This window comes from Ochotona curzoniae, unplaced genomic scaffold, assembly GCF_017591425.1.
Source record: "Ochotona curzoniae isolate NIBS_2020 unplaced genomic scaffold, NIBS_Ocur_1.0 contig_3255, whole genome shotgun sequence".
Classification (NCBI taxonomy): domain Eukaryota; kingdom Metazoa; phylum Chordata; class Mammalia; order Lagomorpha; family Ochotonidae; genus Ochotona; species Ochotona curzoniae.
The window spans coordinates 3,031,171-3,175,349 of record NW_024465777.1 but is presented as its reverse complement, the minus strand read 5'-3'; the positions used below and the strand labels follow the sequence as shown (position 1 = coordinate 3,175,349).

General features: G+C 49.1%; 1 protein-coding gene across 2 annotated transcripts; it reads right to left on the bottom strand.

Annotated features, from left to right (window-relative positions):
* Positions 1-33,967: 33,967 nt before the first annotated feature.
* Positions 33,968-101,955, bottom strand: CLIC4 (chloride intracellular channel 4). Of its 2 annotated transcripts, none has more exons than XM_040979582.1 (6): positions 101,764-101,955; positions 59,935-60,044; positions 52,666-52,791; positions 41,874-41,980; positions 37,687-37,868; positions 33,968-37,035 (listed from the first exon to the last, which is right to left on the bottom strand). In XM_040979582.1, exons 1-6 carry the CDS (start codon positions 101,833-101,835, stop codon positions 36,871-36,873), a joined length of 762 nt encoding a protein of 253 aa, XP_040835516.1. In that variant the 5' UTR covers positions 101,836-101,955; the 3' UTR covers positions 33,968-36,870. The 2 variants fall into 2 exon arrangements, with proteins under 2 accessions (XP_040835516.1, XP_040835517.1); XM_040979583.1 differs by lacking the exon at positions 101,764-101,955 and adding an exon at positions 76,211-76,292.
* Between the last annotated feature and the right edge of the window lie 42,224 nt (positions 101,956-144,179).

Below are 144,179 nucleotides of genomic sequence, written 5' to 3'. Positions count from 1 at the left end.
GACGCTCTGCGACTCCTTGTCTTTAAGACCTTGTCCAGCATTCGTTTTCTGCCCCCCCATGCCACCTCCTGGTGCCAGACACCATGAAGAACTAGATGAGCAAGTCGCAGCTGTGCCCTGACTGCATCTGCAGAGCAGACACTCAGGGAAGCTTGTTATTAACCAGGAAGCGATCCCACGTGGATCAGGGCACGCATGGGCGGAAGGAGGGGTCCCTCCCCTCAAAAACAAGGGAAAGTGGAGTGGGGGATTTCTCAGGAGGAGCACCAGCAGAAGGGCTTTGCTAGAAGAGGGACCCCTGCACCAAGGACCCAAGACCAGATAGGGGGTCAGGGGACACATGCGTACTAGGAAGTAGGGAGTTACACTGTGGGGTTGTGTGGACGGGATTGCGGCCTGTTCCCAGGCTGCTGTGCTGGCAGGCAGAGGAGACTGCAGCCCGTGCGAGCTGATGGAGTAAGAGCTGAGCAGTCATTGCACACCTCGGCCCAGAAGTCTCAGCACGGACACCGTGCCACCAGCCGTGGGCCTGAGTGTCGTTCACTGAACCGCTCCCCACCCCCCGCCACCAGTTGCAAGCTCAGTGATGAAGCCGTGTGTTCTGCCTCAGTTTCCAGGACAATCCTGACCACACCGGGGGGCAGGGAGGTCCACCTGTAGCCATCCAGACCAGGGGAGTTCCGAGCCTGGCTCAGCCACACGTAGCCTTCTCCCAGGCTCGGGCTCCCACGTGCTCTACACCATACTTCCCATGCCACTTGCAAATGAGACAAAATAATGTGAACCCACAAAAGACTCCATCAGCAATGCAGTTCCCCTGAAGCATGCAAGACACAGGGCTGAAACGGTGGCAATGTATGTTAGGCTACCACCTGCAGTGCTGACATCCCATATAGACACCAGTTCAAGTCCCAGCTGCTGCTCCTCTTCCTATGCAGCTTCCTGCTAATGGCCTGGGAAAGCAGCAGAGGATGGCTCAAGTCCTTGGGCTCCTGAACCCATATGGGAGACCCAGAAGAAATTCCTGGCTCCTGGCTTCAGATAGACTCAGCTCCCAGCCATGGTGGCCATTTGGGGAGTGAACCAACAAATGAAAGTTATCTCTCTCTCTCTCTTTCTCTCTCTTGCTGGGACTCTACTTTTCCAATAAAAACAAATCTTTTAAAATAAATCAATCATCCAGGGGCAGGGAAAAAGAATCCCTCAAAACACACTTTCTCTGGTCCTGTTATTGCTGTGAGCTGCTGAGGTCTCCTGAGCTGAATCGGAAAGACCCACATCATGTCCCACCCCCCTCTGGGCCCTGGGTCATCCTGCTCCACCTGGTTGCGGTGCGGGGTGGGGGAGGGGACACCCTGTGTGCAACAAGGCCTCCCTGGAGGGGGTGGTGGGCCTAATTGGGCTCAGTAGCCTCGAATGCCCAGAGCCAATGAGAGGAGGACGGGGTCCTTGGGTGGGGTGGGAGGCCCGCTTGCCTCCATGGACTTTGATTCCATGAAAACAAGCCCGAGCTGCCCGCAGGATGAATGAGCTTGCGCCTGACCTGCGGGCACCTGACCTGCGGGCGCCTGACCTGCAGGCACCTGACCTGCGGGTGCTCTGTGGTCCAAAGCACATCGCAGAGTTTGTCCCTCACTCCAGAAGAGTGAGCCAGGTTTCAGATGTCACACATCACTGCAGTCAGCCACTACCACGCAAAGACAGCCCTACTGGACGCGAACACCTAGACACTTGCAGATCTGTGCGTGTGTCCGTGTGTGCCCAGGTGTGTATGCCTGTGTGTGTGAGAAAGTGTGTAAATGGCTCAAAAGGAGATTTCCCCAGAGAACCACAGATGCACCAGCAGAGTGCCAGCACAGGGGAGTCCAGGAGGGGTGGGCAGAAGCAGGAGCTGGTTGGAGCCTCCCAGGCAGCCCTTGGTGCTGCCTGCTGGGCTGTGCTGGGTAGGGTCCCCCACAAAATTCATGTCCCCCAGTGCATTAGCGCAATGGGTCTAAGCTGCTACCTACAGCACCAGCTTCCCATATAGGAGCTGGTTCAAATCCCTGCTAATCCATTTCCAATCCAGCCGCTTGATAATCCCCCCTGGGAAAACAGCACAAGAAGGCCCAAGTGGTTAGACCCTCTGTACCCATGTGCGAGACCCAAAGAAGCTCCTGGCTTCTGGCTTCAGAACAGCCCAGCTCTAGCCACTGCAGTCATCAGGGGATTAACTCAGCAGATGGAAGATCTCTCTGTCCCTAGCTCTGTTTAAATCTGCTTCTCACAGAAATATAATCATATTAGAAAGAAAGAACCCACCAGAAGCAGGGAGTGGGCTCACACTTTCAGAGGGTCAGCTCAGTATGTGCGACACATGTTACAAACAGATGTATACGTAGACGCAGTTACACCAACATTTTATGGAGCCTTTTTCTGCAAAATCTTCCGTCTTTGTGGAGTCCTCAGTATTGGGACAACTGGAGGTCCACATGCAAAAGAATGAGGCTGGATCCCTACCTCACATCATACACAGCAACTAACATGAAAAAGACAAGATCTAAACAGAAAGGCCATAAAACCTGTGTAGGAAAACAGCTGTGGCCCTGCATGACCTTGGCTGTGGCAATTATGACATGCAAACACAAGCAACAAAAGAAAAAATTAGGGAAGTTGGATTTTATCACACTGAAACCAGCCCACCAAAACACACAGTCAGGAAAAGTTGAGAAAATATTTTCGCATCCTGTAACTGATAGGATCTAGTATCTAGAACATACAAATTAATCCTATAGCTTTATGACAAATATATAAAATACTTCAATCTTTAAACAGATTGAACACTTTTCCAAGGAAGACACACAAATGGCCAGCAACAGTAAGTAAGCATCAGGGAAATTCAAGTCAAAACCACCAGGAGACACTTTCATACTCACTGGAATGGCTACCACCTCTTTTAAAAAAAAAAAATATTTTTATTGGCAAGGCAGATCTACAGAAAGAGAAGGAGATACAGAAAGAAAGATCTTCCATCCACTGGTTTCGCTCCCCAAGTGGCTGCAATAGCCGGAGCTGAGCCAATCCAAAACCAGGAGCCAGGAGCTTCTTCTGGTTCTCCCTCACAGATATAGGGTCCTAGGGCTTTGGGCCGTCCTCTCCTGCTTTCCTAGACCATAAACAGGGAGCTGGATGGGAAGTAGAGCAGCTGGGACACAAACTGGTGCCCACAAGGGATCCTGCATGTGCAACGTGAGGATTTAATGGCTATCACTTTTAAAATAAAGGAAGACATTGTTGTTGCAGTTGTAGTATCCCATTTGGGTGCCAGTTCATGTCCTGGCTGCTCCCCTTCTGATCCAGCTCCCTGCTAAAGGGCATGGGAAAGCAGCAGAGGATGGTGCTAATGCTTGGGCCTCAGCATCCACATGGGAGATCTGGATGGGGTTCCTGGTTCCTGGCTTTGACCTGGGCACCAGTGACTCGAGTGGTTCACCTAGGGAGTGGACCAATGGATGAAAGATATTCTCTCTCGCTCTGTAAGTCTAGCTTTTAAATTTTAGAAAAAGTTCTTTTTTAAAAAAAGAAAACGAAAGCTCAACTCACCATAATCTGTGGGGTACAGGAAAGCCAGGGTTTAGAGAACACTCCGGGGCACTTGGCACTGGGGTGCTCACTGGAACAACCCAGGAAACCGGAAAACAGCAAAGGAAGCAGAAGGGAAGACCAATGCCAATAAAGAGAGGGGGCGTTACCACAGACCACACAGACACCACAAGAATAATAAAGGAATTCCATGAATAACTCTAGCCTTAGAAATGTGAGAACCTGGGCCCAGAGTGGTAGCCTAGTGGTTAAAGTTCTTGCCTTGAACATGCCCGATATCCCTTATGGGCACCGGTTCTAATCCCTGCAGCCCTGCTTCCCATCCAGCTCCCTGCTTGTGATCTGGGAAAGCAGTCGAGGACAACCCAAAGCCTTGGGACCCTGCACCCATGTGGGAGACCTGTAACAGGCTCCTGGTTTCCAATCGGCTCAGCTCCAGCCATTGCAGCCACCTGGGAAGTACATCAACGGACGGAAGATCTTCCTCTCTGTCTCTCCTCCTCTCTGTATATCTGCCTCCCCAATAAAAATAAATAATAAATAAAGCTTTTTTTTAAAAAAAGTGAGAACCAATGTGAAATAGACAAACTGTTTGAAAGACACAACCTACCATAATCATAAAAGTAAATGATCAAAATATTTCTGTATCAACTTTTTAGAATGACACCACTAGTTAATATCTTTCCAAAAGAGAAAGCCCAGATTGGAGTCCTGGGTAAATTCTGCCAATGATTCATGCAGGAAATTATCCCGAGCCTCTGCAGTCCCTCGCAGAGATACAGGCCAGATACTCCCAGGTTCCCCCGAAGGAACAGGCATCATGTTTGCAACAAAACCGGGCAAAAGCAAGCAAGGAGCAAACTCACAGCCCAACACTCGCAAACACAGAGCACTGAGTCCCAACATGTTAGTGCGTTTAGTCCAAAAATGTGCAGGAAAATGCAAAGCTGGTTCAACAACTGTGTGGGATTTGTTTTTATTTTGTTAAACTGGTTTTTCTTAAATTTATTTCGTTTCATTTTATTTAAAAAGAGAGAGAAATTGTTTACCTATTGGCTTACCTCTTAAATACCCATGACAGCCAGGGCTGAGCCGGGCAAAAGATAAGAGCCTGGGGCCCGGCGTGGTAGCCTAGTGGTCTAGTGATGCTGGGATCCCCTATGGACACCGGTTCTAATCCCGGCAGATCCACTTCCCGTCCAGCTCCCTGCTTGTGGCCTGGGAAGACGGTGGAGGACGGCCCAAAGCCTTGGGATCCTGCACCCGTGTGGGAGACCCAGAAGAAGCTCCTGGCTCCTGGCTTCAGATTGGTGCAGCGCCGGCCGCTGCGACCACGTGGGGAGTGAGTCATTGGACAGGAGATCTTCCTCTCTGTCTCTCCTCCTCTCTGTATGTCTGACTTTGCAATAAAAATAAATCTTAAACAAACAAACAAACAAAAAAACCAAGAGTCTGGGACTTCGTTGGAGTCTCTTATGTGGGCAGCAAGGACCCAGGTGTGTGTGCCATCACCTACTGCCTCCCAGGGTGGGCATCAGCTGCAACTGGGAGAGCCTGGGACCCCAACCCCGGCACCTGACACCCCAAGCTGTGCCTTCACTGCAGAGCCAAAAGCTATTTTTGATCTGATGATTCAACATGTGAGTATTAATGAATGCAACTCATCAACTCAACAGAAACAAAGTACAAATGATCCTAGCAATAGGTGAAGAAAAAAACCATTCAACCAAATCTAATACCCATTTAGCACAAAGATTCTCAGTAAACTAAAGATAGAGGGGAACTTCCTCAGCCAGATAAAGAGCAGATGCAAAACCCCACGGCCAATGTCACACCTTCTGGCGAGAAACTGGGAGCTTTCCCACTAAGAGCAGGGCTAAGTCAAGGCGTCCCTACTGACCACTCCTTCTCAACATCAGGCTGGAGGCCCCAGTGCATGCAGTACAATAAGAAAAGCAATCGAAGGCACACAGACTGGGAAGTAAGAAACAAAACCACCTTTGTTCGGAGGAGATATGGTTATCTGTGAAGAACATCTGAATGAGTCAACCCAAAAGCTTCTGGAACTGGGGCGTGCGCTGTGGTATGGCGGCGGGCTGAGACTCGGCAAGTAGATCCCCAGAGCGGAGCCAGCAGCCCCACGCAGACCCACATGAAGGAAAGCCACTGGTCTCTGGTGAAGACGTGAAGGCACGATGGCAGAGCCAAGGCGATCTCTCCAACAAAGGATGATGTCGCAGCAGCCGGACAGCCACACTAAACACACCCATCTCTACAGCCCTCACACCCCTTCTGGAGTTTACTCAAAACGCGTCATGGGCGGGGATATAGGATGCAAAACAGCAAAATGCCTAGGAGGTACAGGAGAGTACGTAAGTGACCCTGGTGGAGGCAATGACCGAGAGAGAGAGAGAGAGAGAGAGAGAAAGAGAGAGAGAGAGAGAGAGAGAGAGGAGGAGGATTTATTTACCTACTTATTTATATAAAAGGCAGTGTGACAGAGAGTGGAAAGGGAAGACTGAGGAAGATCTTTCTTCCACCAGTTCACTTGCCAAACTGCAGCAGCCAGGTGTCTGGACCAGGCCAAAGCTAGGAAGCAGGAACTCCATCCCGGTCTCCTAGATGGGTGCAGGGGTCCAGGACTTGGGCCATTGGCTGCCGCTCTCCCGGGTGCGTTAACAGGGAGCTGGATCAGAAGCAGAGTGACTAGGACTTAAGCCAGCACTCCAATGTGAGATGCCAGGGTGAGGCTCAACCCATTGAACAATGCTCTTTTTTGCTACAACACTGAAGGTGTGATCCCTGAGCAAGGTAGCCAACAAGCTGGACTTCAATCCAACAAAACTAGAAAAACTTATGTGCAAGAAAATGAAAAGAGAGCATGGAGATCAGCCTTGCTGGAGGCAAGACAGACTGGGTGGGAGGAGGTGCTTTCAAAAGACAGGTCTAATTTTAAAAATTACCAAAATATACAAAGAGCTCTTACAGCTCATTAGTAAGGAAATAACCCCAGCAGGTGCTATGGCTCAACAGCCTGCCAGTGCTGGCTTCCCATAGAGGCTCTGGTTCATGCCCCAGCTACTCCACTTCCTTGCTTATGACATGAGGAAGCAGTCAAGGATGGCTCAAGCCCTTGGGCTCCTGCACCCATGAGGGAGACTTGAAAGAAACTTCTGGATCCTGGCTTCTGATTAGATCAGCTCATTATTGCAGCCATTGGAGAATGAAGCAAAGGGTGGAAGATCTTTCAGTCCCTCCCTCTTTCTATAAATCTGCCTTTCAAATAAATACAAATAAATCTTTAAAAGTCCAATTTAAAAAATGAGCCACAGATCTTAATAGACCTGCAGACAAGCTTGCAGCCTATCATCATTTAATCACAGGAAAATGTGATTAAAGCAGGCGAGGTGCTCTTGTGCAATTTGGAATGACTAAAATCCACAGTAGCGACACCACCACTCACTGGGGTGGACGTGGAACAACGTGGACTCTCCTTCAGCACTGGCGGGAGTGCAGGATGGCACAGACACTTGGGGAGGCACATTTGTAGCTTCTTGCAAAACTCGGCAGACTCTCAGCATGGAGCCCAGTAATTGCAAGCCTTGGTTTTCACCCCAAAGAGCTGAACAGGTAACCCTCATAGCTGCTTGCTGAAGCGTTAGCTGTGAGTACCAAAATGTGCACACAACTGAGACATCCAGTGTCATCCCGTGCTAAAAGAGGATCTGTCACAGGAATGGTGAAGGGAACGCCAAGGCATGATACTGCATGAAAAAACAAACCTGGAAAGGCCACTGACTGTCATCGTGCAAAGGCCATGGGAGACGGTAGGGAAAAAAACACTGGTTGGTGCTAGGCTTGAGGTTCAGCGGGTTAAAATTGCCACCTGCAACTCCAGAATTCCATATGAATGCCTATTGAAGTCCCAGCTGTTCCACTTCCGGTCCATCTCTGCTGATGTGCCTGGGAAAGCAGAGGAAAATGGCCCAAGTTCTTAGACCTCTGCATCCACGTGGGAGAACCAGTGGGCGTTCCAGGCTCCCACCTTCAGAAAGAGTGAACCATCAAACGGAAATGTGCTCTCTCTCACCTAACAGGGTTCTTCTGTCCAGCAGACCCCAAAACCACCAAGGGGTGAGGCGACAGTGCCCCTCTGGGACAGAAACATCAGATACAAACTGGTACTGAGGATGTCAATTGACTGAGAGAAGTTACAAGCTTATAGAGGGTAGGAACAGGGGGCAGGCAGAAGGCGGTCCTGATAGTATTTCCACCCAACAAGGACATTGTGACTGGCTAACAGATATGTCTATCTCTCTGGACCCTCCAATCAAGTTTTAGGTCAGGAAGCACAAGAAGCTGTGTCCCAGGGCAAATCTGTTACCTGCTGAAAAAGCATGATGAATGTAACATTTGACTTCCTAGAGTTGTTTTACCAAGGAAGTCCTAGGTGCTCACTACTGACCCTATGAGCCGTCCCCTCTGCTCCTTTTCTTTCCACAGGAAGCACCCTTCCACAGGCAACCTGGCAAGCCAATCTTTCACTTGTCATTCATTCAGATGCTTGCTGGACACTGGCTTTGTATCAGAGGCGAGCTGACCTTTGGGGACACAAAGGGTGTCAGTCAGGCTGAGGAGGAGGTGCTGGTTCCAGAGCAGGCAGCACAGGGGTGGCTCCATGTGCCAACCCCACACAGCACCGCACACGCTCCAGGGCGAGCGCAGCCCTGTCCCATCCCCGCCTGACCACAGCCTGAATGACTTGGCCCAGTCTTTGTTGCTCTGTACATTTGGGCGATGAATCAGCAGATGGAAGATATTTCTCTCTCTTCCTCTTGAATAAATTTATAAAAAAATAAAAATAGGGGCTGGTGCCATGGTGTAGTAAGTTATTCCTCCATCTGCAGCAACAGCATCAAATATAAGCACCAGTTTGAGTCCTGGGAAAGCAGTGAAGACCCTGCACTCACGCGAGAGACCCAGAAGCTCCTGGCTCCTGGCTTCAGATCAGTCAGCTCCGGCTATTGTGGCCATTTGGGGAGTGAACTGGTGAATGGCAGTTCTCCCTTTTGTCCCTCCTTCTCCCTGTAAATCAGCCTTTCCAATAACAATAAATACATCTTAAAAAGATAAAAATAAAAATGGAGGCAGAAATCTTCAGCGTCCACATGTGCTGAGGCGGAGGGCTGCGCGGTCTGCAAAGCCAGGGCTCTCTGCCCTTGGAGTCAGGTTTGGAATCTGAAGGTTTTTTTCCATGTAAACATTTCAGCTAAACTTGTCCTCACGTAAATATTTCTGTTGTGCGTTCATGAGAGTGACATTTACATATGTAAAACACATTGGAGTCCAAAAGAGCTCTTCTCGCGTGAAGAGATCCCCAAAGGGACCAGAATGCATCACACCTCAGGTTAGTTGACATTTGTATGACCTACAGCGCTTCAGAACGCAGTCAATGACTCACGGATTTGTAAGAGTTAAATATTTAAGAGTTATTTTACAGGCCAGACACGGTAGCCTAGTGGCTAACGTCCTCAACTTGCGTGTGTCAGGATCCCATATGGGTGCCGGTTCATGTCCTGGCAGCCCCACTTCCCATCCAGCTCCCTCCCTGTGGCCTGGGAAAGTAGCAGAGGATGGCCCAAAGCCTTTGGACCCTGCATCCACGTGGGAGACCCGGAAGAAGCTTCAGATTGGCTCAGCTCCAGCCATTGCAGCTGCTTGGGGAGTGAATCATTGAAAGAAAGATCTTCCTCTCTGTCTCTCCTCCTCTCTGTATATTTGACTTTCAATAAAAATAAATAAATCTCTTTTTAGAGTTATTTTACTTTATTTGAAAGGCAGAGTGACAGAGAAAGAGAGAAATCTTACATCTACTGAAATTCCCAAGTGGCAACAATGACCAGGATTGGGCCAGACTGAAAGCAGGAACCCTAGCACTCGAGCCATCCTCCACTGCTTTCCCAGGCCCGTTAGCAAGGAGCTTGATCGGAAGCAGGGCAGCCAGGACTGGAGCCAATGCTCCCATATGCAATGCTAGCCCTGCAGGCAGGGGCTTACCCACTGCACCACAATGCCAGTCGGGTCCCCAGACTGGATTAGCCATCGTGTACATGGGCCACTTTTCCTCTTCAAGTCTCAGTTTCCCTGTTCTAAAATGGAGTGGCAACGCCTCCCTCATGGGGCCTCCGTGAAGAGGAAATGAGATGCCAAGTGCTGTGGTGTGGCCAGCTCGGGGCTGGCACGTTTGTAGCGAAGGCGTACACACACACAGCCAGGTGCTAGCTTCACAAATTGCCAGGCGAGCTGGGCAGGGACAGGACAACGGAGAACCATGTGAAGACTTCGGGCAGATGTGTCACCGCAGGAAGGAGGGGAAAGAGAACCGTGCAGCCACCCAGGCCCAGGGCCCCTCCCGCGAGTGGTGGCCTGCCCTGCTGGCGTGGTCGGCTTTGCCGTCACCATAGAACCGGCGAGCAGCTGTGAGAATCGGTGTGCTTCTTCAAGGGACCAGCAGGTGGTTGGAGATTTGAGCAGAGACAGTAGGGACCTAACTCCAGAGGCTGTCCTGGAAACTCACCAACAGTGGGCAGTTGGCTTTGCCATGCGTCAATGTAAGGCTGTAGTCCCGGGAATGCATGGAGGTGAAAAATCGTTCATACAGAATGTCCTGGTGTTGGCATGTATCCTGGGCATAGTTCCCATGATAAAACTTTTCTTTCTACAAGCATTTGTTACTTGTTTTGATATTTTTGAAAGTTTTATTTATTTGAAAGCTAGGTAGCAGGCAGGAAGAGAGGGGGGGGATCTTCCATGCATTGATTCACTCCCCAGTGGGCCACTGCAGCCAGGGCTGAGCCAAGCCAAAACCAGGAGCCTGGAACTCCATCCAGGTCTCCCATTAGAGTGGAAGGAGCCCAGGCACTTGGTCCATCCTTTGCCGTTTTCCCAGGTGTGTTAACGGGAGCTGGATGGGAAGTGGAGCAGCTGGATCAACTCAACCTGCCACATCGCCGCCACACCAGTGTGCTTTTAGACAGTTGGAGTTCAGTCATGACAGCTGCTGTTAGTCTTATCCAACTCGCATGCGAAACTGTTTTCAAACCCAAAGCAACTCTCAGGATACTCCGTTACAAAGTGAAAATGATAGCTAAAGCTAACTGGCTCACTTAGACAGAAATGTCTGGGGTCCACCCTGTGGGTGAACAGGTAAAGCCACCACCTATAACATTAGACTCCCGTGTGGACACCAGTTCGAGTCCTGGCTGCTCCACTACTGCTTCAGCTCCCTGCTACTGTCCCTGGGAAAGCAGCCTAAGATGACCCAGGTGTTTGGACCCCTGCACTCACTGGGGGGACCCAGATGAAGCTCCCGGCTCCCGGCTTTGGCCTGGTTGGGCTCCTGCTATTGTAGCCATTTGGAGAATGAACCAGTGGAAAGAAAATCTGTGTGTCTCCCCCTTTAGGTCACATTGCCTTTCAAATATATAAATAAACACATTTATTTGTTGAAAATAATGATAACAAATGAAAACAAGACCAGAGAAAAGCCCATGAGAAACCACACTGGGGTGGGGCGGGGCAGGGGGCAGGTATGGAATGGGCGTTGCCTCAGTCTCCCTGCACGCTTCGCAGGCACCTGGGACTCCCTGCGACCCAACACGTGTGACTGTGCAGCGAGGAAACAAGGGCTCACAGAACTGGCAACGGTGCTCTGAGCCCACGGGCAGGGACGCCTCCCGCAGCTGTTTCCTCTGTGCAGTGGATGTATTTACATTACAGATCCGGCTAAGGCTCAGAGAAGCCCAGGCTGCGCAGCCAAGGGGCCAAGAAAGAGGGAGAGGAAAAAAAAAAAAAAAAACCATAGAAGGCAAAGTGGTATTTTACGAGCTGCATTCGATCCTCACCCAGTACGTCGGGCAGCAGGTGAGGGTGAGCGCCCAGTGCAGGGGGAGAGGCTGAGGTGTGAGACACGCACCCATGCTACATGTGTGTCCATGCAGGCACTAACATGTACATGCAGTGACAGCAGCGCACCCTCAGAGCGCCTGCACAGAGCCCAAGGGTGGCAAGACAGCTCTGCTCTGTGCTGAGGGCAAGGAGGGGTCACGTGACCCGTAGGTGCCAACCCTGGAGCTCTCTCGGGAAGAGTTCTTTCATGCGGAACCTGCGTGATCGGGGCCATGGCAGCAGGGGACAGATAGGAAGCTGCTGTGGCAGGTGGCAGGTGAGCTGTGGGTTCCTGGAGCCCTTGACAGGAGTCACCAGCACTGCAGCCCCCGCCTGCCCTCTGGGGCCCGTGCTGATGGCCACGGCCTCGGCCAGGGAGGAGTGAGCCAGCAGCAGTGCCCTGGTTTCCTGGGAAAGCCCAAGGACTCGCTCAGCACGCCCTCCTTCCCAGTCACCCCCAGTGCCATGACTTCTGCCTTTGGGGCCAAGGCGGTCAGCCAGTCGTCACTGATGGGGACTGAGCCTGGGTGGGGCCCTGGATTTCCACGGCTCCATAGTGACTTTTTTTAATATATATTTTTAAGATTTATTTATTTCATTGGAAAGGCAGAGGTACAGAGAGGAGGAGAGACAGAGAGGAAGATCTTCCATCCAATGATTCACTCCCGAAGCGGCCGCAATGGCCGGTGCTGCACCGATCCAAAGCCAGGAACCAGGAACTTCTTTCCTGGTCTCCCACACAGGTGCAGGGTCCCAAGGCTTTGGTCTGTTCTTGACTGCTTTCCCAGATCACAAGCAGGGAGCTGGATGGGAAATGGGGCTGCCAGGGGTTAGAACCAGTGCCCATATGGGATCCCGGCGCGTGCAAGGTGAGGACTTTAACCATTACACTATCGCGCTGGGCCCTCCATAGCGACTCTTACAAGGGGTGTGTCAGGATGCTTGATCCCTAGCCAGACCTGCTGCACACTCACCTGGGTTCCCCAAACCCTCGCCAGCTGGAACCCACTTCAAACACCACCCCAGGAACCCAAAGAGCAGATAGAGTCCTCAGAGGTGTGCAGCACTGAGCAGGCAGTTCAGCCTTTCTGAGCCTGTGCTCTGGTGGGGCTGGCGATGTGGCATAGAGGGTTAAGACGCTGCTAGGGACACCTGCAGCCCACATCCGAGTGCCTGGGATCAAGTCCCGCCTCCACTTCCAATCCAGCTTCCTGCTAATGCATCCTGGGAGACAATAGAGGGTAGGTAGCCCAAGTACTTGGGTTTTAGCCACACACAAGGACATCCAGATGGAGCTCCTGGATTCTGCTTTGGCATGGCCCAGCTCCAATTGTTGAAGGCATTTGGGAAGTGAATCAGTGGATGGGAAATCAATTTCTCTCTCCCTCTCTCTCAATAAACTGAAAATGGCCAAATAAGCTTTAACGTGAGGCTGACCCTGGCACTATATTGCAGAGGTCATGAAGCATCATGAACAAACTGAACACATTTTGGCATAGTCACAAGACTTGGGCTCCTGTTTCTCTGTAAGCAGAGGGAGCCTGCTGCTAGGCGCCACCTGGCCTGCTTCCAGGCCGGGATCTCCCTGTGCCCCACCTCACCGGCAGACTAACCCTGTCACTCAGAGGCTCCACCTACGGCTGCACAGTCCACACCGTGCGCAGAGAGCTGGTGTTGGAAGGAAGGCCTGGGACTGCCCTCCAGCCACAGCCTACCCACGCTGAGAAAGTGGTGGCCAACGTGCAGCTCCCCATACCTCCAGGTCAGGAAAACCTCCCCACCCACAAGACCGTGGTCTTGGGTCGGTGTTACTACAGCACCGAGGGAGGAAGGGAAGTGGGTGCGGGTGGGTGGAAGGCGAGGCATCCTGCAGGTGCAGGCAAATCTGGACCCTTGGACTTGTTTGCTGGTGCTGAGGACTGCTAGCTCACCTGCTGAGGCCTTGAAGAACAACTGCCACCATGTTGGGAATGCAAAGGTCTTCAGGGACGATGGGCCCTCCTGACTTTGAAATGTTTCAGAAGCCCATCACCTCTCCTTCCTTACCCGTCTATGTGTGTGCTCTAGCTCTATGTATCTAGCATCTACCCAGATCCATCATCTTCACCATCTACTTATTGCTGTTGCTACCTGCCATCTATCCAGTCTCTCCTGTCACCTTTTTGTGGTCTACTTACCATGTCTGCCATTTGTCTGTGTCTTTATCGTGATCACTAATCTGTTTATATCTTTATTGCCTTCCAATAGCTATCTATCTATCTATCTATCTATCTATCTATCTATCTATCTATCTATCATCTATCTATCCTCTGTTCTCTGCAGCCTTTCTGTCATCCTGCCTGTAGTCTTACAGGTAAGACAAACAGCCCAGTGTCAGAAGTTCCCACGCCAAATGGTGCTAATGTAGAATTCAGCTAAAGGGCCAGCATGCTAGCTCATCTGGCTAATCCTCCACCTGCAAGTCCTGCCATCCCATATGGGCCACAGTTTGTGTCCTGGTTGCTTCACCTCTAATCCAGCTCCCCACCTAAAGCCTTAGAACTCTGCACCCGTGTGGGAGACCCAGAAGAAGCTCCTGGCTTCTCGACTCCAGCCATTACAGTCATCTGGGGAGTGAAACAGCAGATGGAAGATATTTCTGTCTCTCCTTCTCTCTTTGCATCTTCCTTTCAAATAAAAATAAGTAAATCTTAAAAAAAAATAATAAGGATTTGGCTGAGCCCATTTGGACACTTTTCTGGGTATCTATAGCTGATCCCTGTGCCCCATGCTCCTCCTCTGTGCTCTGTCTTCACTTCCTGCACCTTCCGTCTGCACCAGACGCTCCATCCCCCTGCCGGTCAACCTCAGGGAGGCTCCAGGAGAAAGAGCTGGGACAGAGGGGGATGGGATGGGAAGCACAGTCTGCCTGCCCCTGCTCTGCCCATCACAGCCATTGGGACATGATCTATCAGATGGGAAAATCTCTCTCTTCTCTCTGTAACACTGCCTTTCAAATAAATAAATTCATCTTTTCAAAAAAATGTTTCTGAAAATCAGGGGTGGCTCAACACCTTGGAGGGGCCACAGAATGTGTTAGCAGTCACAGATATGGGGCATAAAGTTGTGGGTATTTTTATTTTCTTCTATGTACTTTCCCACCATTTCCAAATATCTCTTCGGTGACTACGTTGCACTGTTATGGCAGAAAAAAAAAAATGAAAGAAAAAAAAAAAACCTTCTCACTTTTTCTTTTCTCTCAGAAAGACCGAACACTCATCACAGGAAGTAGTTTGGCAGTGAGCGTGCAACATACGACACTTGTTAAACTGAGAAGAGGAAGTGGGACGCGTGGGGGGAGACCAGCACTTTTGGGGGCTCCCAGGTGGCAAGTGTGGGGCCAGGAAGGCTCCAGCCACCGCCTCCGGAGTCCCCACCATTGTCCTCAGGGTTGGACACTAGGAACCCATGGCACCACTAGAGATACTGAGTTACCTGTCCAAGTTTGCTGGGCTGGAACTGGCCAAGGAGGAAATGTTGACCTTCCTGCAGCAAAGCCCTCAGTTGTCCACTCAGCAGGCGGCCTTTCCACTCGGCAGCAGAAGATGCGACTTGAAAACCAGTTCCGAGGAGAGATCCTGGCTCCTTCCAAAGCAGGTCCCCCACACCTCCCCACGCAGGCACTGTGCAGGCAATGGGGCCCAGAACGGTGGAAGAGGCCTTGATGGTCTGCCCTGGGGCATTCATGTCCAAAGCAGACAAAGTGAAGCGGACGCCATTCCCATTCGCCTGCCAGGAGCCCCAGTAACTGGCACTCTACCTGAGATCTGCTGATGTGGAAATCCCAGGCCCACCGCAAAAATGCCAAGGGAGCTGCACACATGCACGCAGGTGGCACGACAGGTGACTTGCAATGGCCAAGAGCCTCCTGGGCGGCGGTATGAAGGGACATGCCACACACAGTGACCTCCCACGGTGGGCAGAGGGTGGCAGCTTCCAAGGGTCGCCCAGTGACCCCTGCTGGCATTCTGGTCAACTGAGGAGGTGGCTCTCCTCTTCTGCTCACTCAGGCTGACTTGGTGACCACAGGACACCAGGCAAGGGACCAGATGTGACTACTCTGCCTGCATGTCCAGCTCACTCCCCCTAGTGGAAGCCGGCTATAGCGGCCCAAAAAGAGACATGGGGAAGACAGGTGGAGGGCGACAGAGCCCTCCACCCTACAGCCATCACGGGCACAATTTTGCAAATGGGTCTGCTCAAATGCCCACTGGGCATGTCCAGCCCAGGCTGACATGTCCACTGCAGCCTTGGAGGGACCCGAACAGCCCTGCCTGGTGACTCAACCTCTCAAGCCCCCTGCTGCTGGGAGTCAGGGGTGAGAGAAGGCATTGCTTGACATCAACCAGGCTGCTGAGGTCACACGTCCCCAGTGACAGAAGCCATCCCTGGGACACAGCCCCCACTGCATAGGGTCTCCTGCAGCTCTGAGGCAGGATTCCCCAAGGGACCAGGAGGGGCAGCAGCAGCACCAGAGAAGACGGGCTCTGTGACCTCACCTATGCCAGAACCAAGCCTGTGGCAGATTCCTCTGTGCTGCCGTAAGTCGCGTAGTGGTCACCTCGGGTAGGGACGGGCAGTGACAGGGTTGGTCAGGAGAGGCCCTCCAAGGCTTTGTGGTGGTCTCATTGCTTGGGCTGTTTCCATGGCTGTGCATTGCTCAGCTTCACGTAGACCATGATTGGAACTCAAAATCTTTATTTTCCCTTTCAAATGTTTCTCAAGTTACAGTTTCATGGTCGCTGTCTAACCTCTAGCGCTGTGGTGCGGCGGGTTAAGCTGTTGCTGCCTGCAGCCCTGGCATCCCATAGGACCCTGATTCAAGTTCCAACTGCTTCCCTCCTAACCCAGCTCCCTGCCAATGCACCTGGGGAAGCAACAGAGGATGGCTCAGGTGTTAGGGCTCCTACACGCACATGGGGAGACCCAGACGAAGCTCCTGACTCCTGACTCAGCCTGATCTCCCTGCCTTTGCATTGTGGCCATTTGGGAAGTAAAGCACTGGTTAGAAGATTTCTCTCTCTCACTCCATATAACTCTACTTTTCAAATAAATACACACATTTTAAAAACATATCAAAAAAATTAAAATATTCAGCATGCATCATGCTGTCTTGTCACAAAGGAAATGGCCAAGCGGCAGAAGCCACATCCATACGGCATCTCCCCAGGAAAGAACAGCTCTGTACCTGCACCTTGGCCACCCAGACCCTCCCCTTCCTGGGATTCCCAGATTGCCCAGCAGCACTTGCTCCAGTAGCACTGGGGTTGGGACCGTTGTCTTTATGGTGGCCAACCCATGGAAGCCTGGGCCTGACTGGAAGCCACGGCATGCAGAGTGTGCCAGTTGGGGCACACAGCTTGGATCCATGAACTGCCAAGCCCGAAGGAGATCTGGAGGCCTGGGGGAGTCCCCCTGGGGCTGCTGGTTTAGGATGGAGCCAAGCCATCACCACCCAGGTCCCTGGAACAGCTGCAGATTCCAAGAAAGGCTCAGCGAATTCCCAACTTCGTCAGGGCGATGAACTTGGGCGTTCTCGGCACAGCCACCCCAGGCCCGTCCACATTGTTCTCGGGAGCCATCAGGTGCCATCTGGAGACAGAACCCGTCAGCAGCCCCTCCTGTCTGCCACCCCTGTGCCTTCCGTAGTGCCTGCCTGTTTGTAATGTCACAGCACAGCCTTCAAGGTAGTGGATCCAGCGCAGAGGCTCCAAGCCCATGTCCAAGCCATGCTGTGCTCTGTGCGTAGCGCCTCCAGCCTCGGGACCCACCCCCCACCCCCCCCCGGGCAGTCTTCACCTGCAAGCCCCTTTGCCGGCTGACCTTGGCTCAGCGAAGGCCTTTCTAAGCTTCAAAGCCGTGAAAGAAACCGCAAAGGAAATGTTTCGCAGACCCGAGCCGCACGAAAGTACAAAACTCTGGTAGGACTGCAACATACGTGCAAGAGACAAACAACTGGGCAGACGCTTGCGGCAGACACCACGTGCAGGTGGCTGGAACCAGCCAAGAGTCCACACCAGTTGGTACAGACAGAAGGCCGACAGGGTGGGGAGGTGGTGACAGAGAGGAGGGGATCAGCGAGAAATGTGACAATATCAGCCCAGGAGCATGAGTGGGGGTGAGGGGTGAGGGGGCAACAGTCTGTCTCTACAGGAGTAGAGGGGCACACAGCAGAGAGGGGACATGGAGTGACCAGCACTAGAGCTTCCTGCTGGGTGAGGGAGGGGCAGAGGTGGCCTAGGAGTGTACAAAAGGGATGTTGGGAGTAGGCGCTGTGGCACCTTGTAACACCAGCATCCCACACAGACACTCATTCACGGTCTGGCGACTCCATTTCCGATCCAGCTCCCTGCCTAAGCTCCCTGCGAAAGCTGTGGAAGATGGCCCAAGGGCTCATGCCCTGCACCCACATGGGAGACCCACACGGGACACCTGGCTCCTGGCTTTGGCCTGGTTCAGCCTTGGCTGTAATGGTCACTTGGGCAATAAACCAGAAGATGGAAAATCTCTCTCCCTCTCTCCCATCTCTTCCATGTAAATAAATGCTTTTTTAAAGAAGTGTTATACTAGTGGTGTGGGCCTCACGGCGGTATTTACCAAAAGAGAGGTTAGGGACAATGCTACTCCTTCCACAGTCGCACTGAGGCGTGGACTGTGACCAGATGGGCAGCACTGGGGCCTGGCAGCGAGCCAGGCAATGCCAAGGGGTCCCTGGGACAGCAAACACTGGGCAGGTGGCCCTTCTGACAACCCAGGGTTCTGAGGGCACGGGAAGCGCTCAGGTGGGGCAGATTTGTAAGGGAAACCAAACTCTAAAGTCCAGGAGAAGTTCTCACCAGGGGAGTGTGCCACGTGGAGAACAGTAAGTGGGGAGTTGGATGCTGCTGGCGGTACTGTGGGTGGTCCCGTGGAGAAGCCGGCGCACGTGCTCCACGCCCACCATGACTGCGTGAGCTGCTTTTTGGAAACACTGAAGGTAAGCCTCTTGGTTTCTGATGGACATGCGAGTGAGCTGGCCCGCGGCTGCCAGCAGGCGCTTTTCCTTGGCACAGGGTTTGTGTTGGCACCTTCTGCCCTGCAGTCCAGCTCAGGAGGCTCATCCAGCCAGTGGCCCCAGGACAGATTCAGCCATGTGGTCTGGAATGAATGGACAACTGAGTCTATTTAACAAGAGTTGTAGAGCTTTGGAATGGTGAGATGGGAATGCTGGGTGTCAAGAATTACTGGTGTTTATTTTTGATTTTTGAAAGATTTATTTATTTGATAGCACGATAGAAAAAAAAAAAAAGATGGCCACAGCAACAGGTGGGATTGGGCCAGGTTAAAGCCAGGAGTCTCCCGCACGGGTGCAGCGGCTCAGGGTCGGCCTCTGGGGCCAGCTTTTGCCGTTTTCCAGGTGCATTAGCAGGGAGCTGGATGGGAAGTGCAGCAGCCAAGACATGCTGAGCCACATGAATGTCACAGCACTCTCACATCCCCATCCTGCAACTGGCCAGCTGCACAGCCCTGGCTAGTCACTTCAGCTTTTGCTGCTGTTGATGGCTTTGGAGAGAGGCACAAAGACTCCCCCATCCTCTGGGTCCCTCCCCAGATGCCTGCAATGGCTGGAGCTGGGCCGTCATGAAAACCAAGAACTGAAAACAATGCAGGGCTCCTGTGTCAGGGAAGGTGGGCCAGCACTGCTGCCTCTTAGACACCAGCGTCTGTGTCTGAAGAAAGCTGGAGTCGGGAGCCAGTGCCGGGACTTGAACCCATGCCCTCTGATGCAGGACATGGGCATCTCAGTGCGAGAAGCATCTGGGCAGTGAACCAGTGCCTGGAGGATCTCTGTGGTCTGCCTCCCTGCCTTGCAAATACAGGAACTATAAAAGGAATGTTACAGGAGCAACAACGACGCTAAATGCCCCTCCCATCATGTTCATAGTGTTTCTCCTGATGGGACAAGAATGCCAGAACTTACCCATCTTATCATCACTGATTATCAAAACCCAGCTGATGAAGGAAGAGGACCTGGGGCCATGCAGAAGCAATTCCTCACAGTGTTTGAAAGATTGACATGAAGCTGTGTGTGTTTTAAGATTTATTTTTAAGTCCCACTGGTTAGCTAAAAAGTTGGTAATGGGTTGAATTAGGCATGAGCATGGAACCTGCTGACACTCACAGGTATTGAGCCTAGGAACAGGCTGGGCAGGTCCAGGCAGCAGCACCCACAGGTGCACCTTAAAACAGGGCATGGTGCAGGCTGACCCAAAACATCCACCAGCTTATACAAAGGCTGGGACAGAGGGGGCAGGTTATGCTGGGTAAGGGCCTAGTACCTGCTGGAACATTTGAGATCTGGGTCTGGGAGTAGGCTGAGTGGGGGAACTTGGGAAACTCCCCTAGTGGGTCATTGGCTCCATCTGATGAGCATATGGTCCAGGCCTGGGGTCGGGCAGGCTGGACAGGGTAGCTCCAAGTGTTGGTTAATGTGTGGGTTGGTTTTAGAAGGGGGCAGACTGGGCAGGGCCAAGAAAACCTTAGCACCACACTAGCATGTACAGAAACCAGGTTGGAGTGCAGGTCATGTTGGGCTAGGCTGTCACACCTACTAGTTTGCATGAACCAGGGATGGGAGCAGACCTGGCAGGGCGAGGCTGTAACACCTGCCAGCAAGAGTTGGGACTGGGGGCTGGCCAAATCAGGCCAGGCCAGGCTGCAGCATCCAAAGGCAAAGGCCAAGACAGTGAGGTAAATGCCAAGCTGGGTCACAGCAACCCCTGGCACATGCAAGATCTGTGGCTAGGAACAGGCCTGGTTGAAGAGCAAAGGGGACACCTGGCTGGGTTGTGGCTCCCACTGGCGAGTGCAAGGGCCAGAATGGGGCTTGCGATCTCCTTTGGACATAACTGCAGTGTCCCTCAGCATGCATGTGGACTGGGCATGGCGTGTGCCAGACTGGGCTAGACTCCAGCACCCACTGGTGCTCGTGAGAACCAGGCTGGGTATAGGATAGGCTGGGCTAGATTTCTGCCCCTGCTGAGCCACACAGGAGCTGTGTGTCTGGGTGTGGATGAGGGTTGGCTGAGCTGTAGCACCCAGCAGTAAGAACCAGAATGAGTGCGGGCTGGTCAGGAAGGGCCAGTGTTCCTGCTAGGACAGGAGGTGGCCTAAGTCAGGCTGGGTCATGGACCCACTGGTGTGCATGAGATTTGGCATTGGAAGAGGTTCTGATGGAGGAGCTTGGGGAACTCCTCTGTTGGGATGCAGTTCCTGCTGGTGAGCTCAAGAACCAAGGCTGGGAGCAGCTTGATCTTGAACAGCACAGACCAGGCCAGGTCACGGCACCCACAGATAAACATGTGGTTCAGGTCTGGGGTGAGCCAGGCCGTGCCAGTTCATATCACCTGCTGGCAGATCTAAGAACTATAATAGGGTGCAGCGCAAGCCGTGTTTGGTCACAAAACAAGCCAGTTCACATTAGAGCCAGGACTGGGGGCTGGCTGGGCTGAGCTAAGCTAGAACTCACCAGCATGAGCTGAACTAGGGGTAGACCAGGACAGATCAGGCTGCAACAGCCACTGGCAAATGCCAAGGTGTAGCGGGCCATGCTAAACTTGGCCACGTCACCACGTGAGACCCAGGCAGGGGGTGGGGGAGTTGTAAGCCCAGTAGTTGCGGGGGCTCCCCTGCTGAGTCACTACTCCCACTGGTGAGCATGAGAGTTGGGATGGGGACAGACCTGGCTGGGCAGGACTACAACACCTGTTGGCCTGCATGTGAACTAGGTTAGGGGGAAAGCCAGGCAGGGCTGACTGTGCTGTACCCACTGGTGCATGCGCAAGCCAGAGCGGGTGCAGATGCTTGGGCTTTGCTGCAGCTTAAATTGCAGAACCACCTGGAGAGTGCAAGATCTTGGAGTAGGAGTGTGCCCATTAGGGAAACTGGGCACCTCTTTCTTGGATTGCCACTCCCTCTGGTGAGCATGAGACCCAGGACTGGGGCAGGCATGGCTAGATAGAGAGTGGTACCTGCTAGCACGCATATGGACTGGATAGTGGGACTGGTTGGATTGAAACAGGCTTCAGTACCCCACTGACATGTATGAGAGCTTAATGGGATATGGGACAGACTGAACCAGTCTGCTGCACATACTGGCAAGCAAGCAAACCAGGGCATGGAGCAGACCTGGTGAGGGTTATTGGGGGTCACTCCGATTAAACCACAGCTCCCACTGGTGTATGTGGGGGCCGAGTGTAGAGTGTGTGGTGGACAGGATTGGGCTGGGCTTCAACACCCATTGGTTTGTGTAGAAGACAGGGCTGGAGACAGAACTGAACCAGTAATTGCAACCACAAGTGTGCACATAGGCTGATGTGGGTGACAGACTGTGTCGGATCTTGTACTGGCAAGCACACACAAGAATCTGGTCTAGGTTCACATCAGATGAGATTTCTATGGGGATCCCCCCAACTGAACCATTGGACTCAGAACCCCAACCATGGATAGAATTGCAGGTTCCTTGATCTGACTGTGGAATGCATGTGTCAGAGATGGGCCTCTTCAGTGGCTTAGACGGAGCAGTGGACATGGTGGATATGGCAGTCCGTTGGAGCCTGCAGAGGACCATAACAGAGGACGGAGGACAGAACAAATTGATCAACTACCTGAGCCAAGCTTGGCAGTGAATACTTGGACAAATGGAGACTCTAATGTGGACCATGTCATCAGTGGATTCTGGAGAGATTTCGTCATGCTTGGAGCGGTGAGATCGACAGTAATTCAGAACTTTTGAGCTGTCAAAGCCATTTGGGAAGGACCCTTGGAGCGTGCCCCACAGGGAGACCCAAAAAAAAGAATGTAACAATGGTCTCACCCACTTTCCTCTAACTCTTGGCACTTCCAAATGAAATTTTAAAAAAATTATTTTTAGGGCCCAGCACGATAGTCTAGTGGTTGAATCCTCACCTTACAACGACTCGGGATCCCATACGGGCGCCAGTTCTAAACCTGGCTGCTCCACTTGCCTTCCAGCTCCCTACTTGAGGCCTGGGAAAGCAGTAGAGGGTGGCCCAAGGCCTTGGAACCCTGCATCCATGTGGGAGACCTGGAAGGAGCCCCTGGCTCCTGGCTTCCAATCAGCTTGGCTTTAGCCATTGCAACCACTTGGGGAATGAACCAGCAGATGGAAGATTTCTCCCTCTGTCTCTCCTTCTCTCTATATATCTGCTTTTCAAATAAAAATAAGTAAAAATTTTTAAAAGTTTTTATTTGAAAGACAGAGTTTGTTTGAGGAGACAGAGAGAGAAGGAGCGAGAAACAGAGAGAAAGAGATCTTCCATCTGCTGGTTTTTTCCCCAAACAGCCATGATGGCCGGAGCTGAGCCGATCCAAAGCCAGGAGCCTGGGTCTTCCATGTGGGTACCGGGTCCCAAGGACTTGAAACATCCTTTATTGCTTTCCCAGGCCATAGGAAGGGAGCTGGATTGGAAATGGAGCACCCAGGACATGAATCGGCAACCATGTGGGATGCTGTAGCTGCAAGGCTAAGGATTAACCTAATACACCAGCACACCAGCCTCATGAAGCTGGTTTTTAATGGGAGTGTCCAAGAGGCAAGGGAATGGGTCCACCCAGCCTTCCCCTGCTGCAAAACCTCTGCTCCCCCAACAGCAGGCCCAGCTGGGTGCTCCCTGGCACCTCTGTGGCCAGCAGGGAGTCGCTCCCTCTGAACCCAGCATGAGGCCACTTCTGTTCCCCACAGACGCTCCCCCAATGGGACCCCTCTCTTCACACAGAATGTGCCTAGTGGGGATAGCGCTACCTTGGTATGCCTACATTGTGCCCAACGTCCCTGGCACAAGCCAGCAGGAAAGTTCACTCGGAGAACTCCAAGTGGGAGCCGAGAAATCGGCCTGCCAGAGCCCCCTGCCCCAGGCCTCCCCACAAAGGGGTGGTGAGGGCACCCAGCCACAGGCCAAGTTCATGTCCGCAGCAGGTGACCTCAAATGACCCACCACTCCCTGCTGTAGTTTCCTTAGCTCACCAAACAGGGCACTGTGAGACCTGCTGGAGAGGACAGAGGCTAGCAAGGGCCTCAGCACACAGGGACCTTCACCCAGTGAGGGGCACGGACTGGGAGCAGCTGGTGAGTTTTGTTATTGTTTGGGGGAAACTGGAGAAGGCACACCATGGAAGGCTGGATGTCAGAGATGTGTCACTGGCTTGTCCTTCTTCATCCAGCAAGAATGCCCCTCCCTGCAGTGGCAGCCACTACTCCGGGCAGGTGAGCACCAAGTCAGCTAAGCTCCTGGGACTAGGCTACCGAATTGTCCTCGTCACTCAGGCTGCCCCTGACCCACACTGGCACCTGTTGGTTCTCACAGGGACCCACCTGCATCTGTGCTGTGGGCCTGTGCGGCTCTGGCGGCAGGGACACCAGCACTCCCTGGGCGTGGAGGCGTGCCAAGAGCCACTTCCACCCCACCGACAAGCATCAGGAATCCCTGCCCTGCTCTATTCAACTGCCACCCAAAGCCACGGGTGTCTCCAGTCAAGGGTGAAAACCGGTCAGATCCGAGGCAGCCGAGGCTCAGGGCGACTGACCTCAAAACAGGTGCCCCCACCCCCAAGGGTGCAAGCCGCAGAGCCGCGGAGGTGTCGGTGAGTGGCTGCGCCTAGGAACGTCCGTTCGACACAGGAAGGAGGGAAGCAGGCCGGAGGTGCCTTCACAGCACGCAGCAGCCCTGACAGATCTGATAAAGAGGAAGGAAGCCGGCGACACCGCGAACCCGAGCCGACAGCTCCGCAAACCGACGGGGTTCTGCAGCTGGCCCAGCCTTGGCTGCAGAGGAGCTGCCCAAAGGCGGGGGCCCAGCGCCCCCTGCTGGCCATTTCAGTTCAGCACGCATGTGGACGCACGAAAGGGACTCGGGTGAGCAAATTAATGCCTGGTGGAGCAAAAGTCGGCCTGGGTGGGGACGGGGACGGCGGTGTACAGCGCTTGCCTGGGCCTGGGGACACCACTCCTGCTTGTTACAGAAAGCATACACTGCTCAGCAGACTCGCTGGTCGTCAGGTTCCCTGATGAGAAAGGCAGATGGCTGGAGCTCTGCCCGTTGGCTTTGTGCCCTAATTTGAGTGTTCGTTTGCCAAGTGAGTGACCTTGAGCAAGTTTCTTAAGCTGGATGTGTTCAGATTGTTCATTTTTTTTCAAAAATAAGCTTATCGCTTTTTAAAGGTTTATTTATTTGTTTGTTTGAAAGGCAGATTTACAGAGAGAAGGAAAGAGAGACAAAAAGATCTTCCACCTGTTGGTTCACTCCCCAAATGGCTGCAATGGCCAAAGCTGCAATGGCCAAAGCTGAGCTGATCCCAAGCCAGGAACCAGAAGCCTCCTTTGGGTCTCCCTGCCGCTGCAGGGTCCCAAGGCTTTGGGCTGTCTTTGACTACTTTCCCAAGGCCACAAGCAGAGAGATGGATGGGAAGCAGGGCTGCTGGGATGTGAACCAGTGCCCGTATGGGATCCTGGCACATGCAAGGCAGGACTTTAGCCACTAAGCTACCACGCCAGGCCCAGTTTGTTCCTTATCTCTATCTCACAGACTTGTTAGACACGGGAGTTAAGACGTGCAAAGTGCTTGGTAACAATCATGGGTGCATTGTAAGCACATAGCAACTTAAAGCGCCGGGTAGGGCGGGAGCCCTGGTTGCTCTACTTCTGACCCAGCCCCCCGACGATGCAAAGATGCCTATTTGGGTTCCTGTCCACAATGTGGAAGACCCAGATGGAGTCCTAGGTTCCTGGCTTCAGCCTGACCCAGCCCCAACCGTTGTAACCATTGGGGGAGGGGTGGGGGGTCAGTGAGGAAAATTGCTTTTTATCTCTCCCTGTCACTTGGCCTTTCAAATAAATCTTAAAAAAAAAATAAGCATATGCTGAGTTGAGAAGTGTCAGATTCTGGGCCAGCATTGTGGTAAAGTTGCCATCTGTGATGCCAGCCTCCCATATGAGTGCTGGTTCAAATCCTGGCTACTCCACTTCCAATCCAGCTTCCTTCTATTGCATCTGGGAAAGCAGCAGAGGGATGGATGGCCCAAGAGCTTGGGCCTCAGCACCCATGTGGGAGACCCAGCAAAAGCTCCTCCTGGTTCCTGGCTCCAGCCTGGCCCAGCTCCGGCCAGTGTGGCCATTTGAAGAATGAACCAAAAGATGAGATTTGTCTTTCCCTCTCAGTTTCAAATACATAATTTTTTAAGGCATACATTCAGGGTAGGAGGCATGTGGCCCAGCCGTTAAGGCCACTGGGGACACGTGCATTTCCTGTTTGTCTGTGTCAACTCTGGCTCCTCTGCGTCAGACCCAGATTCCCCAAGCACGTGGGCTCCAGCCACCCCCGGGGGAGACCCAGGGAGTGTTCCTGCTTCCTGACCAGCCCTGCCTGCACACACGGGGACTGACCCAATAGATGGAAGAGTCTCTGTCTTTCAAATTAAATGAGAACACAGAAACAGACATTTTTTTTTTTAATAACCTCAATTGCAATGTGACTTAGAGGCTTGTCTGTACTTGTTGCAAACGGTTCCCTATTTGGGGGATTTCTTTGCTTTCAATGATGTTTCTAGTTTAATCTCACGGTGGTCAGAAAGCATCCTTGGCGTGATTGCTTTGCTTCGAAACTCTCCGAGACTTTACGTGACAGGGCAGCTTTGTTAGGCGTTCCGTGGCACCCTTCAGCCGTGAGCTGGTCGGGCAGCTGACTTGGCTTACGCAAGCCTGTACGTGGCTGCATGCTTCTACTCATCTTAAGAGTTCCCGTGCTGCTAGAAACCTCTGCTAGGATGGCACATTGGCCTTTCCTGTCTCTGGGCATCGTCAGCTTCTGTTGTGTGCGTGCAAGCACGTGTCAGGGGCATGGGCACTCAGGATCGCCGTGCGAAGGGGCAGACCTTGATTAGTAAAGGGCGCAGCCAGTGTCCTGTGTCAGAGATCTGTCTCCTCGTGGTTCCTGCCTGAAGCCCTAATGTCGTGTGTCTTTTTTCCTGTTTCAAATTATTCCATCCTTTAAGTTCAACCTTTCCATGTTCTTTTTAAAAATTTATTAATTATTTTTTTATTTTTGATGATTTTTGCACAGTTGATTAGGATGATTAGGGCCAAGGGCTGCAGGAAGGTGGGTGAGATCACCATTTCCACATTCTCTCTTTTTTTTCTTCCTGTATCTGGGAGAAGGGAGAAGATAAAGGGAGAAGCCACACCCAGTCTCCCTCTGCACCCTGGGATGGAGGACAGCCTCCCGATACCACCCCCAGGGTCCCCGATGTGGGGCGTGCTCTGAAGGTCTTGCTCATAAGGTCTTGATAGTTCAACAGTTCCAAATTACTGCCAATCTTGCCTCTCCAAGCACAATGAAATCTCTCCGGAATCTACTGGCTGACATAGTCTACCTTAGAGCTTCCATTTGCCCAGATATTCACTGCCAGCTCTTGGCTGGGGTAGTTGATCAATTTGTTCTGTCCTCCGTTCTCTGCCATGGTACCAGATGTCCTCTGAAGGCTGCAGTGGACTGCCACATCCTCCATGTACACCTGGATATGCTGTCCACTGCTCTGTCTGAACCACTAAGAGGTCCAGCTCTGACACTTCCATTCCCACAGTCAGCCCATGGAACCTGCAATTCTCCCCATGGTTGGGGTTCTGAGTCCAGTGGTTCAGTTGGAGGGATCCCCAAAGAAACTTCATCAGAGCTGATCCCAGACCAGATTCTTGTGTGTGCTTGCCAGCACAAGATCCGGCACAGTCCATCGCCCCAATCAGCTTATGCATATGCTGGTGGTTACAATTGCTAGGTCACTTCTGTCTTCGGCCCTATCTTTTACACAAACCAATGGGTGTTGAAGCTCAGCCCAATCCTGTCCACCATACATTCAGCCCTTACGCAAACCAGTAGGAGCTGCAAGCCTGCCCCATGCCCTGGTTCCCATGCTTGCCAGTATGTATAGCAGATTGTTCCAATTTGTCCCACATTTCATTCAGCTCTCATAATGTCAATGGGTATTAAAGCCTATTTCAATCCAACCTCCTACTATCCAGTCCACACACATGCCGGTGGGAGTGACTGTCTGTCTAGTCATGCCTGCCCCAGTCATGTTCTCATGCTCACCAGTGGGAATGGCAACCCAAGATAGAGATGCCCACTGTTTTCCTAATGGACTCCCTCCTGTTCCCAGATCTTGCACTCTCCAAGTGGTTCTGCAATTTAACTTAACAGAATTTGCCACCCACGCCAGTATCTGCCAGCTGATGCTGCAGCAAAGCCCAAGCAGTCCACACTCACTCTGACTTGTGCATGCACCAGTGGGTACAGACAATCCTGCCTGGCTTGCCCCTGATCCAGCCCACATGAGGACAACAGGTGTGATAGCCCTGCCCAGCATTGTTTGCCCCCATCCCAACTCCAGTGGGAGTGCTAGTCCAGCAGGGGAGCCCTCCACAGATCCCCTACTGGCTTCGTCCTCTTCCCCCTGGGTCTCACGTGTGCTGGTTGGGTGCTGTGGTCCAGTCTGGCATGGCCCACCTCTTCTCGGCATTTGCCAGTGGCTGTTGTAGCCTGGGTGGACTTGGGCCACCCCCAATTCCAACTCAAGCTGGTGGGGGTTACAACCTAGCTTAGCCCAGCTGGCTTCCAGTCCAGGCCTGCCACTAATGTGAACTGACTTGTGTTGTGACCAAACCCAGCCTGATCCACACTCCATTCTGACACTCAGGTTCGCCAGCAGGTGATATGAACTGGCCCAGCCTGACTTGCCCCTGACTGGGGCCAAATCTATGCTGGTGGGTACCGTGACCTGGCATAGTCCAAGCTGCTCCCAGCCTTGGTTCTTGAGCTCACCAGCAGGAACTGCAACCCAACAGAGGAGTTCCCCAAGCTCCTCCATCAGAACCTCTTCCAATGCCAAATCTCATGCACACCAGTGGGTCCATGACCCAGCCTGACTTAGGCCACCTCCTGTCCTAGCAGGAACACTGGCCCTTCCTGACCAGCCCGCATTCATTCTGGTTCTTACTGCTGGGTGCTACAGCTCAGCCAATCCTGGTCCACACCCAGACACACAGCTCCTGTGTGGCTCAGCAGGGGCAGAAATCTAGCCCAGCCTATCCTATACCCAGCCTGGTTCTCACGAGCACCAGTGGGTGCTGGAGTCTAGCCCAGTCTGGCACACGCCATGCCCAGTCCACATGCATGCTGAGGGACACTGCAGTTATGTCCAAAGGAGATCGCAAGCCCCATTCTGGCCCTTGCACTCGCCAGTGGGAGCCACAACCCAGCCAGGTGTCCCCTTTGCTCTTCAACCAGGCCTGTTCCCAGCCACAGATCTTGCATGTGCCAGGGGTTGCTGTGACCCAGCTTGGCATTTACCTCACTGTCTTGGCCTTTGCCTTTGGATGCTGCAGCCTGGCCTGGCCTGATTTGGCCAGCCCCCAGTCCCAACTCTTGCTGGCAGGTGTTACAGCCTCGCCCTGCCAGGTCTGCTCCCATCCCTGGTTCATGCAAACTAGTAGGTGTGACAGCCTAGCCCAACATGACCTGCACTCCAACCTGGTTTCTGTACATGCTAGTGTGGTGCTAAGGTTTTCTTGGCCCTGCCCAATCTGCTCCCTTCTAAAACCAACCCACACATTAACCAACACTTGGAGCTACCCTGTCCAGCCTGCCTGACCCCAGGCCTGGACCATGTGCTCATCAGATGGAGCCAATGACCCACTATGGGAGTTCCCCAAGTTCCCCCACTTAGCCCACTCCCAGACCCAGATCTTATGCATGCTAGTGCATGCTAGGTCCTTGCTCAGCACAGCCTGCTTCTCCATTTTGGCCTATGAGCTGATGAATGTTACGGCCTTGTCCCCCGACACCGTTTTAGGATGTGCATACGGTGCTGCAGCCTGGACCTGCCCAGACTATTTTGGTCTCTGTAATCATGAGTGTTACCAAGTTCCATGGTCACACCTAGCTCAGCCCATCACCTCAGCTCTTGAGCTAACCAGCAGGACTTGCATTTCCACAGGGTTTGGTCCACAAATCCTTCCCAGAATCTACCCCCAGACCTTGTTCTCTCACGTGTTGTTTAATGTCATGTCCTTGCCTTATGTGACCCATCCTCTGTTCCTGCACTCAGTCAGGTACTAGGATCCAGTCCTGCTAGACAGGCCCCAGCCATTGGTTTCACGTGGACTGGTGTGTGGGGGTCAGTAATGTTCCATGCTAACATGCTCAACTCTGGATTCCCATGTGGGCTGGTGTATCAGTCTGACTATTAAAGATCTTCAGGTCTCTCCCCTTCAGACCACCAGGTCAACGTTCCTTAACTTACCTGCAAGTATAGTGGCCCTATTGTTGAGTGTCCCTCGGGATTCATTCCTCACCTACATGTACTGTGGCTTTATTCATGGATGTCCCTATGCAGCAATTTCAGACCCTCAACACCCCAGAGCTCTCCAGCGGGCAGCCAGCAGATAAAGCCTGGCTTCATTGTCATTCTTCCACCCACAAGCCCAGGATTCACCCACTGCTTGGCAGCGGTGGACAGGTAGCTAGGGTCCCTAGCAGGAAGCCTGGCCTGGCATGAGGTCTCCCAGCCATAGCCATGTGGCTGAGAGATTCAGACACCTGCACCTCTGAGCAGACTTACCTGGACTTCCCCTTTCCGTGTTCTTATATTTCAAGTGTGTCTCTTGTAAATGCTATGTGTTCTTTTTTTTTTTTTTTCGTTTTTATTTGAAAGTCAGATATTGAGAGAGGAGAGACAGATCGTTCCTCCTGTGGTTCACCTCCCCAAGTGCCCACCACCGCCAGAGCTGATCTGATCTGAAGCCAGGAGCCAGGAGCCAGGAGCTTCTTCCAGGTCTCCCACACAGGTGCAGGGCCCCAAGGCTTTGGGCCGTCCTCTGCTGCTTTCCCAGGCCACAAGCAGGATGGGAAGTGGAGCAGCCACAACATGAACTGGTGCTAGGCCCTACTTCTTTAAAATCCAAGGTCACATTCCCATTTGGACTGTACAGTACATTTACATTAATCAGTAATAATGTTGGGATTACAGCTGACTGTTCACTACCCTCCCCACTTGTCACCATCTGGGGAAAATTTTTTAAAATAAATTTATACGATTGAGCATCCATCAGCACAACTCATCCTGGATGCCAAGATGAGTTGAATTTTAATTCAAACGCAAGGAAAAGAAAGGTCCACATTGTTAACTACCAATCAGTAGTCAATACATTGATGATTTGAAATTTTGGCAATGTAAAGCTCTCCCTTGAAATTCGAGATATAATCTATACATCTTGAAGCTCATACTTTTTGAGCTTACAGTCAAGGTTTATAGGATGCTCACAAAGCTGTGCAACCACTAATTCCAGAACATTCTACCTCCTTAACCATAAGCAATCACTCCCGTCCCGCTTCCCTGACCTCTGGCAAGCATGACCCCACCTGTTCTGCAATTGCACACGTGGCCTTCTGTGTCTGGTTTCTCTCACTAAACATGATCTCAAAAAGGGCTCTCCCTTTAACTCAGTTTCTCCCTCCATCCAGTGGGTGTGTTTCCATTTAGGGAGATGCTGGGAATAACACTGCTGTGAGCATCCACGTATAGTTCTGCTTAAGACATGCCAGATTGGGGCCTGGCACAATGGCTCAGTGGCTAAATCCTCACCTTGTAAGTATCGGGATCCCATATGGATGCAGGTTCATGTTCCGGCTGATCCACTTCCCATCCAGCTCCCTGCTTGCGGCCTGGGAAGCAGTCAAGGACGTTTAAGCCTTGGGAGCCTGCACCCATGTGAGAGACCCGGAAGAAATTCCTGCCTTCAGACTGGCTCAGCTCTGGTAATTGGGGCCACTTGGGAAGTGAACCAGCAAGGAACGTTCTCTCTCCTCCGTGTAAATGTGCCTTTCTAATAAAAATAAATCTTTAAAGACAGAAAAAGAAGAAACACACACCAGACTGCTATCCCTAGTGGCCGTCCCATCCTATCCTGCCTCATCATCTATGCTCCCTCGTCATCTTCCTTCTTGACGAAGGGCATCCCAGGGGGTGAGGAACACTCATCTGCGTATCCTAAATGATCATTAATGTGGGACTTCATTGTCCATGCTTACCTTGTTTGGAAAAATGTTGACTCAAGAGTCTATGCCCTTTTTAAAAGTGAGCTCCGTGGGCGGGGCACGATAGCCTAGTGCTGACCTTGCATGCACTGGGATACCATATGGATGACAGTTCATGTCCCAACTGCTCCACTTCCCATCCAGCTCCCTGCTGGGGGCCTGGGAAAGTGGCAGATGATAGTCCAAAGCCTTGGGACCTTGCAGCTGCGTCAGAGACCCAGAGAAGGTTCCTGGATCCTGGTTTCATAATGACTCAGCTCCACCATTGTGGCCACTTAGAGTGAATCAGTAGATAGATCTTTCTCTCTGTATCTCCCTTGCTGTATATCTGACTTTCCAATAAAAATAAATCTTGAAAATAAAGTGAGCTTTTTATTGAGCTGTAGAAATGACATCTGTGTACCACATTTGAATCTATAAGCCACTTTTAGAACAATCCCTTCACCCCTTCAAAACCTTGTACCTGCCAGCCCTCATTTCCCACTTTCACCGTCCAGGATCAGGCAATCCCCTCCGAAGCTTACTTCATGTTTCAAGCAGATCCTTCCCTCCATATACAGTGACATCTGCCTTTCAGCAGCCCTAGGATGCAGTGTTCAGATGTCCCAGGTGAAAACAGTGAATCAGGCCTTGCGAGCGTTTTGGATTTCCAGGGTAACCAAGCGCCTTAGTTCCCCTGTACAAGCCAGACCCAACCTTCAGTTCCAGGCCCACAACCACGGGCTGCCACGAGAAAGCAGCCAGACCAGCGTTCATCTCAGTACGTACCTTTCAGATCCCAATGCATTCCGTCTCTTTCTCACACAGCACTGTTTAAAATAGTACTTAGCACTTGAATCCATTTTTCTTTCCTGAGTTTTGCAGCAGGGACATTTTGTTCTGTGGCCTGTTATTCTACCCACCAGTCAGTGTTAAGTCTTCGTGTCTTGTCAGCTAAGTTCCTCTTTGTCACTCCTAGACACATATTAACAATTTAGGGGTCTCTTACATGTACCTTTTCTGAACGCCATTTGTCTAGCTATCCTGAGGGATTTTGACATGCTGAATTTATAATTACTCGAGACAGAACTGAAACTCTTATGCTCTTGTGTTCTCCAACCATGAACACGGTATGCTTACCCACTGAAGACATTTCTATCAGGCCTTACAATGGTATCTTGTAGTTTTTTTCCATTAAAGAACTATATATTCTTTATGAAATCTGCCCCTACTTTTCACTTGAAGATTTGACGTTATAGAGTTGTCTTCTAAAGCAGTTTAAATCTTCAGAATAAAACCGTTTGGGGCCTGGCATGATAGCCTAGTGGCTATCTGCAAATCTGGTTTTTTTCTTAAAGGTTTTTCATTTTCATTGGAATGGCAGATATACAGACAAGAAAAAAGGCAAAGAAAAAGATCTTTCATCTGCTGCTCACTTCCCAAGTGACTACCACAGCTGGAGCCAAGCTGATCCAAAAGCCAGGAGCTCCTTCCAGTCTCGCAGGCAGGTACAGGGTCCCAAGGCTTTGGGCTATCCTTGATTGCTTTCCCAGGACACAGGCAGGGAACTGGATGGGAAACGGAGCAGCTGGGACACGAACTGGCACCCATATGGAATCCCAGCACATACAAGGCAGGACACTTTAGCCACAAGGCTATGACGCTGGGCCCAAATCCGCTTTTCAATAAAAACAAAAACAAAAATAAGATAAAACCTTCTGAAAAGGCATACACTGGCAGTTTCCCACCTGTTTTTCTCCAAAAGGCACCAAATCAACTTGTCTCCTAGCTTTCAGTGCACTTAATATTAGTATACAGTAATTGACTCTGGTGCCTTGACCTTGTAGCTGTAAAGCCAGCCCAATTCTCTCAGGTCTGATCATTTTGGATCTTATGCACGCACACAGACACGCACACCTGGCAACGAGTAGTCCCTGTGTCACTTCTTTTCCACTCCTCACGGTCTTAGCCGCTGTGGGAGGGCAAGCTTGCCTAGGCCCGCTCCTCCTGACAGGACTTTCTTCGTGCAGTCGGCTCTGGGCAGAAGTCTTCGCAGGGCTTTTGGAGTGTTAACCTCTGGTCCTGTTTTGCTAAGAATGAGCACCACGAGTTTTTAACCAAATTATTTTCTGCACAGTTTGTCACGATCACACAGTCTTCCCGTAGTCTGTTAAATGTGCTGACTCACTCATGCATCGGGGAAAAAACAGTCTCAAATCAAACTTTTACCTCAAGTTGTTATTTATTTTCATTAAGGGGGAAACAGGACCCTTTAAGATAGTGAAAATATACTTTATTTAATACAGTAGCTGCCAGCAATATACTGGTTTTGATATTCCAAAGAGAGAGAGAGAAAAGAAACAACATTCCAGAAATTCTAAACAAAATACTCCAATTCTGTTCTATGTTACAGCTTGGGGAGTGGAAACTTCCTCCCGTGTTAAAAATAAAAACATGAGTGGCTCCTGCCTGGTTAATTTGTAGAGAATGTAATTCGAATGCTTTCCCCTTTTTGAATTCAGTACTGATTATAACCAGTGTAAGAAATTGGTGAATTAACAAACTTGATGAAATGCATATCAAAATGTTTATGAAAAAATAACTTGCATTCCTCTCAGTTTCACTTTGTAAGTATTTTCTAAATGAACATTTTTAATGCATAGAAATAAAAGCTGTCTACATACAACTCTGTAGAGGCTCGGAAGTTAACACAAGTAAAAACCACCTAGGTCGGTCCACTCAGCCCAGGCAAAAATGTCATCAACCGCTTAACTGTATACAGATTGTTCAAGGGTTTCAAGACAAGTCATGAAAGCTAAAGTTGGCAAGAAATACAATCCTTATGCTGGATCAGCTGCTGAACACAAAACTGCCTCGGCACCCCTGGGGAACAGTGAGCCGCCCCCCCGGACTGTGTGTGTGTGCACTGCAGTGTAGGCCAAGCAGGGAGCATATGAGGGGTCCCCATCAGTCAGAGAAACCAAACCCAGCTCCATTTCCACACTGTCAACCCCATACCCTGTAGGACTGCCATGGAAATGGCTACGTCCCAAACCTCTGAAGATTTTAAGCCATGGCCTTTCTAGAAGCATGAGCTGCAGCATCAGCCTTTTTATGGGCTTTGTCTGTTTACCAATCGCCATCCGACTTCCTTGATTAAGTCACAAAACCTTGTCTCTGTGACAGAAAAATAAGCCTGTTTTCATCAAAATCTCAGGATCTGCCTTCCCGAGACACCAGAGGGACAGCCACATGTAATCACTGGGCAATAAAAACGAGGACAAGAACCATCTGGAGAGGAACTGCCTCCTGGCCTGGTGCTGCTCACCCTTGTCCTGGGGGGGGGGGGGGGACACGGCCCTGACTTGGCACCGGTGCCCCCCCCCCCGCCCCTCCTCTGATATTGTCACACTGGAAACCTCAAGACAGGGTTCAGCAGGCCTCCCTGACAGGGAGTGGACAGGACATCGCCACCAGGCTGGTGCATTGGGATGGCTCACAGACAACAGCGCTTCTGCCAAGAGCTGGACTGTGCTTGCTAACAAAACGGGGGCTCAGGTTCGGGGTCCGGAGCACAGAGCACTCAGACAGGCAAGGACTCCCTGTCCTAAGCCCATCACAGTTGGCAGGACACACAGCAGGCTTGCAGAAGCCAGGCTGGGCCTGCCAGGCAGCGCTGCCACAGCCAGGAGGGATGCTGCCCTGTTACAGCATTCACATTTCCAAGGGAAAACCCGAGGAGGAAAGAACACTTCTAGAACAAGTGATATGCAAATTGCCCAAAGTGTTTGCAGTCGTGACCACAGTCTTAAGAGTAGCCCATAGCCCATTTTGTTAAAAAAAAATAATAATAATACATAGTACATAGTAACCTTTATTTTCATCAAATTCAATAGTTCCATTTCCCTTGTTAGAGCAAAAATAATTCATGGCTTAGGACTTCAATTAAAAAAAAAGAAAAGAAAAAACCCACACTCAATGTTATCCCTCCCTGTGGCTGTAAAAAAAATTTAGCTCAAGAAAGTGTACTGATTCAGAATAGGCAAAAGTGCAGCAAAATACACTGTGGCAACTCCAGTTGAGTCCGGCGGTGTGGCCATGCCTCCACGCAGGCCTGACAGTGGCGGAGACGGGCGGGAACGGCCATCACGCGCACTGACCTCCCGCTTCGGGGAGCACAGACTCCACGCCTTCTCGCTTACCAATGTTAAATACACTTTAGGAGCAAAATTCACTTAATGTTTTGCCAAGCCCACCTTAAACTTCATTTCTTTGAGTGTGAAGTTTTTCCTAATCATTTGCTAAACCAACTAAGCATTAGTTTGTGTGGTGTAGTCTTAAAGATCTACAGAAGGGGTCCGGTGCCACCTCAGCAGTGCGTTTGACACCAAGGAGAGTGCGCCAGGGCGCTGACCCAGAGCGGGCAGAGTGGTGTGGGGCAGAGGGCAGCGCATCTCCACCCCGGCCCGGGGGCTCCGCAGCGCCTCTCTAACCACAGCGCCAGCTTGGACCTGAAAGCTTCACCCTTCTCTCTCACCTGAGCCTCCTTCTTGTGACAGGATGAAAGCTACTGTGAAGGATGGCTGCTCTTCGCCAGCTTGAGAGAGAGAGAGAGAGAGAGAGAGAGAAACTACAGAGCAGAGCGGCCCAGTGTTCGGCACCTCTCCAGAAAAACGCTCCATGTGGTGGCCATCTGGTGGATTTCCAGTAGTAGGCAGATTAAACCAAAATCAGACCATCTCTGCTACAGTGGCAATCCTTTACTCTTACTAAATATCCTGAAATTCCCTCCCCAATACATAAATATTCCTTGTACCATGAATTATGCACCAGTTTGGGGCTGAGTGATGTTGTGGAATAGTTCGGGGAAACTGCAGTTCAGCAGTCCTGCCAGCTGCCCACGATGATGGTCCGGAGAGGGAGTGATCTCCCCGCCAGAGACGGCCCGCGGTGGAGCATCTCCAGGACCCAGGGACGGGGCAAGGGAGGTTCCAATAACACTGCTCAGGAGTGTATGTTTTACGGTAATGACTACACCTGGTCTAGCCTTGATCCTAAGCTCGAGTAACTGCAATGCTCATGCAACATACATTGTCTACTCTAGGGAAGAGGAGCCGTCTGTTAGAGAAGCATGTTCGTCAGGGGAGATCGGCAAGGCATCTCTTTCACAAGCGCTGGCTTACTTGGTCAGTCTTTTGGCTACGTCACTGTACGCTATCTCTACTTCCTTGTCACTGGGGCAGGTGTTGGTGAACTCGTCCCTGCTGTAAGCGTTGGTCAGGTATCTCCAGATGCCCGTCATTCCTTTGGGGATGTCAAAGTTGCGGTATTTTTTGGCCACCACCTGCAAGGCCAAAGACGACCAATGTTAACAGGTTTCCATTTCCAGGTCTGGCAAACTTGGATGCATCACCGACTACAAACACAGATGATCGATTCCTGTACTCTCTGGCGACTGCTTCCGTTTGAAAAGAGGTCTGTCACCATCATGCTAGCGGGAGTGTTAAGCAACAATCAGAGCTTCAGGCGTGTGGTGGTCACAGCCTTGGACAACTCAAGTGTCATTACTGGATAAGCAAACATGCTGCTTTAGGCCTCTGGTTCTCCTTCTTGCATCATTATTGCACAACTAGTTCTGTTCCAGTTAGCCAAGTGCCTGGCTCATGAGCTCACAAGAAAGGCCCAAGATTTTACCTTGAGGAGAAGTGAAGTGATCACAGGACAGACTGTGACACCACGTGAGTTATCAGGGTAACCCCAACTTAGTCACCTATGACACTGTTGCAATTTCTATGTGGTCACACACACACACACACAAACATTTCTGTTCCTCATATTGCCTCCATTCTCAGACATAACTTTCCATAGCATTAACCCTCGTAGATTCCCAGTGTCACCCAGACAGCTACACCAATTTGGAGGCTCCTGGCAAGCTCACAGGAAGCAGACAGAGACCTGGAGGTAAGGGCGACACGACACTCCCCCGCACACCCACCTTGACAATGTGCAGCTTGGGCAGCAGGTTGCAATCGGCTAACGTCATCTCGTTGCCATCAAGAAACTTTCGTGTAGAGAATTTAATGTCCTCCATACTATTCTCATCAATCTCATCAGGGAGAGGAGAATTCAGATATTCGTCCAGTTTCTGCAATGTCTTCAAGAGACCCCTCTCCAGCGCTGGGGAAAAAAGAGCGGCTATTGTAAGAAGGAAGAACAGCCCACCCGCGAAGCAGAGGCGTCAGGCTCTCAGCCAGTGCCTCCCGAGGGCCTGCCAGACAGGAGGCGCTTACAACCGAAAGCCACCGGGCAGGTGCCAGCTCGCCCGGAGCCGGCTTTCACGGGGCGGGAGATGAGACGGACATGCAAGTAGCCAGTGGTGAGAAGACCCATTCCCCCACGCTGTCCAGTAACTCTTTCAAATAAATAAACCCTTAAGGGAATAATAATAATAATAATAATAATAATAATAATAAAAGATACCTTCCCCTACAGTTCTGGCCCTTTTACTCTCCTCATTGTTCTGCCTCCGACCCCAGCACACTACATGGAAGTGTGCACGGCGGGCACCATTACAGCTTCCTGTCCCAAGGGAAAGGTGCCACTTCTCCATTAAGTATGACACTTGCTGCAGGCTTTTGTCAATATTCTTTATCAGATTAAGGAAGTTCCCAGCAATGCCTCACTTTTCAAGACTTTCTAAAAATAACAAACATTTTGACCGTAAGTACTAAATGTTCTCAATTTTTTTCTGCTTCTATTGAGACAATAACTTTTCTCCTTTATTAAGGTGAATGGTAAATATCGGTGAGCAATATCCAACTTGGTTGTGTTCACCTTTTCCCATGATTTTGGGTTAGGTGCACATCTTGCCTTTTGCCTTAGTTTTCAAAAGGTAGACTGCGCTGGAATTGTCCTTCCAGTTGATTTCCTTATGTTTTGATACTAACGATGGCCTCAAAAAGCAGGTGGGGGCCCGGTGCAACAGTCTAGTGGTTAAAGTCCTTGCCTTGAACGTTCCAGGATCCCATATGGGCGCCAGTTCTAATCCTGGCAGCCCCACTTCCCATCCAGCTCCCTGCTTGTGTCCTGGGAAAGCAGTCGAGGACGGCCCAAAGCAGATAAAAGCTCTCTCTCTGTGTCTCTACTTCTCTCTTTCAGATAAAAAAAAAAATAAATCTTCAGAAGAAAAAAGGCACTGTTCAATAAACACAAAGAAATGTGTAACTACAAGGACACTGTCAGATCGACCACTAGTCGGCAGTAGAAGCCCACAGCAGTAGCCTACTTCTTAGTAATTACCAGTACGGTAGCAACACTGGGATCTCCAAGAAGCTTTTTCAAAAGCTCTAATAAGTACAACAGAGGCCGCCCAGTCAGACTAAAAGTTACAAAAAACAAAGCCTCGTCACAGTGAGAACACAGAAAAAAATCTTTAAATTCACACACACCTGCGTCAGAAGGGTCAATAAGAATACAAACTAGCATATCTCAGAGAACAATTTGGGGAAAGAGGAGATTTTAAAATTCAGCAACCTTCTGACCTATCTGGAATCCAACTCAAGGGCATTCATCTGGCATCGCTGTTTTGTTACCATTTGGGAAAAAAAAAAAAAAAAACAAACACTCCCACAACCGATGTCTATCCCATCAGGGAAATAGTTAAATCCTCATCATGGAATATTAAGTAGCATTTCAAAAATCAAAGTACAGTTCTATTCCTTTAGCATGTGAAAAGACACGAACAGGTAAAACACCTGCAAAGGCACATGGATGAGGCGAGAACTGGACTGCTGGGGAAGGCCACGTCACGTGAGGAAGAAGCACTGAGACTCTGCGCTGTTTTACACTCAGCTCTTCAGAGAGAATGCCTTGCTCTATTACTTGTACGTTCGCAATGAGTAAAATTCAAAACAGAAAATACTGAAAGTAACATAGATGTTTCTGTTTGAAAAACAATACAATTCACAATGAAGTTTGGGCCTTTACGTTGCTTTAATAAAGATAAGTAAGACCCAGACCACGTTTAAAGGCTGGGCCACACATGCATGGAAAGGATGGTTAGATACACGAAGCAGCTCCTCACCCTCCTCCAAGTCCCAACACTTCCCGGGAGAAAGGCAGAGAGCAACCAGACGGCAAGGCAGAGGGGGCCTCGCAGAGGAAGGGGCATCTTGCACAAAAAGGAACACATCAGAACTTCTAGATTCCTTGCCTCCATTCAGACTGGAATGTGGACATTGGGAAATTCGCCTGGGACATACTGTGTGTTCCATCACCAGCAGTCGCTTCCCTCTGAAATTTACCATAAATACCAACATGGTGCCTGAGCTTTCGTAAATGCTAACTAACTAAACCTGCAGAGCACACCGGGACGCGAGGCAGGGCAGATGTGAGCCGGCCCCATCCAAGCGTCCCTGCTGCTCTCCTTTCTGATGCTTACACGCGTCTACAAATGTCACACACATGCTCACCAAGAAAAACCAGTCTGTCTCTCCCTTCCCCTCTTCCAGTGTTTCCTTTTATTTTCTTTAAATCTTATTTGTTCACTCTGTACCCCAATCTAAGCACTAGCCCAAAACCAGCCTCTAGGCATTTAACTCCTTAATGGAGTTCAATCCTGAAGGATCTTAAAACTGCAAATAGATTGGCTTTTGTAATACACTTAACAGGCTGGTGAAACTAATCAAAAGATTCATTGGCTCCGATTAACCACATAAAATGACAAACGCACTGAGGTGTGCCTGTCAGCATTTGGGTAGGGTTGGGAGGAAGGCATTCATCACACTAAACCTGGCCGATCTGCCACAGGGCAGGGTCGGAGAGCCCCAGGACTCCAGCGCCAACTGGAATCATGTTTCCTAAAGGCTAGCACCAGCGACAGGTCCCTGTGGAGGGAAGTTGCTTGGCAACTGCAAGTCTTATTTATCAATAGGTAACTGAATAGAAAGCCCCCCAAGTTAAGCGCAGTGTGCTCCAGGCTGCTGTTTGTTCTCACTGTTGAGGACAGTAAGTGTGGGCGGCCACTTAAGAAAGTAACAAGCCCATCAGAAAAAATAGAACACATAGTTACACTTAAGTGAGTCACTTTCTCCCTCTCTGCACCCCACCCTTGTCCCCCAAAGCTGAAACAAGTGCATTCTGTTCCCTTCCCCACTACACTCCACCCCCAAAAAGCCACTCGGAGAGAAAAAAAAAAAACAAACTTTAACTCGCAGACAGGTCAAAGACCCACGTAGCAAGAGCATCTGTGTCTAAAAGGACAGAATAGAAAGACACCGTTTGTGGAGAAGAGGGCTTGCAGTGTAACCACCTACTTAGCATAGAAATCGCCGAGACAGAACATCTGTCAGGAAAAAGGTCAATTACTAAAGAAAATCACTTCCGAACCCTGGCAGCTACCGAAGCACATTAGGAGCGGACATAAGCCAGGCCCCAGCACTAAAATTTTCCCTCTTTCCCTTCCACGGTAGAAAAAACATTTCATGCAGCGAATATTATTCCAGAAACCAAGAGCAAAGAAAATATTGAGTTTCAAAGCTAAATTAAAAACTGCTGCAATTTAATAGTAATAAAAAAGCTTGAATCGCTTGGAAATGTGCCTCCCAAAATCACATAAGGCAATCAGCAAGTGCTTGGTGTGATTCTTTACTGTTTTTTAATCAATACTTCTTCCCTTTGGTTTTCAGCATCATCCACTGGCATGTAAACCTGGACCCAAAGAACCCCGCCCAGTCACCCACACTGTCTGAACTCCCACGAACTCAAGGATTCCGAGCTGGGTTAGGGGGTCTAGTCCACCATTGTTACTCTTAAACAAAGGATTATATGCAGTGTTCCCCAGACCAAAATCACGCTTGCTATCCCCAAGAGAAGAAAAATGAAATGACTGAATGGTACGGGTTACACAAGGTTCACTAAATGGGGTTTTCACGGAAGAGACTTTCTGCCAAAGTGAAATAACAAAAAGTGTCCCTTAGTCAAAACAAAAATAACCTGCAAATGCACTACTTAAGCCATCTTCTCTATGCAAATCTGACTTCAAACTAAAATTCTAGCTTTTTGGACACAAATGTGGAAGGCTAACCAGCACGTTCATCGTCACTCTCGTAGCTTTTTATGGCCATTTGGTCCCATCCCCCGGGTCCTCCTCCCGCCGTGGTAATTTGATTTTTAATTTCTTACCTTCATTAGCCTCTGGCCTTGAATTCTTGATATATGCAGAGAACTTGGCAAAGATGTCCATTCCGGCAGTGTTGGACTCAGGGTGCTTTGGAGAAAGCTTTAAGTACCTGAACAGGAAAGGTGGTAACAGGTTAGGGATTCCTCAAGGATGTGCTCTTCACCCACAGCCCAGCGGCTGGCAGGGCCTCGCTGTCTTGGACCTTTTCACACTAGGAAATGCCGTCACTGGTCTCGGCTCTAGTTATCCAGTGTTTTTTCCTTCAGAAACAAAGCTCACAGTGTTTTTGTTCACACATTTGCGGCTTTGGGAACCAGGCAGCCGCACGCCACGTCCAGCTGACATTGGCATGCCGGAGGAAGAGCCACTTTGCTCAGGTTTGTGCCAGGCCAATGGGCATCTCACACAGCCATCTCTCAAGTAGTGCTGTTTGAGAGAACTTTATGCAGGGAAGGAAATGTTCTGTATCACCATGGTAACCATTAGTGCCATGAGGCTGAGGAAGACTTAATTAATCACAAAGGAAACAAATTAAATACTCCTTGAGCACTCCAGCGCTCAAGGACCACTGGACAGCACAGCTCTAGAGTCCTCTCAGAAGTGATGCCAGGGGGCAGTGCGGTGGCACAGCAGGGAAAGCCACTACCTGCAGCACCAGCATCCCACTACAAGCGCCAGTTCAAGTCTAGGCTGACCCACTTCCAATACAGCTGCCTGCTAATGCCCTGGGAAAAGCAGAAGATGGCTAAACACTCAGGCCCCTGCCACCCACATGGGAGACCTAGAAAAGGTTTTGGTCATTGGGACCATTTGGAGAGTGAACCAGCTGATGGAAGATTCCTGTCTCTTCCCCCCTCTCTGGAATTCTGCCTTTCAAATAAATAAATCCTTAAAAAACAAACAAACAACAAAAAAAGATAGAAAGGTCCATCAGGTCTTTATTATGCTATGAACCGAGGACTGAGCAGGTCCTGGGCAGCAGTGCTGGAAACTCTGGGAGCAAGAAGACAGCCGGCCAGGGGCTCTTGATTCTCCTCTGTCACTGAAGGACAAAAACACATCAATCATCGCAAATGAGCACCTAGAATTTTCCAAAAACCTCTCAAATATTATATATTCCACAGTATATTTATAAGGGTAACTCTGAGCAACAACAACAACAAAATTACATATCTGATACTATATGAGGGGCTGACACTGCAGCAAAGCATACTAAACCACTGCTCATGACTCCAGCATCCCCTATCAGATTGCTGGCTCAAGTCCTGGCCACTCCGCTTCTGATCCAGTTTTCTACTGACAAATCTGGGAAGGCAGCAAGAGGCAGCCCAAGTACCCGGGCCCCTGGCGCCCATGGCGGAGACCGAGATGAACCCCGTGCTCCTGGCTTCAGCCTGGCTCAGCTCTGGTTGTTTGACAACTTGGGGAGTGAGTGAGAGGATGAAGATTTTTCCCATCATTTTGCCTTTTTCAAATCAGCAAATCTTAAATGTATGTTATACTGAAGAGTTTACTGTGCTGTTACAAAGCTTTTCCAACTTTGAGGACCTGGCACAGCTTTTTTTGTTGGCTGTTTGTTTAATATTTACTTAGTTTGAAGGTAGGGCTACAGAGGCAGAGGGGGAGGTAGCGATGTCCCATCCTCTGGCTCACTCCCCCAACGGCCACAATGTCTGGAGCACGGGGAGTCCAAAGTTGGGAGCTTCTTCCTGGTCTCCCACATGGTGCAGAGACTCAAGTGCTTGGGCCATCCTCTGCTGCTTTTCCAGGTGCATCAGCAGGAAACTGAATCAGAAGTGGAGTAGGGGCCTGGCATGGTAACCTTGCTGCTAAAGCCCTTGCCTTGAACGTGCCGGGATCCCATAGGGGTGCTGGTCTAATCCTGGCATCCCTGCTTCCCATCCAGCTCCCTGCTTGTGGCCTGGAAAAGCAGTCAAGGACGGCACAAAGGCTTGGGACCCTGTGCCCATGTGGGAGACCCAGAAGAGGCTCCTGGCTCCTGGCTTCAGACTGATGCAGCTCCAGCCGTTGTGGCCACTTGGGGAATGAATCAAAGGACAGAAGATCTTCCTCTGTACATCTCACTTTCCAATAAAAAAAAAATCTCTAGAAAAAAAAAAGTGGAGCAGCTGGAACTTGAAACCATGATCACAAGCATTGCTGGTGCCAAAGGTAGTGGTTTTATCTTCCATGCCAAAGCACTGGTTCTGTGGCATGAGCTTTTTGACCTCACACACACACGCCCATCTTTTACTCTATTAGGTTTCACACACACAGACACACACACACACTGTGTATCTCCTTAATTGTGAAAATACATGTGAAAAGGCCTCCAGTGAGGCCTGCCTCTGCTCCAGGCAGTTGGAGCTAGGGACCTGCAGGTTCTCAGGGTCCTTGCAGGGTGCAGGAGTCAGCCTGTAGCTCCTGCAGAATGTCTGCGAAGGCATGTGGGAGGAGTTAAACTTCAGGGGGAAAAAAAAAAACCGCAATCAGCTAGCCGCTCCATGTGTTTGAAGGTAATGCCTTCTCAGTTTTAAAAGTCAGTTTTTAAAAGAAATGCAGCTCAGTTGCAAGCTGTGCCTCTGTTTAGTTTTCATATTCACCTGCTTTCTGTTTGCTATTTGGAACTTAGGAAGGAAATATTGTCTTCAAGTTGAGCATAGTACTATACCCATAAGGAAACACAATACCTACTCAACACCTATATACTCAAGCTATGCTTCTCTTGGTTTTTCGTTTATTATGTGAGAGGCAAAGAGACAGCAGAAAAGAAATGCATCCACTCACTCCCCAGATGCCCACCTCGGCTCCAGCTGAAGGCCCAGCTTGCAGCCAGACACTTCCCACGGGCAGCAGGAGCCCAATCACCAGAGCGAACACCTTCGGCAGGAAGACAGAGCCCGAAGGGACAGGCCTAAATCCAGGTATTGAAGAACAGGAACTGGTGACCGTAACCACTAGGCAAACACTCCCTCCAACCCATCCAACTTTTTAATAGGTCTACCTAGTGTCCAAATATCACTCAATTTCTAATCTTAAAAAACATTTTTTTAAAGCACAATGATTTGCTTAATCTTTTTCAATGAGCATCTACAGAATACCTCACCTGAATTTACAGACATAATATAACTTTTTCCCCTAACTACAAGACTTTTCTCTCTTCTTTTTTCTTCCTCCTGCCTGTGAAGTTAGCCAGTCCCAGGCCCACCAGCCCTGGATTCTCTGACCCAGGCCCCTTACTACCTGCCCGAACAGAAGATGGCGCAGGGATCACCAGGGACTTGCTCACACACTGATCTTTCTCTAGCCAACTCTCTCCATTTCTTCTTCCTTTCCCCACCAGTATTTAGCTATTCTACAGCTTTCCAAGGGAGTAAACTCAGAATTCTCAAAATAACAAGGGACAGGCTTGAATTACAGATCATTTATATATTCATTAATCATGCATACATTCACTTGTAATTATCAAGAACTAAGTGTTAGACAATGTAGTGAGACCTCATGATGAGCATACACCAACATAGGTAATTTTAAAATGCGTAAGAATTCCAACTAGAGGCCCAGCTTGGTAGCCTAGTGGCTAAAGTCCTCGCCTTGAATACACTGCCAGGATCCCATATGGACACTGGTTCTAATCCCAGCAGCCCCGCTTCTCTTCCAGCTCCCTGCTTGTGGCCTGGGAAAGCAGTCAAGGATGACCGAATGCCTTAGGACCCTGCATCTGGGTGGGGGACCTGGAAGAAGTTCCTGGCTCCTGGCTTCAGACTGGCTCAGCTCTGGCCATTGCGGTAGCTTGGGGAGTGAATCATTGGATGGAAGATCTTTCTCTCTGTCTCTTGTCCTGTATGTCTGACTTTGCAGAAAAACAAATTCCAACTAGAGAGCTACTGTGATGAACTAAGAATGACAGAGGACTCACAACCGGCATACACTAGTCACGCAAAAGTGGAAGCTACTACATTCTCTGAAGCAGGTTAAACATTCCTTGTTATCTCCCAAGACAATGATCCAATATCTACTACTCATTTAGTGCAAATACTACAGCTGTGAAAGACCATTCATGTCTTGTACCTCATTGTGCCTGAAAGGGAGCTATGCTCTACCAGCTTACTATTTGGCCCTAAAATCACCCAGCTAGTTCATAAAGCACCAACTAAAAAACTCAGACATCTTATCCTCAGGTACAAGAGTTTTTGGTTTAGTTTTATTATTTCAATTTCAGATCAGATTCTAAATAATAGTTTGATAGTTAAACCCAGAACTATTTGTCCAAACTCAGGAGTCATTTTCTCTACATGGCCAAACATTAAGATTTTAATCCATCCATTATTTTAGCAAATAGTTTAATCAAACAATGATATTTAAAAAATTCATTTTAACACATAGCAAAAACAAAGTACTTTTCATTTTTTGCTTTTTAACATTTATGTATCTGAAGGCAGGAGTTAAGTTAGAGAGAGAAAAAAAAGAGATTTCCATCACTGGTTCACTTCCCAAATGACCACAATGGCCGGTGCTGAGCCAGAATGAAGGCAGGAGCTTCGGTGCAGGGGACCAAGGACTTGAGCCATCTTCTGCTACCTTCCCAGGGAGCTAGATCAGGAGTGGAACAGCCAGGACTTGAATCTGTCAGCACTCATATGGGATGCCAGTATTACAGGAAGCAGCTTTACATGCTATGCCACCACACTGGCAAATAACTCTTAAAAGTCTGTGTGTGGGGCCCAGCGGCGTGGCCTAGAGGCTAAAGTCCTCGCCTTGAATGTGCCGGGATCCCATATGGGCACCGGTTCTAATCCTGGCTGCTCCACTTCCCATCCAGCTCCCTGCTTGTGGCCTAGGAAAGCAGTCAGGAACAGCCCAAAGCTTTGGGACCCTGAACTCACATGGGAGACCTGGAAGAGAGGTTCCTGGTTCCCGGCTTCGGATCGGTGCAGTACCAGCCGTTGCGGGTCACTTGGGGAGTGAATCATCAGACAGAAGATCTTCCTCTCTGTCTCTCCTCCTCCTCTCTGTATATCTGACTTTGTAATAAAAATAAATAAATCTTAAAAAAAAAAGTCTCTGTGTGAATGACAGAACTAATGGGAGCAGATTGAGCACTGGCTTTCAAGTCAGTCCTTTATTCCATATTGCATCACTGAGACTATTCATAACAGACTAGCTAAGAACATGTCTTCTTAGGAAAGCTAGCAAGCTTGTTCTTTCTATGGCTATACAGAATATTAGATCATTCTCATAGGGTGAGCATTTGGCACAGCTTGGGACACCTACATCACAAATCAAAGTACCTGGATTTGAGACAGCTCTGCTCCCAACTTCAGATCCCTGCAAATGTGAACCCTGGGATGGAGCAGCCGCGTGGATCCTCTACCAGGATCCTCTATTCTGTGGGACACAGCTTTGGCCCGGACCAATGCTAGCTGTCATGGGCATCTAGAGGAGGGAAAAAGATGGATCTCCCTCTCTGATTTTAAATATAACCTAAAAGCAAACAATTCTCAAATTCTTTCACTGAATTTCTTTTTTTAAAAAAAAGAACATTTTATAAAGTTCTTCTCCAAAGTTATCTAGCTTCCTTCCACTCTATCATCAGTAAGTTAGTCAGTCAAGTATTTATGCTGCTTCAGATAAAAACCAAATCAATTCCTTCATTCAAGCAAGAGGAATTAAAACATACTTTCCCCAGAGGAGAATGTTCCCTTTAAAGCCTCCGGTTACACAGCAGGAAAGCGTTTGGATTGAAGCCTTCCATTAGTCTCTAAAGTTTAAACAGCTGGGGGAGACAACTGCCTGCATTGATATCTGTCATGATTACATCAGGAAGCATTCGCAGAAAAACACTGTTCTCTCACTGAGGCCAGAAACACATACTTAGCAATGTCAGCTCCTAGTCCGTCAGCTCTCCCAACTCTCTAGCCTTTCCTCCTCATCCTATCTGAAACAAGCAGGCTTACACGCAGAGCAGGAGCAGCAAGATCAGGGGAGGGGAGGGCAGCGAGTGGCATGAGGCCCTAGGACTACGCCAAACACAGGAAGGAAAAGGGGTGCAGGTGCCAATCCTGGGACATCCCCTCCTCCCACTCAGGCTGGAGAAGCTACTGGAGGACAAGGGTGTCTCCCAGGAAAGCATGGAGAGCTGTTAAGGAAAGGAACTCCCATCAAACAGAGTTCCAACACAGAGAGATAAAAGCTCAATAGAAACCAGATCTCCCCTAGTTTGCGTTTTGTTGGTTGTTTGGTTTTAAAGGATTCAGAGTTTGATCACCCACCTTCATTCTCACTTGCTCATCAGTCAAGTAAATGATCTTTGATTTCTCTTCAACCCATCCTCTGAATTTGGGATAGCTCACTAAACTTTGCACTCATTAAAGAGCAACCCCAACTTTTAGAAAAGCCACATCCAACGAAATGAGATGGAGAGAACAGAAGAAACATGAGCTAATGTGGTCACACCTATCCGGCTTCCAGGGCATCCCAGTTCTGCCAGTCTTCACTGTGACACTTTGGACAATCATTAGGATTTTCCATCTTCAGTTGCTTCATGAAGTCTGGAGGATTAACTGACAAAATCCACATAGCACCAGACGCATAAATAGCATTTCAGTGCTATGAATTAGTGGTATTTACAGCATCAAGATAATCCTTTGCATATAGGATAAAATTTTTAAAAGTCAGAGATTTTTCAAAATATAAACTACAGTGGCTGGTACTGTGGTGCTAATGGGTTAAGCCAATGTTTGGGAAAATGGCATCCTGTATCAAAGCATTGAAACCACTCCTTGCTACTCTGTCTCTGATACTACACCTGAAAAGGCAGTGGACAATGGCCCAATTGCTCCAGCCCCTGCCACCCACAGGGGCTCTTGGTTTCACAGCCTGGCCCATTCCTGGTCATCATGGCCATTTGGGAAAAGAATCAGATATCAGAAAATCTCTGTCTCTCTCCTTTCTTTGTTGCTTTGCCTTCTGAGTAAATAAGAAACAACAAAACAAAACAAAACAAAAAAAACCACAATGTATATATACAAGCTAAAACAAGGAACATAATCCTAGAAAGAATTTAGCTCCTTGCGCACACTGGGATAGAATTTTCCAGGTGTTGAGATTAAAACAATATTTCTAATTATCTCTGTGAATATGCCTAAATAAAATGGGATTGATGTTTCCAAATAAAAATCAAATTGAAAACATTTATTTTCAAAACAATTCAAAGTTGTGATGTTTTACAGAACTGGATACAAAGACCATAATATTTTCTTGTTAGCTCACTATTTCTCAAGATGTGTACCCCTTTCACAGCAAATAATAAAGTCTTTATTGCTATTGTTGAAGAAGGCTAGAAAATAATATGAGAAAAATGTCCATTAGTGCTATATAACTAAATGTTATCAAGACACAGCTTTTAAAGATTTAAATGTATTTTAAATGATTCATACAGTACACACTTCAGACCATGCTTTAAAACAAAACAGTTTCCTTCAAACAAAATGAGTAAGTCATTCCAGCACTTCCCTATAATCTAACACTGATGCAACAAGCGACGCTTATACAAGGGGAAGACTGCTTTTTAGTACCTGCAGACAAGCTGGCAAACGGTAATTTCCTTAGAGTGACAGATTTTACAAAATAAAAGGTATCTAGTAGATTCTTTCAAAAGTTATTTCCAGGCCCAGCGGCGTGGCCTAGAGGCCTAAAGTCCTCGCCTTGCACGCGTCGGGATCCCATATGGGCACTGGTTCTAATCCCGGCTGCCCTGCTTCCCATCCAGCTCCCTGCTTGTGGCCTGGGAAAGCAGTTGAGGACGGCCCAAAGCTTTGGGACCCTTCACCCATGTGGGAGACCTGGAAGAGGCTCCTGGTTCCCGGCTTCGGATTGGTACAGTACCGGCCGTTACCGCCACTTGGGGAGTGAATTATTGGATGGAAGATCTTCCTCTCTGTCACTCCTCCTCCTCTCTTTATATCTGACTTTGTAATAAAAATAAATAAATCTTAAAAAAAAAAAAGTTATTTCTGATTAACTCAACATACAATGTAGAGCAACAATTTCTTTTTTTAAAAAATTTATTTTTATTATTTTTTTTTTATTGGAAAGGCATCATATACAGAGAGGAGAGACAGAGAGGAAGATATTCCGTCCAATGATTCACTCCCCAAGTGAGCGCAACGGCCGATGCTATGCCGATCCGAAGCCAGGAGCCTCTTCCTGGTCTCCCACGCGGGTGCAGGGTCCCAAAGCTTTGGGCCGTCCTCCACTGCTTTCCCGGGCCACAGGCAGGGAGCTGGAAGGGAAGCAGGGCTGCCGGGATAGAACCGGCACCCATATGGGATCCCGGGCGTGCAAGGCGAGGACCTTAACCACTTGCGCCACCGTGCCGGGCCCTCAATTTCTATTTTACAAAAAAATTCCAGTTACTGGTGTCCTAATTCTAGACATGGCCTAGAGGAAAGATTAAGACACCATTTTGCTGAGATTGTTCTGGAGAGACTTTCCTGGATATGGAAGGCCGGCAAGGGCTCCTGGAAAACAGGCTGAAGAAGCTGGAAGGCCAGGAAGGAAGAAGGAAGGGAGATGATAGGCCTTGAGAATCAGCATAAAATTTGACTTTAACCACATTTCCAATTTGAATTCCTTTCATCTTTTTCTTGCCTGATAGCTCTGGATAGGACTTCCAGTGCTATCCTGAAAAGCAGTGATGAAAGTGGATGGACATCGTGTCTGGTTCCAGATCTTGGTGGAAAAGCTTCCAGCTAGCACTGGGTTGCTCATGCATTGCTTTGATTGTGCTGTGGAATGTTCCTTCTATACCTATCTTGCTTAAGGTTTTTAGCATGAAATGGTGTTGGATTTTATTAAATGCTTTCTCTGCATTTATTGAGATAATCATACGGTTTTTATTCTTTAATTTGCTGATGTGGTATATCACATTGATCTGCATATACTGAGCCGTCCTGCATAGGAAGGATGAATCACATGTGGTCCTGGAGAATGATCTATTTGCTGTCTTGTTGGATTCTCTTGCCTACTATTTTGCTGACGATTTCTGCATCTATGTTCTTCAGGGATACTGGTCTATAATTCTCTCTCTGTTGTGTCTCTATCTGGCTTTGCTATCAAGGTGATGATGGCATCACAGAAGGAATTTGGAAGGGCTGCCTCCTTTTCTATTGTTTTGAATAGATAGATGGTGGAGGATAAGGGAAGATCTTCTGGAAACATTTGGCAGAATTCAGCAATGGTAATACGTGGAAAAGTGAAGGAAGGGGAAACAAGGGAACCCCTATCCTACAAAACTGCATCATAGAAAATGGCATAAGAAGAGTTAAAGAGAAATTACAGAGCTTGGCATGGTAGCCTAGAGCCTGAATCCTTGCCTTGGATGCGCTAGAATTCCATATGGGCGCCAGTTCAGTTTATATCCTGGCTGCTCCACTTCCCACGCAGCTCCCTGTCAGTGTACTGGACAGCCAAAAGCTTGGGACCCTGCACCGGCGTGGGAGATCTGGAAGAAGCTCCTGGTTCCTGGCTTCAGATCAGCTCAGCTCAGGCCATTGCAGGCACTTGGGGAGTAAAACAGCAGAAAAAAAGATCTCTTTCTCTGTCTCTCCCTTCTCTCTGTAAACCTGACTTTAAAAAAATATTTAAAAACAAAGAACGTGAAAATGGTAGGCTTTGCACAAGACGCTAACCAGAGGGCAACTGCATTTACAACAGGTGATGGCTAGTTGCGGCTGAGGCACTGCTACTCACGGGTGTAACACCTTTCTGTCCACCCTTCCCTATCTCCGTGTACTCCGTTGAGGCAGTTTCTCCAAAAGTTCCAAAGACAGACTACAGCTATGCAAACTGGAACCTTCTGCCCCAGAATTCCTGTGACTCCTTTGTGCACCTGCCAGATGCCACCTCGGGACTTTTTTTTTCCCTGATTAAGCCCAAGTGCAGACTCTTCTCTACACTCCTTCTTAGCCAAAAGGCTGAGAAGCAACGCGGCTGGCTCTTCTCTAAAGCCTGCTCTGGCTCATTTTCCCTCCCTATGACCACCTTGGCTGTAGCCAACACTCAACCTGCTTGCTGAGGGCAGCGACTGTATTCATAGAGCTTTTGTCCCTGAGTGAACTGATCAACATCAATTTTTATGATCCAATTATCGCATTCCTGGAAAATTTATCTGAATAGGTGAAAGTCAAGTCAGCAAGAAAAGCTTAAGTCAGAGGAAACTCACCAGGTTTCGGGATCGTGAAAGTGGAAAAGCTTAAAAGAAACCAACAATATGCCTTGAGCCTATGCTAAGATCACACCATAAGGTGTATTTACAATTCAGGTAACATCATTATAACACACATGGGAATTGATCAGGAGCACAAATAAGTAGATAAAAACTCAGTTCCGGAAACACAATGCGAAAACATCTAATTTCCTTGGATCATTGCTTCAGAAAGTTTCCTTGGAAATAGAAAGCAAATCTCATCATAGCCCACAACAAATCCCCACTTCAACATGCAGGCAGGGCTCACCTGGAACTTATCACTGTCGCTCCGATTTGGAGATCTGTAACCCACAAATAACAAGTCTTTCCCAAATTATCTTACACACCTCAAACTTGCTTTCTCCCCACATACAGCTCAGGTACATTTCCACCTTTCTATACATATGGTTTTTTCAACTTGGTCAAATTCTGACATGTTTGTAGCACTCATTGTAACTTAGAAGACACTTCTACAAATTAACACTGTAAAAATCAAGCACAAATGTCTGGTCATGAACATTATGCGTATTTTCTCTGATACTCACTTGGGAGGACATAAGACTTCTTCAAGAAACTCCTCAATCTTATTCACATCCGTTTTGACTTCACTGTTGAAAGTTATAAATGGTGGGTGGGTCCCGGGAGCCAAGTTTTGCAGGTCTGCAGGCTTCCTGTTAGGCAAAACAGAGGTCAAAATGAGATCATCTGTTACTCCAGGCAAGTAATAATACTTGAAATTCTGAGTGGTTCTACATTCCAAAGTATATAAAAAATGAGTAAGAAATAGCCATTTTGTTTTTCACTATGTACAACAGTAGGACTCTAGAAAGAAGCAAATCTCTGGAAGGCACAAACAGCCTTGCCAATACCCTGCAGAAGAAGACTCTTAATTTTCAACCCTGTGTTTTTCTTTTTGTAAATTTTTTTTAATTGATTACATTGCATTATGTGACACAGATTTATAGGCACTGGGATTCCCCCCTTCCCCCAACCACCCCCCATGGTGGATTCTTCCACCTTGTTGCATTACCACAGTTCAAATTCAGTTGAGATTCTTTCCTTGCAAGCATCTACAAAGCATAGAGTCCAGCATCTTATTGTCCAGATAAGTTAAACGGTTTCTTGGGGAGACCATCTTTGGTCTGAAGGTAGAGCTAACAGAGTATCATCCCAATCAATTAAAAGCCCCGACATTACATCAGTAATAATTTGTAACGTAATGGAATTAATTGACATGGTATTGTGTAACCAGCATGTTAAAAGAGAGAAAGAAAAAAAGACTGCAAGTTCTGAACCACATCCTATGACTTCTACATTGACATTACAATTATTAGTTTATATACAACTGGGTTCTATACACCTTAAAATGGCTATAAATTACTATTCAGCTGTCTCATGTCTATTTTAATTTTAGTATTTAGCAGTTAATAGCGTTGAAGCATGATTTTGCAGAACCTGGCTGTTTTTCGGGTAGTCTAACTCTAACAAGACATATGTCAACAGTTTAGGTGAAGAAATCCCCAATACCCTAGTGAGGAGTTACTAATCTTCGTGTCCCACCCAGTTTATAAGTGCATACCCACTGCCCGTTTCCTGTTTCTAAGCTTTCCTTGCTGTTCTCTATCTAGTCTAGTTTTTTGTTTTGTTTTGTTTTGTTTATTTAATTTTCAACCTGTGTTTTTCAACGAGTGGTTTCTAGTCGGCCAGAGTCGCACACAGGAGGGCAAAAACAGAGGAAACCTGAGCACGGCCTTCCAGCTCCATGCTGATTTACAGCGAGGCAAGCCTGACACAGGAGTTACAGTCTAGACACTCAGCTCCTCATCAGAACAACCCTTTTCTCTTGCTCTCTGAGCTGGTTTCTTGTGGCCATCCCTTTGCTTGCCCTCCAAACCATTTCCTCTGTGGTTCCAGAAGGGTCCAGGGTGTCAGGATTGTCACCATCATTAATCTTCAAGTCACCCACTCTTAATGCTCACATTTGTCTCCACTTAAGTTTATTTCCCCCTCAACTCAGGAAGACCTTGAACAAATCAAGAGTCTAGACATCTCAACAGCTAAGGGCTCATGTGTAAGGCCTTCAAAAGCTTTGTGGGAAAGACGTAGTGAAAAACATAAGGGGATTTCAAAATATCCTATGCCAAACCCAACAATTTTTAACTACTTTTCAACAAACTTTTGAAAGGAACTTATGTTTTTAGATCTTAATATTTTTAAAGTTAAAACGTTGAACAACAAAAGAACCTGCAGAAAGAAAGAACAAGAGTAAGTCATCAAACGTCTACAAAATACCAGAAGAAAGAGAATACATAACTCATATCCATCTCCCACAGAGCAAGGCTGGTGGTGAGAGAGCATGCACTTGGATCTGGTCAGATGCAAATCAGTCACCGGAAGGTAATTTTCTCATTGCAAAGTCATAAACACATCCATCAAAATCTCTATAAGTCAGTTAAATGCTTAAGCACATGGAAATAACATAAATCGGTCTTCATTATAATTTTTATGAATAGGACAGAGTTGTATAAATGAAAAAGGAGAATTCGGTATTTTCAAATAACCCATGAAGGGGACCAAAATAACAGATTATTTCTATAATTACTTATGACCACTTTTCAGTTCTCAATGATGTCAGCAAGATAGAGAAGAAAGAACCAAAGGTGATAAAAAGAATAGGATAAAGTCCCAAGCTGAATGGTTCTGCCATCCCCCCCCAAGTTATCTGTCAATGACCCCCTTTAGGGGTCAGGATTTCCTCCTGCCTATTGAGACAGATCTTAGACCAGCTTTGCCTATAAAGATCATTTAGCTAATGCACATATGTGAAATCCAACTAACAGAGGCATGAAAATGAAAGTTATTACTGCTTTCAGTATTGCATATTACAAAGCATTATGCTAAAGATAAGATCCATAGTTTTATTACCTTTATTTAATTAACTTTATTTAATAGAGCTGATGGTTCAAAGCTGGTTACCTATGGAAATTTGATTTAGAGGAATATACAACAGCTCCATTCCTGCTGCTTGGCAGTGTCCAGTCAAGCTCCAAGACACTGGAGCTGGTTCTTAAAGATGACCTACCTGTAATTAGCTACCTTCTAATGTGAAAAAAGAGAAAACTACAATGTTTGCAGAGCTTTTAATTTAAACTCCTTTTTGAAGATGCTTATTTTCAAAAGCATGAAATTAAGATGTATCAAGAGTCTACTGTTCAGTGTCACAAAAGTAAAACCCTTTCTCCCAGAGCCCTTTCTCTTTCAGAGCACTTCATTCCTGTTAGTCTTTTCTAGATTTGCTATATTCTGTCTTGACTGATAATAAAAATCACTAACTCAATGAATTAGCCACAAACACACTGAAGCACACGCACACAGACCTCTAGTTCTCATCTACTTGAGCTCAACAAGTTACAGGAGTCTACAGATTTTGACTAAACATGATATGCTGCTAATCTCTGTCTACATTAATGTCAGCCTGTGAAACAATATTTTAAAAACAGAATTGCACTCATGCAAACATTTCAAATACAAAATTTCTATAGTTATTAGCATATTTTAATAACTGAGGTTAAAAGTACAGTTTATACTGATTTACAAAAATATTCATTAATAATTGTTCTTATTCAGCTCTTAGCAGCCTCAACAGATTTATCATCTTCGAGTGATCTTTAAAAAGAACATCAACAAACGGCAGCGAAGGTCTCGCCGTCTTTCTGTCTGGTCCATGTCTGTCTCACACACACAACTCAAACTGACACATGTGGCTCAGAAGCTCAATCATCTTGACTGCAGGACAAGTCTAACAAGGGCCTTCATTTGGGTGCAGGAGCTCAAGGACTTGGGCCATCCTCCGCTGTCTTCCTAGGCCAATAGCAGGGAGCAGGACTGGAAGTGGGACAGCTGGGACACGGGCACCCATTATCAAACATCAGTACGGCAGACACAGGTTTAGCCTATATGCTACAGCACTAGCCCCTGTTCTAGTATTCTTACTGCCTTTCAAGATAAACACTTCATAGTTTCACTCTAACATTCTGAACTGTTACTACATTGTCAACTATTGCAATCTAAAACTTTATGCTTGTTCTCACTGCATGTGGATCTGGGTCATATAATAAATTGCAAGTGGCATGTTTGCATTTGAAGCAAAAGGAACTCATCAGTGAAAATGCAAAGACTTAAACATTTGTAGTATTCAAGTAGGACTGGGAAAACTGATACACAAATTCCCAGATTTCTTAGAAGCAACTGTCTCTATTCTCTCAGAAAATACCATGAAATAGCAGTAGTTAAAAAATTAATTTTTAAAAAAGTCTTGGTTATCATTTTTACCCCTGTTTCTCAGAACCAAATCAGCTGGCCCTGACAGGCGGGTGCACCTGCTGTGAGATCTCAGTATGTCTGCATCTCTGCTCCATCTTTCTCTGCCTTTTCTCTTCTCCCCGACCTCCCTTGTCAGGTTTACCCATGAACTCAAGGTTTACTAGAGAGCTGACTTTAGAGATGCTAGTCTCTACTTAAGGAACTTTGGGAAATGAGCGAGGTCTTCACAGAAAGCCCTTTTCGCTGCCAGGAACCCGCCAGTCAAAAAGGCTCTAGGGTGAAAACAAGGAGTTCTACTTTCCAACTTGGAAAACAGTCAAATGCAGCCTGCACAGCATCTAGAACAGAAACACCACTGAACAAAAGTGAATTCATTTCTTCCTTCTATTTTCCTGAAATATGAAGTAAATAACCCAAAGATGAGGCAGCCTGCCCAAGACCCAAACAACAGGGAGACAGCCATGCTCCTCTCTCCACACAGAACCAGGGCGCCCTCCTACCACCACCAAGCCACAGGCGCTCCTTATTTGATGGCAGGCAGGTAACATTAGGCCCTCATTTTAATATTTCCACTTATCAAGCTGTGTTCAAATGGTTTTCTTCTTTTTCATCTAAATGTGTTTTAACACAAGTGAAGCATGAACAAAAGACTGGGGCTTGGAAATCACTCCCACTGCAGCATTAAGGCTGCGCTGGCAGGCAAGTGACGGGAGAATGTTCCAGGCCTCACAAAGGGCATATGAATGCCACCAGCGCAGTCATTAACACCAACTGAGATGTAAAGAGAACATGTGGTCCCGTGCCCCAGCCTCCCGTGGGTCGGATGTCACGTGACGATCCTTTTGCCAGCAGGCAGAGTGGGCTTCTCAACAGCTCTCGAGGGAGCTCCACGGCTCTCCACTGGCGTGCTCTGAGACAGCTCTGAGCTCGGTGCTTTCCACTGAGTAATCAGGCAGTCATTAAGAGAAGCGGGGAAGTGAGCAGCACAAGCACCCCTCCCCCACAGATTCCTACATAGAGCCACACTTCATGTTTTAAAATCAAGAATATATTATGCGAGGGGAACATTTCAGTAAAGGACTCTTTATTCTTCTATGAGAACTTTGTAATTCACTTTTTTGTTTAAACATCCACTCTCTTTGGGTAGCTCTTTGAAATTCTGTTCAAGACAATGTGTACTCCCATACAAAAGATCTGGAAGGGAGAAGCACCAAGTGAAGCTGCCACTTGTGGCCTCAGTATCCCGTATGCACATGGATTTTGAGTCCTCGACCACTGCACTTCCCATCCAGCTCCCTGCTAATGGCCTGGGAAAGCAGTGGAGAATGGCACAAGTGCCTGGGTCCCAGCATCCATGCAGGAGTCCTGGGTCTAGGCTCCTGGCTTTAACATGGCGCAGCCCTGCCCACTGCATGCCCACTGCAGCCATTTGGGGGCTGAACTAAAACTTAGAAGTCTCTCTCTTCCTCCCTCTTCCTCTCTGTATGTCTTCTCTTTCAAAAAAAAAAAAATCTAGAAGGATAAAGACCAAATCTAAAAGCATTTTTCTGAGACCAGATGCTAGGGGTGGAAAGAACTAATTATCACGTCCGATTTCTCAGATGAAGTGGAGATCTAAGAATTTCTAGAGAAAACAAAAAAACACAGCCTTCAATTATAAGTGCCTTCTAACTCTGAATTAACACCAAGCCTTGGGAAATTAACAGGTATTGTCTTCAATTCTATCTAGTTAGGTGGCAATGAATACCAATGTCCATGCGTCATCTTTTTATACACGAATTATAGAACCCTTAAATGTCCCACAGATGCTCAAATAACCAACTTACAGAAATAATGCCTTTAAATGTCTGTAAATTAAAAGTTACAAGCAGCCACGATGGTCTCTCTTCCTTTTCTAAACCAGATTCACAGTAACGGGTAGGGACCACAATCAAGCACTATACTGGGCTATTGAAAGAAGGCTTTCTCTAAGCAAGACAACTCATTTGCTCCATACCAAAAATGGAATAGGAGAAATTCATGTATTTTAGGGCACAGTAAGGGTGTGTGCCTAGTGGCATGGTCTATTTTTAGCAGTTAGTTGGGAAACTCCCTTTGTGAAGGCATGTAGGAAAAAAAAAAACCAGTAATATGAACAACTACACGACTTAGATCATTCTCAAACAGCTCTGCCCATCAGAACTAGGCACTATTCCCAGGAACTTGCAGTTTTAACTCTTATCCCTAGAGGCTTCTTTCTACATCTTACATATATATGAGGGAAAGCATGTTATTTTTATTTTTAAAAACTTACTTACTTTTATTGCAAAGTCAGATATACACAGAGAGGAGGAGAGACAGAGGAATATCTTCCGTCCCCTGATTCACTCCCCAAGTGAGCTCAACGGCCGGTGCTGCGCCGATCCGAAGCCAGGAGCCTCTTCCGGGTCTCCCATGCGAGTGCAGGGTCCCAAGGCTTTGGGCCATCCTCGACTGCTTTCCCAGACAACAAGCAGGGAGCTGGATGGGAAGTGGGGCTGCCAGGATTAGAACCGGCACCCATATGGGATCCCGACACGTTCAAGGCAAGGACTTTAAGCCGCTAGGCCATGGCGCCCGGCCCAGGAAGGCATTTTTAGAAGGCTTTACAGCTAATGTTTGACAAATTTTAAGTCTGGCCCAGTTTTAAATAAATGCACTGGCAGTAAGTTCCGAACAAACCTAAAGGAACTGATAGAAGTTCTAGAGTGTACTAACCTAAAACTGTGGAGGCGTCACAGCTCAGATAACTCTCACTATATTCAATGAGGGCTGACATTGCCTCAGTTGCCCACCCCTCCGGTGGCACAGCCTGCATGCTCTGCCGCACTCTGTTCACAATTTGATATGTTTAGAAAGGGAAGAGCAAACCATGGTGTCACTTCCACGTCCAAAGGAATACATTCCCACTGCCAAATCCTAAATTTGCTGTTAGTACAACTACTCTTAACCTTCGATTTAAATCTATGAGGGTGGGGAGGAGCCCAAATGCTCTTCATTTCAGACCTCTTTGCTAAGGGCAGGAGAAGTTACTGAATGAAAAGTTCCATCCTTCTGCACATGTGGCTACAGAGAAGACCAGAAGCAACTCTTCAATTGCCTGAACCACGACAGGATACCTGGATAATGATTTTTATTTGTACAGTCACACTGAACACATACAGTTAAAATCCTATTGCAGAAGACTCCTGGCAGTCCCTGAAAAGTTGATCAAATGAAATAGATCACAATAGCATTCAGCCTCCGAAAAAAACCTCCATTCTTACCCAGATCATCCGAGTCACACGTTTAGACATCTAAGAGCAAGACGATGTCTCCTTTAGGAAGTTTTGACGTTTCATATTGACACAGGCAAGTTTAAGACTTCACTGCATCCAAACTAAAACTTGAATGCGGGTGCTGCTTATGAAACGTGAACGTCTGAGTGGTCCCATGCACTGACCTCGTGAGTCGCCTCTAATACGTATACTTACCTTTTAAGGTCCACGGTTGTGACACTAAATACAACTCCTTTGAGCCAAAGAATCATGAAGAGCCTCTGAGAAAACGGGCAGTTTCCTATGCTTTCACCATCGCTGCCAGCCTGCAACAGGATTGGAAAAAAAATTAAGGTCAAAAGGACTGATATTCAAAACAACAGAGCCATCTATAGACTTTCCTCCAAGTTTCCAGAAGGCAGGAAGGTTTGTGAGGGCGGAAGGAAGGGTGGAGACACGGCTCCCGGTGACTGCGCCTTCATTTGGCCTTTCTCCTCTTAGCAATGACCAGTCTAGGAAGTGCTGCCCACGAGGACTCGTGGTGAGGGGAAAGATCTGAACAATCTCTGTCCCACGTGATGGTCACTAGCAACAGCTGGCCAGTGAGTACTTAAAATATGGCTAATGGCGGGCAAGTTAAGCTGTTGCCTGTGATACTGGCATCCCAAATGGGCACCAGTTCAAATCCCAGCAACCACACTTCTAATGAAGCTCCTGGCTAATACGCATGGAAGGCAGAAAAAAACAAATCAAATTTCAAAATGACTAAAAAATTGGGGGAAAAAGAAAAGAATAAATAAGCCCAAGTGGCTGGAACCCTGTCACCCACATGGGAAACTCAGATGCTCCTGTTACAGCCTGGTCCAGCCCTTGCTGTTACAGCCATCTAGGGAGTAAATCAACAGATCAAGGATCTCTCCCTTGGTACCTCTGCCTTTCAAATAAATAAATCCTGGTAAACGTACAGCTAGTTTGAATTGAATTTACTGTACTTGTCTTTAATTAAAATTTAAACAGCTACATGTGGCTAACGGCTGCTACACTGGACAGTGTTTCCACTCCCTGGAGGTACATATATGCTTTCTTCAAGACAAACAAAAAGCCTATCCTGGGTTTCAGGAAATACAAAAACCATTTCTGGTTCTACCACACAGTACACTTTAGAAGGCAATGTAAAATGAAAAGCCCAGTAGGCGTGCCTATTTTCCAGAGAGTCAAATAACTGCCAACCACTCTCATACTTAACAAAAATATTCATTATAAACACTCCACATCCTGTTCTATATATTCCTTCAGAGAACAAGTAACAAAAGTTATCTTTATAATAAGCTATTTCTAGTGCAATGTAATGAATAGAGCAGTCAAATTCCCTGAACTCAATGATGAGGCTGAATTTTCCTAAAGTCAAAATGGAAACTTCAGGTACATTACACATTTTAAAAAGCAAAGAAGGAAACATTTGAAAACTTGCTAGAGTCAGGCACAGCCTCTTCCACCACAAAATCTACAGATGTGCCAAAACTAGTAAGTCATACTAAGATGATGGTAAAATTAGTGTTAACCTAAAGTAACTCTCAAAAAATTTAGAAGCATTTCAGTAAAATATTACATCTGTAAAAAGTCAATCCCTAGGCTGATAGAGATATGGAAGAAGCAAAAAAGAAAAACAAAAGCTGGAGCAGAGGTGTAGCATGCTAAGTTTTCACCTGCAGAGCCAACTTCCTATACAGGTGCCAGTTTGAGTCACAGCTCCTCCTCATCTGCCGGTGACTGGGAAACCAGTGAATGATGGCCCAGTTCTTTGGGCCCCTGCACCCACATGAGACCTTTAAGAAGCAGTGGCTTCAGATCAGTTCAGCTCCAGCTGCTGTCGCCAGACAGGGAATGAAACAGTGGATGGAAGATCTCGCTCTCTCTGTCTCTCCTTCTCCTTTCTCTAATTCCTCTGCCTTTCCACTAAAAATAAACAAAAAAAGAGAGAGAGAAAAAAAAAACAAAAACATTGGGATTAGGGAAGACTCCTCTAGGGAGAACCTACACTATTCAGAGATAGTTACAGCTGGTCTTAGCAAAATAGAAAAAAGAAAAAAGATTGCTTTTTGTAATCAGAAACAAAACATACACAGAATCTGTAGTCTGAAAAATATTTCCAATACCACAACATGCATGCAAATGTAGTTACTTAAGATGGTTTAGGGCCTGGCACAATGGCTCAACTACCTAATCCTCCCCCTTTCAAGCACTAGGATCCCACATGGGCACCAGTCTGTGTCCCGGCTACCCCATTTCCTACCCAGCTCTCTGCTAACAGTCTGGGAGCAGCAGAGGATGGCTCAGTGCTCTGGGATTTTGCACCCACATGGGAGATCCCGAAAAAGTACCTGGCTTCTGGCTTCAGATCAGCACATCTCCAGCTGGTATAGCCATTTGGGGAGTGAACCAGTAGACCAAAGATCTTTTCTCTGTCTCTCCTTCTCTCTGTAAATCTACCTTTCCAATAAAGATAAATCTTAAAAAACAAACGAAAAAAAAAAGGGATATCTAGTTCTCAAATTTTATAGTGATTGAGAATAAATTAAGCAAAACTTTTTTCAAAAGTATCCTACAAGGGATACTTACACATGTTCTCCTGACAGAGAAGAGGACTAGCGCCCACCAAAACCAAAGGCAAATGTGAAGAACATCCCAGTAAAACGACAACAGAAAACTAAATCAATGAACAACCCATTGCTAAAATGACAGGACCAAATGACCACTCACTCATATTAACCCTAAATGTAAATGGCTTAAATGCAATCAAACGTCATAGATTAGTAGATTGGATTAAAAAACAAAACCCATCTATTAGATGCCTATATGAGACACATTTCACCAACAAAAAAATCATTGGAACTATATCTTATGGATTTTGATTTTTTTGTTAGTTTCACCTCTTCAAAACACTTTCTTCTCATTAAATTCTTCAATGACTCATAGATCATGCAGTAGCATCATTTCCTTTAAGAAGGCACTTTATTTCCCTTTAAATTTCTTCAGCGACACATCAGTCATTCAATAGCATGTTATTTAACTTCATGGCGTTGTTAATTTCTTTTTCTTCTTGTTGAGTTTGTTTTTTTTGGCTTTTCATTTAAGGGGATGTATAATAGCTGTGCAATGGAGACTCTCTTATCTAGTAGCATGTTATCTTACTTCATGGCATTATAAATTTTTTTTTTTTTTGCTTCCTAATGTTGATTTTGTATTGCGGCTTTTTATTTAAGGGATGAACAGTAACTGTGAAATGGAGACTAACATATTCAGATGTGAGGATACAATGCAGTATGCATCTCTACTTCCAGACTAAAGATGGACTCCCGATGAAACCATTTACTGTATGATAATAGGACGCTGGACTCTGCCATTGTCCATGCCCACAATAATCGAAATATGATTGTGTATGAAGAACTATACTATAGTAATGATACAGGGGAACGCAGTGGGGGTAGGGGGAGAACTGGGGAGAGCATAAGAGAAATCCCAGGGGCCTACAGAACTGTATCATAAAATAATAATAATAATAATAATAATAATAATAATAATAATAAACAAAAGATCAACAGAAACTATTAAAAATATTTTTTTTTTATTGGAAAGGCAGATATACAGAGAGAGGAGAGACAGAGAGGAAGATCTTTCGTCTGATATTTCACGCCCCAATGGGCTGCAACGGCTGGAGCAGAGCTAATCTGAAGCCAGGAGTCAGGAGCTTTCTCCGGGTCTCCCATGCAAGTGCAGGGTCCCAAAGCTTTGCTCCGTCCTCGACTGTATTACCAGGCCACAGGCAGGAAGCTGGATTGGAAGCGGGGCCACTGGGATTAGAACTGGCATCCATATGGGATGCTGGCATGTTCGAGGTGAAGACTTGAACCACTACGCTATCGCACCAGGTCCATAAGGAGAACTTAATTTTAAATGCAGATTCCTGAGCCTCATATCCAGAGATCCTGATTTCACAGAAGTCACACTGGGGAGGGAAAGCAAGGGTGACACCCCTCCTTGGGGACTATGTGGGCTGGCTCCTGTACTCACACATGCTATAAACCCTCCACTCACAGAGAGCAACACTGCTAACATGTGAGCACTTCAATGAGCCCATGGAAAAACAAAATTAAGGGCGTGGTGTGGCAGCCTAGTCCTCGCCTTGCATGCTCCAGAGTCCCATATGAGTGTTGGTTTGTTTCCCATTTAGCTCCACTTGCCATTCAGCTCCCGAAATGGACAGGAAAACATTTAATCAGGATGAAGCAGAGAGGACATATTCCAGGAAATAGGAGAGGACCAAACAACAGCAGAGGGGTACCTGGAGACTGACAGACACAGGAAAGCAGTGAAAACAATGGTGTGGTGTTGCGGTGACTGATACTCCAGCAGCATTCAGCCAATGGTGATCTGAACTCCACTGGCAACCAGGTGGGAATGGACTTGCACTGGGAGCTTGGGAGGTAAACCCACACAAAGAACTGTCCGTCCTACTGGTCCGTTTGATTTGACCAGGAGCAGAGACAGAGTGGCAGATCACAGACGAGCAGTGAGAGAACAGGGTGGATTTCACAGCCCAGTCAGCCCCCTAGAGCTGAAGTGGGCGCCACTTTGCCTAAGGAGGCAAAGGCAAGGGAAAGGACTGAGCATACACTGAGCTGAGAGAGAACTCATTTCTGACTCAGTGAACTACAGCAACATGGCATTCTACATGTTCTACCCAAGACAGGTCTGGGTAGCCCTCAGACCTGATGGCCAGCAGATCAAGAACTCTAGTACTGGTACATCAGGTGCCATTTTGTACACCGTGGCAAATGCTTTAGGACTGCAGGGGACAACAGTGAACTGCGCATGTGCTGAGCTTGTGAGAACTCACTGAGTTCTGTGGATTGCACTGGTCCTGCAGGAAAATAATACTGACTGTGGCATCATACCGGTCAAAATAGTTCCGTGTAGCACCCAGACCTAATGTCCAACAGGTTCTGACAAGATTAGCGCCACCAACAACCTAACTATATAGGACACCTGGGGTCTCTCTAATCCTGGGACCTGCTCCAACTGGAAGTGGGAAAAAGGTTGCAGAGACAACGGGGCAGCTTCAGCACGGTATCACAGGAGGTGGAGATTGGTGAGCCAGGAGCTGGGGCTGTGGAGACCACAGTGGAAATCTAACATTAAGAACCCAGACCTCGAACTCGCTGGAGGTTGTGGCACAAGTGGCTTCAAGCAACAAGTTGTGCCCCATTCAGCTCCCTGCCTGTGACCTGGGAAAGCAGTAGAGGATTGCCCAAAGCCTTGGGACCCTGCACCCACATGGGAGACCCAGATCTCTCTTGGTCTCTCCTTCTCTCTGTAAATCTGACTTTCCAGTAAAAAATAAATCTTAAAGAAATAAATTTTAAAAAATTAAAACAGAATTAAAAGGTAGGCATCCTTGGGGGCTAGCACTGTGGCATGGTGGGTTAAACCACCAGCTGCGACAACAGCATCAAGTAGTTTCAGGTTATTTACTGGCTTCTTCATTTCCAATGAGCTCCTCCTCTAATGGCCTTGGAAATTCATCAGAAGATGACTAAGTGCTTGGGCCCCTGTCACCCACATGGCAGAACCAGGTGAAGGTCCTGGTTCCTGGCTTTAGGATGGCGCAACTCCAGTATGGCAGCCATCTATGAAAGGTAGCACCAAATGGAAGCATACATGCTTTAATTCTGAGAATCTTAAAAGGGGAAAAAAAAAAAGTGGGTTTATTTTGGGGCACAAAAAAAGTGTTGAAATCCATGCAAATAATTCTTCAAAGCATTCACACAAAACACATATACGGGAGCTGGTGCAATGGCCTAGTCGGTCAGACCTCCACCTGCAGTTCTTAGCATCCCACATATGCATTGGTTCAGGTCCTGGCTGTTCCACTTCCAATGCAGCTTCCAGCTTATAGCCTAGAAAAGTAGCAGAAAATGGCTCAGGTCCTTGGGCTCCTGTGCCCATTAGGTGACCTGGAGTAAGCTCTAGTCTCCTGGCTTGGGACAGGCCCAGCTCCAACTGTCACAGCCACTGGGTAAGTGAACCAGCAGACTCTCCTCTCTGTAACTCTTGCCTTTCAAATAAAAATTAATCTTTAAAAAAAGGCACAGTATGAAGAAAAATCTCACATGAATTTCAAATATTTTGTCCATATCTTTATATTCCATTTTCTATAATTTTGTTGAAGTACACATAAGGCAGTATTTAACAAATAGGAAAAAATTTAGCATATTACTTTTCCACACAACTTAATCATAAATATTTCCACTTCCAAATTGTGGATTTAAATACCAAACTTTCATAATTACTGGTGTTTGGCTTTCTTTCCCTCCTGTCCTAAACATACTTAGCAGTCAGTAGTGGTATAAAGACAAGAAGATAATCCAAATAAGACTTACTAGAAAAAAAAAAAAAAAAAGAGTGATGTTTGGTGTACAAAAAAATTAGCCTGCCTCAAGGACTTTATCCTGTTTATTGTACAAAATTAACTGTAGCTTTCCAAGCTGTTTGATGTAGTAGTATTAAGATAACGAAATTGATATACAAGATTAATAAAGATGTTAGATATGGGTACCTAGCAATATTAAACTAAAGCTAGGCTGGAGATGGACCAGCACTGGCTACAAATCAGAATGACACCAGGAGCACATGTGGTGTGGTGGCGAGCCACCACCTGGGCACCAGCATCCCCTAGCAAACTACCTGGGTTGGAGCGCAGGTTCTGCTCTTACTTGTAGCTTCCTGTGAATGCACACTCCGGAAAGCAACAGACAGTGGCCAATGATGCCAGGGAGACCAAGGAACACTGACATTCCACCTCTGATATAATCCAAATTAGGGTTAGGGGCTTGTCACATCACTGACCAGAGAATGGCAAGCTAAGCCCTCCCCCTCCCAGCCTTTGCTGGCATCAGGTGAATGGAGTCATGTAAAGCAAACTTAAATACATGTACAATGCAGTATTCCTCCATTACACATTATTCAACAACAGAAAGCATGTTTTACAGCTTGGACACCTTTGAAACACACTAAGCAAAAGAAGCCAGTCTCATGAGCAAACACACAATATGATGATTCCACTTACATGAAATGCCCAAAACATGGAAATCCCTAAAGACTGAGAAGAGACTAACGCTAGCCTAGGGTTCAGGGAGTGAATGTAGAACAAGACTTCCAAGGGGTACAGTTTCTTTTAGGATGATAAAACACTGTAACATTAGGATTCTGGTGATGGTTACTCAACTTGTGAATACACTGAAAATCAATGAGTTGTACATTTGAAGTGTGTGAATTACATAGTACATATATTACATCCAATAAAGCTATCTAAAATATACACAGATTATAATTATACGCTTACTGAAAGATGTTTTACTCTTGATTATATCAGTTTTGAAAACCGTGATTTTGTATTATAAAAACATGCACTCATAGTATTTCCTTAAAATTAGAAAACTCGAATATTCAAAAACAAAACTTGAAAAATCCCACTGACAGGAATAATGACACAAAATGAATCTCAAAATTCATTATTTGGGTGTTTTTCTTAGAAAAGGGGCATTTCTGTTGAACCTGTTCTCCTCACATTCTTTCCTCAGGGCTGGCTTCACTCCCTTCCCTCCAGTCCTCTGTGTAAATCCCGAATTGCCTAATGCTTGTATTTAATCATAAACTCTTGGATTAACTCCTACATTGCAGAATAGGGGTCAACAGCAGATGCCATAAATATCTTAATGTTCTACCAATCAAGATTAAGAAACTGCTTAGTTAGAAAACCTAGTTTAATCAACCCTTAGACTGGTCAGATTTTAAAACGCCCTATGAAGCAGAGTTTTAATTTTGTTCCTCTTATGCTTGTGGGATAGGGTAAGAGATGACAACAACCGTAGAAACACAGCAACAAAAACAAGGTGGGCCTGAAGGCGAACATGGACCCTTGATCATCACATTATTTTCCTGACACATTTTCCAGAGCACGAAAAAGACGTGCTGCCAAATGAACTCAGCTATTCGAATGCCCTGGTTACCTTTAGTATGGATTCTGTTGATCTAAATTACTTGTCTGAATATACGAAACAGCCTGCTTTGATTTATATTAACTTAAAAGTCAAAAAACATGATAAATGGGCAAAGTTCCCTGGCTTCCATTAACTATTTTTTCAGATGGAACCAAGGCTTAGAGTCTAAAGGTTTATTTGATAAGCTGCTATCATTCCACAAGGTCTTTAGAGTCTGTGGGAAATAACAAGTCCTGGAATCAGACAGATCTGGGTTTTGATCACATCTTCATTACATAATTAACTGTGTGATCTTTATTAAGTTGTTTCACATCTGTGCAATCTGACTACACTGCTATCGTGGGGATCAAATCAGTGAGGATACACAGTTTCCAGCACATGGCAAGAGATTAGTAAATGTTATTTGACATTAAAAATACAGATTGAGGCCTACTTACTTAAAATATTTGACATCACAAGTACTTTGCATTTCAGGTTTTTATTTTTATTTTTGGGACATTTACATAAACATGAATTATACTGAGAATGGTACACAAGTCTTACACAAAATCTATGCATGTTTCACATACACCTTTATGGACAAACCCTGAAGGTAACTAACTTTGTACTTCAAAGCAAACCCCCCCAAAACAATGTCTTTGAAAGGGAATTACAGAGAGACAGACAGATCTTCCAAAAGCTGGTTCACTCTCCAATGGCTGTGGACAAGAACACGGAAGCTGGGAGCCTGGAACTCCTTCCCCATCTCCCATGGAGCTGAGGGACCTAAGCACCATCTTCAGCTGCCTTCCCAGGCACATTAGCAGGGAGCTGGATCAGAAGTAGAGCAGCTCATAAGGAATGCTGGCATTGCAAGTCATGGTTGAATGCACTGCGCCATAATGCCACTGCTGATTTTATATACTGCTTTTTTTTTTTTTTTCTGTTTTTTAAGACATTTGACTTTGTGCCTGTTGTGACAGTGTAGCGGTTGAAGTCCTTGCCCTGAATGCATCTGGATCCCATATGGGCACCGGGTTGTAATTCCAACAACTCCACTTCCCATCCAGCTTCCTGCCTGTGGCCTGGGAAAGCAGTCAAGGACAGCCCAAAGCCTTGGGACCCTGCACCCGTGTGGGAGACCAGGAAGAGGCTATTGGCTTTGGATTGGCTCAGCTCCAGCCGCTGTGGCTGCTTGGGGAGTGAACCATCAGACAGAAGATCTTCCTCTCTGTCTCTCCTCCTCTCTCTGTATATTTGCCTTTCCAATAAAAATAAACTTTGGGAAGTGAGCCAATGGATGAAAGATCTATCTCTCGGTCTCACTTTTCTCTCTGTAAATCTAGCTTTACTAAAAAATAAGTAAACTTATTTTTTTAATCTGCATTTTGACTGAGACCATGCACCAAGGTCAGGTGCGGCATCTTTCACTTGTGGCACGTCAGCACAAGGTTTCAGATTCTGGAACAGTTCAGATGTCTGTGCTAGAGGTGTCTAACTTGTCCCTGCTAGCACAGAAACGGGGGCGTCAGGTCAAGCACTTGGTCATTAGGAGCCCTAGATTCATTCTTTCAGAAAACCATGAAAGAAGGGAAAGAATCTAAGTATATTGCACTGTAAGTTCAACCAACAGACATGTTATACTCCTATGCTTTTAATAATTTAGGGGCCAAGGCTCTGGTGTGGTGGATAAGGCACCAGCATCCCGTATGAGAGCCAGCTCTTCCACTCGATCTAGCTCCAGCTAATGTACCTGGAAAATCAGCGAAACACAGCCCAAATACCTGGGAGACCTAGGAAAAGCTCCTGGATCCTGGGTTTGGATTGGCCCAGCCCCGGCCATCTGGGGAGTGAAAAAACAGATGCAAGATCTATCCTCCCACCCATAACTCTAATTTTCAAATAAATAAATAAATCTTTTTTAAAAAATGTGTTACTGTTACTGAAAAAAGAAGCAGTCTAGTTTAAACAGTCTAAGAAATGGGTTGAAACACAGATATTCCTTATTTTAAGATATCAAAATTCTGGCCTGGCCATGTGAACACTGTATTGTTTCCTAGTTATAACCATATCATGAACTATAATAAATAAAATCAAATGATATTTAGTTGAAAAATTACTTAATTTCCAAAACTATGAAAATGAGAGCAAATAGCAGGACAGCTCAAAAACTTGAGATGCCACCCGGTTCTTGTTCAAAAGGCCCTACTCGTGACATGTACTCTCCACATGGAAGCCTGGGCAAACTAGGAGGAACAGATTGGTTTGAAATGACCCAAAGTAAGTGATTACTGGGGCTAGCTGCACCTTCAGGGCAGGCTGCCAGGGATCCTGTGGAACATTTAACCTTCCTGGAGATGAACTCTCTGCTCTCCCAGCTCTGCACACCCACAGGCCGGGTTACCCTCCCGTTGGGCTCACACAGCACAGGGGTGAAGAGCATTCACCTCCAGCCTGACTCTCAGACGGCCCCACTACTTCCTGGCTCAGCAACTTTGAGAAGCTTACGCAACCTTTTGGGCCTGTTTTCCTCTCCCAGAAAGTGAGGACAACACCACTACCCACTGGACTGCTGGGAAACTGAATGAGTTAAGACATTAAGGGTTTCAGGACAGCATGCTGCTCTCAAGTTGAGATGGGGACAGGAGATGTTTTTCACTGGATAACCTTTACCCCTTTTTGATATTTATAATATGGATATGAATCTTTCAAGAAAACACTCAAAACCCTTCCTACCCAAAACACATGAAAATGAAGCAAAACCCCACGTACATAACGGAATGCAGATACGCTCTGAGGAAAAAGGAAACCAACGTCACAGAAGAGACAAGAGGAGCAGGATGCCAAATCTCAGGATACAGAAAAATCCTCAAGGAAGTGGATTTAAAATGCAAATGTCCAGGGGCCCTCTCCAGATCTCCAATTTCCTATGTCTGCACTGGGGTCCAGGAATTCAAATTTCTAATAAACACTTTAACCAAGTTTAATTCTGATGCATGTGGGCACATGCATAGGTCATGTTTTCATAAACACTTGACACGGAGAGAAAACATGCCCCCAAAATCTCAAAACTGGAAAGAAGTTTGCTTCGTGGTTGAACCCTGGACTCCTCATGGTGCCAGCTGGACTCTGTTCTTTGCAGGCCAGTAACCTGGTCACTGTTGGTTGAGTCTGATTTGGTAAATAACACTCCCCGCCTCTCTCAGAAGGAATGCCATCCTATCCTGTCTTAACCTGAATACACCACATGTAAACCAAGCAAAACTAAAAGCTCATTAAGACCCAGAAACTAGAATATAAGATTACCCTTTCCCTACCCTCCCCACTCCAAAGAAGGAGTTACAGACAAGCAGGGAGCGGAGACCGAGCTCTCCCATTTGTTGGTTCACTCCCCACATCGCCACAATGACCAGAGCTGGGCCACTCTGGAGCTAGCAGCTTCTTCCAGGTCTCCTATTTAATTTAAGCATGGGGGGGCCCAAGAAGTTGGGCCGTCTTCCACTGCTTTCCCAGGCACATTGGCAGGAAATGGAGGAGCTGGAACTCCAAGCTAGTATCCTAGGCAATGGCTTTGTGCACCTTGCCTCAGTGCGGGCCCCAAGTATATTGCATTCCACACAAACTACGAGTCAGAGGGAAATACCTTTTAGTGCAAAACACATTGAACAGCTTGTCTGAAAACCAAGTGTAACATCACGGACAGTTCTGGTGACTGAGCATCCTTTATAGATCAAGTATTATGGGATGGATACACATCACTCAGACACACACAAATGTGTGCTACTATTTTACATAATCACGTACCACTTCATGTTTTGGTCAACTTTTTGACAGACCACATACATGATGGTGGTTCCACGAGATTCCAATGGAGCCAAAAATTCCTCTCACCTAGCAAAACTTTAGCCATTTAACACCACAGCATGCCACATTCTTCACATTTTTGTGGTTATACTAACATAAACACATCCACTGCACTGGCACGCATACTAAGTACAGCACATGCAACTATGTACAGTATACACCACCTTAAAAATTAAGTGACTGCTTGCTAGTTTATGTATTTACCATATATATTTGTTAAGTGGATTCCTTCTACTTTTTGAAAAAAAATTATCAAACAGTAAGCCATGCTGTACTGACGGTCACTTCACACATTTCATGTTTACTGCATCACGGGTCACACAGAGCAACCAACCTCTGTCTCCTGAGCTGAAGTACACGTTGTGAAGTAAGCACGCTGGTGAAATCTAATGGCACCGTATTCAGAACGTATCCCATCATTATGTGCCAAATGACAGCCTGCTAGAACCAACGGCCCATCAAGGGAAAGGAGGTTCTGTTGTATCGGGGGCCAGGAACAATGCTTGTCCTGCAAAATGGACTGGCTCTTCCCCCTCGAAGCTAACTAACGCTGAGGAAGTCACGGGGCCTCTTCGGGCTTGGCTTTCTATTCTGCAGAGACAATCTTGGGGGGGGGGTGGAAGAGATGTATTTACTTGAGTTTAAATAACTACAAAAAAATACAATTTTATCCTTACTATTAGGGAAAGCATACCAAAGTTTAAAGTAGTTTCCAAATAAAGTAACTTGTAAAAGTTATTAATCTAGTTTCCACTTCAGCTCTATCGAATTCTAACTATGTTACAACTCACTTTTATTGTACCATTAAAATAAGTTACTCAAAGGGCAGGTAAGAAGCAACCTTTAAAATTAAAAAATTGGGGCTGGTGCTGTCACTTAGTAGGTAATTTGTGGTAATGGCATCCCAGCTAGCTTCTGATCTAGTCCTGGCCGCTCCAGTCCTGACCCAGCTCACTCTAACACACCTGAGAAAGCAGCAGAGGATCCACGTGCTTAGGACCCTGTCACTCACGTGGGAGACCCAGATGGCACAGCAGGCTTCTGGATTCAGCTTGGCCAAACCCCGCCTGTTGCAGCCATCTAGAGTGGACCAACAGATAGAAGATTGCTCAGTGTCTATCTCCCTAACTCTGCCTTTCAAATAAAAAGTTTGAAAATTGTTTTATCCTATCCCCAATCATGTACAAGCCATGGTTCCTGCCTTTCTATTACCTATAATCTACAAAATATAACACAAGAGGATGGTACATTGGCTCAATCTTCCACCTGCAAGTGCCTATATCCCATAGACACCAGTTCCTATGTTTTTATTTATTTTTATTGCAAAGTCAAATATACAGAGACAGAGAGGAAAATTTATCCAATGATTCACTCCCAATGCGACTGCAACAGCTCATGCTGCGCTGATCCGAAGCCAGGAGCCAGGAACCTCCTACAGGTCTCCCACGCGGGTGCAGAGTCCCAAGGCTTTGGGCCATCCTTGACTGCTTTCCCAGGTCACAAGCAGGGAGCTGGATGAGAAGTGGAACTGCCAGGACTAGAACCGGCACCCATATGGGATCCAGACGCACTGAAGTCGAGAATTTTAGCCACTAGGTCACCACACTGGGCCAAGTTCCTGTCTTGACTGCTCCACTTCCTATCCAGCTCCCTACTCACGGACTGGAAAAGCAATAGAGGATGGCCCAAAGTCTTGGGATGCTGCACCCACATCGGAGACCCAGGAAAGCTCCTGGCTCCTGGCTTCAGATATGCTCAGCTCCAGCCATTGTGGCCACTTGAAGGTGAACCAGCAGATGGAAGATGCTTCTCTCTGTCTCTCCTTTTCTCTGTAACTCTGCTTTTCCAATAAAATAAATATTAAGAAAAAAATGTATGGATAAAGCTATCACACTTACCTATTTAAAGTAATCTAAAATTTAGTTACTAGTAAAGTCATCAAGTTTTAGTATATATTGTAGAATACAACTGAAATATGCAATTGCCTTAGCTGAATACCATGATAGAGGGAAATATCTATTCTTTTAAAATATTCTCTTTCATTTACAATCGTTCAGCTAAGCCCACAGTCTGAATGGACAAATGATTCACCTCCCAGTAGTGTCAAAGGCTGTTTCCATAACCGTGGCAAACGACTGAGCTATGATTAATTACCTAATGCAGCTAATTGTTCAATTAAACACACACACTCTTGCCTGAAGCATGCGCAAGAGTCTTCAAAAGTGAGGTCTTGCGAAGTTCTCCACGTCCTTTCCTGGGATGACTGCCCTGCCAAGGCTAGAAAACCCACAGCCCTGCCCCACTTCCATGTTCTTTCCTGTTCATCCTACACAATAAGGCTGCTAAAATCTTGACACTAAATGTTAACTAAAATCCCATGAAAAGTTCATGATAATGCCCATTATTGTGCCCCATGAATGTGCACAATCTAGCTCAAATCTTACCTCCAGGAAGCCTTTCTAGATCATTTCAGCCCAAACCAATAATCAGTCCTCTCAGCCTTTCTTCCAGCTTGTCAATATAGATCAGGGAATCTTGTAAAAGCCTGGATCAGGGTTCAGTATATCTAGAGCTGACAGGAAGGTTCTGAATGTCTTAGGAACTCTCAGAAGCTAGGCCCGAGCACTCCTAAGGGCCAGAATGAATGTGGGACAGGCTGCGCTAGGCTACGGTAGGTACCTGCCGGGTCACAGGATCAGCAGGTCTGGAGACGGGTCAGGCTGGGCTAGTCTGCAGCACCCACTGGCAAATTCCGAGAGTAGGGGTGGGCCATGCCAGACTGAGCTATAGCACCCACTGGCATGAGCAAGACTGGGGGCTGAAATCAGGCCTGGCATAGGGGAACTTGAAGAACTCTCCTGGTAGGCTGCTATTTGCACTGTTGAGCATCACATGTAAAAACCAGAATAGGTACAAACTTGCCAGACTTAGCTGCAGCAACTGCTGGCAAGTGCCAGGACTGGTAGCAGCAACTCTTGCTACGCTGGATCACAGCTCTTCCTGGCAAGCACCAGATCCAGGGCTGTGAGTGGGCAATCCCCCATGGAGCCACAGCTCCCTCTGGTGAGCACAAGAGCCAAGGCTGGAGGCAGACCTTGCCATGCAGGGCACCAACACCCAACAGCACATGTGTGGTTCATGTCTGGAGTCAGGGCGGGCTGAGCTAAGTAAGATGCAGCACCCATGAATGTACACAAGAGCCAGATGGGATACAAGATGGGCCAGGCAAGGCTGCAGCACGTGCCAGCACATGCAAAACTGGTACTGGGGATGGGCCTTGTGGAGATGACTGGGACCACCCTGAATAGGCCTCAGCATCCCTAAGGACTGGGGCTGTGACAGACTGGGCTGGACCAGGCTGCAGCACCCATCAATTTGCGAGAGAGATGGGTCTAGGGGCAGAACTAACCAGGCAGCTTCAACCACTGGTATATGAACTGGCTTGGTGCAGGTGACAGACTGAACCTGACTCTGCACTAGCTGGCACACACAAGAGACAAGTTTGAGGTCACCGCAGGCAAGGTTTCACAGGCAACTCCCCAGCCAGACCACTGGACTCAGACCCTCACCACAGGGAAAACACAGGATATGTGGTCCAACAATGGAAGGCATGTGCAGACTGGGAGCTCTCAGTTGCTGATGCCTGTGCAGTGGTCAGCATGCCGTGATGCACACAAGGGACATGACAGCCACGTATCTAGGCCAGCAGAGGACATCAAATGCCTCATCTGAGGATAGAAAGCAGAACAGGTTGGACAACTCTCCTGCCCAGGCTTTGCAGCAAGTGTCCAGTCTGTAGATACACGAAGGTGGACTTGGTCAGCCAACAGTCATGGAAAGAGTTTCCCAACCCTGGTATAACAAAGCCAAAAACAAATATTTCAGAGCTGTCAAAACCACTCAATTGACACCCTCCCACGTTGGGGTGACGAAGGCATCACCAAAACGCTGTCCCCCTTCCCTGGGTGCTGATATAGTTTGACAGCAAGGAGCAGCTCCCTCCTCTTCCGCCACTGTGGATACAGGAGGAAAAAAAAGAGGGAGGAAAAAAAAGGATTTCAATTATTCATAACCATAAGTATCCAAATCAATATCACCATTTATTTCTAACATCAGAAAAAAAAATAATAAAAACACTAGGGGGCCCGGCGCGGTGGCGCAAGTGGTTAAGGGTCCTCGCCTTGCACACCCAGGATCCCATGTGGGCGCCGGTTCTAGTCCCGGCAGCCCCGCTTCCCTTCCAGCTCCCTGCCTGTGGCCCGGGAAAGCAGTGGAGGATGGCCCAAAGCTTTGGGAACCTGCACCCGCGTGGGAGACCCGGAAGAGGCTCCTGGCTTCGGATCGGCATAGTATCGGCCGTTGCGCTCACTTGGGGAGTGAATCATCGGACGGAAGATCTTCCTCTCTGTCTCTCCTCTCTGTATATCCGCCTTTCCAATAAAATTTAAAAAAAAAAAAAAATTAAAAAAAGAAAAAACACTAGGGACCGCAGGGTTCCAATCCACAGGAAACCTTTACACTCGTGATGTTCATGTCTGAAGAGCATTTGCCACCAAAGTTCCGACTCCAGGCTCTCTCCCCTCACTCACCTGACATCTCGCACGTGTCTGTGCCCCAGCCTCAGGTCATGTTAGTCAGCACCCAGTGCGTGTTTCCTGAGGACCTACTATCTGCCAAGCAATGAACAGGCACGGGGAACAGTTTTAGCTGATACAGATAAGACTTGACCTCGTGAAACTTAAGAGGTCTGTGGAAGGCAGATAATAAATACACAAAGTTAGAGGTTACAAAAAGCAGTGAGTGCCTAAAGGGAAACAAAGTATAAAGGGAGTGGAGGAGCAGCAGCCACTTTAGATAAAAATGGCCACAAAGGATCTCCTAGACCTGCAGGGCACCCGGAGCCACAGGGATTCCACTGGTATTACTACCACACCAGATGCTATTGGCAGGGGCCCAATTGTGAAATTAAAGTGTTTAAATTTTACACTCACAAAGGAAATAATTTATTATACAAGCTTACCAAATACCTGATATACTTAATCTTTGAGGCCTTAAGTACCTTAACTAACTTTTCTATCCAATGATCCACTCCCCAAGAAGCCACAAAGCCCGAAGCTGAGCCAATCCAAAGCCAGGAGCCAGAAACTTCCTCCAGGTCTCCCATACAGGTGCAGGGTCCCAAGGACTTGGTCCCAAGGAGAGGGTCCACTGCCTTCCCAGGCCACAGGCAAGGAACTGGATGGGAAGTAGAGCAGCCAGGACATGAACCGGTGCCTATATGAATCCTGGTACTTGCAAGGGGAGGATTTAGCCAACTGAGTCATTGTGTCAGGCAAAGAAAAAGCCTTCATAATTTTTTCTTTCCTCCCTTCTTGTCTAACTCCCTCCATTCTTGTCATCAAGACCGTTTTTGTTTTGTTTGTTTCCTTTAACTAAAGACTGTATCTTTATTGAAGAATTTGTAAGCAAGGATGCTACTGGTTTTTCTGCAAAAAGACATGTTGCATTCCCAATAAGTACTAGCTGGGATAAATCAAAACCTCACCAAAACCGACTGGAAACAAGTTAGTAGCTAGCAGTTATTCAGCAGCTTATCTCACACTTAGTATGAATCATATGTAAGTTTTTTACATATATCGTACCCCACAATAATACTGTGAAGTTTAGTGTTTTCCTTGTAGTTTAGGTAAGACTGAGGCACCAGGAAGCTAGGTCATTTAGGTCACAAAAATAAGAAGAGGCCAAACAGTGGTTCTGAACGTTAGAGTCCGTGCTGTTCACCACTGCAATCCAGTTTCTGCATCAAGATGAAGAGCTGCAGGGTCAGACTATGGCATAGCAACTTAAGCTACCACCTGCAGCACCAACAGTACCACAGGGACACTTGCTCGTGTCCTGGCTGCTCCACTCTTAATCCAGCTCCCTTCTAATGTATCTAGGAAAACACCAGAAGATGACCCAAGTGCTTGGGCCCCTACCCCACATGAGAAACCTGGAAGAAGTTCCTGGCTCCGGGCTTCAGCCTGACCCAATCCCAGTTGGCTACAGCCATTTGGGGAGTGAACCAGATATCTCACTCTTTCAAATTAATACAACAACAAAAAATATTTTTAAGGAAGGGGCAGCACTGTGGCAGAGTAGGTTACGCTTCCAATTGTTGATGCTGGCAAACCCTACAAGCACTGGTTCAAATCCCAGCTGCTCCACTTCCGAATCCGCTCCCTGTTAATGTACCTGGGAAGCAGGTGGAGTTTCACTGCAGACATGTGGGGGTGAATACTGGATCAAAGATCTGTCTCTCCCTTTTTCTGTCACTCTGCCTTTCAAATAAATAGCTCTTAAAGGAAGGGAAGAGAAAGGAAAGAAAGGAAAGGGAACAAGCTGTGTCAATAAAGCTAGTTAGTACAGGAAAAAACAAACACACATACAAACCCACGCACACACCAAAAGGAAATCTAGGTTCAAAATACTTAATAGCTGAGGCCATTTAGCAAAAAGACAAAAATAGGCTTATATAACTCGGCAGCTCCTACAAAGACTGCTGCTGCGTGGCACAATCAGAAGGCAGACCTTAAATGGCAGCTAAACCTAGCCTTGCAAGAAGTCCAGGAGGCTGCTACAATGAGAAGCATTTTCTTTTAAAATCACTTAGAAAATCTCTCCTGCTTTTGTGATATTTCTAAAAATCTAAAACTATTAGAAAGTTAAGGAGTTATTTTATTCAAAAATAAATTTAGGGGAAAAAAAAGAAGAAGAAAGAAAAAAACAAGTTGAGGCTTGTGGCTGGCCAAGCAGCTCCTCCAGAATCAACCCTCTTCCCTGAGCAGCAGCTCCGCTTTCAGCAAAGGCCGGCAGACGCCGGGTGCCGGGTACCGACACTCAGGAGGAGGGGGGCATCTGGGACAAATTTCCAGATGTTGATCTCTCAGCCTTGTTCCACACGGGACCTCTACACCTCTGTGGCGAATCCACAGCCCTGATGGCTTCAGGCCCCAAGGGAAAGCCCGCAATACCCATCACCAGGGAGATGTGAGTGGGAAGGTCCTTGAGCTCATCCAGACTCGGCTGATCCCTGAAACACGCCCACACTGAGCCGCCTCCAAGACGGAAAGGGAAGGGAAGGCCTGCCGCCTGCCACAAGGGGAGGAGTTTTGCCGTCAGACGGCAGCTATGCTACTGCCTGCTGCTGATAAAGAAAATCAACACTCTTCAGAAGAATCTAGCAAAATCCAATCATCCTCTAGTTGACATTTTTACTGCCCAGAATAGAATCCCAAAAGGACTCATAGGGAACAAACTAGAAAACATAACTCACCCTCAAGGAGTAAGTAATCCAGGAGACATGCCTACAGAGCATACACAAGAATTTTACAGCAGTTACCACAATGATACTGAAGGAGATAAATGTACTCATTACAAAGAAAGAGAAGAAATATCAATGAAAAAGAAACTGAACAAATACACAGAAGAACAGGATGCAACTTCAAACTTTTTTCTTAGGTTGCTTAACAACACAAAAAAAGACAGGAACCAAGTCAGATCAAGAAGCTATTCAACCTAAAACACACAATAGCGTCCAGGAACTATAGGAAGGGCTGGTGAAGTGGCAAAGCAAGCTAATCCTCAGCCTGCAGCACTGACATCTCATATGGACAGCAGTTCGCGTCCCAGCGTTTCACTTGTGATCTGGCTCCCGGCTTATATGACCTAGAAAAGCAGTGGAGGATAGCCCTTAGGACCCTGCACCTGTGCGGGAGACCTGGAGGAGGTTCCTGGCTCCTGGCTCCAGATCAGCACAGCACCAGCCATTGTGGTAGCTTGGGGAGTGAATCAACGAATGGAAGATCTTCCTCTCTGTCTCTCCTCTCTGTATATCTGACTTTGTAATAAAAATAAATCTTAAAATATATATATATACATATAGTTAAAATCAACCACAAAATCTATATCCCAAATCTATTTAGAATCTGAATGCTTGGGGGCCAGCTCATTGGCTCAACTGGCTACTCCTCCACCTCCAGGGCAGGGATCCCAAAAGGGTGCTTGTTCATGTATCCGACTGCTCCACTTCCTTTCCAGTTCCCTGCTTGTGGCCTGGGAAAGCAGCAGAGGATGGCCCAAAGCCTTGGTACCCTACACCAGCGTGGGAGACCTAGAAGAAATTCCTGGCTCCTGGTTTTGGATTGGCTCAGTTCCAGTCATTCTGGCTGCCTATAAGACTGAATCAATGTGGGTCTGGTGTGACAGAATAATGGTTAAGGTCCTCGCCTTGAATGCGCCAGGATCCCATATGGGCGCCAGTTCTAATCCCGGCAGCCCCGCTTCCCTTCCAGCTCCCTGCCTGTGGCCCGGGAAAGCAGTCGAGGACGGCCCAAAGCTTTGGGACCCTGCACCCGCGTGGGAGACCTGGAAGAGTCTCCTGGCTTCGGATCGGCATAGCATCGGCCGTTGCGCTCACTTGGGGAGTGAATCAGTGGACAGATCTTCCTCTCTGTCTCTCCTCTCTGTATATCCACCTTTCCAATGAAAAAATAATAAAAATAAATCTTTAAAAAAAAATTTAAAAAAATTTAAAAAAAGACTGAACCAGTGGGTGGAAGATCTTTCTCAATCTTACCTTCTCTCTATAAAGCTGCCTTTCCAATAAAAATAAATATTTAAAAGAAAAAAAAGAATTTGAATGCTTGGTATTTAAATGAGTTAATTTCAGAAATAGAGAACATCAACGCAGTTATATTAAGCCATGATTATAAAAAATTACTTTTTAAATGCCATTGTCATATTGGACATATGAAAAAATATGTACTTGAAACTTTCTAATCCTTTTTTAAAATTATCATTATCTTCTAACCAAGGATAAACTCGTAGCTGTCAGGACCCTTCCTTGTTGATCAAATAAAGACAAACACGTTGCGGGGATGAGGGGAAGCCTTGTGCCGTCAAAGCCCAGCAGGCCACACAGCTGCCACGGAACCAGGGCCACACAGAATCCTGCGTGAGCTGTGCTTTGGCCTCTCCCCCTGGCTTAAGCAGCTTTGGTGTACCAATAAGGTCATTTTAACAAGACTTTCTACCAAGAATTTAGCAGTAAAGTCAAACATCCAACTTCTTTTGTTAAAAACCTGAATTTCAGAGACAATGTTTTGGTGCAGCAAAGTAAGCTGCTGCCTACAACACCTGAATTGCCTATCCAGATTATCTGCTCCCAATCCAGCTCCCAAATACTTGGGCCCCTGCCATCCACGTGGGAGACCCAGGCTCCTGGCTTCAACCTAGACTAGTACCTCCTTTCTACCTATGTATCTCTCTCTCTCTCCCTCTCCTCCACCTTTCCCTTTCACAGTCAATTTACTATTCAAATAAATCTTATATATTACATGCAAGGGCCAGGACTGAGAGCGGACCATGCCAACTAGGGCCATTGCACCCTCAGCACACATGAGATCCAGGGCTGGTAGCACAAGAACCAAGGCTGGGGGAGGGCCAGGCATGTCTTTTATGTGGGCTGAGTCTGGGGATATTACTGGTTGAGCCAGACCTTAGCACCCACTGGCACACAGGAGAGCCAGGACAGGGTGTGAGCCATGCCTACCTGGGCTAGTCTGCAACACTCACTATCAAGAGCTGAGACTGTGTGTGGACCAGGCCAGGTTGGATTGTTGCAACTGCCAGCACACAAAAGACCCAAGGCTGGGAACAGGTCTAGGACGAGACCTCTGGGGACTCCCCTGCTGGGCTGCAGCTTCCACTGGTGAAATGTGAGCGTCTGGGCTACGGGCAGACCAGGTTGGGCAAGGCTGCAGCACCCACTGGCATGTGTGTGGGCTGGGTCTATGGGAAGGCCAGACTGAGCTAGGCTCCAGCACCCACTTGCAACTGAGAAGGCAAGATGGGTATGGCACAAGCCAGGCTAGGCCACAGCACCACCAGGTTGGGTCTGTGGGTGGGCTAGACTAGGCTCAGCTGTAGCACCCATTGGTGAGAGCCGGAATGGGTGTGGGCCAGTTGGGCTAAGCCACAGCCACAGTACCTGCCAGTGAGTGTCAGGACTGGGGGCTGACCATGTCAGTCTGGTAGCAGCAACCACCAGGACATACAAGATCCATTGCTGGGAGACAGCCTGGTAGGAAAACTTGAGGAACTTCTCTGCTAGGCACAGTTCCTAATGGTGAGTGTAAAACCTGGGGCTGGGAGCAAGTTAAACCATGCTGGGCTGCAGTACCTGTTAGCATATGTGTGAGCCTGGTCTTGGGGTAGGGACCCAGCAAGGTCAGTCCACAGCACACACTGGCATGAGTGAGAGCCAGGCCAGACAACAGGTAGGGCCAGGTTTCACTATAACACCCACCAATTCACAGGAGGGCAGGAGGTGGACCAGACTATGCTATGCTGCTGCACCCACCAGTAACAGTACAGATCAGGCTGTGCCAGGTAGCAGCATCTGCTGGCAAATGCAGACTAGGGGTGGGCCATCTCATACAGGGATATAGCACCTGTTGGCACAAACACCACCAGGGGCTGGGTGTAGGCCTGGTAGGGGAACTTCAGGGACTCCCTTGCTAAGCTGCTGCTTCCCCTGGTGGGCATGAGAACTGAACTGGTATGGGTCAGTCTGGGGGCAAGCCAGGTTGGACTAGGCTGCAGCACCACCTGGCAATGTCTGGCAGGGTACTATGTCAGGCTAGCACTGGTGAGCACAAGAACCAGGGCTGCGGGTGGGCCAGGCTGGACAAGGCAGCAGCACCTGTAGGCATTCCTGAGAGGGTATGAGAGCAATGTGGAATGAGCTAAGCTACAGCATTCATGGATGTGCCCAAGAACCAGGGCTGAGGGCGGGCCAGGCTGGACAAGGCAGCAGCACCTGTAGGCATTCCTGAGAGGGTGTGAGAGCAGTGTGGAATGAGCTAAGCTACAGCATCTGTGGATGTGCACAAGAGCCAGACAGGACACAGGCTGGGCTGGACTAGACCACAGCAGAGGCTGGCATGTACACAAACCAGGTCTGGAGGCAGGCCTGGTGGGGCTTCTTGGAAGATGCCCCAACTAGGCAATAGCATCCACTAGAATATGTGAAGGCCAGGCTTGTGCAATAAATCTTAAAAAAAAAAAAAAAAAGATGAATAAAAGGTCCCTGATTCCCAAACCTGGAACCAGGAGAGGGGAGGACTTGAAAATGCTCTCCCTTAGAGCAGCAGGAAGGACTTGCTCTGTGGCAGGTCACAGAAAGCACCAGAGGCATCAGAACGGAGCCTTGGAGAAATGAGTTTCAGAGCTGATTCCCCATTCCTGAAACACACTCAGCTATACTTTTTCCAGAGTTAGCTGTATTCCAAACAATCTCTTGATAAACAAGGAATGCCCCAAATGTCCAGAATGCTTCTCTTCAGGACCACAGCATGTGGGAGGGCGCCTGGGCACTCTGGTAGGCCTGCGACGGCTCATTGTGGGTTACAACGCTTGGCGGGGAGAGGGCACTGCAAAGTCCTTGTTCGAGAACAACCTGTGTTCTGGCTAGAAACTGATTTATGCCATCATTCCATTCCATCACACTTTCTAAAACCAGCCAATCAGAACAAATCTTATTACCACTTGGCCACATAATGACCTGACTTCACAGTCAAAAACAAAAGGGATGGAGGGAACTAAAACAGATTTTTGTTAGATGAATCCAGCCTCAGAATTAAAATACATGGCAAAAACTAAAAGATAAAACAAACCTAACCCAACCCCCCATCACCAAAAAAAATTTTTTTACATTGGTAAGAAAATGACAGGGTCAAAAAACTAAAGTCATGGCTATACTTACAACTTCCCCTCAAACGGAGACATAAACAGCCCTGTTTAATACATAAAGCGAAGTATGTGGGCTTGTTTTAAACTAGGGGTCTTTGCAACTGGGTAACTGGATTGATTTATTTTGTTAAACGGGAAGTGGCAGGCCACCGGCCATAGGATTAACCAATCTAGAAACCTTTTTGAAGGAGCCAAAAGGGGATGAGGGGAGGGAGGGGAGAGCCCCGGGCACTAGCAGATCTCATTAGCTCTGCTTAAGGAACTTCAGGGATGTGACTTCACTCCTGGATTACAGGCCTATATTTAGTTTATACCTAATATGGATAAAGTCTCCAACTAACAAGCCATTTCCTCCCGCCACAAAAAGAAACTTCCTTGCTTTTTTTTCTATCAACAATACAAAGTGCAGGCTTCTCTGAAGGGATAGGTTAAAAAAAAAAAACTCAAACTATCAACAAATTAGTATGTAACTTTCTGTTATATTTGGACCACTCTGACATTTCTAAACTGGAAAACAATTCTAAAAATGAAAATATGTGATATTCAAGTTAGGTTCCTTAGGATTATAAATAAACCCTGTAAAGTACTTTATAAAACACTAATTAACCAGTCCCCCAAAAATATAAGAGGTGAGGTCATGGAAATTTTACAGCTTCCTTTTCAACTCCACCAAGAGAACTGAAAGCACCCGAGCTCATCTCTCAGGCTCCCCGAGTACTGGTATGTTTTTACCAAGTATCCTTAACATAGAAAATAAACAGAAAATGTATTATTTTTCACTTTTTTAGGATGACTGAAAATAGTCCATAATGGAAACAAAACTGCTAGGTAAAAATTCAAGTTCCAAATAAACAGAACAAGAACATAAATAAATTTTTTGAAAAGCTCTTAGTGGTTAAAATGCAGGCTCTGGGATCCCTAGGACCTTGGTAAGAACCCCAGTCCTGTGGCTTCCTGCTCCTGCCACTCTCTGCAAAACACTGACTTCTCTATAACTCATACGTAAAATCCCTAGTTCAGAATTTCCATGAGGGTTACACAGCAAACACATATAAAGGAACCCTGGGCCTGGCCCATTCTAAGCACCCAATTTATCTGTTTTATGATTACCACCCTGGCTTTAAGAGGGAAGTAGGGCCTGGCATGATAGCATAATGGTTAAAGTCCTCGCCTTTCACGCACTGGGATCCCATATGGGCACCAGTTCTAATCCTGGCAGCCTCACTTCCAGCTCCCTGCTTGTGGCCTGGGAAAGTAGTCGAGGACGGCCCAAGGCCTTGGGATCCTGCACCTGCATGGCAGACCCAGAGGAGCCTCCTGGTACCTGGCTTCAGATCAGCTCAGTTTCAGCTGTTGTGGCTACTTTGGAGAATAAACCAGCGGATGGAAGATGTTTCTTTGACTCCCCTCTCTGCATATCTGCTTTTACAACCAATAAATAAATAAATAAATAAATAAATCTTGAAGGAAAAAAAAGTGCCACCTACTCCTGGTTTCAATCTGGTCCAGCATTGCCTGTTACAGCCATTTAGAGAGTGAACCAGCAAATGGAAAATCTTCTTGGCAATTCTTTCAAATAAATAAATAAATCTAAAAATGTGGTGGGGGGGGGAGAGGAAAAGGATAGGGGAGAAAGGCAGAGGAAGGGGAGGAGGGGGAAGAAAAACACTCCTGCTAGTGCAATGACTGCTTCAGCTGCAAGTCCGGACAGCTGCTGGGGCAGCTGGACCGAGACAGCAGAGTCCACTCTGAACGTCCTTTAGTTACCTAGTAAGTGTCAACCAGGTCAGGCCTCATTTAATTCAGGAGTAAATTTAAGTTTAGCTTTAGATTTAAACTAAGCCTGCTCTTCTGACAAAAGTATGGAGAGTTTTCTATTTCGTAAGGGCTGCAGGCTGATGTTTCTCTCAGTAACACCCTGAAGGATTAAACCAGACACTGAATTTGCAAACCAACCACAGGCTAACAGTCTTAACTCTGCTTTGCCAAAAACTGAGTAACAACAAATAAGGTTTACACGAATCTTTAAAAGAGAAAAGAGCTTCCATCCACTTCCATCTATTGATTTCCTAAATGCCCACAAAGGGCTGAGGCTGCGCCAGGACTGAAGCAAGAGAGAGGGAGAGACAGAAAGAGACCTTTCACCTAACAGGTCACATTCTGTTAACAAAGTCTCCTCTCTGACAGCAAAATGGCCAACCTGAAATACTAATTCCAGTGATCTTCAGCTCTCAAGCTGCCTATTTCCATGCCTATGCAGAGAATACAAACAGTAACTTCAGTCACCAATCTTAACTCTAGCTCTAACTATAAATCTCAGATAGGACACAGGACAGAAAGAAATTTTACAAAGAGTAACTGAGACACAGACTGGTATGCGACACAACAATTAAGCCCCAGCCTGTACTGCCAGCATCCCATACGGACGGCAGTTCCTGTCCAGCTGCTCCACTTCTGGTCCAGCTCCCAGCTAATACACCTGGAAAAACAGCAAAGAACGGCCCAAATCCTTGAGCCCTTGCACGCAGGTGGAAGACCTGACCCAAGCTCTTGGCTTCGGCCCTGCCAAGTACTAGTGGTTGTGGCCACTTGCTGGACTCCTGGCTTCATACTTGTGTCCAGCCACTGCAGCCATATAGAAAGTAAACTAATAGATGAAATATCTATCTGTCCTTCTCAGTAAATCTACCTTTCAAATAAAAATAAATAAGCTAAAAAAAAAAAAAAAAAGTACAGATGGCATGGTGTGATGGCTCAGTGGTTAAATCCTCACCTTGGGATCCCATAAGCACGATTCATATCCTGGCTGCTATACTTCCCATTCAGCTCGCTGCTTACACCAGACAAAGCAGTAGAGGTTGGCCCAAGTACTCAGCATCCTGCACCTGCATGGGGGACCCAGAAAAAGCTCCTGGCTCCTGGCTCCAGATCAGCTCAGCTCTGGCCACTGCAGCCACTTGGGGAGTGAACCAGCAGACGGAAGATCTTTATGTCCCTCCTGATCTCTATAAATCTGCCCTTCTAATGAAAATCAATAAAACTTCTAAAAAATACTGAGAAACACTGTAACACAGGGATCCCCACTGATTCATTAGGACAGTAACTGTCACCAAAAACTCTTCATTCCAATGGCTGCCAGGCCAAGTGCTCAAGGCCAAAATATAATCATGTTCCCCCTTCACTTCATGTTCACTTTGCAAAGAAAAAGGCAAATCAGCTCACTTCAATCCCAACAAGAGTCACTTTAAAACACTAAATCAAAGAAGCAAATGTGCACTGAGCCCAGTGATTTGTACCACACTTTCTGGTTATTTCTCCTCCTTCTTGCAGGAGTATTTCTGTGAACTTAATAGGCCTTGGCTTCTTCCTAATCATGTAACCTTGTATTTCCTATTTTCCCTCCAGACTCTTCTGGAATCAAGCCTGTGCAAGGAGAAGGAGGAGGAAAAAAAAGGCTGTGCATATCCTGTCAGCAAGCATCTTACGGAGCAACAATCAAGTGACAATGACCCCGCAGGGACCACAGCACATGGACACGGAGAGCACTCCGTGAATGCTTGCCTTCGTTCAAATACAAAACACACTCCCTCTCATGCTTGCACAAAATGAGTCCGTCAGCGGGTACCACAGCAAAGGAAGGAGAACAGAACAAATTAGATAACTACCCAAACCAAGCGATGACAGCGAATATCTGGGCAAATGGAGACTCTAAGGTCAACTAGGTCAGACAACGGACATTGGAAGGATTTCCTCATCCTTGGCTCGGCAAGACTGACAGCATTTCTGAACTACTGAAACCACTTAAGCAGAACCCTCGGAGCTGGGTTAATATCAGGTGGCCGTTCCCATCCCTGGGTACTGGGCAGTTGGGAGGCTGAGTGTGGCTTCTCCCCTCATCTTCCCCCTTTCCCCGGACACAGGAAGAAGAACAAGAAAATGTGGAAACAATGGTCTTGTCCACTTTCCCGTAACCCTCGACCATTCCCACCCTGATCAACTATGCAAACATCATCAAAAATAAACTATTTTTAAAAATGAGTCTGTGTCAAGATGCACATGTATAAAGTGTACATTCCAGATCTCCTGAAAAGCCAGCAGGCTTTCATATGAGGCCTCTCCTAAAAACAGCTCCCCACCAACAACGCCAGGCAGTGTTCCCTCCTCGCCGCAGCTCGGGGCCAGTTTACTCGAGCTGGACTGCACATGTTTCTCGGTTTCTTCAGCGCCTAGAGCGGGCTGTTAGTAAAGGCTGTGGATGAATGACTGTTGAAACAGCTACTGTTCTGCGCTCACGGCCACACCACCATCGCTTCATGCCCAGTGAGGAGGCACAGAGTAAAAGAGGTGGCTCAGCAGGTTAAGCCATAGCCCGTGACACTAGCATCCATACCATTTGCAGTCCCAGCTGCTTCACGTGCAGTCTAGCTTTCTGATAAAGCACCTAGGAGAGCAATGGAAGATGGCCCAGTGCTCGGCCTTGTCAGACTCCTGCGAGACACAGACAGAGCTCCAGGCACCTGGCCCAAACCTGGCATTGCAACCATTTGGAGAGTCAAATCAGAGAATGGACGATATAATTCATCATTTCAAATAAAAGAATTTTTAAAATAAGTAAGAGAAAGAAATTAACTAATTTAGGGCATTACTGAATCCTGAACTTGAGACACTATTTTTAATAAAAGACAAAAGAACCGATATTGGCAAGAGCAATGCCATAGCCCACAGCCTTCCATCCAGCACACGGAAAGGGATATCTGCCAACAACTACAGCAGAAGACAATGAGAAAAACTCTATGAAGTACCAGAAGATACCAGAAGCACGGGTGGGAGGGCGGAGAATAACGGTCAAATTACATGCTGAAGGTGGACATGCAACACAGCACGTTAACTGGCACTTGGGCTACCCGTACCCCACGTCGGAGTACTTCTATGAGCACCTGCTGCTCCACTTCCAATCCAGCCTTGTGGTAAGCAGCAGATGATGGCTCAACTTCTAAGTTCTTGCCACCCACATGGGGGACCAAGGCACAGCTCTGGCTCCTGGAACAGTCTTTCACTTTCAAATAAACATGTCTTTTTTTTTTTAAGATTTATTTTATTTTCATTGGGAAGTCAGACATACAGAGAGGAGAGATAGGCAGAAAGATCTTTAGTCTGCTAATTCACTCCCCAAGTGGCTACAACCGCCGGAGCTGTGCTGTGCTGATCCAAAGCCAGGAACCAGGAGCCTTTTCCGGGTCTACCACATGAGTGCAGAGTTCCAAGGCTTTGGGCCACCCTCTACTGTTTTCCCAGGCCTCAAGCAGGGAGCTGGAAGGGAAGCAAAGCAGCTGGGACATGAACTAGCACTCACATGGGATCCCAGCATGTTCAATGTGAGGACTTTACCTACTAGGCTACCACACTAGGTCCCAAATATTTTTCAAAAAAGTGTTAGGTAGGCCTGGCATGCTAGCATCCTAGCATCCTAGCAGCTAAAATCCTCACCTTGTACACGCTGGGATCCCATACAGACACCGGTTTGTATCTGGGCTGCTTCACTTCCCATCCAGATCCCTGCTTACAGCTTGGGAAAGCAGCAGAGGACAATCCAAGCCTTGGAACCCTGCGCCTACATGGAAGACACAGAAGAAACTCCTGGATTCAGATCAGCTCAGCTCTGATCTTTACAGCCACTTGGGAAGTGAAACAACAAACTCAAGATCTTTCTGTCTTGCTCTCTCTCTGTAAATCTGCCTGTCCAATAAAAATAAATTTTAAAATGTTAAAAACACACCTCACTCCTCCAGCTCTCCTCTTAGTACTACTGCTCTCAAGCCCAGCTAGACTTTTTAAAAGTACTAGAAACAAAAAGTCACCAAGAAAAGATGGTGCCAAGAACCTGGTTAGCAGCCCCGCTATGGCTCACACCTCTCCTGGTGGAGTACCGCGAGCTGCTCAAGACCAGAGGCCTGTTCCCTTCCCCGGCACTCAGTGACTTGTGCTTCTGCTAAGATCCCTACACACTGTGTGTGTTCCTGGGCAGGACTGCCACCTTACATCCTCCAACTTTGAATTGGACACACCTCACCTGCTGGACACTGCAGCAAGAAATTAACACTGAAACACTGCTGGGATGTTTACAACAGATTTCTCTAGAACACGGGGGAAAGCCTAACTCAGACCATCATATCAACACCAATCTGTTCCTTCAGCAGTTGTGCAGGTCAGCAGATTTCACAACATAAAACCTTGCTTCCCCCAACAAGGCTGAAACAGTGTATACATGTTCCTTCAGTGCTCTTGGGAAGACAAACATGTCAACAGAAGTTTCTCTTAAAAACTTAAAAAAAGTAAAAGTTGTTGAAACTAACTCAATACATGCTACATAGCAAAACGAGTTTCATTTTTCCCTGATCCTCCTGTCATGAAGAACACTAAAACACTACATGCAAGTTCTAGTCAATGATTCCATGAGAAATTATGAAGAGGAGACCATCTAACAACACAAAAATCACTTATACAAAGGGGTCGATTGGTCATTTTTACTTTGACTCCTTCTGTGCCTTCCACGTTGTCTGAAGTAACACATGTATACAGCTTTTATAACTGAAAACAACACATTTCTTAAAGAGTATGATACATACAAATGAATAAATATACTAAGGAGCAGACAGGTAATGACATTTTCAAACTTAGGATGAATACTTAAAACATTAAAACAGACCAAACCCAAATACATACATATGTTTATGCTATTTTTCTTAAGTCTATTTCAAGCCCAGTGTGATGGCTCAGCGGCTAAACCCTGGCTTTGCACTTGGCAGGACCCCATACAGATGCTGGTTCGTGTCCTGACTGCTCTACTTCCCATCCAAGCTCCCCGTTTGTGACCTGGAAAAGCAGTCAAGGACGGCCCAAGTACCTACACCCTACACTAGCGTGCGAGACCCGGAAGAAGCTCCTGGCCTCGGATTGTCTCGGCATTGGCCGATGCAGCCACTTAGGAAGTAAACCAACAGAAAGACGATCTTTCTGTCTCTCCTCTCTGCCTTTCCAATAAGAATTAAAAATTAAAAGTCTATTTTAATTGATGATCCTGACAATTAAAAAAATGTAATGTATGTTTAATGAACTAAGCACACTTTTTATATGATTTAATGAAGACCTGAAAAGTCCTAAATTAATAGAAACTTTTAATTGCTGTTAACTAAAATATCCTATAATACAGAACATCAAGTAGTATAAATTGCACCCTAAAAAACAATAAGTAAATAAAAACATGCGGCTGGTATGTGAAGCCACTGCCCATAATTCCAGCATTCTTCATGGATACCAGTTCAAGTCCGAGCTGCCCCACTTTTGATCCAGTCCCCGTTAATGTGCCCGAGAAAGTCGTAGAAGACAGTTGAACTCGTTGGGCCCCTGCACCCACATGAGAGACCCAGATGAAGCTCCTGACTCATAGTTTTGGACTGGCCCAGACCTGGGTAATGCAGTCATTTGGGGAATGAGTCAGTAGATGGAAGATCTCCATCTCTCCTTCTGACTTTCAAATCTTTTTTTTAAAGATTTATTTATTTTTATTGAAAGGTGGATATACAGAGAGGAGGAGAGTACTCCCCAAGTGAGCACAACTGCTGGAGCTGAGCCAATCCAAAGCCAGGAGCTCTTCTGGATCTCCCACACGGGTGCAGGGTCCCAAGGCTTTGGGCTATCTTCGACTGCTTTCCCAGACCACAAGCAGGGAGCTGGATGGGAAGTGGAGCTGCCGGGATTAGAACCAGCACCCATATGGGATATTAGGCGTGCAAGGCGAGGACTTTAACCACTATTCTATCGCGCTGGGCCCTCAAATAAATCTTTTTTTGTTTTGTTTTTTGTTTTTGTTTTTTTTAAAGATTTATTTTTATCATTTTTTTACTGGAAAGGCGGATATACAGAGAGGAGAGACAGAGAGGAAGATCTCCCGTCCGATGATACACTCCCCAAGTGAGCGCAATGGCCAATGCTATGCCAGTCCGAAGCCAGGAGCCTCTTCTGGGTCTCCCACACGGGTGCAGGGTCCCAAAGCCCTGGGCCGTCCTCGACTGCTTTCCCGGCCACAGGCAGGGAGCTGGAAGGGAAGCAGGGCTGCCGGGATAGAACCGACGCCCATATGGGATCCCGAGCGTGCAAGGCGAGGACCTTAACCACTCCGCCACCGTGCCGGGCCCTCAAATAAATCTTAAAACAAAAACCGGGCCTGGCACAGTAGCCTACTGGCTAAAGTCCTTGCCTTGCATGCCCAGGATCCCATATGGGTGCCAGTTTGCGGCTGCTCCACTTCCTTCCCAGCTCCCTACCTGTGGCCTGGGAAAGCAGTAGATGGCCCAAAACCTTGGGACCCTGCACCCGAGTAGGAGACCCGGAAGAAGCTCCAGGCTGCTGGCTTCAAGTCAGCTCAACTCTCGCTGTTGTGGCCACTTGGGGAGTAAACCAGTCGACAGAATATCTTTCTCTCTGTACCTCCTTCTCTAAAATCTGCCTTTCCAATAAAAATAAATCTAACAACAACAACCACCACCACACACACAACACACACACACACTCTTACTATGTGTATATCCTTGAAAATAGTTTTTCAGTCACTTTCTAAGCTAAAATGTGACTTCAAATCCATTCTTCCTCCTGGTTGGTCAGTGCAGTTGGCTCTCACAGCTACCACTCCTCAGCTTTCCTGAGCAGCAGAGTAATCTGATACAGTTCATCTTGACTTTTTCATAATGTTCACTCTGGTAAATTCTACTACTTCGTCTCTATTTGAAAACAGAGTGTTGTTAGGAGAGAAAACATGAAGAGAAACCACAAATCCGCCCAGGCTCTCAGTCAGGGCAGCGCTCAGCTCGTCGGCGTTGCACTCCCCAGGCTCGGACAGGATTCCCTTCTCCCAAACATACCAGACACAGCTATGCTGTACATTGGCAAGTCTGCTACAATTAAAACTAAGTTCTTTCTTAAGAGAATTAACATTTCGGGCCCAGCCCACTGGCTCAGTAGCTAAATCCTTGCCCTGCACACACCAGGATCCCATATGAGCGCTGGTTCGTATCCCGGAGGCCCCCGCTTCCCTTCCAGCTTCCTGCCTGTGGCCTGGGAAAGCTGTCAAAGATGGCCCAAAGCCTTGGGACCCTGCACCTGTATGGGAGACCTGGAAGAGGCTCCTGGTTTCTGGCTTCAGATCAGCTCACCTTCAGCCTTTACAGCCACTTGGGGAATGAACCATCAGATCTTCTTCCCTGTCTTTCCTTCTCTCTGTAAAGCTGCCTTTCCAATAAAAATAAATAAATCTTTTTTTTTTAATTGAATATTTTACGCGAGAAGCTGGATACATTAATTTCATAACAAAAAGAGGGAGAAAAATATGTTATACTCCTAGCTTACAAGTACAATGTACGTAAGTTTCAATAAAGCAAAATATCTTTGGGAGAAAATTTTAAAAGTACACAGAGGGGCCCGAAACGATAGCATAGTGGTTAAAATCCTCTCCTTGCAAGCGCCAGGATCCCATATAGGTGTTGGTTCTAATCCTGGCTGCCCCACTTCCCATCCAGCTCCCTGCTCGTGGCCTAGGAAAGCAGTCAAGGACAGCCCAAAGCCTTGGGACCTTGCACCCGTGTGGGAGACCAGAAGAGCTCCTAGCTCCAGGCTCCTGGCTTCTGACTGGCACAGCACCAGCCATTGCGCTCACTTGGGGAGTGAATCATCGGACGGAAGATCTTCCTCTCTGTCTCTCCTCCTCTCTGTACATCTGCCTTTCCAATTAAATAAATAAATCTTTTAAAAAAAGTTGAAATACTTCTAGTCCATCTTAGACACAATTTTCGAGTCTTACTTAACTACATTAAGTTCCTTTCATAAAATTATAATTAGATGAATATAGTTTCTTTTATATTTTTAAATTTTTTCTACAGTTGTATTTTTTAATGTATTTATTTTTATTGCAAAGTCAGATATACAGAGAGGAGGAGAGACAGACAGGAAGATCTTCCGTCCGCTGATTCATTCCCCAAGGGGCCACAATGGCCGGTGCTGTGCAGACCCAAAACCAGGAGCCAGGAACTTCTTTCCGGGTCTCCCACACGGGTGCAGGGTCCCAAGTCTTTAGGCCATTCTCGACTGCTTTCCCAGGCCAGAAGCAGAGAGCTGGCTGGGATGCAGGGCAACTGGGATTAGAACCAGCGTCCATATGGGATTCCAGCACGTTCAAGGAGAGGACTTTAGCTCTAGGCCATTGTGCCAGGCCCTCTTAGATATTCTAAATGGAAAAAGTCATAATAAGGCTAATTGATATTCCTTCTAGCAAAAGTTGGTACGACCAGTAAGGCACAACAGCCAAGTCTCAAAAAGGACATCAGTATTGAAAGTTACAAGGAAATTTACAAACTAATTTCCCAAATTTAGACTTCTGTTAAAGTCAACTTGGATGTTTTGTCATCAAAACCCAAGTGTGATTTTTCCCGCAGCAACTCCCTTCCCAAGCCCCGTGAGACTCTAAAAAAGGTAACACTTCTCCTGGCTTACTCCGCTACTTGACCAAAATCTTAATTCATGGCTGAAACACAGTTCCCACCCTGCCCCTCAAGGACTCACCATCCTGCGAGGAAGTGAGAAGGCCTTGCTCACCAACCTTGCCTGGCTTTTCGGCCCCTCTCAGGCATCCTTCCAAACCTACTGTCACACTGCGGGCAGCCGGCTTCCCCCAAGTGCCGCTCCCCCGTCACATTCATGCCGTGTTAGAATACTTACGTGTTCAGTCCCGTTGACTCAAAAGCCTTCTGGTTCCTTCATTTGGGGTCCCTTTCTCTCAGAATTTTACATTTTTTTTAAAAGATTTATTTCTTATTATTTTTTTATTGGAAAGGCGGATATACAGAGAGGAGAGACAGAGAGGAAGATCTTCCATCGGATGGTTCACTCCCCAGGCGGCCGCAACGGCCAATGCTATGCTGATCCGAAGCCAGGAGCCTCTTCTGGTCTCCCACGCGGGTGCAGGTTCCCAAAGCTTTGGGCCGTCCTCGACTGCTTTCCCAGGCCACAGGCAGGGAGCTGGAAGGGAAGCGGGGCTGCCGGGATAGAACCGGCGCCCACATGGGATCCCGGGCGTGCAAGGCGAGGACTTAACCACTTGCACCACCGCGCCGGGCCCCCATTTATTTATTTTTTTAAAGATTTATTTTATTTTTATTGGAAATGAGGATATACAGAGGAGAGACAGAGAGGAAAATCTTCCATCCGATGATTCACTCCCCAAGTGAGCACAATGGCTGGAGCTGAGCTGATCCAAAGCCAAGAGCCAGGAGCTTCTTCTAGGTCTCCCATGTGGGTGCAGGGTCCCAAGGCTTTGGGCCGTCCTTGACTGCTTTCCCAGGCCACAAGCAGGGAGCTAGATGGGAAGCAGGGCTGCCGAGATTAGAACTGGCAACCCTATGGGATCCCGGCAAGGACATGAAAGGCAAGGACCTTAACCACTACGCTATCGCACCAGGCTCAGAATTTTACATTTAACCAAAATCACACTGTGGCCTTTGCCAAAAGTAGTATAGCTAAATAAATATTCAGGCAGAGCATAGGCAAAAGCAGCAAGAACAAATTTTCCATTAATTCACAACTTAACTTTTTTAAGTTTTTTTTTTTTTCATTGGAAAGTCAGATATACAGGGAAAGACAGAAAGGAAGATCTTCCAATTACTGATTCACTCCCCAAGTGGCCACAACAGCCAGAGCTGAGCCGATCTGAAGCCAGGAGAAGACTTTAGCTACCAGGCTACTGTGCCAGGCCCTTAACTTTAATTTCTATCCCCCATACTGTCCCTTCTGGAAACCTCAAATGAATGTCAAACCAATTAAATTCAAGGTAACACTGTCTTGAGCCACACTTGCTTTTGTTCTATAATTAGAACAAAGTTCTTATTAGCATTATTTCCTATAGTAATGTCATTCCGTGTGTCCTGTTTGAAAAGAGGAAAGGCTTGAAGCCTGTCCCTGAATTAAAACATCAAGGACTCCCACTTCAAACCAGCGTGCCCCGAGAGTCTGCCCTCTGTGTCACCCACTCACATCTCACCTGGGCAGCTGCAGCACAGAACGCAACCCAACAAACAATGTTGAGAACAAACAAACCTAGAAAACGTCTCATCCTCAGCTTCAAAAGCCATGTCCCTTTAAGACCACAGATGCAAAGCGTTCCCTTCCTTCCTCTTTCAAAGGTGTCAATTTATACCTAAAGAAAGAAGTGGGCCCCGCAAGGTAGCCTAGTGGCTAAAGTCCTCACCCTGAATGCGCCGGGATCCCATATGGGTGGCAATTCATACCCCGGCAGCTCCACTTCCCATCCAGCTCCCTGCTTGTGGCCTGGGAAAGCAGTCGAGGACAGCCCAAAGCTTTGGGACCCTGCACCCGTGTGGAAGACCCGGAAGAAGTTCTTGGCTCCTGGCTCCGGATCAGCACAGCACCGGCCGTTGCGTTCACTTGGGGAGTGAATCATCGGAGGGAAGCTCTACCTCTCTCTCTCTCTCTCTGTATATCTGACTTTGTAATAAAAATAAATAAATCTTTTAAGAAATAATAATAAATTGTATTGGAAAGAAAACAATGATGACCTTGGGGAAGTAGGGGCTAAGGCGACTGGGAGCACCCAGGAAGCAGAGTGTTAGTCTGACTTCATTTGCTGCATCACAACTCCGACCTCTCACTGCCTCTCAGTAGTAGCAATAAGGGAGAAAACACTATTACAATGGCAAAAGCAGGTGTTCCTCGTATGACAAGCACTCTCACGCGTTCCGTAGTACGTGGCTAGACGATAGTTACCACCACTTACTAGGGTGGGGACCCTTTATTCTGCCCATGGCCATTTGGATATTTATAATGTCATTCTTGAGTCATTAGAATCATCAACCTAGAAATGAGTCTGCTTGAAGACAGTGTTGTGGTGCAGTGGATTATGCCAACACCTGCGAATCTGGCATCCCATATGAGTGCCAGCTGCAGTTCCAGCTTGGGCCCCTGCACCTTCATGGAATACCCAGATGAAGTTCCAAGGCACCTGGCTTCCACCTGGCTCCTCATCCAGGCCATTGGGGGCCGAGTGGAAGAAGAGCTTTCTGTGCATCTTTCCCTAATTCTACTTTTTAAAGAAATCTTTTTTTTAAAATTAGCCTATATTTTAAGTTATTAAATTAGCGTTAATAACTTTCAAATCCTACCTGTGGTTATCTTGACTGGACCAAACAATTTCGCTAGTCTTTTACAACCAGACATCTCTACTGAACTTAAATGAAGGGTTGTGATGTTCTCCACCACAGGACCAAGAGGCAGCGACAACCAGAAGCACTGGGCGAACGTGGGCTTCCACCCATCCTCCTCTTCCCACTGGCTGCACCCAAACTGATCAGCCAGCAGCGTGGACAACTCAGAGGATAATGTGGTGGGAGCAAGCTGCAAAGAGCCTGGCTCCCCAAGTTAGAAGGAAATCAATGTCTCTAACACCTTCTGGACTGCTAGAGAACAAAGAAGGAAACGGGTCTCTTGTCTGCACCATCGCTTGGCAAGCACTACTTATTACAGCGCCGGGGACAACTCAAATTAATACACAATCAGTGAATCGGCCTGGCAAACCCTGTACAAACGTTACTGTGTGCTAACCTAATATTAAAAGTCAAGACCCGGAAGAAGTGAGAGCTGAAGGATTTGGTCTGGCATATTAGGAGAGGCCAGATTCAAGCCAAGCAGTCTGGCGCCAGAGCCATGCACATCAGAGCCTCCTGCCAAATCTCAAGATCAACAGTGTTCTTACACACTGCATCACCCCGCCTCTCAGAGCTCAGAAACACCCTCACTTCAACCAAAGCCACCAGCGGGGGCCAACAAGGGCTGGGCTTGTGTAAGCCAATGAAAAAATCAAAAAAGTCTGTCTCTTCTCCACTTCTCTCCTTATCTCATGTAAGACTTAGCAACTCCTTTTTTTTTTCTTCTTAAGATTCTTTTTTTCTTTTTTAAACTAAGACATACAGAGTGGAGGTGAGACAGAGAGGAAGAACTTCCATCCGCTGATTCACTCCCCAAGTGGCCACAATGGCCAGAGCTGAGCCAATCCGGAGACAGGAGCCAAGAGCTTCTTCCAAGTCTCCCATACAGGTGCAAGATAACAAGGCCGTCCTTGACTGCTTTCCCAGGCCACAAGCAGGGAGCTGGATCAGAAGCAGGGCTGCCGGGATTAGAACCTGCATTTACGTGGGATCCCAGCATGTGCAAGGTGAAGACTTTGGCCGGTAAGCTACTGCACCAGGATCCATCTACTTTTACCCAAAGAGAAACCTTGGCTACCCCAATTCTGGACACAGCCTAACAGAAACATGGGTGGAAAATATGGTAGATACATTAAAAGGTTAGAACTAAATCATGGAAAAAAAAAGAAAGAAGTAGCTAAAAATTGCCTGGGGTTTTGGAGACTGGAAGCTATCGAGACTGAGACAAAGTGCCACGATGTGGGACTTGGACCCACAGAATATAAGAGGGTTCCAGTTCCAAGGCTTGGCAGGTACAGCATGGCAGGTACATACCCAGACAAGAGCATGCTCAGCAGAGGAGGGCGCAACCTGTGCCCAACACACGGCAGCCTCTTCTACTGCGGGCACTTTGAACAACACAGACCTACTCTGCCCTCAGGGACTTCACTGTCCACCCAGATGGCAGGTCTGCGTGTAAACACAGACAAAATGACACAGCGCACGTATCTACTTGCTGTGCACTAAAAACCACTCCACGTATTTTTAATTCATTGTCACAGGTTGGTCCATCAATATCCCAGCTGTGCAGACGCAGCACAGAGAGCTTTCAGAGACGTGCCTTGGAACAAACTGAGTTAGCAGACTTGGCAGCAGTCACACCAATTCTAAGGAACTACTCAGTTCCTAGTTAAAGGTTAGCATACATAAGTCACCCTAACAGTGGATGGTTCCAAAAGTTCACTGAGTGACAAACTGCTGGAGATGCTACACCCGTACAGAAGTATGCACTCCAGTCTCGACTCCTCCACCTCAGACATCGCCTCCTCTGATGCTTCCTGGGAGGCGACTCAAGGGCTTGCACCTCCACCTCCTTCATGGAGCGCCGAGCTCCTGGCTTCAGTCTGGCCCAGCCCCGGCTCCCACCGGCACTTGGGTAGTGAACCAGCAGAAGGAAGATCTCTCTGCCTTTCAACCAGATTAGAAATAAACTTCTTTTAAAAATTTTTTCAAACCCAGAACAGTAGCCTAGTGGCTAAAGTCCTCATTTGCATGTGCCAGAATCCCATATGAGTGCCTATTCATATCCCGGTGGCCCCACTTCCCTTCCAGCTCCCTGCTTCTGGCCTGGGGAAGGAGTAGAAGGAGTAGAAGATGGTCCAAAACCTTGGGACCCTGCACCCACATGCGAGACCCAGAAGAGGCTACATGCTACCGGATTTGAATTGGCTCAGCTCTGGCCATTGCAGCCACTTGGAGAGTGAATCAGTGGACGGAGGATCTTCCTCTGTCACTCCTCCCCTCTCTATGTATCTGACTTTCCAATAAAAATAAATAAATCATTAAAAAGATTTCTCCCCATAGGATCAGAGCTGTGGCACAGTGAGTTAAACCTCTGCCTGTAGTCCCAGTATCCCATAAGAGCACTGGTTCAAATCCTGGTTGTTCCACTTCTGATTCAGTTCCCTGCTAATGTGCCTGGGAAGGCAGCAAAAGATGGTCCAATCCATGGGCTCCTGTACCCACATGAGACTCAGAAGAAGCTCCTGGCTCCTGGGCCTCAGACCACCCAGCTCTGCATTTGTGACCATTTGAGCAGTGAACCAAGGGATGGAAGGTCTGTCTTTGTATCTCCTGGTCTCTCTGCAAATAAATCTATATATATATATATATCGCCACAAGGAAGGAATCGGGCTGTGAATCTTGTCACACTATGTGACAATGTCCTGAGTCATTGCTCTCCAAGTTGAAATCTCAGTCTGGGCAGCGAGACTCACCCCCTGGCCCTGCCACTGCGTCCCCTCACCCCCTGGCCCTGCCACTGCGTCCCCTCACCCCCTGGCCCTGCCACTGCGTCCCATCACCCCCTGGCCCTGCCACTGCGTCCCCTCACCCCCTGGCCCTCCACTGTGTCCCCTAGCACCTCCAATGAATTTCGTCTAACAGCAGTTTTCTCCTACGAACTCAGACAGCTCTTGGCAGAACAATAAACACTGTTTGAACACACCATGCTGGACAAACACGGCCTCTGCCCCACATGGCGTTCAAGGCAACTATATTTACAAGGGTATTTCCCCCCATTTGCATTTTCCATATACAGGCTTTGCGAACAAAGCAAGACTACTGTTTATCACTGTTACCCTTTCCTTCTCACCCCCTTTCAAGCAACGCATCTGGTCTCCAGCAGTGCAAAGTGTAGCCTGAGTTGAATCACGGAGCAGCAAAAAACATTTCACCTCTCACTTTACAAATGAAGAAAGTAAAGGTTGAAGAGAGAAAACAAACAACAACAACAAAAAATCTGGTGCGCAACTCCACCAAGCCAGCGAACAACTGGAACTTGAACCCTGGTTCTCAGCCACCCAGCACTGTGCTAAGCAGTTGAGTTGGAATGCCAGCGAGGAGAAGGGTGCAGGTGCCTTGAGTCTGGGGAACAGCGCAGCACGAGCCCCTCCTTCTGACTAAAGCTCAAGTTAGAGCCAGCGGGGCCATGACGCACTTCACAAATTCCAGTGGGGTCCTTGTACTGGGCCACACTAATCTTGTGCGTTTCCAGTGTTGGCACAGGTGCTGCCTAAGCCAGCACCTTCCTCTCCTTCAGCCTTCCTGTGTGGATGGGAGCTCCGGGGTGCTGCCGACTGGAAGCTGTAACTGACAACACCCCTCATTCCCAATGGTAACACTGCCCCTCGGTAGCCCCGCTCTCTAATTATTGCTGCGTGTAGCCTGCATCACCACAATTCCTTCCTGTTCCTACCTCGGTCTAGTCTGGTACTCATCCTCCGCCCTTGCCAGCTGGCTTTTTACTCCCCCTCTTTCCTTTCCCTTCCTTACAGGGCCCCGACATTCTCTATACTTTCAAGCGTTGTGTCTGCCACCCCCAAGTAGCTGAGGCTCCTGACACAACGGGCTTCTATCAAGCCGTCGGACTCTCCTGGACTAACAAGTTTCTCAAATCCACGATTGCAAGAAAACCCTAAAATAAAGGCCCTTCCATCAGCTGTGGGCCATTTCTTCCCTCTTAAACACACCCTCCCACATCTCTCTAACAGAAACGCTCAGGGGAAAGGAAAAAAAAAAAGAAGAAGAAAAGAACCAAGTAACTCTAGATCCCTGTTAACTTTCCAGTACGCTGCCTGGCTCCAAATGAGCAGCGTTTTAGAAGCAGCTCAAACACTGTCCCAGACTTGAAGGCCATTTTCGGTGGAGCAGCCGCATCCAGATGTTTGTAACTTCTGCCCTCGCGCTCTCTCCTTTACCACTCTGGAAACTATTAAAGAGACACGGAAAGGGTCGCGGGAAGGCTCGGCGAGCAGCCAGGGCAGTCCCAGGAACTAAACACCGAAGCCACGGGCGCGGCAGGAGTCAGCTCCGCAAAGCCAGGCAGGACTTCTCGCCCGCAACAGTTTTCCCTCGGCAACAATAGGGCTCGCACGACCAAGCGGCGCAGCCCAACGTCGCAGCAGCCGGAGGGAGAAACGCAGATGGGGGGTGGGGTGGGGTGGGGTGGGGTGGGATGGGGTTGGGGGGCAAACGCCGGGGCCAGGAAACCCACGCTGGGCACCCCAGTCCGCTGGGGGGGGGGTGTTGGAGCGTCCGCCCCTCGCGCTCATTTATTTATTTTTTTCTTTTCTTTTCAAGATTGCATCCAAAATTTAAAGTTTCAGTTTCATACGGGCGGGGAGCCGAGGTGCTTCCGAAAATCGGTCAGAAAAGTTGGGCGTTTCTGGCCCGGTGACCGGCCGGGGGTGGGGGACGGGAACCCCGGCCCGAGGCGGAGCGGTTCGCCCCCCACCCCGCGGGCTCTCCCCGACCCCCGGGGCGCGGGACGCTGTTCCGGCGTCCGCAGGAGCCCGCGTGGCCGGCGGACCGGCGACCCCGGCCCCGGCCCCGGGAGGCGGGAAGCAGCGGGTGGCCCCGAGACAATGGGCCCGGGGTGGGGAGGGGACGGCCCGGGAGCCGCGGCCGCTGCCCTCACCTCGCCCTCCACCCGAGTGCGGGCGCCGCGCGGGGGGCGCTTTCCGGGGCCCCGCGGGCCACCGCCCCCCACCCGCCAGCGCCCGTGCCGGGAGCCCGGGCCTCGGCCGGCCGGGCCGGGCGCTCACCTTGACGAAGAGCTCGATGAGGGGCTCTTTGTCCTCCTCCTTGAGCCCGTTCAGCGGCATCGACAACGCCATGGCCGGCTCGGCTGCTGCTGCGGCTTCGGCTCCGGGGCTGCTCTGGCTGCGGACTCCCGGCGCGCTGCGCTCGCTGGACACACTCCCGGCGTCGAGCTGGCCGCGGCCTCGGCTCCCTCAGCACCGCCCCACGCCCCACGAGCGACTCGCAGGCGGCCGCAGCCCCAGCCGCTTCAAGCCGCGGGGCGGGGCGCCGGGGGCGGGGCCTCGCGCCGGGGGCGGGGCCAGGGCCAGGCGGCGTCTCGGGACTCTCCCGAGGAAAGGGCGCGGCCGGAGCTCGAGGGGCGTGGCCTCGGCCGGGGAAAGGCCAGAGAGGCCGCGCTGGCGCCGGCGGAAGAGCCACTCAGGAGCTTGGAAGGCGCACAAGGGGCGTGCCCAGGGCGCGGGAGGGGCGTGGCCTCTGTGGGCGGGCCGCGCCTCCCGGGGAGGCGGAGGGACGTTCCCCGCTCCGGGGCCGAGCCTGACACCGCCTTCCCTCCGCATCGCCGCCGCGTCCTCCGCAGCTGCTGCTGGGCCGGAGCCAGGTGACCTCATGCCTCGGCCGGCCTGGGGGCGGCGGGGAGGCGCCCTCTCCCCGAGCCAGAGTCCGGGGACTCATCGACCTTCCCTGGGGCGGCCACCTCCCTCAGCTCCCCCTGTTAGGTGGAGCTGACTTCCAGTAAAACTTTTCGGAAAGTTTTCATCGCCTTGGAGATAGCTTTTTCCTTCTACCGACTTTTTTTTTAAGGCACTAGAATTAACATATCTCCCCAAGCATTTTAAAGTCGTTGCTGGGTTCCCGGCTGTGAAGAGGCGGAGTCGGGGTGTCTTCTACAGAAGACCTCAAGACCCCTTCTCGCTCCTGACGCCCAGGATTCCCAAGCCCCACTTGGCGCTGTTTGGGCGCTGCCAGAGGCCAATCTCGCCTCCTGCATTCAGGGTACTTCGCACGACCTAACTTGGAGAGTCTTCAGGAAGAGGACAGACCCCAGGAGCTCACATTCCGAGACCCCCCACGAGCTCACAGTCCGCGACCCTCGGACACGGGGGAAATTGGCGGGCGCCTGAGCACGCCGGGCTGGGCACGCGGTAGGCACCCAGCCCAGCTCCACGGACCTCGCCTCCAGCCTGACGCTTGAAGGCTCGCTCGGCTACTCCTCCCCGCGTCCCAGGAGTTTGCCTCCGCGCCCTTGGTGCCCAGCGTGCGTGGAGACGCTTGAACGAGTTGCGTGTGTGCGTGAAAAGGCAACGAACCTGCTAGCGCAAAGCCAGCTGCTGCCAGAGCCTCTGTGAACCGGACGGTGGGCCCCGTGCTTAGGGTCACGCGCTCGCGCCGCTCCCAGTCAGCCTGTTAAAAGTCCGGATCCTGACACTAGCATGTCCTTAACGACCCCAAGGCCCCGGCGTCATTATCCACGAGACAGGAGGGTGTGGCTGAAGGCTGCAGCGGGTCTTGCCCAGTGTCCTGCGGCCAGTCAAGTGAGGACTGTTATCTGTGCCTGGACAGATAAGGGCCCCATCCATTCCTATGGGCTGGGGTGGCTCCCAACTCAATTCCTTCCCGGACCAGCTTGCTTGCTGAGAAGAGATGATTGTTCACTGCCCCTTGGAGCGGATGTGAACCAAAAACAAACTGGAGGCGGCTGGGTGGACTGGGAACTGATCCGGATGTTACTTTTTTTTTTTGCAGATTCTTGAAAATGATCCCTACTTAACAAATGTGGAGAAATAAGGAGACGCAGAGTCAGCAACGGAGGGTCCACCGTTGCTTACCCAGACAGATAGTGGAGCTGGGATTCAAACCTGTGACTGTCTGGGCTCCTCTTCCCTTCCAGCCCCTTCTTCCCCCCACCCCCTTACACCCTACCTGTAAAGAAACCCAAATTGGGGACCAGCGCAGGTCCCAGCCTTACATGATTCAGGGAACCTCAAAAGCTCCAGCCTGAGGTGCTGGCATCTCAGATGGGTACCTGTTAATGTTCTACTTCCCATCCAGCTCCTTGTCAGTGTGCCTGGGAAAGCAGCAGAGGATGGCTCAAGTCCTCGGGGCCCTGCATCCAGGTGAGAGACCCAGAGGGAGCTCCTGGCTTTGGACCTGCCCAGCTTCCAGCCAATGCCACCACTTTGGGCAACGAACAGGCAGACAAAAGCTCTCTGTCTCTCCTTCTCTCTGTTACTGCCTTTCAAATAAATATGTATTTTTTTAAGACTTATTTTTATTTTTATTGGAAAGGCAGATATACAGAGAGGAGAGACAGAGAGGAAGATCTTCCGTCCGATGGTTCACTCCCCAGGCGGCTGCAATGGCTGGAACTGAGCCAATCCAAAGCCAGGAGCCTCTTCCGGGTCTCCCACACGGGTGCAGGGTCCCAAAGCTTTGGGCCGTCCTCGGCTGCTTTCCTGGGCCATAGGCAGGGAGCTGGATGGGAAGCAAGGCTGCTGGGATTAGAACCGGCGCCCATATGGGATCCTGGGCGTGCAAGGCAAGGACCTTAACCACTTGCGCCATCGCGCTGGGCCCTCAAATAAATATTTTAAAAACCAACAAAAGCAAAAATACCTCCAATCTGGTCCAAGACCTGACACGGGGGCCAGGGGTGGGGGATTCTGCTTTCTAAGGAGTCAGCCAAGGCTCCTTGTGGTATGTGTGTGTTGCAGGCACCTTGCTAGCCACACAGCACCCAGTATGGAGGTGACCCAGGCCCCGAAGGCTTCTGCAGTCTTTACTGACTGAGCACAGAGCTGAGCCTACAGGAAGCAGGGAACACATTCCCCAGAGTCCTGGGATAGTGTGGGCTTCAGGATTGCCCCTGCCCAGCAGCAAACCCCAGCACAGAGCCCCTGCTTAGAGACCAGGGTTACAGTCACTCCAGGGTTTCCCAGCACCCACCCCCTTGTGGCTTGCAAGGGTAGGTAGAATACAATAGAAGGGGGATTTGTGCTGGGAAACCGCATACACATCATGCATTCCCGGCTCCATCCAGTTGCAGTGTGTGTCTGTTTTGCATTCTACACTGATACTTTTAGAACATGCAGGGAAATCTGAAAGGTGGGCAGAGATCTGGTCTCCTTGGCACACACCCTCTAATCCCGTCTCCACTCTGGCGTGCAGCTCTCCACCTGCCACACCTGTGTCCTTGCAGTTCCTTGACAATGCCAAAAGGTTGTTGCTTCAGGGCCTTTGCACTTGCTATTAGCCATCTCTGGGACATTCTTCTCCCAGAATTCTGGCAACACTCACTCTTGCCTCCTTTGGGTCTTCACTGAGAGAAATTTCCCCCAAATATACCACATGACAAACTGCTGTAACCCGCCCCACCTTCTGCTTCATTTCTCTCCTTGACATTTAAAAGCTTCTGATACACGTTTCACCTCTCTGTTTATTGTCTGTCATCAGCCACTTGAGCGTGAACTCCTCAGGGGGCGGAGCTTTTTGGTAGGCTTGCTTTGTGGCTGTACTTTCCTGGGGCAGGTCTTGGTACACAATAAGAACCTATGGGATAATTGCATTTTCCAAGTGTGTGTGCCAATTTCGATGTACCCTTAAGGGTGATCTTGCTCTCCCAAGCTGGGCAGCCAAGTGCTTTGTGTTTGCTTAAGACTACCATTTCACAAAGGGCCAAGATCTCTAGAGGACAAGAGGGCCCCTCCAGGAAGCCTCTGTCCTGCCGCCCCTGGCTCAGAAAGGCTGCCCGCGTATGGTCCAGCTGTGCTTCCTGCGGTTTGACAGCAGAGTTAGGCACGAGGTGTAGGGCCAGGCTGCCTGGGTTCCACTTCCACCTGTCATTTACCAGCCCACTGTAAGTCGCTGTGCTCCAGTGTCTTGTGAGTAAAATGTGTTTAACAACTGAACTGACATTACAAGATCATTGAGTTATTCTAGCAAAATGCCTGTAATGGCGCCTGGCCTGGGCTAAATGCTCTGGCACTGTTGGTTTGACACCCCACCAGCCCAGTGTGCACCCCACCTGCCAAGGGGCTCTCACCCGGCTAACTGGCTTATCTCATATCCAGTCAGCTGTTTCCCTTGTGTCTTGGAGGCATAGAGTTCATGGTCTCAGGCCCGGCGCAGTGGCGCAAGTGGTTAAGGTCCTCGCCTTGCACGCCTGGGATCCCATATGGGCGCTGGTTCTAATCCCGGCAGCCCCGCTTCCCTTCCAGCTCCCTGCCTGTGGCCTGGGAAAGCAGTGGAGGACGGCCCAAAGCTTTGGGACCCTGCACCCACGTGGGAGACCCAGAAGAAGCTCCTGGCTTTGGATCGGCATAGCATTGACCGTTGCGCTCACTTGGGGAGTGAATCATCGGACGGAAGATCTTCCTCTCTGTCTCTCCTCTCTGTATATCCGCCTTTCCAATAAAAAATAATAAAAAAAAAATAAATCTTAAAAAAAAAAAAAGAAAGAAGTCATGGTCTCTATCTAACAAATAAGCAGATTGAGGGTGGAGGACCACCTGCCACTGTTGTTTAACCAGGCAGATAATGGCGCTGGGATTCAAACCATGACTGTCCACCAAATTCTTAAGAGAGTGTGGGGAAAGATGGACTCCTAACCATCCTCCAAGCCTCCAATCAGATGAGTCTCAGCTTCCAGAAGCTTCCTTGCAGCATGCAGTGGGAGGCATGCTTCTGCCCACCTCTTATTGCCTAGGGTCCCACGTCATCCCTTGAGGAGGCAAGGGCGGCATCACAGGTTCCCCTGCGGGCCTCCCTGGCAATCCAGCCATTGCACTGGGTCCCAAATGAAATAAATCTTTTGGGCCCAGCGCCATAGCCTAGCAGCTAAAGTCCTCATCTTGAAAGCACCAGGATCCCATATGGGCACCAGTTCTAGTCCCAGCAGCTCCACTTCCCATCCAGCTCGCTGGTTGTGGCCAGGGAGGCAGTCGAGGACAGCCCAAAGCTTTGGGACCCTGCAACCACGTGGGAGACCTGGAGGAGGTTCCTGGCTCCTGGCTTCAGATCAGCACAGCACAGGCCCTTGCGGTTACTTAGGGAGTGAATCATCCGATGGAAGATCTTCCTCACTGTCACTCTTCCTCTGTGTATATCTGACTTTGCAATAAAATAAATAAATCTTAAAAAAAAAAAAAAGAAATCTTTTAAAAAAGAAAGAAGGGACCAGTGCAGCAGCCTAGTGGCTAAAATCCTCATCTTGAATGCACCAGGATCCTTTATGGGCACCTGTTAATAATTCTGGCTGCTCCACTTCCCTTCCAGCTCCTCGCCTGTGGCCTGGGAAACACTAGAGGACAGCCCAAAACCTTGGCACCCTGCACCTGCGTGGGAGACCTGGAAGAAGCTCCTGGCTCCTGGCTTCAGATCGTTTCAGCTTGGGCCGCTGTAGCCCACTTGGGGAGTGAAACAGTGGATGAAAGATCTTTCAATATCTCCTCTCTGTAAATCTCACTTTACAATAAATAAAATAAATAAATCTTTGAGAGAGAGTCATAATATAATACCAATCTCAGAGTGTTGTTGTGGAGCTCAGCTAAGGCAAAAAGTATAATGCGCATAGCACAATAGCTAGCACATGGTAAGTGCTCACTAAATATTAGTTATCATTTGTGTTCCCCCATACCTAACTCCATGCCCAACACAGAACAGCAACTCCACTCAGTTCAATCAGGCTGTGTGAAAGAATAAATAGGGGCCAGCACAATGGCTCATTGCTAATCCTCTGCCTACAAATGCCAGCATCCCATATGGGTGCCAGTTCATATCCCAGCGACTCCACTTACCATCCAGCTCCCTGCTTGTGGCTTGAGAAGGCAGCAAAGGACATCCCAAAGCCTTAGGACACTGCAGCTGCATGGGAGACCTGGAAGAAGTTCCTGGCTCCTGACTTCGGATCAGCTCAGCTCTAGCCATTGTGGCTGTTTGGGGAGTGAACCAGTGGAAGATCTTTGTATCTCTCATTTTCTCTGTAAATCTGCTTTTCCAATGAGAATAAATACAATTTTTTTATATATAAAAAAGAAATACATTGTAAGCACTGCCCTTTAATCTTTCCTCGTCCACATTTCTTATTGTTTCTTACACTTAAAGTATAATAGGGCCTGGCGTGGTAGCCTTTCACGCACCAGGATCGCACATGGACACCAGTTCATAGCCTGATGGCCCCCACTTTCCATCCAGCTCCCTGCCTGTGGCCTGGGAAAGCAGTAGAGGACAGCCCAAAGCCTTGGGACCCTGCACCCATGTGGGAGACTCAGAAGAGTTCATGGCTCCTGGCTTCAGATCAGCGCAGCTTGAGCCGTTGCAGTCACTTGTGGAGTGAATCAGCGGATGGAAAATCCTTTCTGTCTCTTTTTTCTATATATCTGACTTTGCAATAAAAATAGATAAACCTGTAAAAAAAAAAAAAAGAAAAGAAAAGAAAACAAAAAGAAAGAGACATAGGCTTGGACAAGTTAGGCAGTTGCTTAGGGTCCCACAAGCAGTAAGTGACAAAGCCTACAATGAGCCCAGACCTCAGGGTGGGTATTGGGCAGAGCAGTGAAGACATTGCTTATATTCCATACTGGAATGCCTGATTTGAATCTTGGATACTCCCCTTTCCCATTCCACTTCCTGCTAATATATGTTCTGGGAGGCAGCGGATGATGGTTCAAGTACCTGGGTCATAGCCTCCCACAAGGGGGACCTGGATAGAGTTCCTGGCTTCAGCCTGGCCCATCCTGAGTCGCTGTGGATGTTGGAGGACTGAACTGAAAATGGTTCACTCTCTGTTTCTCTCTCTGTTTTTTCCTGCAACCCCATTACTCTCCCTTTTAAATAAATTAAAAGAAATACCTCTTGGTCCCCGGTGCCCATGTCCTTGCCAGCCAACTGCTCATAGTGCTGATGTGCAAGACGACACAAAGTTTTTTTTAAAAATTTATTTTATTTTTATTGTAAAGTCAGATATACAGAGAGAAGGAGAGAAGGAGAGAAAGATCTTCCGTCTGATGATTCATTCCCCAAGTGACCGCAACGGCCGGTACTGCACTGATCCGAAGCAGGAGACAGAAGCTCTTCTGGCCTCCCACGTGGGTGCAGGGTCCCAAGGCTTTGGGCCGTCCTCGACTGCTTTCCCAAGCCACAAACAGGGAGCTGGATGGGAAGCGGGGGTCGCCAGGATTAGAACCGGTGACCATATGGGATCTCGGCGCGTTCAAGGCGAGGACTGTAGCTGCTAGGCCACCATGCCGGCCCTATACATAAAGTTTTGACAGGAAAATTTCATCTCCTGCCTCTTCTGTACCACACAAATCTATCTCTCCCTTGTCCCACGGTCCCTACGTCAGAAAATGTCCTTAATAGGCCTCCATTCAAACCTCAGCTGAGCTTCTTCCAAGCTTGGAGAATCACTGTGCCTTCTTTGACCTGGCTGAGCTTCCATTTCGCAATCTAGTGGTGAGTTCTGTGTCCCCCAGAGGCTGCCACGAGGCAGGAGAGAAGGGGGTGCTCACAGACCTGCAGGAGAGCATCAGCCACCCCCAAGAGAACTAGTTAACAAGGCATTCACAGGCACAGCAATTACTGGAACTGTTGTCTCCTCATTCATCCCAAAACAAACAAATTTTTATTACCCACTAGGAGAAAAGTCATGAAACTGGCTACATAGAAAGTTAATATTTTTGAATCAGTGTTTCACATACAAAGCTCCACCATTTGGAAATTGTGATATAAAAGGATTTCATTTATAAACATCAACCAATGGGGCTGGTGTTGTAGTGCAGCAAGTTAGGCAACCGCTTGCAGTGTCAGCATCCCATATGAGTGCCTATTCAAGCCCCGGCTGCTCCACTTCCAATCCATCTCTCTGCTATTGCACCCAAAAAAGACAGTGGAAGATAGCCCAAGGATTTGGACCTCTGCCACTCAAATGGGAGAGCTGGATGGAGTTCCAGGCTCCTGGCTCCAGCCTGTTTCCAGCCTGGCTCCAGCCCCAGTTGCTGAGGACATTTTAAGGAATAAACCAGTGACAGAAGATCTCTCTATATATAGTCCTGTCTTTCAAATACTTAAATCTTCCAAACAAATGAACAAAAAACAACCAATGGGATGGTTAATTGGCTTAGTAGTTGAGATGCCCTCGACCTTATGTCTAAGCTACCTGAGCCCTACACTCAGCTCCAGCTCCTGATTCCAACCTCCTGCCTATGCAGACCCTGGGAGGCAGTGGTGATAGCTCAAGCGATTGGCTTCCTGCCACCCCAGTGGAGCACCTGAATTGAGTTCCTGCCTCTCAGCCTCAACCCTGCTCAATTCAGGCTGTTACAGGCAGTTAGGGAGTAAAAATGGCAGATACAGCTCTCTCTATCTCCAAGTCCCAGCCTCAAAAACGAATAAAAATATTTTGGTGCCAGCACAATGGCTCAACTGGTTAATCTGCCACCTTGTAAGCACCAGAATCCCATGTGGACACAGGTTCGTGTCCCTGTGGCTCCACTTCCCATCCAGCTCCTGCTATATGACCTGGGAAGACAGCAGAGGATGGTCCAAAGTCTTGGGACACTACCCTCATGGAATACTTGGAAGACATTCCTGGCTCCTGGTCTCTGGCTCCTGACTTATCAGCTCAGCTCCAGTCATTGCAGCCATTTGGGGAGTAAACCAGAAAAAAAAAAAGATATCTCTTTCTCTATATATAAATCTTTCTAATAAAAAAAGAAAACTAAATAAATCTTAAAAAATAAATAATTCACAAAATCCTTGAAAATATGCCAATAAGTGGAGAGGGTTTAATCTGTTCTTGAACAGGAAGGCTCAAAATCCTGATGTTAATAGCCTTGTGGTACCGATCCAGCTTGGACACCTGTGCACACATTTGCACAAGCATAGACGTGCCTGTGCCTCTGCACGCCACTAATAGTGTCTGTGGCCACAGAGGGCGACTGAGTTGCTGGGAATGGACGTGTGAGCGGCTAACTTATGCACTGCTTTGTCCTTGGTGTCCATGGGTTTAAGGGGGGAAAAAAAAAAACCTGCCCAGAGACCCGGCTATGTGCAAAGAGGTCGCATAACTCCCAACAGTGGCTTTTCCGGGCAACCTCAGGCACTACTCCTTGGCGTGCCAGCCCCATTTGGTTTCCCCTCCTTGGCACACAGCTGGGTGGGAAAGCTAAGACCAGAGCCCTGGCCCCCTAGCAGGGCTTCTGCTAACAGAGACACCTTCTCTCTCTCACACATACACACACACACACACACACACACACACACACACACACACACACCCTGTGTAAACACCACTGAGCTACATTGTTGCAATTCTGCCCTCTTGGGAGAAGAAACCTTAGCTGCCTGGTGACTGTCTAGTCTTGGAGAAGTTGCAGGTTTCACTTGCTCACTTGGGAGCCGCTCCAGCCCAGAAAGGAACTGAGTTGACTGGAAGCCAGGGTCTTAATTGCACTGGATCCCGTGGAGACCATGACTTTCTTGCTGCTGCAGCTTGGGGAGAGGGAACACTTCCTCCCCCACCCCCTCTCCCATACCAGCTCAAAACCAGCCAAGATTCATCCCCCCACAGCCTCCATATAAGGCACTGTATTAAGTTCCCAAGGATTGCTTTCTCCCTCCCATTGGAGCAGCTTTTTACTGTAGCAAACATGGTAAGTGCTGTGAGTCTTTGCCACTGACCTCTTTATTCACTCATGACCCAATTTGGTATTGAGGACCTACTACGTGCCAGGCACAGTTCCAAGCCCAGGACAGACAGCAACATTCTGGCAGTCAGGAAGATCACATTCTATTTGAGAAGATAGACAATAAACAAATACCCAGACAGCTGTGCCAAAGGCAACAGAAAACAAGAGCTAGAAAGACAAATGAAGCAGAGTAAGGGGGTGGGGTGGGGAGAGGTGCTACAGGCTCCAAATAGGGGACCTCTCTAGTAAGAGAGCCTTTGAGTAAAGGCAATGAGGAAGTTAAAATAATATTAGGTTAATCTCTGTTCAATTCAATGGAAACAGCACGTGCAAAAACATGGAGACAGGATGCCCTGGGGTGCTGCTGGGTGGTGAAGATACGAGCAAGAGGTCAGGGTCTAGAGAGCTTTGGTGACATATTTGTTCAGGCCTCAGGCTGTGAGCTCAGTGGCTCTGTCCACCATCCTGCCTAGTGGACACTTCCGAGCAGCAGAGAATTAAGTACAAATTCTTTAGCTAAATAACAGAGATCGCCCATGGTGAGTAAATAACAACTTCCCCAAAGAAAATAATAATCTTTCGGAAGATGCACAGGGCTTTACCACATGCAATGACAAAAGAATTAAAAGGGTCTAGCGGGGCCCAGGTCACATGGCCTGGGTCCTATGGCCTGCCTGCACGGTGGATGCCAGGTGCATGAGACCCAGGAGTGTGGGTAGGGCGCTGCTAGGGCCCAGGTGCCTGGTCTGAATCCTTTGGCTTACCTGTGCAGTAGGTGCCTGGTCCGTGAGCCCCAGCAATGAGGGGTCCAGCGGTGCCCAGGTTGGGGTCCCAGGGTGCCAATGGTGCCAGGCAAAGCCCACTGGCCTCCAAGTAGCACACTTGTAGGGGCTTTTTATGTGGGAATACAGGGGGATGGCACAGCTTGGGGTGTGTGGAGACATGAGGGCTCACATTCAAGATTGGTGGTCTGACCACATGTGTCAGACCTGAGCCTTCTCAGTGGAAAAGATGGAGCAGTGGACGGCCGGCCCAGATGCACATGGAGTATATGGCAGCCCATTGGGGCTGCAGAGGACATCTGGTACCACAGCAGAGGAAGGAGAACAGAACAAATTAGACAACTACCCAAACCAAGCGATGACAGCGAATATCTGGGCAAATGGAGACTCTAAGGTCAACTAGGTCAGACAACGGACATTGGAAGGATCCCCTCATCCTTGGCTCGGCAAGACTGACAGCATTTCTGAACTACTGAAACCACTTAAGCAGAACCCTCGGAGCTGGGTTAATATCAGGTGGCCGTTCCCATCCCTGGGTACTGGGCAGTTGGGAGGCTGAGTGTGGCTTCTCCCCTCATCTTCCCCCTTTCCCCGGACACAGGAAGAAGAACAAGAAAATGTGGAAACAATGGTCTTGTCCACTTTCCCGTAACCCTCAACCATTCCCACCCTGATCAACTATGCAAACATCATCAAAAATAAACTATTTTTAAAAAAGAATTAAAAACTCTTTAAAACTACTATGGGGATTTGAATGTCCCCACCAAAGTTTAAATTGAAATTTAATATATATTGTGAGGCACTGGTATTATGGGGAGACGGTAAAGCTGCTGCTGGTTCACATCCCAGCTGCTCCACTTCCAATCCAGCTCCTGCTAATGCCTGGGGAAAGCAGCAGAAGAAAATATCTGTTGTGAGGTATTAAAATGAGGGACAAGATGAAAAAAAGATAGATCTCTTTGTTTATTTGAAAGGCTGAGTTACACACACACACAGAAAAAGAGAGAAATGGAGAGAGAGCCTCCATCTGTGCTTTAGTACCCAAATAGCTACAACAGCCAACACTGGGCCAGGCCAAAGCCAAGAGCCTGGCACTCCCATGTGGATGCAGGTGCCCAAGCCTTTGGGTCATCTTCCACTGCCTTTCCAGGTACAATAGCATGGGGATGGATCAGAAGTGAAACATCCCATTTGAACCACTGCTCCTATGGATGCATAGCTCTCTGCACTACAACGCCAGCTCCCAAGGTGAGACATTTAAGAGCTGGCTGGCCAGGAGGACTCTGCCCTCATGAGTGGCTTAACCCACAAAGGATTCATGAATTCCTGGATCGTCCTGAGAGTAGATCTCTCCTAGAGGCCAGCTTGGCTTTGACTTTCATCTGCGTGCTTCTTGCTCCATGCTGCCCTGTGCACTGCCTTAGCACTTTGTAGAGTCCCCACCAGCAAGAAGGCCCCGACCATGGACTTCCAAAACTGTGAGTTAAATCAATCTCTATTTTTTGTAAGTTACCCATTCTTGTTATATAGTCAGAATACCGAATAGGATCAACTCATACAAGAGAGAGATGACCAATAAGCAAGAATCTTTATCAGCTGTGCTCCAGGCCAGGTCCACCGGTCCAAGGAGGGGCGTTGAGTCAGTAGAGTTGCGCCCTTCGAGGGTTGTTTTGGGTTGACATAGGCGCCACACTGGCGAGTAGGGGTGAGGCTTTGGTGAATGAGAAAGTTACTTACAGGTCATAGTGAACTTTGCGGTTGGCCGATTCTGGAAATTGGGAATATTTTGGATAAAGCCCTGCACCTGCATCTGGGAGGGACAGGAAAACTGCCCTGGAGGTTTTATTGGTGCTGCTCTACCATGACTGAATCTCCTTCCACAATCAGCTCTACATGTGCATGTTCAGTCATGGTAGCAAAAAACAGACTGAGACACCTCCTGGCCATCAGACGGGAGAACTAGTACATGTTGCCTGCCAGCTGTGCTTGTCACAATTGACTATAACCAACCATCTGTAAAGGAGCTGAGGCCTGGGGAGGGAGCGTGGTTTGTTTAAGATCATAATGCTGGGCCTGGTGGGTAGCCTAGCAGCTAAAGTCCTCACCCTGAATGCGCTGGGATCCCATATGGGTGCTGGTTCTAATCCCGGCTGCTCCACTTCCCATCCAGCTCCCTGCTTGTGGCCTGGAAAAGCAGTCGGGGAAGGCCCAACACTTTGGGACCCTACACTATGTGGGAGACTCAGAAGAGCTCCTGGCTCCTGACCAGCGCAGCACTGGCTGTTGCTGTCTGTCTCTCCTCCTCTCTGTGTATCTGACTTTGCACTGCCAGGGATCCTACTGGCCAGTATGTAGTCATATGTAGTCAGCTGTTGAAATGCTGGGTCAGGATGCCAACTCTGTACGGGACTCCTTGGGTTTGAGTCCCAGTTCCAGCTTCCTGACAATACAGACCTCTGTGACAGCAGGGGATGGCCCTGTCATCCACAGTACACACCTGGGTTGAGTTCCTAGCCCCACCTTCCACCTGGACAGGCTATTGTGGACATCTGCACAATGAATCGGTGGATGGAAGCTTGTCATGGTTTATTTCTATTCAAATCTAAAATAAGTAAATAAATAAATATAAATAAATAGGGGCCGGGGCATTGGCTCCATTAGTGAGTCCTCCACTTCCAAGCTCTGGCATCCCATATGGGTGCTGATTCATGTCCTGGCTGCTCCACTTCCCATCCAGCTCCCTGCTGTGGCTTGGGAAAGCAGCAAAAAATGGCCCAAAGCTTTGGGACCCTGCATCCGTGGGGAGACCTGGGAAAAACTCCTGGCTCCTGGCTTCAGATCAGCTCAGCTCTGGCCTTTGCAGCCACTTGGGGAGTGAACAACAACAAAAAAAATCTTTCTGTCTCTCTTTCTCTCCACAAATCTGATCTGACTTTCCAATTAAAATGAATAAATCTTAAAGAAAAAATAGATAAAATTTTTAATAAAATAAGCAAGGTCTAGTTCTTTTGTATCTCTGCTTTAGACCACCAACTCTGTGAGACCAGACCTGGATCTGTTCACGTGCCCCCATCCTGGCTAGCAGTGGTATTCAGAAAAAGTTTGGCAAACTTTGGGTCTTGGGCTAACTCTAACATACCATGTTGCTTCCCTGACAGCACATGATCCACTAGTCATTGGACAGAGTTATCCCCTGATGATGACATTCCTGTGCCTAGTGCCCTCAGCTAGGTGTTACCCACTTTTGTACGCCATTCCCATCCCAGCTCCAACACCCTAGACAATCACAGCATAGCAGCCTGGAGGATCAGAAATCACCATCATTATCATCACTATAATCATCACCATCACCAGCCTCATCATCATTAAAGCCTACATTGGTGTTAGAGATTGATGGAGCATTTAATATGAACCTGTGGAATGCATTCCACATGCCATTTCAGGCGTTAGCAACGACCCCAGCTGAAAATTCTAGCCCCACTTTATAGAGGACCTTCAGAGGGTCCACTTGCCCAACGTAAGCAGCTGGTTTGAAGCAGAGCTGCAACTTGAACCCGCATCTATGCTGACTGCGCATGGTGCAGTCTCCTCCATCAACCTGCCTCCTTCCGTCGCCCTTGCCACATGGTCAACGCCCTGTGTCCAGCAGTCTTCCCCATCTTCCTCCTCTCCCATTTTCTCTTTGGACCGAGTCTGACTATGACCGTCAACACAAATGAAACAGCTCCGCACAGAGAAGACTGCCTTGGAGCTGCCCGCTTCCTGCCACCCCAGGAGAATCCACGCGGTGGCCCACCCCCAGCTGCCTCTTCACATCATTGGAGCAAAGCAGTGACAATCCTTCCCAGTCGCAAAATGAGGCTTGAGGGAGGACGCTCTTCCTTCACCCCTGGAGGCCTGCGGGTCATGGCTTTGGAACGAACAGTCCTCTAGATCACAGCAAGGTGGCAGAGGGGGAGGGCAGCTAGTTGAAAGTCAGAACACAGTGGTGTTTCTTCAAAGATGACATGTGCCCTTCACGCTTCACAAGAATAACAAGTCCCCCAGCTTCAAGCGGCAGGCACCGGGGCGCCCGCCAGGACGGGCGGCAGGGAAGGCAGCAAGGCCTGTGTTTTCCCAGCTGCATCCCACAGCTGTGGCCCACCTCGCTCACTTGCTCACGGCTTAGAGGCTCCGGCCTCAGCTGTGTGTTTGCTTCTGACACAGAGCAATCGCCATCTCCTCGTATCTCCTGGCATAGTGACTATGCCAGTCTCTGCACATGACCCTGGGTGCTCAGCTGCATCCAACAGTGCCCCAGGCATCGCCCACGACAGAAGGACAACAGCCTTGTCTGTGCCAATTATGGATGTGACCTATCTGCTTCTCCCACCTCTTAGATTCCAGGTGAGAGTCTAGAAGCAAGAGTCCTCTCCCTGCCCGCAGGGCCTGCACCTGCCCAGTCCTTCAGCCATTAGCTCCACTCCTGCAGGACCAGACTCCCTGGGCTTATCCAGGCAGGCTCCAGGACAGTGCGGAGGATGGCTGAGTTCCAGGAGCCCACCCTTCTCTTGCTGACAACAGTGGTCTCTCCTAGTGCACCACTGCATATCACAGTGCGGACAGAGGCCTTGCCTCAGGCCCCACAGCGGGAGAAGAAGGCGGAGATGAAGCAGGTGGAAGGGAACTAGCGCCAGTTCTTGCTGATCAGAAACAAACACCATAAGAATCAGCAGGAAGAGGATATTTACATGCCCTGACCGTGTCCCCACAGACTGCTTGTTACCAGGGATAGGGGTAATTATAAGTTACCTAGTAGAAATACCACACCACCCCTTCACCAGGTGATCCAAGTTCATCTCTCCCTTGCCAGGTGCTTCTGAGGGTGATATGCCAAGTGTGCACGTGCACACATACACACACACAAATCTGTAACACACCAGCAACAACAGGTAGCTGACAGATCACAGAGACACCAGGCACGTGCAAACAAAGACAGCATGGCAGTTCCAGATGAAAGGAGAGTGAGGAGCTGTGACCACTAAGCACAGGGCAAATAGAACTGGATCCTGAACTGGAAGCGAAAGAATCCTACAAAGAACGTTGCTAGATCAGTTGACAGAACTGGGTATGAATACGGATCTAAGGATTGGGCCTGGCGTGGGTATTCAGTCCAGTGTTTAAACCGCTGTTTAAGATGCCCGCTGGTTCTTCTCAGATTTATTGTTTTCATCTGTTTGAATGAGCTACAGAGAGAGACAAATAGAGGTCTTTTATCCAATGGTTTGGTCCCCAAATGGCCTCTATGGCCAAAGCTGAGCCAAGCTGAAGTCAGAAGCCAAGAGCTTCATCTGGTTCTCTCTATTGCTTTCCCAGGATCATGAGCAAGGAGCTGGATACGAGGCAGAGCTTCCAGGACTCAAATCAGTGCCCACATGGAGTATCAAAGGAAGTGGCTTAACCCGTCCCATCACAACACCAGCCCCTACTTCAGGTCTGATCCAGCTTCATGCTAATATGTACCCTAGCAGGTGGCAGATGGTAGCTCAAGTGCTTGGGTCCCTGCCACACAGGTGGAAGGCCTGGGCTGGTTTCCAGGCTCTTAATTTTGGCCTGGCCCAGCCCTGGCTTTTATAGGCAACTGTGAAGTGAACTGAAGTGAGCTATGGCCAGAAGACATCTTCGGCTCTCTCACTCTCTCCCACTCCCTCTCACTCACTTTCTCTCTGCTCTACAAACAAAAATTGAAAAAAAAAAAAAAAAAGATCAATGCTGACTGTCCTAAATACAGTGCCTGTACCATGATAATGTAGGAGCACATTTTTAAAATTTTTTGAACATTTATTTATTTTTATTGGAAAGCCAGATATACAGAGAGGAGGACAGACAGGAAGATCCTCCATCCGATGATTCACTCCCCAGGTGGCAACAATGGCTCAAGCTGCGCTGACCTGAAGCCAGGAGCCAGGAGCCTCTTCCGGGGTCTCCCACAGGGGTACAGGGTCCCAAGGCCTTGGGTCATCCTTGACTGCTTTCCCAGGCCACAGGCAGAGCTGGATGGGAAGCAGGGTCATTGAGATTAAAACCGATGCCCATATGGAATCCCGGCATGTGCAAGGTGAGGTCTTCAGTTGCCAGGCTACTGTGCAGGGCCCTAGGAGGATATTCTTATAGGACACAAGCTGATATGCTAAGGATGAGGAGTAAAACAATTGCAGTCTACCCTCAAATGGTTCAGAAAATTTAAAAAAAAAAAAACAAACCCTAAATGTGTATCTGTGCCTGTGTCTGTCAGTCTATTTACCTATCTGAATCTATGTACATATCTCATCACTACATATAGGAAATAAATTGCCAAAGTGCAACAAAAAATGGAATTGGTGGGCTGGTGCAGTGGCTCAGCGTACCTCCACCTTGCAGCTCCGACATCCAGTATGGATACCGGTTTGGGTCCAGGCTGTTCCTCTTTTCATCCAGTTCCTGCCTGGAGCCTGGGAAAGAGGGGTGGAGGATGGCTCAAACTCTGGGTCCCTCTACCCACGTGGGAGACCCAGAGGGAGATGGTGGCTTTAGATGGGCTCAGCTCTAGCCATTGTGGCCACTTGGGTGAACCAGTGGATGGAAGATCTTGGTCTCCAACTCTTTCACTCTCTCTAAATCTGCCTTCCAAATTATATGTGTGTGTGTGTCTTAAGAAAAAAAAGAACAAACTGGTGAATCTAGGCAGAGTGTTAAGGAGTTGTTTGAGTTATTCTTGCGATTTTTCTGCTGTTTGGAAATCATTCCAAATTAAAACAAACCCTGGGAGGAGTTCAGAGGCGGTGGAGGGGGCCATTGGATCCTCGGCAGGAACCCCGGGAATTCCCCCTTCTCGCTGGCACGAATGAGGAGGCGGGAGGCGCCCACAGCTGCTCTGCTTGCTGTGTGCTCATTGCCAGGAAAACACAGCAGTGCTCTGCTGTCACCAGCCCACGTCGCCCCCAGGTATCAGATGCCGGGGCTCAGCCTCCCAGACAGGTCAGCCTGGGCACAGGATGGCGCTGTTCATCCCTGGCATCTTTCCAAAATGCAACTCAGGTTGGAAAGCAGAGGAACAAGAAAAAAACTGAAGACAAAGCTTTTCCACCTGCTGATTTACTCCTCAAGTGGCCATAATGCCCAGGGCTGGACCAAGCCAAGAACTTTATCTGGATCTCCCATGTGGGTGCAGGGGCCCAAGCCCTTGGGCCATCTTCCTCTAACTTCTCAGGCACATTCACAGAAAACTGGATCAGAAGCGGAGCAGCTAGGCTTGCTCTGATGGGGGATGCCACTGTGGCGAGCTTGACCCTCAGCACCACGATACTGGTCCACTTGTTACTTATCTGCAAAGCCAACACGTACAGTGGCTCAGGATTCCAGCTATAAATTCAGGCTGTCAAGGTCAGTCACTGCTGGCCAGGTCAAGCACTAGAGACCTGGTATGACCTCTTCACCTCTATGAGCCTAAGTTTCCCCGTCTGCTAAATGGGCGTAATACACTACTCTCCCACACTGGTGAGTAGAACACTGTACATAAACAGCTGACCAGGCCGAACAGTTTTGTCACTGCCACTTCTGTCATGACCCACATCTCCCTCCTAGACTGTGCTGGCTGGTTAAGAAAACCACACATTTAAAAGCCTCAAGCTGCTGGGCTTGGGAAAACAGACTTAAATCCTAGTACTATGAAAGCAGGGGCATCCACCTTCACCTAGTGTGGAGGAGAGTCAGAAAGCCTTCCTGGAGGCAGAGACACGGAGCACAAACATAAGCTGAGCACTTGAAGGTGCCACAGTCATCCTAGGACCTGCCAACACCCTAGCAAACCAAACAGTCATTCGTGGAGCCAAGCAACGGATGGGAGATCTTCCTCTCTGTGTATGTCTCTCCTTCTCACTCTATAACTCTGACTTTCAAACATAAGTAAATAAATATTTCTTTAAAGATTTATTTATTTCTACTGGCAAGTGAGATATACAGAGAGGAGGGGAGACAGAGAGGAAGATCTTCCGTCCGATGATTCACTCCCCAAGGGGCCACAATGGCTGGTGCTGAGCCAATCCAAAGCCAGGATTCTGGAGCCTCCTCCAGGTCTCCCACGTGGGTACAGGGTCCCAAAGCATTGGGCTGTCCTCGACTGCTCTCCCAGGCCACAGACAGGGAGCTGGATGGGAAGTGGAGCTGCTGGGATTAGAACTGGCGCGAATATGGGATCCTGGTGCATTCAAGGCGAGGACTTTAACCACTACGCTATCGTGCCGGGCCCAAATCTTTTTTTAAAGATTTATTTTAAAATTTTTATTAGAAAGTCAGATTTACAGAGAGGTAGATCTTCCATCCACTAGTTCACTCCCCAAATAGCCACAACTGCTGGAGCAGAGCTGATCTGAAGTCAGGAGCCAGGAGCCAGGAGCTTCTTCTGGGTCTCCCACATGGGTGCAGGATCTCAATGCTTTGGGCCATCCTCTCCTGTTTTCCCAGGCCACAACAGGAAGCTGGAAGTGAAGCATAGCAGCCAGGACATGAACCAGTGCCTATAAGGGGTCCTGGCGCATGCAAGATGAGGATTTTAGCCATTAGGCTACTGTGCTAAATGAATCTTAAAAAGAAAGAAATGTCATATAAGAGGATGTTAAAGAAGAGGGGATAGCAATGAATAAAAATTCTTCACATGCTTTTCCAGTGCTTGGGAAGTGTGTGTTAGTCTGAACAGAGTACTTCATTTATTCAAAATGAAATGTCGTAAGCCTGAAATGAACCAGGCCCTGAATAAACATCGGGCATGATGACCCAGCCCCCAGAGTGCCCCAGAAGCTCAGCAAATGCTGCCGGGCAGACAGACACACAGCTATTCCATAGCTTCTGCCGGGCTTAGCCTGTCATGCCCCAGCTCCAGGCACAGCGCTGTTTTTGTATCTGCACTGAGCTGTGTCTTCTTTATAGCTCTGAGCTCATCGCTGTTGTACAGAGGAGGAAACTGAGGCAGCAAGGCTAGGTAGGTAGTGCAGTGTTCGACAGTGTGGTGAAAGGGACACAGCTATTAAGCCCAGGGCGTGATGAGAGCCCAGCAGAGGGACCCCTGTGATTGATCAGAGGGGGCTTCCCAGAGAAGGGTCCATCTGAGATGACCTGTGTCTGCTGAGTAGATATTAGCTGGACAGGCAGGATGGCTCAGGGAGCAGCTCCTGCAAAAGCTGAAGGTGAGAGAAGCAGAGTGCCCAGCAAAGCTGTGGGATAGAGGAGTAGAGAAAAGGAAATTGTCCAGGGCACAGGGGGCCTTGCTGGTGGGCGCGGGGATGAAATGGGGACCCAGTGAGAAACAGCTGCCTGCCCCAGCCCAGGGCCTCCCCCAGTGTGCGGAAACAAGGGTGTAAACCCTGAGGGGGTGGGAGAGGTGTCACATGGCCAAGGGCCATCTTCATGGTTGTCCTCCAGAGCTGCCACTGGGCTAGGAGTCTCCCTGAGGCACCCGGCCTTGGCCCAGCCTTCCAGATGGAGCCAAGGTCTCTGTAAGAAGGATGTGGCTTAAAAGGACAAACCAACATAAGAGGAAGATTCCAGAGGGGACCCAGTCTGATCATTCCTCTTAAATTATATATATAAAAAAAGAGGGGGCACAGAGCTGCAGTAGCCTAGTGGCTAAAGTTCTCGCCTTGCACACCCAGGCACTGGTTTGTATCCTGGCAGCTCTACTTCCCTTCCAGCTCCCTGCTTGTAGCCTAGGAAACAGTCAAGGATAGCCAAATGCCCGCATGGGAGACCCAGATGAAAATCCTGGTTCCTGGCTTCAGATAAGCTCAGCACAGACCATTGCGGCCACTTGGGGAGTGAACCAGTGGATACAAGATCTTTCTCTGTGTCTCCGTCTCTGTCTATGTCTCTGTCTATGTAGTCTCCCCGTATATCTGCCTTTCTAATAAAAATAATGAATAAATCTTTTTAAAAAGAAAGAAATGCTTCAAGCAGACACATGGCACCCAGGGTCACCTGCAGGGACATTCTGTGCATTCGTGCATGGCTGGACGCAGACAGAGCCCATGGGAGACTTTAATAAGGCATCTGATGATTCTTTTGCTTTGAGTGAGAGTCCATTAAAAAGTGAAATAGGTTCCTGGCAGAGAATTTTGAGAGCTGGTGGGGCCGGGGCAAGGGGCAGGACATAGTAGAAGTAACAAGCCATGGGGTCAGGGCAATCGCTGCTTGGGTGTTCAACCCAAGATCTGTGCTCTTGAAAGAAAAGCAAATAACCCTGTAAGAGCTGCCTGCTGGGAAGTGACTCTGTGCTTGGCACCCTGAACCCCAGCATGCCTCCCCACAGCTGAAGTTTGAAATAAGTGCAAGATTTCTGCTCCTAAAGTGACAACTGGTAAACCCAAGTCCAGCGGGTACCATCCTCCTACTCCAATACCTGCGTCTCCCCACTTCTTCCCAGGTGGAGGAGGGGGCTGGGCAGCCTGGGTGACCACCTCCCTGCCTACCAAGGACACAACACCCTGCCCATCTTTGTCCACAGATGAGGGTCCCCCCCACCCACCCTGCCCCGTGGAGGCCATAGCCAGCTGCAGTGACTCATGGCATGACTCACACGCCTGGTGGGACTCTCCCCGCCCCACCCCTGCCTTGGATGGCTGTTAATACTGTCACCCCCAGCCCCGGAATGATGGGAGGAGCCAAACTGAGGGTGCCCTGGAGCATCCTGCTTGCCCTGGTGAGCCCACAGGCTTCTGCTTGGGGCTCCGCCTGCCTCTGCCCCTCTCCCAGACTTTTCTGGCTGGACAAATCCTTCTCATGTTGCAGGATTCCGAGGGACTCCTCCAGGGACCTCCTACAAACACGCCTCCACCCTCAGTCCAAATAAACCACTTCCTCCCTGGGATCCGGCCTCTCTGGGCACTGTAGGGTGCATTGTATTAAAGTCAGCGTGCAAAGTCAGGCTTTCCCCGCGGCTCCCCTGTGCAGAAGGGTCGGAAGCTCTTTGTAGACATATCTACGCCCTTGCCCCCAAGCCCCAGGCCTTTCTCACACATTCCACCTCCTTCCGTGTCCCTGCTTCTGGGAAAGGTCGCACCCTGAGTCTTGGCCCCATGCTGGCTCCAGGAAAGTCCTGGGGCTGTGAGTGACCACAGGACTCAACCGGCCCCATCTGATGAAGGGAAAGAAGCCAGCATTTGGCTTGCGGGGCTAGCCTCTTTTCCTCACTGGGGAGGAGCTGGACACATGGTCCCCGAGGTGTCCCTAGCAGCCATCTTGCCACAAACAGGGTAGGCATCCTTGGGCGGAAGCCAGTGTTAAGAGAGGCAGAGCAGGAGACAGGAAGCACTCACACCATCGAACCCCTGAGCCATCAATGCCAGGGCCACGATTTGGGGACTGCCTGTTGGGGACAAAACAGATCCCCTCTGTGTTTAAGCCAACTGCATCTGGTCTGATGTCACATCTCAGTGCCTAATGGCTTTGCATGTGCCAGGCCCTGTCATGAGAGCTTTATGTGCTCAGTTTGTTGGCCGGGGGCTGTGGCCTGGGAGGTGGCTCATAGCATGTTTTCTAGGCGGGGACTCCTGAGTTTTCCCATGTTTGCTATTGAACCACACAAACTTGACTTGTTGCTTCACCACGCTATGTCTCTGTTTCTGTAGTTGGAAATGGCACCCACATCATAGTGTTGTGGCATGAATCAGCACATAGGAGGAGCTGAAAAGATTAGTCTTTGCTATGATTCCCATTTTACAGAAGCAGGAACTGAGACTGAGTCTATAACATCACCAGCTGAAGGCTGTCCAGGCAGGAAGTGTGCCAAACCGTATAATCTCATGGGCTGTTTTAGGGGCAGGTGTTTGGCCTAGTGATTAAAATTCCACTTAGGACACCCACATCCCATATCAGACCTCTTGGGTTCAAGCCATGGCTCCACCCATAGTCCAACTTTCTGGGGTTATGCATCCTGGGAAGCACCAAGTGGGAGCTCAACTGTTTGGGGCCCTAACACCCAAACAGATCTGGATTGAGTTCTGGGCTCCTGGCTTCAGCCTGGTCCAGACCAGATGGTGTGTATCTGGGAAGTGAACCAGTAAAGGAGAGACTGTTTGTCTCTCTGTCTCTGAAATAGATCAAACAAATAAGTAAAAATGGAAGTCTACTCTCTCCACCACATGGCTGGTTCAACCCCCCGGTGCCCGCTGGGGAGAAGCCAAGGAAATGTGGAAGACAGGTGGCCAGACCCCTCAGGGTGTCTCTGCCAAATCCTTAGTCCCCAGGGGCCGGTAGAATCCCAGGCGTGTTGTCCACACCCCTCACTCCCAGGACAACACCCCCATCCACCCTCACATTCAATAACGCCCAGAGGCAGGGTGTGGCAAATGGCCCAGACAGGTTGTGGTTACTGTTCTAATATTCAAAATCCCCAATCTTCGGGTCCCAGCAAATAGCTCTACCAGGGAGGCCTCCTGGACTGCCCTTCCTCAGGGACGGGCTCTGCTGTCTTTGGCCACCAGTCCTCAGCTTGCATCTTTCCTGGTGCATTCAGGTCTCTAGCTGCCCCAACCTGGATCCATTTCCTTGCCCAGGGTCCTGGCTCAGCCCTGCCGGTAGTGGGGCAGAAGACAGCCACTGGGGCAGAGGACAGCCAGCAGCGACTTGCCCATGCAGTGCCCTCCTCTGCTTGGAGGAGTGCAATGACCATGACAATGGTCTGGTTGGAGCCTGGCTTGTGCCTCTAGGACCCAGCGAGGGTCTGAGGAGTGGAGGACAGATCCCACTCCCCCTTGGCCTTCCCTTGGCCCAGCCTGCTGAGTCACTGTGGACAGCCGCCCTCCTGGCCTTTTCCTGTGCTCGGCTCCAGTGCAAGCTCCGGAAGTACAGCAGGATGTGAGCTGCGCCCAGGCCCTTTCTACACTTGGCTAAGTGGCAGTTGCTAGCAGATTAGGGCCTGTGGCTCAGCTCCCTATGGCTCACAACCACAGCAGCCTGCCCTAGGATAGAATGGATGGTTGGGTGCCCCAGGTACACTCCAACTCTTGAACAAGGGGATTGGGTCACAGAAGTCAGAGGCTGCCCCACACCTTTAACTTTGCTTCAGTTGTCACATCTGTAAAAACTAACCAAAGGGGAAGGATTTGGATAACAATTCTCACTGCCCCTAGACGGTGAAAGGCTAAATAAATTTCTTCCTGCTGACTCCTTAGATGTGTACCTGGCAAAGACACTAGATCCTACCTTGCAGGAAAAGCATAAGTTCAGCAAACATTGACTAAGGGCCTACCACTGCCCAGCCCAGGCCAGGTGCTAGGGATGAACCCGACAGCTGCCCAGATCCATGGGGCAGAGCCAGGGAAACTATAAGCCAATGAAGATGACGTCTCTGAGCACAAGAAACTGAGGTGGGGGAGGGGGCTGCTGCTGCTGGACAGTGGGAATAACGCAGTGCTCCACCTGTGCCAGGTGCCACTGTCAGCTTCCTGTTTTTTCCATTGTCCCCAGGTCACAAGTGAAGAGCCAACCACAGGATGGCTAAGTAACTCGCTTGAGGTCACACTGCTGGAGGATGACAGCACCGACACTGGACCCCAGGCAGGCCTGCTGAACAAGCAGCAGACTGACAGTGATAAGCACTGCAAGATCCAAGATATGTCATCTTCAACCTCACAGCCTTCCATCCAATGACATGGGTACCATAACAACAACAACAAAAGATGCATTTATTTTATCTGAAAGGCAGAGAGCAGAGGAGAGACAGATCTTCCATCCACTGGTCACACTCCCAGATGGCCACAATAGCCAGGTTGAAGGCAGAAACCATGAGCTCTGTCTGGGTCCTCCACTGGGGTAGAGGGGTCCAGGGACTTAGGTTGTGCTTCGCTGCTTTCGCAGAAGCATTAGCAGGGAGCCTGACTGGAAGTAGGGCAGTCGGGAGGAGAAGCAGTACCCCTATGGGATGTCAACATCCCAGGTGGTGGTTTAGCCTGATGTGCCACAATACCAGCCCCTAGAAGCTGTACCCTTAGGGCTGCATTGCACTGAGGCCCTGGGATGGGGTCTGAGTTACTCTTACCACTAAGGAGCACCAGTGCCAGGGTTTCCTGACACCAGGTTCTCCAGTGTTCCAGACTTCTGAATTCCCAGTTGGCTCTTCCCAGCCTGGCCCAGCCATCCTTGTGCCATCGCTGCTGGCGTGTGTGTGTGCACACATTGCAAAGTCATCAGTCCACCGTTGGAGGATACATGAGCATTATGAGCCAAGTCCTCCTGTCAAGAAGTCAGTGCCCAGTGAATGCCATCCTGGACCGGTCACAGGCCCTTCCTCCCTCCAGCCCCACTCCTGACATCCAGGATTCTCTGGGCAGCCTGGGTGGGCAAGGGTTCCTCTCCTGGGCCCTCCCCACACAGCACAGTGAAGCTGAGCCACAGCAGAATCCCAGCAAGCCGGGGCTCTAGGACTCATCCATTTTGGAAGAGACATGAAATAGTGAAGTGGAAAGAGCCCCGCTCCCAGGGCCAGGCTGCCTGGGCTCCAGACCCAGCCGAGCTGCCAGCTCTGCCAATGGCTTTGTGCATGGCCCTGTGCATGGCTTGGTACCACACCTCATTTCTCTGGGCCTCAGAGTCCCACTCTCCAGGAGGGGCACGGTATAGCAGCTTCACTTCACAGGGCGGAGGACAGAACCACTCAGGACAGTACATGGCATATAAAGGACCTGCATGTTTGTCATCTTAGAAACAGAGCTCCAGGAAATGATGGAACACACCCACACCACACCACACCTAATACTATACCACACCACACCAACCACATCATATCATACCACACCACATCACATACCACACCACACCACACCACAATACACGACCTCATACCACACCACACCACACCACAATACACGACCTCATACCACACCACACCACACCACACCACACCACACCACACCACACCACACCACAATACACGACCTCATACCACACCACACCACACCACACCACAATACACGACCTCATACCACACCACACCACACCACAATACACGACCTCATACCACACCACACCACAATACACGACCTCATACCACACCACACCACATCATATCACACCACACCACACCACACATCATACCATAACACAACCACATCATACCATACCACAACCACATCACACCACACACACCACACCACACCTAATACTACACCATACCACAATACACGACCTCATACCACACCATATCACACATCATACCATACCATACCACATCATACCACACCACAACCACATCATACCACACAACACCACACACACCACACCACACCTAATACTACACCACACCACAATACACAACCTCATACCACACCATATCACACCACATCACATCATACCATAACACAACCACATCACACCACACCACACCACAATACACGACCTCACACCACACCACACCACACCAATCACATATCACATCACACCACACCACATCATACCATACAACAACCACATCATACCACATCACACCACACACACCACACCACACCATACCTAATATTACACCATACCACAATACACAACCTCATACCACACCACACCACATCATATCACACCACACCACACCACACATCATACCATAACACAACCACATCATACCATACCACAAACACACCACACCACACCTAATACTACACCATACCACAATATATGACCTCATACCACACCGCACCACACCACACCACACCACATCACATCACACCACACCGCACCACACCTCACCACATCACACCACACCACATACCATACCACAACCACATCATACCACACCACACCAACCACATATCATACCACACCATATCACACCACACAATACACGACCTCATACCACACCATATCACACCACACATCACACCACATCATACCATACCACAACCACATCATACCACACCACACCACACCACACCAACCACATATCATACTACACCACACCACACCACACAATACACGACCTCACACCACACCATATCACACCACACCACACCACATATCACACCACACCACATCATACCATAACACAACGACATCATACCACATCACACCACACACACCACACCACACCTAATACTACACCACACCACAATACACGACCTCACACCACACCACACCACATCATATCACACCACACCACATCATACCATACCACAACCACATCACACCACACCGCACATCACACCTAATCATACCACACCACATCACATCACACTACACCACCACAACATATCCAACATATCACACCACATCATACCACATCACATATCACACCACACCCATACCATACCACATCAGTACCACGTGGGAGAGCCAGAGCTTGAACTCATGTCCGACCAACTGCAGAGCAGCCTTCTCCATGCACACTCAGGACCAGTGCAGGGGACCATGAGCGTCGCACTGTGCCCTGCCTTTTGGAGAGGGTTGCTGCAAGCAGGTCCGAAGCAGAGCCCCTCTCCGTGCCGTCCACACCTTGCTGGCCTCGCCCAGCCTGACGACAGCCCTGCTCATGTGATAAGAATTTCTTGGACACCAATTCTGTCAAGACAGACACTAGACAGTGAGGGGGAAAAAAGAAATCCCACACAGGGCCAGTGTTGTGCTGGAGCAGGGAGACCCGAAAATGGCTCCTGATTCCTGTCTTCACCACTCCAGCTGTGGCCATCTGAGGCACGAACAAGAGGATGGAAGACCTCTCTCTCTCCAACTTTGCCTTTCAAATAAACCTTACAAAAAGACGCAGGTACTGTGGCATAATGGGTTAAACGCCCACCAGTGGCACCATTTGGAGTCCTGGTTACTCCACTTCCAATCGAGCCCCCTGTTACTGCACCTGGGAAAGCAGCCTTGGATGGCCCAGGTACTTGGGTCCCTGCTGTCCATGTGGAAGACCCAGAGGCAGTTCCAGCTTTCTGGCTTTAATCTTCACAACCATTGTGATCACATGGTAGGGGAGCCAGCAGATGGAAGCTCTTGGTAACACTGCCTTTCATATAAATAAATCTTAAAAAGAAAACATATGGGCCTGGTACAGTAGCCTAGCAGCTAAAGACCTCGCCTTAAATGTGTCAGGATCCCATAATCCTGGCAGCCCCGCTTCCTATCCAGTTCACTGCTTGTGGCGTGGGAGGGCAGCCGAGGACGGCCCAAGGCCTTGGGTCCCTTCACCTGTGTGGGAGATCTGGAAGAGGCTCTTGGCTCCTGACTCCAGATCGTCTCAGCTCCAGTCATTGCAGCCACTTGGGAAGAGAGTCAACAGATAGAAGATCTTGCTGTCTCTCCTCCTCTCTATATATCTGACTTTGCAACAAAAATAAATAAATTTTAGAAAGGCAACTAAAATATGCACACAGCCTGGATGCGCACATTCCATGTTAGAGGGACTGGGTTTGAGTTCTGCTTTCAGGTCTGATGCAGCTCCCTGCTGATGGGCATCCAATGACGGCTCAGGCCCTTGGGTCCCTGCCATCCACATGGAGGTCTGGCTTGAGTCCCTGGGTCCTGGCTTTGAACTGGCTCAGCCCCAGCTGCTGTGGGCATTTGGGCAATGAACCAGTAGATGAAATCTATCTTACCATCTTCCTCTGTTTCTCCATCTCCATCTCTCTGTGTCAGTCAATCTCGCCTGTGCCTCTGACTTTCAAACGAAAAACACAAATTTAAAAGCTCTTGGGTTGCAAGAGACGGAAAACCGGGTTCTGAGAAGCTAAGAGGAACAGTGAATTTCCTGAAGAAATTGAGAGCTTCAGTTTCTCTACTTCAGGAGTGAGGGGCTCCCACAACACCATCAAGACTTGGTTCTGCCATCTGTCTGCTTCTCCTTACGTTGGCTCCACAGAGCAGCAGCCACCTTCCCACCGTTGTAAAGAAGTGCTTCTAGAATCTTCATACGGCAGGTTCTGGAATGAAATCTCATTGGACAAATTTAGGTCACATGATTACCCCTGAGCCAATCACCAAATGGCGGACTCGTGCATGGCGCACTCTGATTGGTCCATATCTATCTCTAGGCCCGCACCCTGCCCAAACCACTTGGCCTGAGAGTGGGTGGGAGTGGCTTCCCAGGGTGAGGAGAGCCAGCACTCAGAAAAGGATTGGGTGCTGCGTGGGCAAAATGACAGTCCACACCCTGAGGTCATGGCCACTGGGCAGCGGGCGGGAGTCAGCCCGGCCATGACCCTGAGGACTGGGCCGCTGGGACTGGGATATAGAGGAGAGTGGAGGGGGACAGAGCAGCCTGGGAGCCCCTGCAGGCCTGGGGTGGAAGGAGGTATCCACGGAGGCGCCGGCTGGGCTGCCCCTGTGGTTACGGAAAAGGGCGAACAGAGAGCACGTCACCCCCTGGCTCTGGGCCTGCAGATGCCAGCCATAGTGTGAGCCAAGGGCCCCGCCTCCCTGCCTGCTCCGGAACGCAGTGAATAACTGCCGTTTTCTCTACCCCCACACCGACCCACCTGTCCTGAGGCCCATTGTGGGTGGTCATCTCCTTCTCAGGGGGCGTGAGCTCCTGTCCTGGTCCCAGTCTTTGAGCCCCTGCCCAGTTACTGACTTGCCTTGCGGCCCTTGGGGCCTGGAATATCCCTCTGAGGGTTGCAGGAAGGCCAGCTCCTTGCCTGTGAATGGAGCCATTGTGCTGTCCCCTGGGGAGCTGGCAGGCTCTGGGCTGGCACACGTGGCTCTCCTTGGAGGGGCCACCACCCCATATCTCTGTTTGGGCCCACCCGCAGGGTCCAAGGGAGGCCTGATGGAAAGGGCTTGGGCTGCTCCAGGGGACTTCAGGACCTCAACCAGCTGCTCTGGGATTTTCACCTGCCTTGGGTCTGAGAGAGGAGACTGAGAGCAGGGCACACTCACGGAACTTGGGAACTTAGGAGCAGGAAGGACTTAGCAGGTGGTTGGGTACTCAAGGCTTTATCCAGACTGGAAGCTACAGCGTGATAGAAGGGGCTGCTCTCCCAGCCAGCCTTCCCTGGCCCCCGGAAGAAAAGGCAGGAACACAGGGACGGTAGGGAACAGGGATTACAGGCCGGAGGTGGGCGGTGGTAAAGGGAGGAGCTTGGGACCTGCGGCTGGATCAGAGCCTTCCAGACTGAGCCTGAGGGTTACCAGTCACTGAGGTTTGTCTTAACATTTGGGCACAGTGCCAAGAACTATCTCACTTAGTCCTCCTAATAGTCATATAAGGCAAGGATCATCCTCAGGGCTGTCATGGTCTATTGCCCAGGTTGTTCACTCTACAAAGGAACTCAGCCAGTGGTGCAAGAGATGTGAATGCTAAAATCCACTCAGTGCTTTAATCACCAATTGTGTTGCTATGGACCCATATGGATAAGAAAGATGTATTGTCTTTAATGATTTACTTATTTTTATTGGAAAGGCAGACAGATTTATATATAGAGAGAAGAAGAGACAGAGAGAAAGATCTTTCATCTGCTGGTTTACTTCCCAAATGGCCGCAATACCCATAGCTGAGCCGATCCACAACCAGGAACCAGGAACTACTTTTGGGTCTCCCATGTGGGTATAGAGTTGCAAGGCTCTGAGTCATCCTCCACTGCTCTCCCAGGCCACAAGCGGGGAGCTAGATGAGAAGTGGAGCAGCCAGGATATGAACTGTTGTCCATATGGGATCCTGGCGCTTACAAGGTGAGAATTGACCCATTGAGCCATTGTGCCAGGCCCAGAAAATGTATTTTCTTTGTGTTTCAGTCTGGAGAGGTTAGGTTTTGAGAAGATGGAAGGCCTGGTCTAAGGTCCCACAGTTGCTATGGTACAGATCAGGGATTCAAAACTCATATCTGGAAAAAAAAAAAGCAAAAACGAAAGAAACCCTTACACCTGCCAACTTCAAGGCCTCTGAGTTAGCCAGGGCCAGTGCGTTGGCTGGCTGCTCTCCTCTGGCCTCAGGCTCAAAGCACTCGTCAGTGGAAGTCCAGGCAGGGAGGCTTCAGGCCTGGGTGCGGAGCAGGAGAGCAGGAGCCTTTGTCTTCCCACCTTTAGACTGGTATTGTAGTTAGATTCAAACAGGTGCAGGGAGGGACCTGGGGCTGCTAACAGCATGAGCCAAGAAGGCAGCCTGTACCAGCCAGGAGCCAGAAATCCAAGCAGGAAGCTAGATAGGACATGGAGCAGCTGGAACATGAACCGGCTCCCATCTGGGATCCTAGCATGGGCAAGGCAAGGATTTAGCCACTGAACCATTGTGCCAGGCCTGGGAGCTGGTTTATTTGCACATGTCTTAGGCTTTCATAGCTCTTGTCAGTCCAGGGGGCCAGGGGAAGGTGGGCTGTTGGAGGCCCTGGCTCTCACAGTTGTTCAGGTTTACCAGATCTCTGTGTGTGGGGTGTGTGTGTGTGTGTGTGTGTGTGTGTGTGTGTGTGTGTGTGTGTCTGCTCTACTTTCCCATCCAGCTTCCTGCTTGTGGCCTGAGAGAGTAGGAGAAGACAGCTGAATGCCTTGGGACCCGGAAGCAGTTCCTTTGGATCTGCTCAGTCTGGCCTTTGTGACCACTTGGAGAATGAACCAGTGGATGGAAAACCTTTCTCTCCCTCCTCTCTCTGTAAATCTTCCTTTCCAATAAAAATAATATCTAAAGAAAAATAAAGAAGTTTAAAAACTAGCCCTCTGATATAGAATGTTAGTGTCATAGGTGGCAGCCTAGCCAACTACGTCACAGCATGGGCCCAGGGACAAACTTGATGCCCTTAGCCCTGGGTCTTCCCATCAGCCAGCACACAGGGCCAGGGAGAATCCAGGCCCAGCATGAGGGCTCCGAGGCAGACATGCCTATGGCTCCAGCTGTTCTATGCTCACTGTTCCGCCCTGCCCCTATAGAACCTGTCCTGGGACAGATCACCACCCTTCACTCTCACGTCCACTCCAGAGTTGGTGACTGTTACCTCCTCCCTGCTCCCTCCCTGCCTGGGGGAAGCCAGGAGCCCAGCAACTGCTGGAATGTCTGCAAAGCACATTTGTCTCCACCACCCTCTTCTGGAACTGATAGCAACTGAGCCCAGGCCTAGGGAGGAGAGAGGAAAAACTAGCCGGCCAGGGAGACACCTGCTAGCTCTGCATCCGTGAGCTTTCTGTCAAATGGGGCTAAAGGTCCCACCTGAACCGTGAGGACTGGGGAAAACCACTTTAAGCCGTGGAAACAACAAAGGAGGCACTCCTTAGTGGGCAGAAAGCAGGCAGGGGGGCAGGATATTCAGGTGTCCCAGGGTGACCGTCTTCACCCTCAGCTGGATGTGGAATCTCCAGGATAAAAGAGAGCTGGGTGAGAGAAAAGGCCCAAGCCCTAGGTCCTTATCTAGAACTTTCCCTCTAGGCCTGAGCCTGCCACGGGCAAAGAAACTTCTAGATTGTCACCCTTGAGTTCCAAGCATTCCAGAGGGTTCAGCAGGGAGGAAATCTGTCATCACTGCCGCCAGTAGCAGCCAGGAAGAGGTGAGATGGGAAGCCTAGCTCCTTCCTCCCCACTGCCTCTCCCCAGGAGCTAGCGTAGGCCCAGCCTCCGAGGAGGGCCGTCAGATTCCAGCGGTGAACACCAACCACAGCCCAGCCCTCCCGCACACCTGGTAGGCGACATGCAGAGTGGGGAGGGGAGCAGGTTCTGGTCTTGTGTGTCTCCTTTCTGTGCACCAGCACTGTCCCTGTGGAAGCAGGCCATTAGCCTGGGCAGAGTGCTGCTTTGTGGCAACGCTTCTTGGGCTGTTGCAGCCTGTGCAGGACCACCTGGGTCTGAGCCCCAGTTCCCCCCAAGTCTCATCTGTCTTGGGCATTCGGTGGATAGACCCGTGGATGTGAGTTCTGTCTGCCTGCTTGTCTGCCTTTTAACTGAATGCGCTGTTTGGTGGGACTTGGCTGAGTGTTGGGAGACCAATGACGATGTGGGAGGAGACCAGCCTGTGGCAGTGTCCTTCTGCAGTTGAGGGCAGGAGTCTTGTCCTATCGCAGGGAGTGCCCTCCTGCCCAGGGAGGTGGCACTTACATCATCTGTGTAAAATTTTTTTTAAAAGATTTATTTATTTATCTGAATGGCAAAGTTACACAGACAGAAGGAAGGGCACCAATGGAGGGCACACTCCATTGGCTTACTCCCCAAGAGGCCACAATGGCTGAAGCCGGGCCAGGCCAGAGCCAGGAGCCTAGAGTTCCATTTGAGTCCCCACAGGCACGGCAGGGACTCAACCACTTGGGCATCTCCCACCATCTTCCCTGATGTGTTAGCAGAGAGCTGTTGGCACTGCAGGTGGCAGTTTAACTTGCTGTGCCACAATGCCAGCCCCTGTGTAATTTTCCTTTGGCTGTTATTGGAAATGCAGATATATAGAAAGAAGACACAGAGATAAAGATCTTCTATCTGCTGGTATACTCCCCAAGTGGCTGCAGTGGCCGGGGCTGAGCTGATCCAAAGCCAGGAGTCAGGAGCTTCTTCCAGATCTCCCATGTGGGTGCAAGATCCCAAGGCTTTGGGCCATCTTTTGCTGCTTTCCCAGGTCACAAGCAGGGAGCTGAATGGGAAGTGGAGCATCCAGTGCACGAACTAGTGCCATGTGGGATCCTGGCACTTGTGATGGAAGGATTAACCAATTGATCTGTTGCACCAGGTCCTGTGTAATTTTAAAACATTGATTAATTAGAAGAGATAGGGAGAGAAGGAAAGGAAAAGAGGGCTCCTGTCTGCTGGTTCAGCCAGGGCTGGGCCGAGAGGAACCCTGTGCAGTGCACAGTGGCAGCAACAACACCATCACTGGCGTCCTCGTCAGCTGCTTCCCATGTTCTGCCTTAACAGGAAGCTGGATTTGGAAGCCAGAGCCTGGAACTAAAGTCAGGCGCTGTGAAGTGGCACACCTGCCCCATCTCACTGACTGTGTTTCTGAGTGTATCTTTCTTGCTCCGCATTGGCCTGAGAACTCTGGGACAACCTGCTGGACATGGCCTGCCCTGGGCTCCCCGCACAGCAGAGCAAGCTAGCAGCCTAGTTGCTGGAGTCTCGGTTGAACATCCACTCTACTTCCCGGAGTGTCCACCGTGATGGGAACCCCGACTCCAGCTCTGGTTCCCACAGGCTCTCTGTGGCTTGTACATTATAGCTCCAGCCCTCTACCACCCAGAGCTGCTCCAGGCTGCAGCAGCTGCTGCTGCTGTTGTTTCTAAAGACTTATTTGAAAGGCAGGATTACAAAGGGGGGTGGGAGGAGATAATTCTTCCATTTGCTGGTTCACTCCCCAAATGGCCACAATGACCAGGACTAAGCCAGAAAGAAACCAGGAGCCAGGAGCTTCCTCTGGGTCTCCCACATGGGTGCAGGAGCCCAAAGGACTTGAGCCATCCACTGCTGCTTTCCCAGGTGCATTAGCAGGAAGCTGGATGGGAAGTAGAGCAGCTGGGACTTGAACCGATGTCCATATGGGATGCCAGTGCCCCAAGTGGCAGCTTTACCACTATGCCACAATGCTGGCCCTTACTTGCAGTTTTTATACATCGGTGTTTCACATGAAAGCTTTAGTGGGAGGTATTTTCACAGTTTTCTCAAGGGAAAGCTGATGAATAACAGACACATTTGGTTATCTGAGTGACAGATGGCACACTCCTATCTTCTGAGTCACCCTCCAAATGCCCACAACCAACAGGGCTGGGCTCAGGGCCAGACACTCCATCCAGGTCTTCCCCATGAGCAGCAGGGTCCTTTCTGCACATCAGCAGGGGAGCTGGATCAGAAGTAGAGTAGTGGGATTTAAGCTGGCCCTCTGATTCGGGGTCCTGGGGTTGCAAGCCGTGGCTTGACCAGCTGGGCCACAAGGCTGGCCCCTGTGTCTGGATTCTCAGGCTCCAGGTCATCGAGATCCACGTATCAATCAGTCACTCCTGCTTGCCACATGGTGCCCTACCATGTTGGTCTGCCACTGCTGGTTGATAGTTGGACTGTGGATGCGTGTCTGGGTGGTTTGCACATTTCAGCTCCTTCAGATACAGCCGCTCTGACCATGCGGCACACAGATGCTGATGTGAAGAGGCTGAACAACTTGGGGGGAACAACTAGACAGAGCAGTGTCTGGAGCCACAGGCTTCAGAGGCCTGGAAGCCGGGGGTGGGGGAAACACCAAGCTGGGGGGAGGCAAGGACCAGGGATGCCGTGTCCTGTAGAGGCAAGTACCACCTGTGTTCACTGGCATCGTCCCAGCATGGCCAGGAAGCAGGGGCCTTTGTCATTTCCATTTAAGACAAAACAGCTGAGGACCCGAGAGGCGAAGGAGCTGTTGATGACACACACCTAGGCCGTGACACAGCATGCCTGAGCCCCAAGGGCTGGCTGCCTCTGCAAGGCAGGCTCATGACCCCAGCTCTGGCTTCTGGGTGGGCTCTGATGGGGCCGAGGCATGGGACTCACTGTGGGGAGTCGGGGGCACAGGCGACAGGAAGTGAGTTGGCGGTGCTTCTGGGGAGCGCCTGGTCCCTGGGCAGGGAGAGCAGGGGGAACCCTGGTCTTGGGGGAGGCTGTCTTCACGCTCCCCCCAACACATCCACAGTTGCCTTGTGAGGTGGCAACTGTCATAGCTTTTTTTTTTTAAAGATGTATTCATTTGACATGAAGGAAACAATGTGGAAATAATAGTCTTACCCACTTTCCTGTAGCCCTTGAACATTTTACCCTAATGAACTATGTAAAGATGGTAAAAAATATAATAAAGATGTATTCATTTGAAAGGTAATGCATCATAGAGAGGGAGGGAAGGTGAAAGAATCTTTCATCTGCTGCTTCATTCCCAGAATGCCCATGACAGCGAGGCCTAGGTCCAGGAGCTAGGAACTTTCCGCAAGAGTGGTCATCATCACTGCCTTGCTAGGCACTTGAGCAAGGAGCTGAGTCGGAAGCAAAACAGCTGGACTCAAATTGGCACTCCCATACAGGATGCTGATGTCACAGACAGTGGCTTAATGTGCTGTGCCACAACTCAGGCCCCCAGCTGCCTCTGAGAGAGCAGGGAAACGGGAGTGGGGGCGGACCAGGATCTTCTCAGGGGTCAGGGTCTGTGACAGAAAAGCTGCTGAAAATGGCTTCAATGGTTGACATTTGCCTGACCAGAAAACTAGAGTTGTCAACCTAGGAAGTTGCACAGCATGACTCCGGGGCCCCATGGGGCCTTCAGGACACAGGCCCTGCCTTGTCCCTGTCTATTCCACACCCCCTCCCCACAAGTGCATCTGCCTCTTCCTTCCTGACAATTCTAGAAGGGCTGTGGCTGCCTCAGGGGCCACGGGCCGCCCGTGGGCTAGGAGGAAGCCTCTTCTCCTATGGCACCACTTTCAAAATGTTTCTAATCGGTTGGGAGCCAGACACACCAAAAGGGAGAACTCCCCTTCACTGACTGCTTCCCGCCCCAGGTGTCTGCAGCAGCTAGGGCGGGGCCTTCTGATCTGGAACATTCTAAACTTAGAATTTGGATTTCTTGTCAGGTGGATGCCTTTCCCATTTAAGGAAGTTGACTGCATCCTAAGCCGGAGCCAGGTCTCCTGTGTGGGTGGCAAGGGACTCCACCATGTGAGGCGTCACTGCAGGGTCTACACTGGCGGGGAAACCCGAGTCAGGTATTGAACCTGTCTGCGTCAGCCCCTCCTTTTAAGAGAACAGAGACCTTCCCAGTGGCTGCCAGCTCATTGCCCCGGCTTGGTGGGGAAATGAGAACGCCCTTTCCCACGATCCTACCTCGTGTGATCTAGACCCTCCAAGATCCACCTCTGTAGGCCGGGGTGTGGAAGGGTGACCAGAGCCGCGTTGGCTGACTCATTAGGAAGAGGGAGTTGACCTCAGAGGGAGTGACTAGCAGAGGCCCCCTTGGGGTGCCTGGCCTGTTATCACCCCGGCATCTCATTCCCCAGAGGAGATAACGGCAGGGGGGGGGAGGCACTTCTGGAGCCAGCCATGGGTTCATCCCATGACCTAGGAGCTAAAATGAGGTCCTGCAGCCACACAATGGCAGATCAGCCCCACCCGGTGGTCTGGGATCCCAGGGCTCCAGGAAACACAGCAGGAGGCTGTGAGTCAGAGGATGGCTGGGACAGCCCCAGGCCACACTGAGAACCAGGAGCAGCAACAGGCCGTGGCTGGGGGGTTTGAGAGGCCTGGGGGCCACGCCAGCTGGCAAGCGTGACTGAGCCTGCAACCTAATCCAGGCAGCCCTGGCCACCCACCTCGCCTCTCAGGTTCCGGGTCTCCTGTCCTTCCACTCCAGAGGCCTGGATTGGTTCAGGTTCACGTCCAGTGGGCCACACGTGCTCACCACACTCCAGACACCAACAGCTCCAAACCGTGCTAGGAGTCTTTGGTGCAGTGCCCCATTTGACAGACAGGGAAACTAAGGCAGTTACAGCCTCAGCTTTTGTTTGTTTCATTCAGAGCCTCATCCTGTTGCCTACAGCAACCCTTGGCATGTGTCACTCAAAAAACATTTGCCCACATGACTGTCTGACTCACCAAAGGGACGACGTAGGTTTTGTTTGAGGAGTGTGGTGGGAGGCAGTGGGAATTGGGGAGGACCAGGTAGCATGGCATAGCAAGCAAAGACCCAGGCCACAAGGAGCTGCTGTTGGCATGGAACACATGACTTGTCCACAGTCAAGCATCCAGCTATCACCCTCAGGAGCAAAATGGACCCCCTGAGGTGCAAGAGACAGAGTCCCCATTCGCCATCTCACTCTACAGATGCCTGTGACAGCTGGTGCTGGGTGGGGCCAAAGCTGCGAGGCAAAACTCAACCCACGTCTCCCACGTGGCCCGCAGGATCCTAACAACGTGGGCCACCACCTGCTGCGGAAGGCAGGAATCAAACCCAGGCCCTCCCGCAGTGCAACAGCAAAGGCCAGCTCCACCCCTAGGCATTTAATTCATTTCTCCCAACACACACACTCCACTTTACAAGCCCACTCAGCCTCCTTAGGCATAAATCGTTGCTAGGAGGGGCCAGACGTTACCATCGGGAACCCTGTGCAACCCAGCTGAGTCCCCAGCATGGTCCTGAACGCCGTTGCCCGCCCTCACCCGTGTCCCCAGCGTCTGCAGGCTCCTCCCTTCTCCTGCCCGCCACTCAGCTCTCCTTCAGGGCTCCTGGCTGCTTCAGGCCGTTCCAACCCCCACCAGGGCCTGGGCGTCTGGTCTCGGTTACAACTTCTCAGGAGCCTGAACCTGCTCGGCCAGCTGGGGTAGCCACAGCAGGGTCAAGGGCCTGTCGCCCACCTCCCAGGGCCTCCATGCGGGTGGAGTGGGGACCACCCAGTGTGGGTGGGGACACCGCAAGGAAACAAGGCCTGCCCGCTCCCGGCAGCCACTCCTTCCCAAGCCCGAAGGCCCGAACAGAAAGTCTTGTCTGTCTCCCCTTGATGGGACTCTGCCCACACCGGCACACCGTCCCCGACTGTCCCTCATGATTCATGGCCGCCGGAGGCCCTTCGACCATCCCTCCTCAGCCAGAACGTCTGAGGCAGCAGCGGTTATGCAAGCTCCAGGCCAAGAACCGTCCGCCTTCTTGGGATGGAATCAACAACTTTTATAGCTTCTGAAAACTTCATGAAAGACAGGCTCTGATTGGCTCTGCCGCCGGCCAGCTTGTCAGGACCGCCCCTGTTGGCCAGAATGTTCCCTCCAGCTCCCCCATTGGCTGCCGGCCAACCTGTGGCCTGGCAGCTTGAGGTTGGGGCCCCGCCCATTCCCGGGCAGCTAGCGTTGGAGGCCATTTTTGGCTGTGGTGTTAGCGAGTGTTGGCGTCACTCAGCCTGAGTCTCTCTGGGCCTGAGCCAGTTCCCTGAGCTCCTGCCCCCACCCCAAGGTCTTTGTTCATTGTTCACGGAGCTTATTCTTCTCCTTCCTTGCGTCTCTCCACCTTTTTCCGGCTAACTGCTCCTTTTGGACACAGCGCTGCCCCGTTTCCGACGGTGGCCACCTGCGTGGCTCTGGGCAGCCGTCCCCTCTGACTTCTGTGTTTTCCGTGTGTACACTGGGGCTGTGGGTTCTCTCCTTGCAGGGAAAGCCGTACACAAACACGCGGGCGTGGCCTGCAGGGCCTCGGCTTGCTCTGCGAGCTGTCCAGAGGCCCGGCCAGGCCGAGCTAGCACATGTGGCCCAGCACCGGAGGGTGGCACAGGGGGCCCTGATGCCCAGCTGGGCGACTGCGCTGTAGTGTTGGCCTCCTCTGGGCATCAGCCTGGCCCAACCCTGCCTGTTGAAGGCATTTGAGGAGGGAGCTGGCTCTGCCTCTCTTCCTCCATCCCTCTGCTTTTCAAATTCATCTTTTTTTTTTTTTTTTTTAAGATTTGTTTGTATTGGAAAGGCAGATTCACTGAGAGGAGGAGAGATATCTTCCGTCTGCTGATTCACTTCTCAAGTGGCCACAACGGCAGGAGCTGAGTCAATCCAAAGCCAGGAGACAGAAGCCTCCTCGGAGTCTCCCACGTGGGTTTGGGCCATCCTTGACTGCTTTCTGCAGGCCACAAGCAGGGAGCTGGATGGGAAGCGGGACTGCCAGGATTAGAACTGGCACCCATATGGGATCCCGGCGCGTTCAAGGCAAGGACTTGAGCCACTAGGCCACTGCACCGGGCCTTTTTAAAGTAATTAAGTTGAAAGAGCTGGAGAGAGATTTTCCTTCCACACCTTCACTCTCAGGTGGCTAGGCTAGGGCATGGAAACTGTAGCCTGGGAGGGGACCTGGTGTCTGCCTAGTGTCCCTGTCAAGTGTGCGCCAAGGTTCTGCCTCCCCAGGGAATGACACTGTGCCTGTGACCAACCTCTGCTCCCAGAGCAGGGTCTGCAAGACCTCCTGGTAGCAGAGGCTGGGGAGTGGCAGGATGCAGTCAGAGCCGGGAGCGCAGGCTACGGGGTCTCCTCCGTGAAGTGTGAGGGGTTCCACTTGCTGTAGCCACATAAAGCCCCACCCAAGGTCATCTCCCTGGATGCCTGAAATTCCACCACTGGGGATTCATGCTTTCTGGTTGCGCAATGGTTCCCGGGAATGCCTTGGGAGGGTTAGTAACACCCACAGGGCTGGGCGGCTTGCAGAGTCACCCATGTACTGCAGACCAGGATGGTCTGGGCAGTGAGGAGACGCTATTCCCCCAAGATCGCATGGTCTGCGGTATAGCGGGGCCCAGACTCCGGCCTTGCTCTGGCCTGGGATGGCACAGAGTTATACCTGCTGCTGCCTCGTGTCACACACCACAGTGCAGCCTGCTGAGAGCCCCACCACACGGCACGTGCACGACCTAAGCCATCCGTGGAAACCCGACCAAAATGTCCTCCTTTTATTTTTTTTAATAAAAGATTTATTTTTATTGCAAAATCAATATACAGAGAGGAGGAGAGCCAGAGAGAAAGATCTTTGTCTGAAGATTTAATCCCCAAGTAGTGCAATGGCTGGAGCTGTGCCAATCCAAATCCAGGAGCCAAGAGCCTCTTACGGGTCTCCCACATCAGTGCAGGCTCCCAAGGCTTTGGGCCGTCCTCGACTGCCTTCCCAGGCCACAAGCAGGATGGGAACATGGCCGCCAGGATTAGAACTGGTGCCCATATGGGATCCTGGAACATTCAAGGCAAGGACAGTGAGGACTTTAGTCGCTAGGCCATGGCACCGGGCCCCCCTTTTTGTTTTTAAAGATGTATTTGCAAGTCAGAGTTACAGAGCAGGGTTGGGGGTGGGTCTTCCATCCCCTGGTTTGTTCCCCACTTGGCCACAGTGACCTGGACTGGGCCAAGCCAAAGCTGGTAGCTAGGAGACTCATCCATTCTCCCTTATGGTTGCATGAGCTCAAGCACTTGCGCCATCCTACACTGCTTTCCCCAGGCGTATGAACAGGATTGAAAATGAGGCAGCTGGAACTTTGAACTGGCACCTAGTGGGATGTTGGCTTCACGGGCAGCTTAATCTGCTGTGCCCTGTTGCCAGCCCCACATGTGCCCTTCCTGATGTGGAGGTGAGGTTCTGGGGCTGCCGCACCTGTTCGCTGTGCTGCTGGCAACAGGGCTTGGGAATGAGCCCAAAGGTTTTGTCTGTTGTTTTTGCTGCTCGGTCCCAGAGCAGGGACTTGCTCAAGGTGACTCAGACAGGCAGAGTGGGCGTGCCACCCTCTGTACCACGTGATCCCTGTGCCCCAAGCCCCCTCCTTCCCTGACCCCATGGAGAGGACTGAGCCAGAGAGACTTCTGTGCTAATGTGCCTGGGAAAGCAGTGGAAGATGGCCCAAGTGCTTGGGCTCCTGTACCCGCGTGGGAGACCCAGAAGAAGCTCCTGGTTCCTGGCTTCACCTCAGCTCTCTTCACTGTGTAATTCTGCCTTTCAAATAAGAAAACAATCGGTCAGGGGAGTTACCCTTCTGTACAGCTCCATGTTTGGCCACAGGGCCTCGGACCGGCACTTCACCTAGCAGCTGCGTGGATCTGGGCCCCTTCCTTGGTGATTTAGAGCCCATCCACCAGCTCTTAATGCTCCCTCCCCAGGAAGCAAGGAAGTGGGTGCTGGGGACAATCCACAGCCTATAACGCAGGGTGGGCCTGAGTTCAAGTCCAAGTTCTGCTACTGCGTAGATGAGGGGTCCCTCGGGGGACTACAGGTGTGTGCTAGGTGGAGCTGAGTCATTTGGAAGGTGGAGGGTTTCTTTGCGGCTTCAGGGATCAGAGCTAAGATGGCGGTCCAGGAGTAGAACTTTCAGCGCTCAGGATCAAATTTGCTCCGAAGGAGAACTTGCAGATAATAAACGCAGGATTGCCTGTGGGTAGAGACAACAGAAATATGTGTTGAAGACCTGCTTCCCCCCAAGCCAGGGCCTAAGCAGCGGATGCACCTTACCTCACTGGGCCACACGCCCCACCCTGCAGGTGAGGAAAGGGGGTGCCCGGGGCCTTTGTCTGCTCCTCTCTCGTCCATCACTCCCCCAGGCCAGGAAGGTGCCCACAGGCAGTGATCCAAGTCACCTGCTGAGCCAGGAGCAATGAGAGGACACCAGAACCCAGAGGGGGGTCAGCCAGGATGTGACGCAATGGGTGACGCTGCTGCTTGGAACTCCTGCAGGAGGAAGAGAGGTTCTGGTAGCCTCTGCACCCAAGGCTGGAATGAGTTGGGGACTCCCGGTGAAGGCACCGCTGAGCTGGTTCGGCAGAGCCCTGTGGCTGTTGCTCCTGGAACCCCACCTGGAAGTCTCCCACGGAAAAGAGGGGAGAAGGCAGAGGGCAGCCAGGGTGTCCAGCGCGTCAGCCACTGTGCCCACCTTTCCGGTGGCCACCCGGGCTCCAGGCGCCACCTAGTGGAGGAATCTGAGCAGAGCAAGAACGAAGCTAGGAGGGAGACAGAAGTACCAGTCCACACCCCAAGCTGCAGGATCCCCCGGCTCGCTAAGCAGTGCCGCCCAGTGTAGTGTAGACTGACTCATCTCCATCACTCGTGGCCATGTGATCCTCTCAAGTCAGCTGTGTCTCATTATAGGTCGGGTGTCCTGGGTTCATCTGTCATTGCTTGGATCCAGGAATTGATGCTGTCAGCACCAGCACTGGCACAGACCCGGGGTGTGCCAGGCAAGGGTTGAGCCCTGTCCTCCTGGTTCATTCCATATCCTGGGCACAGGGAGCTCCGTGCAGGATGGGGGTAGTCAGGTGGGACACAGGACCACAACAGGTGTCCCTGGTTATACTTGGCTGGTACTACTTTTGATAATTTTTTTTCCTTCATTTTTGTGCTTTTCAAGTTCTCTAAAAAACCGAGCATTTGAAAAAATATTAAAAAGTATTGTTTATTTATTTTAATTGGAAAGCCTTATCATATTTACAGAGAAGAGATGGAAAGAAAGCGCTTGCATCCACTGGTTCACTCCTCAAGTGGCCCAGAGCTGAGCCAGTCTGAAGCCAGGAGCTTCCTCTGGGTTTCTTTTATTTCTTTCTTTTGTTGGTGGTGTTTA

What these genes read in the sequence shown, in the direction of transcription:
- CLIC4 (XM_040979582.1), bottom strand. Translation starts at nt 101,835, where the DNA reads ATGGCGTTGTCGATGCCGCTGAACGGGCTCAAGGAGGAGGACAAAGAG. An exon ending in ACAACCGTGGACCTTAAAAG is followed by an intron (nt 52,792 to 59,934) that starts GTAAGTATACGT and finishes TTTGCCTAACAG; the next exon opens with GAAGCCTGCAGACCTGCAAA. An exon ending in CCAAGCTGCACATTGTCAAG is followed by an intron (nt 37,036 to 37,686) that starts GTGGGTGTGCGG and finishes TTGGCCTTGCAG; the next exon opens with GTGGTGGCCAAAAAATACCG.